The following is a 135,816-nucleotide window of genomic DNA, read 5'->3' as shown; positions in this document are numbered from 1 at the left end:
GCGGAGGATGAGGCCAAGCATCCTGCGCCTCGTGGCTCTGGTGTGGGAACCATGGCTGCCGCCTCTGCCAGGGCTGCCGCCTCGGGTTCCCCAGCAGGGCTAGCGCTGGCCAAGGAAGCCACCTTGCTGGGCTGCTGCTCTTTGCAGCCGAGTGAGGATGGCTCCCCCCGTCTCCTTTGCAGAAGCAGCTTCCCAGAACCTTCCAGTATATCAAGTTCCAGGTGCAGAGCAACTGGGGCAACCCCGAGTACACCTGTATTTACCGAGTGCAGGTTCACGGGGTGCTGGCAAGGCACAACTCCCACCTGAGCCAGGAGACAAGAGAGCTTCTCTGAGCGGCAATTAAAAGAGCAGGAAACCATGGGGCAGCTCATGTTCATGTGATTCAGCCCACCCGGGGCTTCATTCCTGAGCCAGGCTGCCCGCGGTGCGCATGGGGAGCACCTCGAGAGAGACCCGGGAGAGGAGCCGGGTCTCTGACAAGTGCAGCTCTGCCTCCAGGAAGCGTGAGGGCCCTCGGCTTCCTCCAAGACAACTCTGCAAAGGAAGGAAGCAGAGAGACCCTTTGGCAAGTCTCCTCCGCACGTCCTGTCATCCATAGGACAGGCATCTGCCACCACCTCTCTCCAGTGCCAGCGAGCTGCCGCAGCCGTCAGCTCCTCCAGGACCAGTCCAGCTTGCGGCGCTGCTGAGGGAAGGCCCTTTCCCCCATGGTCCAAGGGTGCGCCCTGTCTTTGTCCGCAGGGGACAGGCCGGGGCCCTTGGGCTCCAAGGGCCTAGCAGGGACCCTCCGTGGGACAAACCATACCCAGACACAGCGTCCGTAGGGCTGCCGCCGCCGCGCAGACGTGACGAGCGCCCTGTGCAGGTCGAGAGGAGCTGGCAGCGCTGCAGGAAGTCCCCCAAGAAGTGCCGGAGCGCTCCCAGGACCCCCTGGCCAGGGATCTCCGCAGAGGGCAGTGCCCCCCGTCCGTGTTTCCTAAACCCCAGCGTCAGCCCATCAATACGTGCGGCCGTGTGAGCCGGCGGCGGCGCTGCTCTCGCGCGGTCGGCACAGCCGCAGGGCCGGGGCCGGGGTCGGGGTCGGGGTCGGGGCTGGCTGGAGGCCGGGGCTGGCTCTGGCCCTCGGCGCCGGGGGGCAGCAGCGCCGGGCGAGACCCCGGGGGCAGCGGGCTGGAGCCCGGAGCGGGCTGCTCTCCTGCTGGGGCTGCGCAGCGGTGCGCCGGCTCCCGCAGCAGCAGGCGGCTCCGCAGGAGCAGGAGGGCGACCGGCCTCCTCGTGCGCCCACCGCCAGCCACGGACACCCCCCAGCGCCGCCGGGCACTGCAGCTCCCGGCAGCCGCGGGCCCCGGACACGGCCCCGGCGGCCCCCAGCCCCCCGACGGCCGGGGCAGCGGGGCCGGGGGCTGCGGAGGGCCCGGCTCCTCCCGCTCCCCGCCCCACCCCCGCCCCCCCCCCCCCCCCCCCGCCTCAGGGCCGGCACCACTCCCCCAGGGCCGCTGCAGCCCCGCCCGGCGTTGCCCGGCAACCCCACCAGCTGCAGGTCACGTGGCCTCCTCCTGCCCCCCCACCCCACCCCGGTGCTGCCTAGCAACAGCGGCCCTTGGGCCCCCAGGGCTGCCCCGGCCTGGCTGGGCCTCCCCTACCGCCCTCCCTCCTCCTGCCTCCCTCCCTCCTGCCTCCCTCCCTCCTGCCTCCCCTCCCGCTCCCCTCCCTCCCGCCCTCGGCACCAAGGGTGGAGGCGTCACTCTCCAGTCGCCCTTGCCTGGGCCTCCTGGGTCCCCACTGCCTCTCCGGGGATTGCTGAGCCCTCGTTTCCCCCAGGAAGACCTGGAGTTAGTGCTCTGCCCTCTGCTCACTCCACCGTGCGCTGTCCCTCCCTTTGTGAGGCTCCACTCACTGCCCATCTGAAGCACATGCTGTCCCTGGAGATCCCCTGAGCTCTCCTGAGCGCTCCGATGCCCCTCCGGAAGGTCGGGCATCTCTCATCAGCACTGTCACCTGTGGGACTGCCCCAGGCCGGCAATTCAGAGACCATTCCCCATCTCTGCGGGCACTGGACACTGAGAACTGAGCCCCAAATTCAGTCTTTGGTCCCTAACAGATCTCACGGGTACTCTGAGCTCATCCCCTGCCTCCCATGGAGTTCCCCAGCAGAGCAGCAGGCCCTTGGGAGTATTTGGGATTCCATCTTGTGAAGAAAGGCCAGACTTCAGGTGTGTCACACAGGAGATCCCCTTTTATTAGGGAAATGTTATTCTGGGGGCCACGTCTGGCATGAGGGTTCCCATTGCCTGGTCCTGCCTGTAGTCACAGGACACATGCACATGGAAACACAACCCTGCCAGCACCAGATTATGAGAACTCCTGGGCCATCAGCACACATCAGAGCACAGCAGGACAGTGTGGAAGGGAGGAGAGCAGCCCTGAAAAGAGGAAGTCCTGCTGCTGTTGGTGGATGTGTCTCCAGGAAAGCTGCAGCCTCCATGCAAGGCTGCAGCCAGGAAAAAGCCTGCATCGAGACCCTCTTCCCCTCCACTCCCACTCCGCTGAGCACTGGAGCGCTGCAGAGGGAAGGGAGGAGCCCACGGGGACAGCTGGCTGCCACCCTTGCAGGAGAGGGCTGTGAGATCCCACCCTGCCTGTGGCCAGGGGAGCTGAGCTCTCCTAAGGGACGCGGGACCCACAGTCTCACCCCATCTATATTTGTCCAAGCCTGACTCTATGCCCCTGAGCACCTTTGGTGTCAGTGCCAAAAGAGACCCTGCAAAGGGAAACTCCCCTCATTGCACTGGGGGCATCCGAGGGAGCTCAGACTCTGAGGTTGCCCCATTTCTGCGGAGGAAGGGAGACACCTGGCTTCCTGCTTCACCATGGTCTCTGGCTCAGATTCAAATGAGATTCCTGAGAAGTGGCACAAACCAAAAATTTTCTCTTTTAATGGGAATGTATCAGAAAAGGAAGACAAACAAGAAAAGAACAACACAGAGCCCTGATGTTAAATGCCCTGTGAATGATGAGTGGGTGCACATGGGATGGTTATTGGTGCCCACATTGTACCCACTGAATGAGTTTCTTCAGGGCATCCTTGAGCTCCTTGTTCCTCAGGCTGTAGATGAGGGGGTTCACTGCTGGAGGCACCACTGCATACAGAACAGCCACCACCACATCCAGGGATGGGGAGGAGATGGAAGGGAGCTTCAAGTAGGCACACATGCCAGTGCTGACAAAGAGGGAGACCACGGCCAGGTGAGGGAGGCACATGGAGAAGGCTTTGTGCCAGCCCTGCTCGGAGGGGATCCTCAGCACAGCTTTGAAGATCTGCACGTAGGACAGCACAATGAAAACGAAACACCCCAAGATTAAACAGGTCGTAATCGCAACAACCCCAACTTCCTGGAGGTAGGAGTGTGAGCAGGAGAGCTTGAGGATGTGGGGGATCTCACAGAACTGCCCCACAGCATTGCCTTGGCAGAGAGGTATGGAAAAGGTGTTGGCAGTGTGCAGGAGAGCATTGAGAAAGCTGCTGCCCCAGGCAGCTGCTGCCATTTGGACACAAGCTCTGCTGCCACCCAGGAGGGTCCCGTAGTGCAGGGGTCTGCAGATGGCAACGTAGCAGTCTTAAGCCATGACAGTGAGAAGGGAATACTCAGCCAAAATGAAAATGGCAAAACTTAAGACCTGGGCAGTGCATCCTGAGTAGGAGATGGTCGTGGTGTTTGTGAGGGAATTGGCCATGGATGTGGGGACAGTGGTGGAGATGGAGGCCACGTCGAGGAGGGAGAGATTAAAGAGGAAGAAGTCCATGGGGGTGTGGAGGCGGTGGTGGCAGGCTATGGCGGTGATGATGAGGCCGTTGGCCAGCAGGGCAGCCAGGTAGATGCCCAGGAAGAGCGCGAAGTGCAAGGGCTGCAGCTGCCGCGTGTCTGTGAATGCCAGGAGGAGGAACTCGTTGAGGGAGCTGCTGTTGGACATGTTGTTCCCTGCAGGCCCGTGGGACTGTGCCAGGAGGAAAAGACAGGGACAAGTCAGGAGAGACTCCTCTGTTCACAGCTCTTCCCCTTTCTCACACACCCCCCAACACACACACACACACACACACACACATACGCACGCACGCACACACGGAGACTGCTTTTCTCCTCGGCAGGACCTTCACTCAGCTCCCTGTCTGCAGCTGCAGCTTGGGCTGGCTGCGTGCGCCATGAGGAGCTGGGACGTGTGCCTGCAGGCTGCAGAGGGGTCAGTGCTGCTGGAGTGTAGGAAGTCTGTTGAACATCTTCACATGCAGTTTGGAGGCATTTGGAGCACAAAAGCAACAGCTTCCGTGCTGGGGGGATTGTTTGCTTCTTTGTCTGCTCTGCAGGGCTGGACTAGGCAGCCTTTCCGTGGCTCCCAGGGTGAAGACTAGTGAGCCCTGAGAGGCACCAGCTCTCCCTGTGCCCTAGGACACAGCCAGCACACTGGTCTCCACATCTCCACTATGCTTTTTCATCTGCCCACATACAGCCACCCCCAGCAGCACTTCCATCTCCTTAGCACCCCTCTGCGGCTTCTGCATGGGACATTTAGGTATCACAGATGTCCTACACAAGGGCTGGGCCCTTCTGGAGGGCAGCACACAGCTCGGCTGCACACCCCCCGGGAGGGTGAAGGGTCTTAAAGGTGGCATCTCCTGAGTCAGCTCATTCCCCCTTCCTCTGCTGGGTGGGAGAGGAAAGCTGCAGGGGGCTTGCTGGGGGGAAAGCGTCTGCATGCTGGGGCTGGCCGAGAACAGTGATGGCAAGGTGAAGTGGGTGCTGTCTGCAGGCTGAGGGCTTGTGTGGGCAATTGCTGTGGGTCCTTGCAAACCTAGTCACCCCTCAGCGTGGTGGTGACCAGGCTTAGTTTCTTGCCTCAACCTGACTGCTGCATTTCCACTCCCACCATGCAGAGGCGAGCCCTCTTGAAAACCCCACTCTCAAAAGGTCCTCCTGGAGAGCTGGAGCTGTGGGCAGCCCTGCTCCATGCAGCACCCTCTCGACGGGAGGATGAACCTGCCCTGCTGGGGGAAACCCCTCTCACCCAGAGCTTCTCCCTGCAGCGCCGTGGGGAGCTCCCCGGGCAGGCTGGGTGCTGACCCACGTAGGCAGCAGAGTCACTGCCCCGGGCACACAGCACCCTGGGGTGCAGGGACACCACTCTGACTGATGAACCGGGGCAGACCTGGGTGCACAGCTCGGCTTCACACTCCAGCTGTGTCCCTGGGAGAAGGCAGCAGGATGCCCTGTGCCTCTGACGGTGTGGCAGGACATCCTGCTCTGAAGCATCTCCTCCTCCTCCTCCTCCTCCACAATGCAGAAGCTGCAAGAGCGATCCTTAAAATCCCTATCAGTCATGGGATGGGGTGGGTGCAGAAGACCCCTCCAGGAACCTCAGCAGCATTGCCCTGCAGCCAGAGACTTACCATGCAAAGGGCTGTGCAGATTTCCCCCACAAGGAGCACTCAGCCGTCCTCCCACTCCACACTGCCTCTCGCTTCTCTCCCTCTCGCCTCATCTCCCGTCAGCAGCAGCAGGCAGTGCCCGGAGCCCCGCTGCTCTTGGCAGAGGAGCTGCTCCTGCCCACAGCTGTCTCGTGGCTGTGCTGCCCGGTTGCCAGCAGCTCCCTCGGTCCCCGGAGCCTGGCCCCGCTCAGGAGCAGAGGCCCAGCCAAAGGCGTGACTTTCTCTGCCCCCTGGGCTCCCTGGAGATTGTCCTGGGGCTCCAAGGCTGGCAGCTCCTGAGGGGCAGCAGGCTCCCTTCTGGGAAAGGCTCTGGCAGCTGCAATAATCCCCTGCAGTCCCTCTCGGCGCTGTGGAGAGAGACTGATTTCAGCAGGGTGCTTGATCCCCTCAGGGGACAGAGGTGGAGAGGGCTGGACCTGCTCCCCTCTGCCTCCTGCTCTTCCTGTCCCATTGCTGGCCAGGAGACGCAGAGAGTGGCCGAGAGGGGGTCATTTCCCCTGCGTGGGGCAGTGATTCAGAGGAGGAAAGGCAGGTGTTTGATCTCCGCTGAGAAGGCCTTGGTCGGGAGGGGGATTCAGCTCCCTCCCACGCATGCCCCAAACCCACCGGAGGTGGGCTTCCTCTGGCCTCAGTTTCGGGGTGCCCAAAAGAGCTGCCTGCATGCAAGGCCTTGCCTGAGCTGCCACGACAAGCACTAGGGATGGAGGGGGGAGTCAGCGGCTCACACCCAAACCCCCGGTGATGGCTGAGGTTCCAGGCTTGGTCCAAGTCATGTGTGTGAGTGTCTGCCAGCTGAGATGGAGCTATTCTGAGAGACCCACATCCTTCCTGAGCCTCAGCTGTGGGCCAGAGGGGTGGTGGGGCAGGTTCCCTTGGCCACCTGAACCTACACCATATTCTTGGGCCATCGGAACCTTTCCATGGAGCCATGCATTTCCATGGAGCCTGCAGAGCAGTTCAGCTGACCCAAAGGAGGAGTTCACCATCAGGAGAGCCAGGTCGCTCTCTAGGCTCCACCAGCTGTACATAGTGCAGCTCAAGTCACTTCAGAGCTAAGGCCCATGCACCTCCCGGCATTGCAGACACTTCAGTTAATTCAGGGCGCTCATTTTCAGGGAATAAAAGAGGCCTCTAGTGCCGTGCTAGGTGCCTGGGGTGCGCAGCATGTGTCTGGCACAGACCACACAGGACTTCCAGGGAAGCCAGGGTGTTCAGGGCAAATGCCACAGGGCCTCTGAAAGGGGTTTGGGTCCTGTGTGCCAGCAGCTGAACACCAAGCCCATGGCATGCAGGGAAGGTCCATCCCAGCTACACCCAGGGGTGCTGCAGGATTGGGAGGCACATCACAGCAAGAGTCTCCACTCGTGTGCCTATGCCCTCCAACCCTGGTGGGTCTCCTCTTCCTGAACCTTCACACCTAATGCTCTGAACAGTGACCAGGCTAACGATGTCCCCACTGTGAATAGATCAAAGGCTGTCCTACCCCAGGCACCTTCTCAGCAGCAGCTTGTCCTTCTTGGACACCCTCTTCACCTCTCTCACAGGCCCCAAAGGGCTTTGGAGTCACCTGGGGCAGCAAACCCCTCTCCCACCAGGGCTGCCTGACCCAGCTGGGTTTGTCTCTGGCTTTGGGGACTGCAGGGTTTGCTCTCTTCCTCAGCCCCTGACTTCAGCACCACCTGGCCATGTGCCAGCCACTCCAGCATGTCTCTGCTAGGAAGCAAAGCCTTTGCATACAGTGTGTCCCGGGCACTCTGCAACAGGTTTCCCTGTTCATAACAGGTTCATAAGGCTGCACTTGTCCCTGGGGCCACAGCTGGGGTGCTGCAGCTCCAATGTGTAGCAATGCCCTCAGCCCGGGGAACAGGCAAGAGGAGCTGGAGCCCCGTGTGCTGTCACAGAAATGTGGCATTGTTGGAGTGACTGCTGAGACATGGTGGGACAGCTCACACAATGACAGAGCTGCAACTGGTGGCTAAAAGGTCTTCAGGAGAGACCAGGAGGGAAGGTGAGGAGGGGGGATGCCCTTGGGTGAAGGGGAAGCCCAGCTGTATGGATCTCTTCAGTGGGATGGACAAAGGGAGGCAGCTGTGCAGGGCAGAGGAGCTGAGGGATTTGGACAACAGAGACCTGCTGAAGATGGAAGGAGAAGTGGCAAGGTGTGCATGGGGGACCAAATAACACCATGCCCAAATAATCACTGATGGTCCCTCTCTAAACAGTGGAGAGAGACCCATTCCAGCATTGCAATTTCCCTCAGCAGGGATGGTTATCTACGAGAGGTGGAAATGTCCCACTCTGGAGGTCCCTCTTCCCATCTCTTAACAAGGCAGCACACGCGTACAGGGAAAAGGAGGGAAGCCATTTACCCACGGTTCAGGTATTGATTTGGGTAAGTCAATCGAGGCATCTCGTGCCTGTATGGAAGCCCCTGTGGTGGAGTGGGACTCAGCTCACTGCCATGAACTCCCCAAACACCAAGGAGGTGGGATTCCCCTTGCCCAAGCTGGAATGTGGACAGCATGGATGCCTGCAAGCGAGCCCCTTGTCTACACTCCCACTGTAACCACTGGAGATGGAGGGCGGGAGTCAGTTGGCCACACACAAACACCAGGTGACGTTTGAAGAGACAGAGGTGGTGCAAGGCTTGTGCCAGTGTCTGCTGGCTCTGAGGGAGCGCCTGTGAGACCCCTGTCCTCCTAGAGCATGAGCTGGGGGCCAGGTGGGGAATTCCCTTGGCTGTCTCCAATGACCCCAGAGGCCTAATGCTGCTAGAGCACCACTCACTATGAAGCTGAGACACAAGCAGATCCCTACAGAGCAAAATCCTCAAGTAATCCCATGCAGACACCTGATTTAATGACATAAAAATTGGCTGGCAGAGCCATGTCAGGTGCCTGGGGTGTCCAGCACAACTGCACGTTTCTAGCAGATACATCCTGGCTCCTACAGGAAAACCGTACCCTTTGGGAGTGGTGCTGGGCAAGTGCCCCAGGGCACCTCGGGTTTCCTACCTGTGCCCAGACAACTGAATCCTACCTCTGCCTTCGGGCACAGTCTGTACTGTCCACATCCAAGCATGCTGCATTGGTGGGAGGCACATCACAGCAAGGTCTCCACTCATGGCCCTGCGCTCTTAACACCTTCTAGTTTTCTTCTCCCCGGCCCTCTGCTCACCCCCAGGTGATATGAACAGGGCCTGTGCTGATGATGTCCCCAGGGTGGCTGGATCGCCGGCTGTGCAGGCCCAGGGACTTCTTCAGTGGCACCTTGTGCTTCCTGGAGATCCGTTCACCTCTGTCACAGGCCCCCGTGTGCTCCAGACTCAACTCAGGCAGCAAACCCCTCTCCTGCCACTCCTGCACGGCCCAGCTCTGTTTCTCCCTGGCCTTGGGCACTGCAGCGTTTGCTCTCCCAGTGGGAACTTCCTTTCACCATTACATTGCCCCCTGCTTTGTCTACCAGCACGTCTCTGCTCTGAAGTGGGGCCATCGCACACACACTGTCCTTGGCCCTTGGGAACATGACTAATCTGACTGAAACATTGTCCGAATAACAGAGATGTGGTGGGATCACTTGCACAGTAGGAGAGCCCTGATGTTAGGGGACAAGCTCTTCAGGAGAGACCAAGGGGGAAGATGAGGAACAGCTCGGGTGTGTGGTGCTCCTCACCCATCAAGGCAAGGGTTTGGGTGAGAGCTTGTGGGTGACCAGGGTGACATCCCAATGGGAGTTATGGACCACCCAGTCAGGGTGAGGAGGTGGCTGCAGACTCCTTTAAGCAATGTTAGCACCTCTGAGGATCCTAGGCCCTTGTTCTTAGGGAGGGGACTTTAATCCCACTGACATTGAATGGAAGGGCCAAGAGCAGAGTGCAAGCAGGCCAGGAGGTTTCTGGAGGGCATCAGGGACAACTTCTTTGCACAAAGGCACAGCGGGACAAGACTCGTGATGCTTCTTTGTATGTGGGAATTTCCAGGAGGGAGGACCTGCTCGGGGACGGGATAGTCAGTGTCCGCCTTGCCTGCGGTGACCATGAAAAGTAGCATTCTGGATGCTGAAGGGAGTGAGGAGGGATAGCAGCAGAGCACAGACGCTGGCCTGTGCTCTGAGGAGCAGAGGAGCAGTGAAAGAATGAAAAGTGAAATGTGGGCTCACTGCTGGATTGGTCAGGGAATCTAGGAAGAGCAGACACAGGTAGGCCTGAGGAGCTCAGGGCCTTCTGGGCTTCAGTCTTCACCAACAAGGTCTGCCGGGCTGCTGTGCCTAGAGTCACAACTCCAGCGGAAAAAACCTAGCAGCAGTGGAAGAGGGAAGAGTGAGGGATGACTTGCAAGAACTCAACCCACACGAGTCTAAGAGACTGGATGGGCTGCATCTGAGGCCAGGGAGAGGGCTGGCTGCTCTCACAACAAGGCCACCCGCTATCATCTTGGAAATGTTGTGGAGGTCCCAATGAGCAGAAAAAGGAATATGTTGTGCCCATCTTGCAAAAAGGCCACAAGGAGACCCCAGGAGCTGCAGGCCCTTCAGCCACACTTTGGTGAGGAGTGTTGTCATGGAATGAATCCTCTTGCACCACACTTGGTGGGCACATGAGGGAGAAGAAGGTGCCTGGGAACAGTCAGCATGGATGTACTGAAGATAACTCATTCTTCGGCAAGCTGATTGCCTTCTCTGATAAAAGACCTGTACTTGTGGAGGAGAGGAGAGTAGTGGATGTCATTCACCATGATTTTAGTGAGGAGTTTGACGCTGCCTCACACTATATTCTTGTACACAAGGAAGGCATTAGAATAGGCTGTGTAGACAGCCAGCTGGGTAAAAAGCTGGTTGGATGATGGAGCTCAGAGGGTTTTTGTGAATGGGTCAGGCTTTACCCGGAAGCCACTGGCAAGTGGAGGACACAGCTCTCCTCACATTGGCAGATGACAGCTAATGAGGAAAAGAGTCATGAACTTGAGGGCTGCCCTTCAGAGGGACCTCAGCAGGTAGGAGGAACGGGCTGCCAGAACACTGTGAAATGCAAAACGAAACAAGTGCCAGGTCCTGCCCCTGGGGTCCACCAACACCCTGCAGTGATGTGGGCTGGGGAGTGCCCGCATGGGCATCAGCTCTGCAGAAAAGGACCTGAGAGTCCTTGTGGGCAGCGAGCTGGATGTGAGGCAGCAGTGTTCCCTGGCAGCAGTGGAGGCCCCAGTGTCCTGGGCTGCCTGAAAAAGAGCAAAGCCAACAGACTGAGGGAAGTGATCATCCCCCTCCACTCAGCACTCGTTAGAGCACATCTAGATCCTGCATCCATTGAGGCCCCCTGTAGAAGAACGCTGTTGACGACATGGAGTGAGTTGAGTGTCAGGCCTCCAAGGTGGTTGGGGGCCAGAGCACTTGCCCTGGGAGGAGAGGCTGAAGGAATGGGCCTTGCTCAGCCTGGAGAAGGAAAGGCTTTGGGGGGGAACCCCTCGCAGCTTCCCAACTCAAGGTTACCACTGATAAAGAATGAGGTTTGTACAGGGATTCATGGCAGGACAATGAGAGGCAATGGTTACAAGCTGACACAAGTGCAGCTAAAATTGGATATAAGGGAGAAAAATCAGTGAGAGCAATCAAGAAGGGTTCAGAGAGGTTGTGGATTCTCTATTCTGGGAGGCTTTCAGGACACTGTTGGACAAAGCCCTGTGAAACTCGATGTGTATTCAGTGTTGCTCCCGATGGAAGCAAGAGGTTGGCCTAGAAACCTCTCAAGGTGCCTTCCAACCTGAATGGTTCTGATAACTCTATCATCCCTGATGATAGCCCCGGCGACTCTTACAGTCATGAATTCCTTTTCTGCACGTGAGTTAGCACCAGATATGGCATCCCCAGAGCCAGCCCCTCCCAGTGGTGTGAGGTTGCTTCTTAGGCCTGAAAGGTTTTCAAAGCTTAATTATAAGGGACCTCTTGTCCAGAACACGCCCTCCTCACCGTATATAACACCTGCACATGACAACACGATGCCCAATGAGTGTGACACATGCAGAAAGACATGGCATGAGGGTGATTGCACTGGAATGTGCCTAAGGTCCTTAGCAGATCCAGTAAAATGCAGAAGGACTGGAAGAGCCTTAAACATCCGAGGCACACATTACTAAGGTTGACTTTGTCCCTATGGGAGGCTGAGGGAGCTGGGTTGGTTCATCCTGGAGAAGAGGAGGCTTTGGGGAGATCAAATAACAGCCTGCCCATATTGACCAGGAGGTCATCACGAAGCTGGAGGCAGGCCCTTCACCGTTGTGCACAATGGGAGGAGGAGGCCCAATGGGCACTAGCTGAAACAAGAGTGGTTCAGGCGGAGAGAAGAAAACACCTTTTACCCCTGCAGGCAGTGAAGCACTGGGGCAGGTTGCCCAGAGACACTGTGCCATCTCCAGCCTCAGAGGTTTTCAAGTCCTAAATGAATAAAGCCCTGAGCAACCTGGTAGGATCTGACAGTTAACCCTGCTGTGGGAAGGAGGTTCAGCTAGAGACCTCCTGAGGTCCCTTCCAGCCTGAAGGATTCTGCATTTCCTTCCATCTCATGGCTTTCCTTGCTGACCACAGGGAAAAGATTCAGTTTCACCATGACCATGGAAGTATGTCAGACAAAAGTAGGAGCAGATCCACTGCATGTTTCTTGTCCTGCTCCACTCGGAGTCATTCAGATTCAGGGTGGCTTTGCAGGTATCCCCAGAGAGCCCCAATATTTCTTCTGCTTCACCTTTTGTTGCATTATTTGTTCTTTTCCACCTGACGAGGTCTTCTCTTTTACCATTCTGATCCCCTCCCATGCAAACAATCACCCCTATTTCTCCTTTCTTCATTGGCCCTGGTCATGCTTACTTTCTACCCTCCTTTGGCTTTTCTGAGAGTGTTCCCATGCTCCTTTCTACCTTGGCCAGAAGTTCCTTTACACTGGTACCTCCTTTTATTATACGCAGTGTCCTGCAATGCCTCATGCTGTTATCCTGTGAGAGGCACTGCAAGACAGGACGAGCCATCTGCACACACACATTAAGAGCTGACACAAAGGAGCTCGAGTCCAGAGGGGCCTTGAGAACTTGGCGATTTGGCCAACACAAACCTCATGAAGTTGTGCAAGGAAAAGTGGCCAGTCCTGCATTGGAGGAGGAGAAAACGCTGTGCATCAGGACAGGCTGAGAGCTGACCGTCAGAGGAGTGACCCTGAGGAGAAGGGCCTGGATATGACGAGGGATGCCAGAGAAGCCAGCAATGTTGACCACAACTCAGGGCAGCTGCAGAATGGGCTGCCTCAGGAAGACCATGGCCCCCCAGGCAAGGGCAGTCCCCATCCCCCTTGACTCAGCACTGGTGTGGCCACATCTGGAAGAGTGTGTCCCCGTGTGGGCTGCCCAGTGGTGGAGGAATGGGGAGGACTTGGAGAGGGTCCAGGGGAGGTCTTCCAAGATGGGGGAAGGGTCCTGAGGCACAAGGCCTGTGTGGAGGGGCTGAGGGATGTGGCCTTCTTTAGCCTGGTGAAGGGGAGACTAAGGGTGGTACAGTAGGAGCCTGTGAGTGCTTGAAGGGTGGTTTCAGAGGTGATGGAGATTATTCTACGTAATAGGAAATAGCAAGAGAAGGAGAAAGAGATGAAAGATAAATGGATTATAAGAATTTCAGGCTGAACTTTTGGGAACTGGACTGTCACTTGTGCTGTGGTTCAGCAGGACACCCAGAGGGAGCCGGTGGGGAGCCCCTGGCTTTGTGTCTGGATGAAAAGCAAGAGAGGGCAGAGAGCCATCAGTAAGGGTGGTGAGATGGCTGGGGGAGAGCACAGTGGGGAAGCAGGTTGGGTGTCTACAGGCTGCAGGGACACAGACGCAGGAGTGGGACAGCAGAGGGCAGCCTGGGGTGGAGACGACCGAGGGCACTGCCAAGGCTGAAAGCCTCCGACAGGACGGAGGTCTTGGTGCTCTTGGCTTTGTCTGGTGTCTGCCACGGAGGCCAAGGAGACACTGTGTTTCTGACGGCCCCAGGTCCTCATTACCTCCCCACCCCGCCACAGAGCCCAGGAGGTGCTGTCCCATCCTGCAGGCAGCCTTGCACACCCCCACCCTCACCCTGCCCCCACAGAGAGCCCTGAGCCAAGTCGGAGCAAAAGCACCACCCCACCCAGGGGCTGGGTGTCAGTGCTGGCCCATGCTGTAGGTTAACACACAGCAAGGGTGACTTGGTGTCACAGCCACCTGCACATTTCCTTTGCCAACCTGCAACAAGTGCCTCCACCTTTCTGCTCTCATCCGCCCCTGGGGAGGCTTTGTTGGGAATGGTCCTCAGGGGGACCCATTAACACTCCCTGAAACTTGGGACTTAATTCTGACTTGACCTTCTTGAGTGTTTTTTCTCACTTCCCTCTCAGTGTCTGAGGTTCATGGACTCAGCACCACATACACTCGAGGGGGGATTCAAAGGCCAGAAGCCCTCACAAGCCAGGCCACTCCCCAGCATTTTCGTCAGCTCTCAGTTCTGGTGAGGCTAGGTGGAGAGCTCTCAGGAGGGCACTTACAAGAGGAACATTTCCATCAGCAACAACAAAAAATAATCGCATGTTGGCTTTCACAGTTTTCTTCTTGTTTCAGCTTGGAGAATCCCTGTTATCCACATTGCTGGATTCCTCCTGATTCAGAGGGTCTCCTGATGACACCTGGATGTGTAGGAAAGGCAGGATTTCTGGTACGGGACATGTGTGGACAACCTTCCTCCTCCCCTCCCCAGCCCGGCCACTTCTCCCATCAGCCCCTGGGGACCTACTTCGCTCTTGTTAACATCGAACCCTTTTCCCCTCGCCTCTGTAGCTGAGCGTTACAGCTCCTGTGCCCCAAGTCCCACCTGCTTCCCTTAGAGAACCAGCTGCAAAGACACACAGCTGTGTTACAGTGATGTCTTAAAGGACTCCATAAGCACCTAGCCACACACTCTTTTCGTTCCCCTCATGGTCAGTGAAATCCTAGGTTGCATTTCCTAGCACCACATGGCAACACAGCTACACAAGGCGTCCCCGGCAGCAACAGCCCCTCTATGGGGGTAAAGGAATCAAGGCCTGAATGTGGACTTCTTGTCTTAAGGTGACAACTAGTCACAAAATCCTAGTTCCAGGAACTGGAACTAATCTTCATTTACAGAAATTCCAACATACTTTCACAATTATAATGAGTTTTTCTTTTCTTTCTTATTGGCAGCACCATATGTATGCACTTGTATAGGAAAGTCTATATTTACATATATATACATAGTTCTTCATCACAATACCTTTCCCACCACCACTCTGAATGGAGAAACTTTGTTCCGAGGAACTACTATATTTAATCTGACATTTTTCCTCTCTCCCCTGCCTCTCTCTCCTTTCTTCCTGCTCTGCCTCCTCTCTCTTTACAGAGCTCTCCAGGAAAAGATTCCCTGAATCGCAGCACTCAGGGTGGACAAGACCTCAGGACGTCACCTGGACCAATCCCCTGCTCGGTGTTGAGGGAACTAGATGAGGTCGCTCAGGGGCTCGTCCCCATTACGCATGATCCACAGCCATGATGAGAGTGTGCTCTGTCCCATGGGCTTGTGCGTGCTCACTTGGCACAAGGGCTCCCCAGCTGAATCCTCTTCAGCTGTGGGTCAAGCCTCTCTACCACAGATATGCTAAGAGACCTGGGGACCTTGGCAGATATCAGAAACCTCCCTGACCATGCTCACATTTCAAAGACTACCAAGAGCAATGTCACACAGGCACAAAGAGCCTTGAGGATCGGGGGGGGGGGGGGGCCTGAGGGCAGATCTTAGCAGTAGCACACGAGGTAGAAGAGACAATGAGCTCTTCTGCCTTTGCCCTGTCTTTGTCACTATGTCCCCTGCTGCACTGAGCAGTGAGAGCACATTTTCCTTAGCTGCCTTCCTTGTGCTGCCAGCGTTCTGACAGAAGACCTTTGGGTTGCCCTCCAGTGCCCTTGCAACCTCCAGCTCCAGCTCCAGCTCCAGCTCCAGCTCCAGCTCCAGTTCCAGCTGAGCTTTGGCTCTCCCAGCTCCATCCCTGCATTCACAGGCAATGTCTCTGTCTGCCTCCTGGGGAGCCTCTTCCCTCTTCCACCCTCTGGGAACTTCCTTCTTGAGTCTGAACTCATAAGTCAGGGCATCCCTCCATGCAGGTCTCCTGCCAAGTGCTGCTCAACCCCCTGCTTGTCAGGTGGGAGTGTTTGTGTGCCTGGAGGATGGTGATCCTGAAGATCCAGGAAGGATCCAGGGACAGGGGAGGGGAAGGTGTCAGTGAAGGGGATGTAGCAGGGATTTTGGAAGTGGGGGTCCAGAAGAGAGGATGACTCAGAAGGTGGGTGAGGGAGAGGCAGGTGAAGGTGACACGTTGGCAGTGTTGATGACGAGGTCACCTCTTGTACAGGAACCTCCTTGGCTAGGTTCTGGCAGGAGCTATTGGGAGGACAAGAGCAGCATGACAACACCACTCCTCCCAGCAGAGATGAGAAGTGGGTGGGAGGACAGGACGAGGCAGGCAAAGGGGACATGGCTGCAGTGTGGATTGTGAGGGCCCTTGCACTGCAGCTGCCTGATTGGCCCTCCGCAGATGTGCTGGCCAGCAGGAAAGATGGGGGAAGGGGAGAGTTACAGAGACAGGGAATTCAGCAAAACACCACTCAAGTCGGGATGCCTCCAGTGGGTGCATGCAGCCGGGGAAGTGCACACGGGACGTGACTGTGGAGGATCCTCTCGCACCCCTCCCAGGAAACCTGCCTGCTCGATTGCCTCTCTGAAATGCCTCAACACCAATGCACGCAGCGTGGGGAAAAAGCAGGAAGAATTAGAGACCTATGTGTGGTCGCAGGGCCATGACCTCGTTGCAGTTCCAGAGCTCTGGTGGGATAGCTGGCATGACTGGAATGCTGTCATGGATGGCTATGTGCTTTTTCAGAAAGACAGGCGAGGAAGGCGAGGTGGTGGAGCTGCTCTTTATGTGAGGGAGCAGCTGGACTGCATGGAGCTCTGCCTAGGGGTGGATGAAGAGCAGGCTGAGAGCCTATGGGTAAGGCTTAAAGGGCAGGCTAACATGGGTGACACGGTGGTGGGGGTTTACTCCAGGCCATGTGATGAGGAAGAGCAAGTCAATGAGACCTTCTACAGACAGCTGAAAATAGCTTCACAATCACAGGCCCTGGTTCTCCTGGGGACCTTCAACCCCCCTGACATCTGCTGGGAAGAGAGCACAGCTAGGCACAACCAGTCCTGCAGGAGGTTCCTGCAGAGCACTGAGGATGACTTTCTGACCCAGGTGGTGGAGAAGCCAACGAGGAGAGGTGTGTTGCTGGACCTTGTACTAACAAACAAAGAAGGTCTAGCTGGAGATGTGAAGGTTGGGGGCAGTCTTGGCTGCAGTGGCCATGAGAAGGTGGAGTTCAGGATCCTGCAATGAGACAACAGGGCAATAAGTATGGTCGCAACCCTAGATGTCAGGGGAGCCACCTTTGGCCTCTTCAGGGACCTTCTGGGAGGAATGCCATGGGGTAGGGCCCTAGAAGGAAGAGAGGTCCAGGAGAGCTGGTTAATATTCAAGCATCACTTCCTCCAGGCTCAACACAGGTGCATCCCTCTGAGGAAGAAGTCCAGCAAAGCAGATTCAGCAGGAGACCTGCATGGAGGAGCAAGGAACTCCTGGCAAAACTCCAACAGAAGGAGGAAGTCTACAGAATGTGGAAAAGGGGACAGGGCACTTGGGAGGAATACAGGGAAGTTGTCAGAAGCTGCAGGGATGTGACAAGGAAGGCCAAGGCCCGTTAGGAATTAAATCTGGCAAGGGACATCAAGGACACCAAGAAGGACTTCTTCAAATACAGCAGGAGCAAAAGGAAGACTAGGGAAAATGTGGGCCTGCTGCTGAATGGGGTGGGTGCCCTGGTGACGAAGGATACAGAGAAAGCAGAGTTGCTGAATGTCTTCTTTGCTTCAGTCTTCACTGCTAAGGCCAGTCCTCAGGAATCCCAGACCCTGGAGACAAGAGAGGAAGTCTGGAGAAAGAAAGACTCTCCCTTTGGTGGAGGAGGATCGCGTTAGAGATCATTTGTCCAAACTTGACATCCATAAATCCATGGACCCTGATGGGATGCACCCATGAGTGCTGAGGGAGCTGGCAGATGTTATCGCTAGGCCACTCTCCATCATCTTGGAAAGGGTCCTGGAGATCAGGAGAGGTGCCTGAGGACTGGAAGAAAGCCCATGTCACGCCAGTCTTCCAAAAGGGCAAGAAGGAGGAGGCCAGGAATCTACAGGCCTGTCACCCTCCCCTCCACCCCGGGAAAGGTGATGCAACAGCTCCTCCTGAAGGTCATCACTAAGAATATGGAGGACGGGAGGGTGATCAGGAGTAGTCAGCACGGATTCACCAAAGGGAAATCATGCTTGACCAATCTGATAGCCTTCCAGGGTGGAATGACTGGGTGGGTAGAGGAGGGGAGAGCAGTGGATGTTGTGTCTGCCTGGACTTCAGCAAGGCTTTGGACAGTGTCCCATCACATCCTCCTAGGGAAGCTCAGGAAGTGTGGGCTAGATGAGTGGACGGTGAGGTGGCTTGAGAACTGGCTGGATGGCCGAGCTCAGAGGGTTGTGACCAGCGACGCAGAGTCAAGCTGGAGGCCTGTAGCTAGCGGTGTCCCCCAGGGGTCAGTCCTGGCTCCAGTCTTGTTCAATGTATTCCTCAATGACCTGGAGGAAGGGACAGAGTGCACCCTCAGCAAGTTTGCTGATGATACTACACTGGGTGGAGTGGCTGACACGCCAGAAGACTGTGCTGCCATTCCGAGGGACCTGGCCAGGCTGGAGAGGTGAGCGGAGAGGAACCTCATGAAGTTCAACAAGGGCAAGTGCGGGGTCCTGCACCTTGGGAGAAATAACCCCATGCAGCAGTACAGGCTGGGGGTTGACCTGCTGGAAAGTAGCTCTGCAGAGAAGGACTTGCGACTCTTAGCAGACAATTAGTTGACCACGAGCCAGCAGTGTGCCCTTGTGGGCACTGTGTCCAATTCTGGGCTCCCCAATACAAGAGAGACATGGAGCTCCTGGAGCTCAGGAACCTTCAAGAGAGAAAAATGCCCACTCCTGCCCCAGGAGGGAAGAACCCCTTGCAGTGACCCACGAAGGAGACAGACTGGCCAGAAGCCAGCAGTGTGCCCTGGCAGCCAGGAAGGCCAACAGCACCGTGGCCTGTAGGCCCAGGAGCACGGCCACTAGATCAAGGGAAGTGAACATCTGCCTTTGCTCACCACTCATTAGACCTCCATTTAGATGCTGTGTCCAGAGTTGACCCCCCCCCGCCATTACAGGAACAACATAGACAAACTCTAGCAGGCTCAGTGGAGGCCCCCCAAGGGGCTCAGGGGCTGGAGCCTTTGCCCTGGGAGGGGAGGCTGAGGGAGCTGGACTTGTTCAGCCTGGGGAAGAGAGGGTTTCAGGGGGACCTGAGGGTAACCTCTGGCTCTTCTGAGCAGTGCACGGTGTGAGGATGAGAGACCACAGGCATAAGCTGAATCGAAAGAGGTTCTGGCTGGACAGGAGGAGAAACTTTTTACAATGAGGACAGAAAGACAGAGGCAACCGAGACAAGTGGTGCAGTCTCCATCCGTGGAGCTTCTCAAGACCCAGCTGGATAAACCCCTGAGTAACCTCATCTGACCTCATAGGTCACCAGCTGTGACCTGGAGGTTGGGCTGGAGACCTCCTGAGGTCCCTTCCCACCCTTCCCTCCCATTCCCCTTCCTTCCGGCAGATCAGCACTGAGTCAGTCAATCTTGTCTAAAGGAAGGAGAAAAGACCACTTGCCCTTGCAGAGATGGGAAAGGAAGCTCAGCGGCTGGGAAATAGTAGTGGCAGTAAATAGCGGGATATTAGCCAAGATGTGAAATCACTGGACATGACAAGGGTTGCACTATCAGGGCTTATTAAAGGGTCATAGCTCTAGGTGTGGGATTTGTCTCAAGTCACCTTAACCATCTAGAAACACACATATACACACATCTTTTTCATCAGACTTTTATTAGATGACTTGGAGAAATATTTGGTTTTTGTTCTTATGACCTCTTCGCTCCCTTTCTGTTTCAACCTCACAAAACACATGCTCCTTGAGGGGTTCCTGGTGGGGAGCACACACCTTCCCCCATTGTCTCCTTGGCAGGTCACGTATGCACTCGAGGGGGTTTTACCACCTTGGCACAGCAATACTCGGAGCTCGTGGAGTTGGCCAAAGCTCTGCTGAGCCCTTTCCTCAGGGCCTCCCTGACCTCCCTGTTGCGCAGGCTGTAGATGAGGGGGTTGACCAGGGGTGTGAGGACGGTGTAGAAAAAGGAGAACACTTTGTTGAGCTGCCTCAGCTGGGGGGTTCTGGGCATCAGGTAGACAATGATGAGGATGCCGTAGAAAACGGAGACAACGGTAAGGTGAGAGGAGCAGGTGGAGAAGGCCTTCTGCCTGCCCACGCTAGATGGGATCCTCAGGATGGCAGCTATGATGCACACGTAGGAGGCCAGTGTGAACACGAAGGGGAAGACTGCATTAAGGATAGATAGTACGGAAGCTAGTAGTGTGACCACCCTGGTGTCACTGCAGGCGAGCTCCAGCAATGGTGTGAAATCACAGAAGAAGTGGTCAATAACATTGGGGCCACAAAACCTTAAGTGGGATAAGAAAGAAGTGACTACTGTAGAGATAAGGAGTCCCACTAGCCAAGAGGCTGCTGCCAGCTGCAGAGAGACCTTCCAGGTCATGCGGCTTGCATAGAGCAGGGGCTGGCATATGGCCAAGTACCGATCGTAGGACATCATGGCCAGCAGGTAACACTCACTAACTGCAAAGGAAGCAAAGAAATAGAACTGAGCCATACAGCCGTGAGCAGAGATGGTGCTGTCGCCAGTCAGGAAGCTGGCCAGCAGCCGGGGCAGGATGGTGGAGCTGTAGCAGGTCTCCAAGGAGGACAGATTGACCAGGAAGAAGTACATGGGGGTGTGCAGGTGCCGGTCCGCCACCACCAGCACAACAATGAGCATGTTTGCGACCATCGTTACTGAGTAGATGATGAGTGAGAGGAGGAAGAGTGGTGCCTGGAGCGAGGACTACATTCCCCATTCCCAGCAGGAGAAACTCCTTTGGCAATGTGCAATTCTCCCATTCCCCTTTCTCCATGGAGCACCACAGGTCCCTCATTCCTCTTTCCCAATGAGGCAACCTACAAGAAAAAAACATCTGTTTCTTTCCTTCTTTCTAGTGCAGAAGGATCAGGAAGGAAGTGGCTGTCAGAGAAAACACGGAGCCTGGCACTTCCCTGACCGCATTGGTGTTCCCTTTAGGGCCCCCATGACTACTGAAAGGAGGGAACCAGGGGTTTCCAGGGAGTTAAGCCATGCATCTGTGAGCTGCCCCTCGGAGGTGCTCCTTTCCTGCTTGGAGTAGAGGCAGAGGAGAGAAAGCATTCACTCCGACTGTGACAGTGTCTTTCTGGCACCCAGAGTTGTTCTGAATAGCAGCCACCGTTCCTAGTAGGCCAGGAGACCCCTTTCTGCGAGCACATCATGCCAGGTGCCCTTTTCCTCAGGGCAGGAGCATGGGCCCTGCACCAAACGGCTGACCTCAGCTCTCCGAAGCAGTTGTTTTTGGAAGGGACAGGGCGTGTGCTTCCTTCGACAGTGCGTGGCTCAGGAGTGGACAACCCCGGCACTGTGCAGCAGGACTTCCTCAGAGAGCTCTCAGAGAGAGCTTTGTGTGGGCTTCAGAGAGAAAAGGGAGCTGGACCTGAGAGAAGATGGACACGTGAGCTAATCACTGATTGTGAGGAGGAGAGATTGGGAGCAGGGCAGGAGAGAAGAGGACAGGGGAGATCATTCGCTTGGTGTAGCTCCCCCTCCGCGATGGTTTGGGAGGGGCTTGGGGCTGCCTGGTGGCACAGCCCAGCAGCTGGACCTCAGCACTGCCAGCTGTGCTCGTGGGGCTCTGGGCTGGCTCAGGGGCAGCAAAGGCACAAACTAACTCTGCACCAACCAACAAGCTCCCCAGCACTCTCCTCTGCTAACAAGGGCATCAGGAGAAACGTGTGGAGGGAAGGGGGAGCTGGAGTAGAAGACACCCAGCAAAGGACTTGCCCATCACTTTCCTCACCCATAGATGCCACCGTGCAAAGCCTCCCCAGCCAGAAAGGAACAGACCTGACTCAGATGACACAACACAAAGCTGCAGGCCTCCGGATGAGGTGGTGACCTCTGCACTGATGGTGTTGGGCAATGATGATGGAGGTTGGGGTCTCACCCTCTGCTTCTTGCCCACCACGGCCTTCTCTTCCCTGAGCTCTCCGCAAACCACAACCCAGCTCTCAGGCATTGCTCTGCCCTTGCCGTCTTCTTTCAGCCCCTCCTGCGGTTGTGTCCAGCAGCAGTTGAATCCCCCCCTGCTCTCTGCACTGTCCTGGGGTTGAAAGCACTTCAGGAGTCTCTGAAGGCTCCTGCTGCAGCTGGTCTCTCCCCAGGCACTGCAGAGAGGCAGCAATGCCTAATTGGCTCTCCAAGGAGACTGAAACCTCTGAGCTGCTGGAAACTTTGTGAACACTTCTGGCATACAGCTTGCGCCATAACTCTGGTCACTCAGACTCTGGCACATGCTCCTTTGAAAGGGAAAGTGAGGCAGGGAACTGAGGTATCAGGACTCCTCCAAACTCATGACGCAAAGTCAGGAGAGATGCTGTGAATGGGATTCACAGAATCACAGAATGGTTGAGGTTGGAAGGGACCTCTGGAGATCATCTAGTCCAACCTCTCTGCTCAAGCAGGGATCTCTAGAGCATATTGCCCAGGATCACATCCAGATGGGTTGTGAATATCTCCAGGGAAGGAGACTCCACTACCTCTCTGGGCAACCTGTTCCAATGCTCAGTCACCCTCACAGTCAAGAAGTTTTTCCTCTGGTTTAGGTGGAACTTCCTGTGTTTTAGTTTCTGCCCGTTGCCTCTTGTCCTGTTCCTGTGCACCATGGAGAAGAGACTGGCCTCATCCTCTTGACACCCCCCCCCCACCCTTCACATACTTGTACACATTGATGAGATCACCTCTCATCCTTTCCTCATAGGAGAGATGCTCCAGTCCCCTCATCATCTTTGTAGCCCTCCGCTGGACTCTCTCCAGTAGCACCATGTCTCTCTTGTAATGGGGAGGCCAGAAGTGGACACAGCACTCCAGTGAGGCCTTCTGATAGCAGAACAAACACAGCTGATTATAACAGTAAAGATATTAACACTATACAAAGAAAATTAGTTAACAATTATTACCTGAAATAACAGTATGTCCCAAAACTATACACCTTATAGAAATCAAGTCTTCTTCCTAGTCTATAACTATAGACATATGCACATTATATGTATACCAGTACAAAGCTATACAACACAATAATGGTATTTGAATCCAAAAAGGATCATCACAAGAAAGAAACTGAATCTTGATAAAAGGAAAACAAGGTCATTGAATGGGATTGATGCCCAGGCTTTGTGGCTATGGCTAGGTCCGAAACCGAAAGTGGACACAGTGGGGTTGGGGGAAGCCCCAAATGGAAGACATGCTGCCTGCGTACAGGGCAGCAACCCTCCGGACGGGCTGGTCTCATTCCCAGGACGGAGCAGGTGACAGCCCCCACACGGGGCTGGGATGCATGGCCTTCACCAGAAGAAGCGGCACTCAATTCAGAGGCCTCCCAGATGCCCTCTGCATGGGTCGACACCCAGCTGTGGGGGTGGAAGTGGGAGAGGTTTGTGCCAGTCCCGGGGGTTATGCTTACACTCTAGGCAGTGTGGTGCTCCCACCCAGTGGACGGGAGGAAGAGTCCACCCTTGATGTTCCCGAACGACGTTCCAGTTAGCATGCGGGGGTTGGTAGTGAAGTCCGGTGGAAGCCTTCGCCACTTCAGCGGAGACCAGCCACTGCAGCTGCTTGATGTCTTCACCCAGGGAATGGGCCTGTTAAAGGCACCTGGGTGGTTCGACAGCTCTGATAAGAGCTGCCTCAGCCTCTCCCTCCCCTGGCACGCTGGTCTTCGGCACTGGGATCTTCAATGCGCTCGTCCGTCGGTCTTTGTGATTTCGAGCTCCGTATCTCCAACACCTCCCCCAGGTGCTTTGGCCTGGCTGTTGTTATAGCTAGGCCAGTCGGGTACGTAGTCACCCAAGAGGACTAAACTGACCAGTCAAAATGTGCATTTTCGATCCAGCTATTTGCATACCTAATCGGAGTGGGAACAGGCATGCTGCTTCATGAGCCTTCTCCAAGGTTCCCTTGATAGACAATCGAGACCACATGATCTGAGAGAGCCAATCAATTTAAGAGTAGTTTGCAGGAACTTTCTGGCGTGCTACCGGCCATGCTCAGGGTCATAGAAAGGGCATGGTGACTGGCCGTTTGCCTACGAGCAGGTTCTCCATTATATCCTATGGTGGTGGTGCAGGGGGTTAATTCACCACAGTCCCCTTCGCCTGCCTCTCCCTCCCCTGCCTTCTGAGTCGTCCTCTATTCTGGACCCCACTCTCAAAATCCCTGCTACATCCCCTTCACTGACACCTTCCTCTCCCCTGTCCCCATGCGATTACACAAACGTGGTGGACAGCTCACACAGCAGGATGACAATGGGCTCCTGAAGAAGGCAGGCTGCAACAGCAAGGACATGGAGGGGCACTTTGGGCAAAGGAGGTGGCCAGAGAGCTTTTCCTTGGAGGAGGTGATGAGCCAGGCGAGACCTTGTAGGAAGGCTAAGAGGACACACCAGGCAGGGTGACATTCGGGAGGTGTTTGCTAGCAGCTGCCTGTGGAGGGAGAGGAGGTAGCTGAAGCGTTCTTTTGGCAGCTGGAGGAAGCCTCCTGGCCACAGATGCTGGTTCTCAGAGAACAGTCTCAGCAGCCCAAAACCTGCTGGAAGGGCAGTCAGCCTGGGCACAAGCAGCCCGGGGGATTGCTGCATGGGAGGGGGCAGAATTTCTTGACACAGCAATCAATGAGGAAAGGATTGCTGGATTCAGTTAGTCCAAAGCAAAACAGAAGTGGATGGGGATGCCAAGGTGGAGGGCAGCCATAACTGCCGTGATCATGCGAGGGTGGGAAAGTAAGACAAAAAGCAGAATGACAGCCCAGGGCAGCAGGAGAGCAGCTTTCAGCTCATTCTGGCTCTGCTTGGCAGGATGCAAGAGGAGACAGCCCTGGAGGGCAGAAGGGCCCTGGATCCCTCCTGCATCTTCAGGGTCACCATCCTCCAGGCACAGGAACACTCCCGTCTGATGTGCAGGGAGTTAGTTGAGCAGCACTTGGCAGGAGACCCCCATGGAGGAACAGGGATGCCCTATCTTATGGCTTCAAACTCAAGAAGGACATTCTTGGAGGGTGGAAAGGGGAAGAGGCTCTCCAGGAGACAGAGACATTGCCTGTGTCAGGCAGGTACCTGAGACACATCGGTGCCTCTCCAAGTGCCACTGGCTGCTTGTGGTTCGACCCCGGAGCTCTGCCTGCAAAGGTGAAGAACTGTTATCAACATCAGAAAAAATACGTGCACCTTTCCCTCAGCTCAAATGATCAACTCATTTAAAGAAAAAGGTCAATGTTTCCCCATGATGAAATCATGGGAAGGGTCAGGTAGGGTATTCATCTCAGGAGAAGTATTAGTGATGTCCCCCTGAACTAGCATGTTACATGTCCTGATTAAACTGGTCCTTTCTGAGGTCATCTTTGCCTCAGACTCTCTGGACACATGCACTTGCCCTTGTGTTCCAGTCCCCCTCCTCCCCTTACTCTCCTTATTCTCTTATCCCCTCCTTCTTTAAGCTAGCTCTGCCCTCTCTAGTTGCTGCTTTGAGCTTCAGGCAGTCTAGAGCTTGCCTCCTCTTCCAGGAGTCTCACCACCTCTTCAGCCAATGGCTTAACTCGGTGTCTCTCCAGCCTTTCCTATCTACCCGTCTGAAAGATGTCTAGTCAGGCTCTGCCTGGTGGGAAGTGGACCTCGCTGGAGGCAGCCTGGACTTGAAACACAGTTGAGGAGTGCATTTTGTGGTTCATTAAGCTCTGTCATGGGTTAGTTTTGTTTGATCCTAGTTCAGACAAACCCTTCTGTGTGTCTTTGCAGCTGGTTCTGTAAGGGAAGCAGGTGGGACTTGGGGCACAGGAGCTGTAACGCTCAGCTACAGAGGCAAGGGGAAAAGGGTTCGATGTTAACAAGAGTGGTGTAGGTCCCCAGGGGCTGATGGGAGAGCTGGCCGGGCTGGGGAGGGGAGGAGGAAGGTTGTCCACACATGTCCCGTACCAGAAATCCTGCCTTTCCTACACATCCAGGTGTCATCAGGAGACCCTCTGAATCAGGAGGAATCCAGCAATGTGGATAACAGGGATTCTCCAAGCTGAAACAAGAAGAAAACTGTGAAAGCCAACATCCGATTTTTTTGTGTTGTTGCTGATGGAAATGTTCCTCTTGTAAGTGCCCTCCTGAGAGCTCTCCACCTAGCCTCACCAGAACTGAGAGCTGACGAAAATGCTGGGGAGTGGCATGGCTTGTGAGGGCTTCTGGCCTTTGAATCCCCCCTCGAGTGTATGTGGTGCTGAGTCCATGAACCTCAGACACTGAGAGGGAACTGAGAAAAAACACTCAAGAAGTTCAAGTCAGAATTAAATCCCAAGTTTCGGGGAGTGTTAATGGGTCCCCCTGAGGACCATTCCCAACAAAGCCTCCCCAGGGGCGGATGAGAGCAGAAAGGTGGAGGCACTTGTTGCAGGTTGGCAAAGGAAATGTGCAGGTGGCTGTGACACCAAGTCACCCTTGCTGTGTGTTACCCTACAGCATGGGCCAGCACTGACACCCAGCCCCTGGGTGGGGTGGTGCTTTCGCTCCGACTTGGCTCAGGGCTCTTTGTGGGGGGCAGGGTGAGGGTGGGGGTGTGCAAGGCTGCCTGCAGGATGGGACAGCACCCAACCTGCTCCCCCACTTTATTCTCCCCCAGGCATCTGACCACCCTTACTGATGACTCTTTACCTTCATTGGCTTTTCATCTAAACACAAAACCAGGGGCTCACTACCGACTCCGTCTGGGTGTCCTGTCCAAAAATTCAGTCTGAACTTCTTAAGCTGCATTTATTTTTTAGCTCTTTCTTCTTCCTTTTCTTCCTCTCCATAAAGGCCTTGTGCATCAGGACCCTTCTCCCATCTTGGGAGACCTCCCCTGGACTCTCTCCAGGTCCTCCCCATTCCTCCAGCACTGGGAAGCCCACACGGGGACACACTCTTCCAGATGTGGCCACACCAGTGCTGAGTCAAGGGGGATGAGAGCTGCCCTTGTCTGGGCTGCTAGGGTCTTCCTAATGCAACCCCATATGCAGCTGGCCTCATTATTGCAAGCATGCACTGCTGGCTCCTCTGGCATCCCTCGTCATGTCCAGGCCCTTCTCCTCAGGGTCACTCCTCTGATGGTCAGCTCTCAGCCTGTCCTGAGAAAACCTGCAGGGTTTTTTGCTCCCACAATGCAGGACTGGCCACTTTTCCTTGCACAACTCCATGAGGTTTGTGTTGGACAAAACCCCAAGTTTCTCAAGGCCCCTCTGGACTCGAGCTCCTTTGTGTCAGCTCTTAATATGCGTGTACAGATGGCTCGTCCTGTCTTCCTGTGCCTCTGACAGGATAACAGCATGAGGCATTGCAGGACACTGCGGATAATAAAAGGAGGTGCTAGTTTAACGGAGCTGCTGGCAAATGTAGAAATCACCACAGACACCATCTCAGAGAGGCCCAATGAATGTACAAAGAACGTATAACCAGGGCCAGTGGAGATCGGGAAACAGGTGTGTGCTGACTGCATGGGCGGGGATCAGGATGGTAAAAGAGAAGACCTTGTCAGGTGGAAAAGAGGGCATAATGCAATAAAAGGTGAAGCAAAAGAAAAAAAAAAATCAGTGCTCACTGTGGGTACCTGCAAAGCACTCCTGAATGGGAATGACACTAACCAGAGCAGGACAAGAAACATGCTGTTGATCTGCTCCTACTTCTGTCTGACACACTGCCATGGTCACAGGGAAGCTGAAGAGTTTCTCTGATTCCACGTCCACAAAGGAAGATGTGGGGTGGAAGAAAATGCAGAATCCTTCATGCTGGGAGGGGCCTCTGGAGGTCTCTAGCCCAACCTCCTTCCCAAGGCAGGGTCAACTATCAGATCCTACCAGGTTGCTCAGGGCTTCATTCATTTAGGACTTGAAAACCTCTGAGGATGGAGATGGCACAGCGTCTCTGGGCAACCTGCCCCAGTGCTTGGCGTGACTTTACCCAGTCCATGGGTAAAATGTGTTTTCTTATCCCCAGCCTGATCTGCTCTTGTTTCAGCTAGTGCCCATTGGGCCTCTTCCTCCTGTCGTGTACAACAGTGAAGGGCCTGCCTCCATCTTCATGATGACCTCCTGGTGGCTATGGGCAGGCTGTTATTTGATCTCCCCAAAGCCTCCTCTTCTCCAGGATGAACCAACCCAGCTCCCTCGGCCTCCCACAGGGACAAAGTCAACATTACCTATGCCTGCCTCAGATATGTAAGGCTCTTCCAGTCCTTCTGGATTTTACTGCATGCAGTAAGGTCCTTAGGCAAATTAGAGTGCAGTCACCCTCATGCCATGACTTTCTGTATGCGTCACACTCATTGGGCACTGTGTTGTAATGTGCAGGTGTTGTAGACGGTGAGGAGGGCCCATTCTGAACAAGCAGTCACCCACAATAAACCTTGAACTGAGAACCTTCCAGGCCCCAGATTGATTTTTCTCCCTTAAATCCAATTTTAGCTGCACTTGTGGCAGCTTTATTGCTTCTCGTTGTCCTGCCATGACTCTCTGCACATACCAGGTTCTTTATTGGTGGTAAGCTTGAGTTGGGATGCTGCAATGGGTACCCTCAGAAACCTTTCCTTCTCCAGGCTGAACAAGACCTGTTCCCTCAGCCTCTCCTCCCAGGACAAGTGCTCCGGCCCCCAAACACATTGGCCGCCTGACACTGAACTCTGAGTGATCAACAGCGTTCTTCTCTAGGCTGCCTGAAAGGATGATGTATCTAGATGTGCTCGGATGAGTGCTGACTAGAGGGGCATCATCACTTCCCTCCATCTCCTGGCTGTGCTCCTGGTCATGCAACCCACAATGCTGTGGTCTCCGTTGCAGCCTCACGTCCAGCTCGCTGCCCACAAAGATCGCCACGTCCTTTTGTGCAGAGCTGCTGCCCACCCAGAACTCCCCAGCCCGTGTCACTGCAGGATGTTGGTCTTTCCCAGGTGAAGATAGGGCATTTGTCCTTGTTGCATTTCACAGAGTTCCTGACAGCCCATTCTTCCCACCTGCCAAGCTCCCTCTGAAAGGCAGCCCTCAGGCACATGACTGTTCTGCCCCATTCGCTGTCATCTGCAACTGGGATAAGACAGATGTCCTCCAGGCCGCTGATGAGCCTGTCAGACAGGTCAGGTTGCAGTGTAGACCCCTGCATCCTCCACTTGCCACTGGCTTCTTGGTGAAGCCTGACCCACTCACAAAAACCCTCTGAGCTCCACCATCCAACCAGCTTTTCACCCATCTGAATGTCTAGCCAGCCTGCTGTAAGGCCTCCCTTGGATACAAGAATGTTGTGGGAGACAGTGCCAAAAGTCTGGCTAAAACTGTGGTGAATGACATCTCCTACTCTTTCTTCTGCCACAAGTACAGGTCTTTTATCACAGAAGGCAATCATGTTGGTTCGGAATGATTTATGTTCAGTAAATCCGTGCTGACTCTTCCCAGGCACCTTCTTCTCCTTCATGTAGCCAGAGATGTGATCCAAGATGAATAGCTCCAGGACACACTCCTCACTCAAGTCAGGCTGAACGGCCTGCAGCTCCCCGGCTTGTCCTGGTGGCCTCTGTTAAAGATGAGCACAACATATTCCTTTTTTCTGCTCATTCGGACCTGCCATTATCTCCACAACCTTTCCAAGACGATATAGAGTCACTTTGCTTTGATAGTGGCCAGCCCTCTCAGGGTCCTTGGATGCAGCCCATCCAATCTCATAGAGTTGTATGGGTTGAGTTCTTGCAAGTCGTCCTTCACTCAACCCTCGGGCAACGTGGGTTGGTATTCTCGTCTGGACTCCTGACTCTACTACGCACACCAGTCCAGGAGACTTTGGGGGTGAAGACTGAAGTCAAGAAGGCAAAGATTTGTCACAGGGAGACCTGCTACCAAGGACCTCGTGCATGCAAAGGCTTGGATTTAGAGCAGAGTCATGCTGTCATAGATAGCAGATGGCAATGTAATGGGGAAATGTGGTTCCCACAATTGACTCCCACCTCCATCTCCAGTGGTTACAATGGCAGCGTAGACAAGGGGCTCGCTTGCAGGCATCCATGCTGTGCACACTCCAGCTTGGGCAAGGGGAATCCCACCTCCTGTGTGTTTGTGGAGCTCATAGGAGAGAGCTGAATCCAATCCCATCCCAGAAGCTTCTCAAACTGTCATGCGATGCCCAGATTGACTCATCGGAATCAATACCTGAACCATGGGAAAATGACCTCCCTCCTTGTCCTAGGTTCCTGCCTAGTTAAGAGATGGGAAGAGGATCTTCCAGAGTGGGACAGGTCCAGCTCTTGCAGATAACCACCCTCTGATGGGACAAATTGCCATGCAGTAAGGGGTGTTTAGAAACTTCAGTGTTCAGAAAGGGACCCTAGGTGATGATTTCAGTCGACTGCAGTGAACATTTCCCAGGAGGAGGGAGCCCAGGGGAGAGAGAACATCAGGCCTTAAGCTGGGCCTCTGCTCCTGAGTGGGGCCAGGCTGCAGGGACCGAGGGAGCTGCTGGCAACGGGGTGCCTCCAGCAGTGAACCCCCTCATCTACAGCCTGAGGAACAAGGAGCTCCAAGATGCCCTGAGGAAAGTGATTGCATGGACATTTTTCAGCAGTGCTAAAATTGCCTTTCCTCTCCACCACTGAATCCCAGTGTATCCCAAACCAGGACTCAGTTTTGGTGTTGTTCACTTTAATTTTATTATTACTACTGTTACTATGATGATGATGGTGATGATGAAGTTCATTTGTTATCATTTTGCTATATAAATGCTTGCAATTCACCCAGGTTTTAATGCAATGTCTCACCTGGTGGCCACACAACATTGTGTCTAACGCTAAGTCAGAGCTGGCTCCCTCACAGTGTCTCAGTAATAAAGGCAGTTCTAGCCAGTGCCGTGTCTGAACCCTGGGTGCTTCTTCCAGAGCTGGTGTCAAATATAGGCCCAAGGAGTGCAGCCCACAAGGGCTTGCTGGGCAGCCTTGTCCATGGGGTCAGGAGCCAAAAGCTCATCATCCGGTTATGATCTCTTAGACACCAAGGGATTTAGGATTGAGGATTCCCCCCTCAGTGTCCAGTGCCAGTGGAGATGAGGGATTGTCACTGTTGTACATAGCCGGGGCTGTCGCACAGGTTCAGGCACAGGGTCAGATGTCCCTCCTTCTGGAGCAGAAGCTGGAGGTGCCAGGAGAGCACAGGGGCTCTCCTGGGACAGTGTGTGCCTGGGGTGGGCAGCGAGAGGAGCCTCCCAAAATGAGAAGTCCTCCAAGGTGGAGTCCCTTAAAGGGAAACCACAAAACGCAGGTATCCACAGGCACAGGAGGACTCTGCAATCACGAGAGAGAGGCAGTGGGGACCCAGCTTCCCAGCTGGCCCGGGGAAGGGAGAGTGGAGAGTGATTCATGCCATCGTTAATGAAATACCATGTGCTGGATCCCTGGAGGGGTTACAGGCCATGATCCCCATTCGGTTGGGTCTGCTTCCCACCCGCACCAGCATGGCCAGTGCAGAGTCACCCCCGTGGCCCTGTGGCCCCACCGTCTGCTCACTCTCCAGAGCAGTACTGCCAGCTCGAGACCCTGCGGGAGAGCAGGGGACGGGGTGCAGGAACAGTTGGTGAGATCAGAGGAGGGGTGGGGACACATCAGAAGGAAGTGGCACTGGGCTTGCAATGGTCTTGGAGAGAAAGATGCTGACATTTAATCCAAGACAATGGTCACACTGTGGCTACACTAAAGTGTGTTCACGCCGCAGAGCCAGAAGTCCTTGCTGTCCTGGCCTCCCACATGGCCTAGGAAGTGACTGAAGAAGGAATAATTCTCCCCAGCTTCCCTGGTCATAGTGTCATCATCACTTCTGACAGGTGACACCAAAAGGGAGGCTGGGACCCTGTGTCAGAGCTTGTGTTGAAGGAAGCAGGACCCAGCAGCCAGATCAGTTTGCTGCTGACCCTCAGGCCCTATCTCCAGCCCACAGACTTGAGACAATCTACCCCAGGCCGCATGCTGGCCTTTACCCCAAAAGTCACCTCCAGACAGGGCTCTGCACCCAGCTGGAGGACTGGGCATCCAGCTGTGACCCCCCACCCCCGGGAGGACGAGCCCTCTGCTGGATTCTCTGCAGGGTTGGCAGGGAGCATGCAGAGGAGGTCCTGGAGCCATCTACTGGGCTTCCAGACCACCCTCTTGCCCACGGGGGCCCTCAAGCAGGGTGCCTTAGGGCAAAGATCCAACCCAGCTTGTTGTTGCCTGAACGGAGAGGAGAAACTTCCCCAGGAAACTCTTCCCAGATGCAGCCCCTTGTAGCAGCCATTTCCAGCACTGGCCGTTCCCCACGGTCCTGGTGAGGGGTGATCTCCGGATGTGACGAGCTCCATCTTCCTGTTGGGCTCAGCCCCTGTCTGGTGGGATGGCCAACCCTACCTGGCCTCGCTCCAGGCCCAGAGCCCAGGAAGGAGAGAAGGAAGGAGGGGGAGAGGGATGGAAGGAGGGAGGGAGGAAGGAGGGGAGGGAAGGAAGGAGGCAGGGAAGGCAGGAGGGAGAGAGGGACGGAAGGAGGGAGGGAGGGAAGGAGGAGGGAGGCAGGAGGGAGGGAGGCAGGAGGAGGGAGGTCGGGAGGGAGGGAAAACAGGAGGAGGGAGGAAGGAGGAGGGAGGCAGGAGGGAGGGAAGGCAGGAGGAGGGAGGCAGGAGGAGGGAGGCAGGAGGGAGGCAGGAGGGAGGGAGGGAGGAGGCAGGAGGGAGGAGGCAGGAGGGAAGGCAGGAGGGAGGCAGGAGGAGGAAGGAAGCCAGGAGGGAGGGAGGCAGGAGGGAGGGAGGGCAGGAGGAGGGAGGCAGGAGGAGGGAGGCAGGAGGGAGGGAAGGCAGGAGGAGGGAGGCAGGAGGAGGGAGGGCGGGAGGGGAGGCCCAGCCAGGCCGGGGCAGCCCTGGGGGCCCAAGGGCCGCTGTTGCTAGGCAGCACCGGGGCAGGGGGGGCGGGGCAGGAGGAGGCCACGTGACCTGCAGCTGGTGGCGTTGCTGGGCAACGCCGGGCGGGGCTGCAGTGGCCCGGGGAGAGGGGTGCCGGCCCTGAGGCGGGGGGGCGGGGGTGGGGCGGGGAGCGGGGGGAGCCGGGCCCTCCGCAGCCCCCGGCCCCGCTGCCCCGGCCGTCGGGGGGCTGGGGGCCGCCGGGGCCGTGTCCGGGGCCCGCGGCTGCCGGGAGCTGCAGTGCCCGGCGGCGCTGGGGGGTGTCCGTGGCTGGCGGTGGGCGCACGAGGAGGCCGGTCGCCCTCCTGCTCCTGCGGAGCCGCCTGCTGCTGCGGGAGCCGGCGCACCGCTGCGCAGCCCCAGCAGGAGAGCAGCCCGCTCCGGGCTCCAGCCCGCTGCCCCCGGGGTCTCGCCCGGCGCTGCTGCCCCCCGGCGCCGAGGGCCAGAGCCAGCCCCGGCCTCCAGCCAGCCCCGACCCCGACCCCGACCCCGGCCCCGGCCCTGCGGCTGTGCCGACCGCGCGAGAGCAGCGCCGCCGCCGGCTCACACGGCCGCACGTATTGATGGGCTGACGCTGGGGTTTAGGAAACACGGACGGGGGGCACTGCCCTCTGCGGAGATCCCTGGCCAGGGGGTCCTGGGAGCGCTCCGGCACTTCTTGGGGGACTTCCTGCAGCGCTGCCAGCTCCTCTCGACCTGCACAGGGCGCTCGTCACGTCTGCGCGGCGGCGGCAGCCCTACGGACGCTGTGTCTGGGTATGGTTTGTCCCACGGAGGGTCCCTGCTAGGCCCTTGGAGCCCAAGGGCCCCGGCCTGTCCCCTGCGGCCAAAGACAGGGCCCACCCTTCGACCATGGGGGAAAGGGCCTTCCCTCAGCAGTGCCGCAAGCTGGACTGGCCCTGGAGGAGCTGACGGCTGCGGCAGCTCGCTGGCACTGGAGAGAGGTGGTGGCAGATGCCTGTCCTATGGATGACAGGACGCGCGGAGGAGACTTGCCAAAGGGTCTCTCTGCTTCCTTCCTTTGCAGAGTTGTCTTGGAGGAAGCCGAGGGCCCTCACGCTTCCTGGAGGCAGAGCTGCACTTGTCAGAGACCCGGCCCCTCTCCCGGGTCTCTCTCGAGGTGCTCCCCATGCGCACCGCGGGCGGCCTGGCTCAGGAATGAAGCTCCGGGTGGGCCGAATCACATGAACATGAGCTGCCCCATGGTTTCCTGCTCTTTTTATTGCCGCTCAGAGAAGCTCTCTTGTCTCCTGGCTCAGGTGGGAGTTGTGCCTTGCCAGCACCCCGTGAACCTGCACTCGGTAAATACAGGTGTACTCGGGGTTGCCCCAGTTGCTCTGCACCTGGAACTTGATATACTGGAAGGGTCTGGGAAGCTGCTTCTGCAAAGGAGACGGGGGGAGCCATCCTCACTCGGCTGCAAAGAGCAGCAGCCCAGCAAGGTGGCTTCCTTGGCCAGCGCTAGCCCTGCTGGGGAACCCGAGGCGGCAGCCCTGGCAGAGGCGGCAGCCATGGTTCCCACGCCAGAGCCACGAGGCGCAGGATGCTTGGGGTCATCCTCCGCCCTCTGTCGCCCAAGGGCTGGCAGGCAAAGCTCCGTTCGTCCCTCCCATCGCGCCCACACGCACTGCCAGTACCTCCAGGCGGAAGGTCTGAACAGCCTCTTTGTCCACGTCAAATAGGAAGAGCCCCAGGGGAGTTTCTGCTGCTGCTTCCTCACCCACGCCCTCCAAGGCAACAGACAGTGGGGGCAGGTCAGGCTCCAGCAGAGCCTAAGGAAAAGCGCCCGCGGCGTCCCAATCGGGGATGCCTGCCTCCTGCCCCGCTCCTCTCGCAGCGGTCTGGAGGAGGTGAGTGTGGCTGTGGGTCAGGCTGTGTTGAGCAAGCGCTCCCAGACCCTTGGGCCAGGAAGCACACAACAAGCCGGAGTGGCACAACGGCACCGTGAGCCCCCACAGACCCCAGGCAGGGACGCGCTGCTCTGCAGCCACCAGCCACCAAGCTGCCAGGAGCAACGAGTCTCCCTTGCAGCTTTTGGCCATGGCCAGATTGCCTCCCCGCCCCCTGCCCCGGAGGTGCAAGGCAGAGAGACTTACAGAGACAGCAAAAGCTTTGGGGGCGCTGCTGACTTGCCCAGAAGGAGAGACTGCCTTGGAGATGTGCTCCACGGTGACAGCCCTTGGCCAGATGTGCTCAGGCAGCCGGATGACCACTTGGCCCTCAGCTCCTTGGAAAGCCCAGCACTGTCCAGGCGAAGTGTGCGGCTGCAAGCAGAAAGCAGACCCCTCCAATGGCAAGGCGCTCCAGGAGCCCACAGGACGGGCGGCTTTGCAAGAAGCACAGGCCTGCCTTTGTCTCTCGCCTGCCATTCTGCCTGGAAAGGTGCACAAGTGGCTGGAAGGGACAGGAGGGGGCACTTTCACACTTGTTTTCAGAATACGCAAGTCTTCCTTACGAAACATCTAGGCTCAACTGCCTCTCCAGAATCCTGCTCTGATTTTGCACGGCGTTCAGAGACAGGGCGGCTCTGCCTAGCGCATGTCACCCCATGAGCCTTTGAAGGCTGTGCGGGAGAGACGAGGCCCAGTCCAGCTGCCACACTTCCTCCCACTGGGCAGATCCCGTCAGGCTCGGGGGCCTGCAGGAGGCTCTGTCCTTGCCTCAGTGGCTTGGCAGGTCCCCCCACAGCTTCCCCTCTCTCTGGAAAGCAACCACTGGAGTGGAGGTGGGCAAACGCAGCTGCCAGGAGGACAAAGGTGCTCAGCAAACGGCGACCAAGGGTTGTGGGCAGGTTGCTGCCGCTGGGTTCAGCTCCGTTCCCCTCCAGCTGGGAGGGCAGCGCTGTCGGGAAGCACGGGGGATCGTCAGGAAGACAAGGAGCGTGGTAAGGTTGAGCGATACTGCTGCTGTGACGGGAGGCGTTTGGGACTTGCTGCCCCAACTGGAAAGCAAGGAAGGGCCTCAGAAGTCATGCTGTCTCTGCTATTACCTGCAGAATGGTGTCGGGAGGGTTGGCAACCGAGAAGAACCATAGGCCAAGCCAGCGAGCCCCACCGCCTCGCCCACCATAGGTGCTGGATGTTCTCTCTGTGTCGATTGTGGCCCCTGAAAGACACATGGAAAGAGGCCAGGAGAAGCAGCGAGTTAGCAGGTATTTCTCAAGGTTGCAAGCGCAGCTGGGCAGACTTTCTGGGGGGGCCATAGAGCAGCCGAGTGCCAGGAGACTCTCCCTAGGCATACCTGTGGTTTTCAGAGCCCAGTCCACCATCTCAAGGTAGTTTGCTGCTGTCTTCTCCACTGCTGCCCAGGTCAAGTCAAGAAGGTGCTGGGAAAAACATTGGGAAAGAAGGGAGAGACGGGAGTGAACGTGGAGAATGACACAAACGCCTCAGCGGGCACTCGTGCGTGAGTGCTGAGTGCTTGCCCAGAGCAAAGGGGAGACTCGGGGTCAGTCCCCCACGGGCAAGACTTGTGGGAAAAAGTGCCACACTGGGCAGCAAGAGGACAGAGCTGGCTCTGAGAAGAGCCAGGAGGAAGCGGCAGGAGGGAGCCTCCAAAGGACAGCAAGGTCTCTCCTCCACTCCCAGCCTCTTTACCCCTCTCTTCTCCTCGGCCATCTTGCTCTCCTCCAAGACTTCTTCCACGGAGTGCAGGAGGGCCTCCTTTGCGGCACCCATCTCTGCCTGCAGGCGAGCCACCTGCTCTTCCAGAAGCTCCCGCTCACGGATTTTCTCCCTCAGCAAGGCCAGCGAGCTGCTGAAGACAAAGGGAAAGCATGTGTTGTCCAAGGGCCACCCAGCCCCTGCAGGCAGGCTCCAAACGCAGGCAGGATTCCTGCAGGGTGCCATGTCCTTGCCCCCCTCCTCGTTCCTCCCTCGCCTTCACAAAGGCTCCCCCTTCACCTCCACGTTTAGCAGGTGGGAAAGACTGGAGCCCTGCATGTTTTGCCCATGGTAAGATGGGGCCCATGGTAAGGAAGCGCTCTTACCCGAGAGTCGTGAGCTCTGCTTCCAGCAGCTCCCCTGCCTTCTCCTGGAACACAAAGGCCCTCCGTGAGAGCAAGCACAAGGAGCGCTGTGGGGGCTTCGCAGAGGAGACTTCCCTGGGAGCAGCAGGCAGCAGCTGCTGCTGCTCTCCATCAGTCTGGAGCAAGGCAGAGGGCTGCAGGCCTTTCTGCAGCCACTGTCTCTGGGAAGAGCAAAGCCACCTGCTGCCCCACTTCTCCTTTCTTCAGCCTGCCAGCCTGCAGAGCTCCCTCAGGGACATCTCTGTGTCAAAGCTCATTCAGCAGCTATGGCAGCGTATGGACAGGCACCAGCGTCCCCACCCCCTCCCACGTCTCTGTGAGGATGAGCCCTGGCACTGTGGAGCAGCTTCCCACCTTTGGCAGGGGAGGCAGGAGCTCAGAGCTAGGGCCTCGGCCGCACTTTGCCTTCCCCCAGCAAGAGGCACGTACCTGCAGCGCTTCCTTCTGCCCCTTGCTCTCGCTGAGCAGCAAGCCCCAGCAGTAAAGCCCAGCTGGAAGTCACCACGTCAAGAGACAGTTGTATTAGGAGGCTTTCCCGTGTTCCCTGTAGGCACATTGTGGCCTCCCACCCGTTGGGGGCAAGTGCTTGGCTGGGACAGCTGGAGCTGGAGCCAGTGCAGAGAGAGGCTGTGGCTCCAACCCCTGGGGCACCCCCTAGGCCCCGGAGCTTGGACAATAGCTACACCCAACGGCCACAGAGCCACAGGCTAGTGAAGGCATGTGGTCCTGAGCCAAGACAAAATGCAACCGGCCACGCAAGGTTCTGCACAGACATTCAAAGCCCAAAGCTCTGAAGCAGGGAGGGACCTCTCGCCAAAACGATCCTATGCGCTCCACTCCCTAACACTGCCTGAGCCCAGGGAAGGCGGGAGGCAGGCCGCAGGCCACCTGTGCAGACCATCTCTGGCCTTCACTCTCACAGAGATGTGAAGCTGGAAGGTGGGATCTACTGCCTCTCCCTCCCGCTGACAGCTGGCATCCAGTAGGCCTGGGCTGCCCCGCAAGGTGTTTGGTCAGCACTACTCACCAGCAAAGATTGGGGCCAGCAGGAAAAGGCCCCTCAGGAACCTGCTGCCATTCTGCCAGGCGATGCTTCGTCTACAAGAGAGGGACCGCTGTTGTTATCCGAGCCTACAGCTTGGGCTTTGATCTTGTGGTGATGCATTTAGGGGCTACCTTGCTACCAGGTTCCTCAGGTCAGCAGAGCGGAGAAGCGCAGGGCCCAGGGGTGTTTAGGAAGCTCTGCGCTGGAGCCCACCACCCTGGGGGCACTAAGGCAGTTGAAGATGTTTGGCCTGACACACAGGCAGCAGCCTGGTGCCCCTGGGCTCTCCCAAGGAGAAAGGGCAGGGTCTTGCCCACCACAAGGCTCTGCTGGGCTGCCTGGCTCGCCAGGCTGGAGGGCAGTGCTGCATGCATCCCCGGTGCTCTGGGGCTGCCTGTCCGTGCCAAGGAAGCTGGGCGGCACACAGGGCTCCTTGCCTTTCCCCTCCCTGCTCTTTGGGCCCTGTTGCACCCACCTGCCCAGCTCGGTTGGCATCTTGCCTAGTCCAGCCCAGTCTCCAGCAAGAGGGAAAAGGTCGCAGTGCTGCAACTACCCAAAGGCCTCTTGCCAAAGCGCCCGCTGGCTCCTGCAAGCCTTCCTGTTTGCAGAGCTGCCCATCTGGGCCGGCGGGGCTTTTATGTAGGGCAGCTGTTTATGACGTCACAAGAGCCAACTGCCCTAGAGGCAAGGTGCTGCCCATGATGACCTCAGTAGGGGGGTTTGGGTGTTTCCCAGGAGGGGGTTGTCGTACAGCCTGGGAGAGAGAACCCCTGTGGCTTAGCCCCCACCCCAAGCCTGAACCCTCCCGGCACACCCGCGCAGGAGCACTGGTGAGCCCAGAGAGCCAGCTCACTTGGTCACCCGGGCAAGCTGCTGTGGCGTTACCCACCTCCTCCTCTACCAGGCTCTTGCATGTCGTGTCGCAGCCTTGGAGCTTGTCACTCTGGCCAGTGTGCACACAGCTGGTGGTGCCTCTGCCCAGTGCAGGTCTTGCCAGCTCGTCAGCCCCTTGGCTCTTGGCTCCCAGCTGCTCAGGCCAGCATCTTCTCAGGCGCTCTTTGTCCGGCTGGTGCTTGGGCTCTTCCTTGTCACTTGGGTCCTCCTCAGGGCAGTGGGGTCTCCAGGGAGAGCAGGGCTGCCGTGACTGCCTCGGTCCCCATGCTGCCTTTGCCCTGTCCCCCACTTAAAGATGGTAAATGTTATACCCTTCAGAAATGAGGGCATACTTTGGAGAAAGCACAGCAACATGACCAGGGAGGGTCTGGGCACTCCAGGGGTGAGTCCAGGTCACAAGGTCAGGCCAGCTTACTCAGGGTTTTATCCAGCCTGGTCTTGAAGGCCTCCAAGGATGGAGATGGCACTACCTCACTGCACCACCTGATCCAATGCTTGAGTGACCTCCTGCTGAAAAAGTTCCTCTCTCCTAGGCCCACTGGCTCTTGCCTTCCCACCATGCACCACTGTGTGGGAGCCTGACTTTGTCTCCTTGACAACCTCCCTGTGGTTACTGGAAGGCTGCTGTTAGGTCCTCCCAAAGCCGTCTCTTCTTCAGGCTGAAAAAAACGCATTTCCCTCAGCCTCTCCTCCACAGGGCCTGGGCCTCAGAGCCTGACCACCTTGGTGGTCCTCAGCTGAACTCCTCACCCTTTGCTAATGCTTTCTTTTATTGGGGGGCGGGGGCACGGCCCAAATCTGAATGCAGTCTTCTAGCTAGGGTCGAATGAGAGCTGAGTGGAGGGGGACAATCACTTCCCTGGATCTCCTGGCTGCGCTACTGTGTTCAGGCAGCCCAGGATGCTGTTGCCTTTCATCGCTGCCAATACTGGAAGATTCTGATGCATTGAGTGACTCCTGGCAGGACAGAAGTCTCCCATCCTTCTCCCATCGAGAGGGCCCTATGGGGGTCCCGGGTGCTAAGAGCTCTAGCTCATGCAGAGGACATGTCCAAAAGGTCTTTTCAGAGGCAGGTGAAAGAAAGGCTGATTGAAAGGGAAGGAGCTTTCCTTCTAGTAAAAGCTAGTTAGTCCCAATAAAACTAGAAAACTCAGATCCTAATTTTGGCATGGAGTGAAAAAGGAAACGTTCTTCTGGTTTGTCAAGGAACTAGGACTCCCAAACCTTCACTCTCGGAGATCGCTATGTCTGTGAGAAACTTCAGCAAACCCTTTTGATCCCACCTCAGCCTGCAGGCAGCACCAGCAGCACCTTTATTGCCTCATGAGGGTTTTTCTGACCTGCTCCTTGGGACCTGTGAGCACAGAGCTACCGCTGCCCAGTGCCCTGTCCTGGCAGGTTTCTGTAGGGCAGAAGTGAGTGTGCAGAGGGTGGGATGGGGTCTGTGAGCACCATCAAGGAAAAGACATTGGGAGAGAGAGCAAGAGCTCTCAGCAGAGACAGCTCCGGGCATCAGAGACGGGTAGGGAATAAGAGGGAACTGCAAACAGAGTCGTCATGGGAGGATGGATTTGAGTACATCTTAATCAGTCCCTGCAAGGCAGACAGCTTGCTCCGAGCCAGCCCGCCATGTCTCCTCTCCCACCGAGCAGAGCCTCTGCCCTCACAGCTGTGGAGTCCAGGGCATGAGCCACCTGCTCTGCAGGCAGACCTGCAGCAGAGGAGAGGGGCCTCCCTCCTGCCACGGGCCCGTTTTGTGCTGCCCGACAAAGGGGCTGAGAGCGCTTGTCCTGCAATGTCACTGTCTTTGGGGTAGCATGCCCAGCTGGGGAGGTGAAGGCTTTCCCGAGTACCCATCTACCCCTCTCTCCTTGCCTCCCGTGGCAGCAGGATTGTGGTGTTACTCCTTGTTTCCCCTCCTCTCCGTGCTGCCCTTGTTCTTCTCTCGGGCTCCCTGGGGGTGGTGGGTTTTCAGCTGCAGCTCAGACACCTGCCCGGAGAGTTGTGCCACGGAGGTCTCTGCTTGGGAGTGAGGTGTCCGCAGCCCCCTTGTGACCGGTGCAGCTCCAGGACATGCAGTGGGTGGGGAGGGGAGTGGAGCTGACTGTCCCAGAAGGAGAGCCCATCTGCAGTCCTAACAGTCCTTGCACCATTTCCCTGTGGTGTCGTGGCAGGCTTGGGGCTGCCCTCCAGAAGGGCACCGCTGCCTCCTACCACCATCTCTGTGCTGTGTGAGGGAGGGGTGAAGAGTCTTCAGAGATGCTGGGCGTATGGAGATGGTGTTGGGAAGCTGTATGTGGGCAGCTGAAAAGAGCCCTGTGTGTGCTTGGCTAGAAGGGAGAGCGTGGAGACGTCGCTCTGGTGCCCTGAGGAAGGGAGAGAAGGTTGGAGACGTGCACTTGGGACCTGGGCTCGTCTGCTCTCAGCAGGGGCTGGATACTTTCTCCGGCAACAGATGAGAGTGACCATCCTGCAGCTCAAAGGGCTGTGAGCACAGGACAGGAGGGACCAAGACTAATAGAGAGACAAGCTGTCCTCCCTCTGCATGAGGGGACAGGGAATTGGTCTTTCTCAGGAGTCCCAGCAGAAACGCTGAGAATTTCTGCCTTTTGAGGAAGACTGCCCAGGGGGCACAGGGCCATCTCACAGACAATAAACATTAGGAAGAAATCCCTAAAGCTCTGCTCCTCAACCCTCATTCTTCAGAACTGGTGGTGAAGATGCTGAAATATTCCTTCCACCTGCCCAGTGGCTTTCACCTGACAGACCTTGTGACTGTCAGAGCTAGTCAGCCCCACTCCCATGTCCCCACTGCCCTACAGCAGGATGGACAGACTGCCCTGGAGCCCATGGGCAGAGGCCCGTGCTCCTCATAGCACACTCCGCCAGTGTGCAGTAGACCTCAGTCAAGGGTGATGCGCCCAGATGCTCTCCGTAAAGAGAGAAGCAGTACAAGGGCTTGGATGATGAATTGGAACATTTGGGGTTTTTTTGAAAAGTCTCTCCTAATTTCTTCATGTCTCTTCCTCTTTGGACAGTCCCCCAAACACGGAGAGAGCATGATGTCCAACAGCAGCTCCCTCTCTGAATTTCTCCTCCTGGCATTCGCAGACACCTGGCAGCTGCAGCTCTTGCCCTTTGCGCTCTTCGTGGGTGGGCATCTACCTGGCTGCCCTCCTGGCCAACGGCCTCATCATCACCACCATAGCCTGTGACCACCTTCTCCACACCCCCATGTACTTCTTCCTCTTTAATCTCTCCCTCCTCGACGTAGGCTCCATCTCCACCACTGTCCCCACATCCATGGCCAATTCCCTCACAAACACCACGACCATCTCCTACTCGGGATGCACTGCCCAGGTCTTCCTGATTGCTTTCTTGTTTGGAGGAGAATTTTCTCTTCTCACTGTCATGGCCTATGACCGCTACGTTGCCATCTGCAGACCCCTGCACTACGGGACCCTCCTGAGCAGCAGAGCTTGTGTCCAAATGGCAGCAGGAGCCTGGGGCAGCAGCTTTCTCAATGCTCTCCTGCACACTGCCAGCACCTTTTCCATACCTCTCTGCCAAGGCAATGCTGTGGGGCACTTCTTCTGTGAGATCCCCCACATCCTCAAGCTCTCCTGCTCACACTCCTACCTCCAGGAAGTTGGGGTGGTTGTGATTACAACCTGTTTAATCTTGGGGTGTTTCATGTTCATTGTGCTGTCCTACTTGCAGATCTTCAGAGCTGTGCTGAGGATCCCCTCGGAGCAGGGCCGACACAAAGCCTTCTCCATGTGCCTCCCTCACCTGGCCGTGGTCTCCCTCTTTGTCAGCACTGGCATGTGTGCCTACCTGAAGCCTCCCTCCCTCTCCTCCCCATCCCTGGATCTGGTGGTGGCTGTTCTGTATGCGGTGGTGCCTCCAGCAGTGAACCCCCTCATCTACAGCCTGAGGAACAAGGAGCTCAAGGATGCCCTGAGGAAAGTGATTCAATGGGTACAATGTGGGCACCAATAACCATCCCATGTGCACCCACTCATCATTCACAGGGCGTTTGGCATCAGGGCTCTCTGTTGTTCTTTTCTTCTTTTCTTACTTTTCTGATACATTCTCATTAAAAGAAAAAAAATTTGATTTGTGCCACTTCTCAGGAATCTCATTTGAATCTGAGCCAGAGACCGTGGTGAAGCAGGAAGCCAGGTGTCTCCCTTCCTCCGCAGAGATGGGGGAACCTCAGAGCCCGCTAGTCTGAGCTCCCTCGGATGCCCCTAGTGCAATGAGGGGAGTTTCCCTTTGCAGGGTCTCTTTTGGCACTGACACCAAGGGCGCTCAGGGGCACACAGTCAGGCTCGGACAAGTACAGACAGGGTGAGACTGTGGGTCCCGCATCCCTTAGGAGAGCTCAGCTCTTGGAAAAGGAGAAGGAGCATCAGGTTCCTGGGCCACCAGCTCGGGGCAGGCGGCTCTGTCGCTGGGGCAGCAGGAGCTGCGGAGGGGCTGCAGGGCCAGGGCTGTCGTGCTGTGCTGGGCAGCGGGGTGGGCATGGAGGGGCTGCAGCCGAACCACCACAGCGCCCTGCCCAGCACCCAGGAGACCCATAGACACTTTCTGCAGAGCTTTCTTAAGAGACATGGCAGGGTCTCAGATTTGCAAATGTTTCCGCTTTTGCTAATTTCCAGGAGTTTTTACACTCTTGCCTGCCCTCCTGGAAGGAGGAGGGAAGGCAGGAGGGAGGTTAGCAGCGGTGGAGAGAGGGCGGGAGGGAGGGAAGGCAGGAGGGAGGGGAGGCAGGAGGAGGGAGGCAGCGGTGGAGGGCGGGTGGGAGGGGAGGCTGCCCATGATGACCTCAGAGGGCAGTTTGGGGGGGTTTCCCAGGAGGGGGTTGCCATGCAGCAGGGCTAAAGACATCAGCCAGGTGACCTTGCTGGCCTTGGAAGACATCCACCCGCCTCTGCCCCTGACCATCCGGCCACAGCCTGTGCTGCTGCTGCTGCTGCTTGCGATGCGGCCGTGCCAGGGACAGACCTTTCCATTGGTTGTTGATAAGGCTCAAGCAGTTCTGGGCGGCACAGCCTGCGGAGGTCTTGCTAGTGGTGGCTCCTCCTTCAGCAGAGCTAGCTCTGCTCAGACTTGCTGAGGGCGCAGTCCATGCCCATGCCCAGGTGGCTTAGGAAGGTATTGAGCAGTGTCAGAGCCAGGAGGGCCCCCCGAGGAACGCTGCTTGTGAGCTACTGCTCGTTGGAGTTTGAGGCATGAAGCAGCAGCCTTGGAGCTTGTCACTCGGGCCAGTGTGCACACAGCTGGTGGTGCCTCTGCCCAGTGCAGGTCTTGCCAGCTCGTCAGCCCCTTGGCTCTTGGCTCCCAGCTGCTCAGGCCAGCATCTTCTCAGGCGCTCTGTGTCCAGCTGGTGCTTGGGCTCTTCCTTGTCACTTGGGTCCTCCTCAGGGCAGTGGGGTCTCCAGGGAGGGCAGGGCTGCCGTGACTGCCTCGGTCCCCATGCTGCCTTTGCCCTGTCCCCCACGCCACACAGTCACAGAATCACAGTGTGGTTGAGGTGGGAAGGGACCTCTGGAGATCCTCTAGTGCAACCCCCCTGCTCAAGAAGGGTCACCTAGCGCATTTTGCCCAGAATCATGTCCTGGCAGCCTCTGAATAGCTCTAAGGGTGGAGAGTCCACAGCCTCTGTGGGCAATTTGTTCCAGTGCTCAGTCTCCATCACAATAAAGCCGTTTTTCCTCCTGTTGAGACAGAGCTTCCTGTGTTTCAGTTTGTGCCCGTTGCCTCTCATCTTCTCACTGGGCACCACGGAGAAGTCGGGCCTCGTCCTCTTGACATCCTCCCTTCAGATACTTCTACACGTTGACAAGTCCCCCTCAGTCTTCTCTTCTCCAGGCTGAAGAGTTCTAGCTGCCTCAGCCTTTTGTCGTAGGAGAGCTGTGCCAGTCCCTTCATGATCTTTGTAGCCCTCTGGTGGACTCGCTCCAGGAGCTCCCTGTCTCTCTGGTAGTGGGGAGCCCAGAAGTGGACACAGTGCTCCAGATGTGGCCTCGCCAGGGCTGAGGAGAGGGGCAGAATCACCTCCCTCCACCTGCTGGCCACACGCTTCCTAATGCAGCCCAGGATCCCCTGGGCCCTCCTGGCCACAAGGCCGCATTGCTGCCTCATGGTCCACCCGTTGTCCCCCAGCACTCCCAGGTCCTTCTCCACAGAGCTGCTTTCCAGCAGCTGCAGACTGAGTCAGGGGTTTTGGGTTGCCTCCAGCCTCACAGGCCCAGCACACCTGGGCCCTGCTGCTCACCTTCACTCCTTGCGCTGCCACCACAAGGATCGCAGGGCAGGCTGTGTGGCCCAGCGTTGCCCCCTGTGACTCAGCTCCATCTTGTCCCCACTCCCAGCCTAGTGCTGCTGGCCCTGGTGGCTGCCCATGTCTACGTGGAGAGAGGCCTTACAAGAGAAGCCCCACACATGGCCAAGCCTGGCCCCCCCCAGTAGTGGGCCCTTGGGTGAGGGTCCAGGTGCCTGGGCCTTCTGAGGGAGATTGTGTGATGAAGTACAGGAAGCCTGGAGGCCCTGGTGCCCGGGGACACAGAGGTCAGTGGGTGATGCAGGGCGGAGTGGGGGGTCCCTCTGCCTGGCTTCCCTGCCCTCTGGGGTGTTACAGGAGTGCCTGGATGCTGGAGTTCCCTGCAGGGTGATGAGGCCTAGGGGTTGGATGGTGTGTTGGGGGGCAGTGGGGCAGCTGCTTGCTTGCTAGGTTGTGTGAGGTCACGGGGCTGCGTGGACTCCAGGGCTCCTGACGCTGCGTCCCAGCAGCTGGATTAGGGAAGCCTTTGTGGCCCTTAGTGTATGACACCGTTGTCCCCTTCTAGCCCTTGCTGCTTGCTGTGTCTCAGGCTCTGAGGAGGGAGCAGGGGGAGGCTCGCAGCACAGATGGGCAGGGCCACTCTAAGGTGCTTGTTGCCTCAGGCCCAGGGCCTGTGCCTGCCCAAAGGCAGTAGGAACCTTCTGGTCATCTCAGCCAAGAGCGGTTTTTCCTGCCCTGGCTGCCTCGACAGTCTTGTTTCCAGGAGCTACCAGGAGCACGTAGCTCACGTCATAGCACATCCCCACCGAGCAACCTCAGACCTGCGTGTGGCGATCCCACACCAGAAATGACACTCATCTGCCAGGATGTAAACCCTGCATCTCCATGTCTGGTGTGTCTGTGGAATTAGCAACAACACTAGCAGGACGAAGCAGAAAGACAGAGGTGTTTGGGGGGACAAGAGGGTTTCCAGATCAGTGTTCCAGAAAGCGGCTGTAAGGTTGCAGCTACTCTAAAGATGGTCAACGATATAGCCTTCAGAAAGGAGGGCATCCTTTGGAGAAAGCACAGGAACATGACCAGGGACAGTGTGGGCACTCCAGGGCTGAGACCAGGTCACAAGGCCAGGCCAGGTTACTCAGGGTTTTATCCAGGCTGTTGCCTTTCATTGCTGCCAGGGCACACTGCTGGCTCACGTTCAGTTGGTGTGCATGGAGACGCCAGGTCCTTTGCAGCAGAGCTGCTCCCCAGCCAGCCAGTCCCCAGCCTGAACCCTCTGCAGGGGGTCCTTCCTGCCCAGCTGCAGGACTTTGCCTTTGTCCTGGTGCAACTTCTCTCACTCGGGAGTCACTTTGCAAAGGTCTAGTGCGTTTCTGCCCAAGGAAGGGGAATTATGGAGGATCATTCCCAGGCAGGGGAGGCCAGTGCGGATTGTCCCCTTCCAACAAGGGAGAGCAAAGGAGATGAGATACGGAGCTGCTCCCTGGGCATCTCCCAGGATGCTGCACAGCAGGACTGTCTTGTGATCCCCCGTGGACAAATGCTCAGTCTCTTTCCAGAGGAGCATCTTGGCAGGTACTGCAGATGATGTGCAGTTTCCAGTGGCTCCTGAAAGTCTCTCCCCAGCTCTGCTGCAGAGTGTCTGGGTTGGTTAAAGAAGTAGCAGGGTCACTGTATGATGTGGCCAACAGCTCCAGATGGGCAGTGTCCAGGGTGAGTAGCAGGTATTTTTGTGGCCTTGAACTCCTCTCTTCCATCATCCATCAGATGGAGGCGTGTGCTGCTGGTTTTCCAGCTCTCAGGAGCAAGAAGGCTGAGTATGGAAATGAAGGAATTTGAGGAAATGAAGGTTTTGGGGGCCAAAGCGTAGATGTCTGAAAGAGGAGAAAAGCTTCAGCATGTCGATGTTTTATGTCCCTTGCAAATAAATCCACTCCAGGCAGCTCAGCCACATTGAAGATCCTGGCTCGGATGATGGAGGAAGATGAGATCTGTCAGTACTTAACACCGGACTGACCATCCCAGATGTTCACAACCTGCCATAGGCTGGCGGGATCCAGGAGCAGTGACTGTACATGGAGATGTTGTGAAAAGAATTTGTCTGAGGTTAACACACCACTTCTCTGGAACCGGGAGACAGGGGCAGTGCCAGGGTGCAGTACTCTCCGACCAGGTTCCTTTAGCTATTCCACGCGTAGGGAGAGGGCAATGTTTAAGATCAAAGTTTATTCTGAGGGACTTGGATGTTACATGGGATTTTTGGTTTAGCAGAATGATTCAGCAATATACTGGAATCACAACTCCAGTGTCTACACTTCACAAACTCTAGCAATTGCAATACACAGTTCAGTCACGATACCAATGTGATTGCCAATACCGGTCTCAAATGTGCTCACCGTCATGATGCTGGGCATCCCCAGTCGCCAGGAAGGAATCACGTGGGTTGATGCCAGCTCAAGCCCGTTGCTCTCTCCAGAATTCCTTAGTTAGTTGTTGAGGTGTTATGCTCTGTGTTGGGCTGAGCCACATACACACTTCCCCCATGCTGGTCTGGCTAATCTCAGGGAGACCTTCCCATTCCTTTGAACAACTGGAGAAACATTCACACCAGGCCCAACTAACGGATATGGCTGTTTATCTAACACAAAGGTCACCCTCTGGCCCCCTTTGTGTGGAGATAAAGTCAGTCCTCTGTGCGACAGCAAGGATTAACGAGCCTCATCCTACACTGTTGCTGAGCTTCCTGGGGCACCTGGCCCTCTGAGCCTTCTCCCATTGTAGGGGTTGTTGGTCAGTCACACACCCCTTCCCACTGAAAGCAACCCTTTTCCTGCACCCCCACACACCCCCCTACCACTTCTGCCTCCCCTTCCTGCACTCATGCAGCCTTCCCAAAACCACCTCCCTCCTGCCTGCCACAGCCACTCAGGCAGCAAGCTGCCGTGGGCTTGGCAGCTCCTCCGTGTGGGAGAGACACCCAGCAGTGCGCACTCCTCAAACACCTCCTGTATCCCACCAGCACCATCCCCTTTCTCTGCCTTCCAAATCCAGGCCCCCCAAATCAACCACAGCCCCTCCAGCACCAACAGGCAGCCTCCAACAGGAGGTGGCCCAGCTGGGACTTCAGCCAGCCCCTCCAGGCCCTTGTCCGGCTCTCCGCCTCCTCCTTAGCAGAGGAGGAAGGCCAGGGATAAAAGGCTGGCACCTGCCCTGGCTGGTGGCAAAGGCCAGAGAGGCATGCCTGCCTCTGCCTTGGCCAGCACCTGGGCCTTTGAGAGCCTGTGATCCATGCACCCTGGGGACATCATCAGCATAGTCCCTGTTCCTGTCATCTGGGGAGTGAGAAGAGATTCAGGGGAAGGCGTTCTGGAAGGCTGTAAAAGGGCAGGGACGTGCGTCGAGACCTTGGTGTGATGTACATGCCATTAATGCAGCCTGCTGGAATGTAGGCGGGATGGCCTTTGCCTAAAGGCAGAGGTGGGATTCAGTTGTTTGGGCAGAGGTAGGGAACCTGAGGTGCTCTGGGGCACTTGCCCAGCAACCAGTCCAAAAGCATAAGGCTTTCCTGTAGGTCCCATGCGCTATCTGCTAGAAACATGTGATTCTGCTAAAAATCCCACGCATCTGACAGGGCCCTGCCAGCCCACTTTTACATCATTAAATCAAGTGTCTGCACTGAATTCCATCAACTCTTTACAGCGTAGGGATCTGCTTGCTCCTCAGCTTCATGATGAGTGGGGCTGCAGCAGCATTAGGCATCTGGTGTCATTCCCGATGGCCAAGGAAATTGCCTACCTGAGCCCCAGACATGGCTCTCTCAGTTACTCCATCCGAGCCAGCAGACACCGGCACGTGCCTTGGACCTCCTCTGCCTCTTCAGCTGTTACCAGGTGTTGGTGTGCGACCAACTGACTGCCACCCTCCATCTCTCTTGGTTACAGTGGGAGCGTAGGCAAGGAGCTCGCATGCAGACACCTCTGTTGTGCCCACTTCAGCTTGGGCAAGGGGCATCCCACCTCTGGTGTTTTGGGGGAGTTGGTGGGAGAGAGCTGAATCCCACCCCATCCCAGGGGCTTCTAAAGTGCCCTGCAATGCCCAGATGGACTCATGTGAAGCCAAACCTGAACCATGGGTAAATGAGCTCTCCTCTGGCCCTTTTTCTAGGTGTCCTGTCTAGTTAAGGGATGGGAATGGGGTCTTCCAGGGCGGGACGTTTCCATCTCTCATAGATGACTGTCTTCTGATGAAACAAGTGGCAACACTGAAATCAGTGTCTCTGCGTGGTTTAGAGAGGGACAAGAGGTCATTGTTTTTGCCTACCTCAGTGAACATTTCCCAGGAGAGAGGGAGAGAGAAAGTCAGGCCTTCAGCTGGGCCTCTGCTCCTGAGCGGGGCCAGGCTGCGGGGACCGAGGGAGCTGCTGGCAACTGGGCAGCACGGCCCCAAGACAGCTGTGGGCAGGAGCAGCTCCTCTGCCAAGAGCAGCGGGGCTCCGGGCACTGCCTGCTGCTGCTGACGGGAGATGAGGCAAGAGGGAGAGAAGTGAGAGGCAGTGTGGAGTGGGAGGACGGCTGAGTGCTCCTTGTGGGGGAAATCTGCACAGCCCTTTGCATGCTAAGTCTCTGGCTGCAGGGCAATGCTGCCGAGGTTCCTGGAGGGGTCTTCTGCACCCACCCCATCCCATGCCTGGAAGATTCTGATGCATTGAGTGACTCCTGGCAGGACAGAAGTCTCCCATCCTTCTCCCATCGAGAGGGCCCTATGGGGGTCCCGGGTGCTAAGAGCTCTAGCTCATGCAGAGGACATGTCCAAAAGGTCTTTTCAGAGGCAGGTGAAAGAAAGGCTGATTGAAAGGGAAGGAGCTTTCCTTCTAGTAAAAGCTAGTTAGTCCCAATAAAACTAGAAAACTCAGATCCTAATTTTGGCATGGAGTGAAAAAGGAAACGTTCTTCTGGTTTGTCAAGGAACTAGGACTCCCAAACCTTCACTCTCGGAGATCGCTATGTCTGTGAGAAACTTCAGCAAACCCTTTTGATCCCACCTCAGCCTGCAGGCAGCACCAGCAGCACCTTTATTGCCTCATGAGGGTTTTTCTGACCTGCTCCTTGGGACCTGTGAGCACAGAGCTACCGCTGCCCAGTGCCCTGTCCTGGCAGGTTTCTGTAGGGCAGAAGTGAGTGTGCAGAGGGTGGGATGGGGTCTGTGAGCACCATCAAGGAAAAGACATTGGGAGAGAGAGCAAGAGCTCTCAGCAGAGACAGCTCCGGGCATCAGAGACGGGTAGGGAATAAGAGGGAACTGCAAACAGAGTCGTCATGGGAGGATGGATTTGAGTACATCTTAATCAGTCCCTGCAAGGCAGACAGCTTGCTCCGAGCCAGCCCGCCATGTCTCCTCTCCCACCGAGCAGAGCCTCTGCCCTCACAGCTGTGGAGTCCAGGGCATGAGCCACCTGCTCTGCAGGCAGACCTGCAGCAGAGGAGAGGGGCATCTCTCCTGCCACGGGCCCGTTTTGTGCTGCCCGACAAAGGGGCTGAGAGCGCTTGTCCTGCAATGTCACTGTCTTTGGGGTAGCATGCCCAGCTGGGGAGGTGAAGGCTTTCCCGAGTACCCATCTACCCCTCTCTCCTTGCCTCCCGTGGCAGCAGGATTGTGGTGTTACTCCTTGTTTCCCCTCCTCTCCGTGCTGCCCTTGTTCTTCTCTCGGGCTCCCTGGGGGTGGTGGGTTTTCAGCTGCAGCTCAGACACCTGCCCGGAGAGTTGTGCCACGGAGGTCTCTGCTTGGGAGTGAGGTGTCCGCAGCCCCCTTGTGACCGGTGCAGCTCCAGGACATGCAGTGGGTGGGGAGGGGAGTGGAGCTGACTGTCCCAGAAGGAGAGCCCATCTGCAGTCCTAACAGTCCTTGCACCATTTCCCTGTGGTGTCGTGGCAGGCTTGGGGCTGCCCTCCAGAAGGGCACCGCTGCCTCCTACCACCATCTCTGTGCTGTGTGAGGGAGGGGTGAAGAGTCTTCAGAGATGCTGGGCGTATGGAGATGGTGTTGGGAAGCTGTATGTGGGCAGCTGAAAAGAGCCCTGTGTGTGCTTGGCTAGAAGGGAGAGCGTGGAGACGTCGCTCTGGTGCCCTGAGGAAGGGAGAGAAGGTTGGAGATGTGCACTTGGGACCTGGGCTCGTCTGCTCTCAGCAGGGGCTGGATACTTTCTCCGGCAACAGATGAGAGTGACCATCCTGCAGCTCAAAGGGCTGTGAGCACAGGACAGGAGGGACCAAGACTAATAGAGAGACAAGCTGTCCTCCCTCTGCATGAGGGGACAGGGAATTGGTCTTTCTCAGGAGTCCCAGCAGAAACGCTGAGACTTTCTGCCTTTTGAGGAAGACTGCCCAGGGGGCACAGGGGCATCTCACAGACAATAAACATTAGGAAGAAATCCCTAAAGCTCTGCTCCTCAACCCTCATTCTTCAGAACTGGTGGTGAAGATGCTGAAATATTCCTTCCACCTGCCCAGTGGCTTTCACCTGACAGACCTTGTGACTGTCAGAGCTAGTCAGCCCCACTCCCATGTCCCCACTGCCCTACAGCAGGATGGACAGACTGCCCTGGAGCCCATGGGCAGAGGCCCGTGCTCCTCATAGCACACTCCGCCAGTGTGCAGTAGACCTCAGTCAAGGGTGATGCGCCCAGATGCTCTCCGTAAAGAGAGAAGCAGTACAAGGGCTTGGATGATGAATTGGAACATTTGGGGTTTTTTTGAAAAGTCTCTCCTAATTTCTTCATGTCTCTTCCTCTTTGGACAGTCCCCCAAACACGGAGAGAGCATGATGTCCAACAGCAGCTCCCTCTCTGAATTTCTCCTCCTGGCATTCGCAGACACCTGGCAGCTGCAGCTCTTGCCCTTTGCGCTCTTCGTGGGTGGGCATCTACCTGGCTGCCCTCCTGGCCAACGGCCTCATCATCACCACCATAGCCTGTGACCACCTTCTCCACACCCCCATGTACTTCTTCCTCTTTAATCTCTCCCTCCTCGACGTAGGCTCCATCTCCACCACTGTCCCCACATCCATGGCCAATTCCCTCACAAACACCACGACCATCTCCTACTCGGGATGCACTGCCCAGGTCTTCCTGATTGCTTTCTTGTTTGGAGGAGAATTTTCTCTTCTCACTGTCATGGCCTATGACCGCTACGTTGCCATCTGCAGACCCCTGCACTACGGGACCCTCCTGAGCAGCAGAGCTTGTGTCCAAATGGCAGCAGGAGCCTGGGGCAGCAGCTTTCTCAATGCTCTCCTGCACACTGCCAGCACCTTTTCCATACCTCTCTGCCAAGGCAATGCTGTGGGGCACTTCTTCTGTGAGATCCCCCACATCCTCAAGCTCTCCTGCTCACACTCCTACCTCCAGGAAGTTGGGGTGGTTGTGATTACAACCTGTTTAATCTTGGGGTGTTTCATGTTCATTGTGCTGTCCTACTTGCAGATCTTCAGAGCTGTGCTGAGGATCCCCTCGGAGCAGGGCCGACACAAAGCCTTCTCCATGTGCCTCCCTCACCTGGCCGTGGTCTCCCTCTTTGTCAGCACTGGCATGTGTGCCTACCTGAAGCCTCCCTCCCTCTCCTCCCCATCCCTGGATCTGGTGGTGGCTGTTCTGTATGCGGTGGTGCCTCCAACAGTGAACCCCCTCATCTACAGCCTGAGGAACAAGGAGCTCAAGGATGCCCTGAGGAAAGTGATTCAATGGGTACAATGTGGGCACCAATAACCATCCCATGTGCACCCACTCATCATTCACAGGGCGTTTGGCATCAGGGCTCTCTGTTGTTCTTTTCTTCTTTTCTTACTTTTCTGATACATTCTCATTAAAAGAAAAAAAATTTGATTTGTGCCACTTCTCAGGAATCTCATTTGAATCTGAGCCAGAGACCGTGGTGAAGCAGGAAGCCAGGTGTCTCCCTTCCTCCGCAGAGATGGGGGAACCTCAGAGCCCGCTAGTCTGAGCTCCCTCGGATGCCCCTAGTGCAATGAGGGGAGTTTCCCTTTGCAGGGTCTCTTTTGGCACTGACACCAAGGGCGCTCAGGGGCACACAGTCAGGCTCGGACAAGTACAGACAGGGTGAGACTGTGGGTCCCGCATCCCTTAGGAGAGCTCAGCTCTTGGAAAAGGAGAAGGAGCATCAGGTTCCTGGGCCACCAGCTCGGGGCAGGCGGCTCTGTCGCTGGGGCAGCAGGAGCTGCGGAGGGGCTGCAGGGCCAGGGCTGTCGTGCTGTGCTGGGCAGCGGGGTGGGCATGGAGGGGCTGCAGCCGAACCACCACAGCGCCCTGCCCAGCACCCAGGAGACCCATAGACACTTTCTGCAGAGCTTTCTTAAGAGACATGGCAGGGTCTCAGATTTGCAAATGTTTCCGCTTTTGCTAATTTCCAGGAGTTTTTACACTCTTGCCTGCCCTCCTGGAAGGAGGAGGGAAGGCAGGAGGGAGGTTAGCAGCGGTGGAGAGAGGGCGGGAGGGAGGGAAGGCAGGAGGGAGGGGAGGCAGGAGGAGGGAGGCAGCGGTGGAGGGCGGGTGGGAGGGGAGGCTGCCCATGATGACCTCAGAGGGCAGTTTGGGGGGGTTTCCCAGGAGGGGGTTGCCATGCAGCAGGGCTAAAGACATCAGCCAGGTGACCTTGCTGGCCTTGGAAGACATCTACCCGCCTCTGCCCCTGACCATCCGGCCACAGCCTGTGCTGCTGCTGCTGCTGCTTGCGATGCGGCCGTGCCAGGGACAGACCTTTCCATTGGTTGTTGATAAGGCTCAAGCAGTTCTGGGCGGCACAGCCTGCGGAGGTCTTGCTAGTGGTGGCTCCTCCTTCAGCAGAGCTAGCTCTGCTCAGACTTGCTGAGGGCGCAGTCCATGCCCATGCCCAGGTGGCTTAGGAAGGTATTGAGCAGTGTCAGAGCCAGGAGGGCCCCCCGAGGAACGCTGCTTGTGAGCTACTGCTCGTTGGAGTTTGAGGCATGAAGCAGCAGCCTTGGAGCTTGGCACTCGGGCCAGTGTGCACACAGCTGGTGGTGCCTCTGCCCAGTGCAGGTCTTGCCAGCTCGTCAGCCCCTTGGCTCTTGGCTCCCAGCTGCTCAGGCCAGCATCTTCTCAGGCGCTCTGTGTCCAGCTGGTGCTTGGGCTCTTCCTTGTCACTTGGGTCCTCCTCAGGGCAGTGGGGTCTCCAGGGAGGGCAGGGCTGCCGTGACTGCCTCGGTCCCCATGCTGCCTTTGCCCTGTCCCCCACGCCACACAGTCACAGAATCACAGTGTGGTTGAGGTGGGAAGGGACCTCTGGAGATCCTCTAGTGCAACCCCCCTGCTCAAGAAGGGTCACCTAGCGCATTTTGCCCAGAATCATGTCCTGGCAGCCTCTGAATAGCTCTAAGGGTGGAGAGTCCACAGCCTCTGTGGGCAATTTGTTCCAGTGCTCAGTCTCCATCACAATAAAGCCGTTTTTCCTCCTGTTGAGACAGAGCTTCCTGTGTTTCAGTTTGTGCCCGTTGCCTCTCATCTTCTCACTGGGCACCACGGAGAAGTCGGGCCTCGTCCTCTTGACATCCTCCCTTCAGATACTTCTACACGTTGACAAGTCCCCCTCAGTCTTCTCTTCTCCAGGCTGAAGAGTTCTAGCTGCCTCAGCCTTTTGTCGTAGGAGAGCTGTGCCAGTCCCTTCATCATCTTCGTAGCCCTCTGGTGGACTCGCTCCAGGAGCTCCCTGTCTCTCTGGTAGTGGGGAGCCCAGAAGTGGACACAGTGCTCCAGATGTGGCCTCGCCAGGGCTGAGGAGAGGGGCAGAATCACCTCCCTCCACCTGCTGGCCACACGCTTCCTAATGCAGCCCAGGATCCCCTGGGCCCTCCTGGCCACAAGGCCGCATTGCTGCCTCATGGTCCACCCGTTGTCCCCCAGCACTCCCAGGTCCTTCTCCACAGAGCTGCTTTCCAGCAGCTGCAGACTGAGTCAGGGGTTTTGGGTTGCCTCCAGCCTCACAGGCCCAGCACACCTGGGCCCTGCTGCTCACCTTCACTCCTTGCGCTGCCACCACAAGGATCGCAGGGCAGGCTGTGTGGCCCAGCGTTGCCCCCTGTGACTCAGCTCCATCTTGTCCCCACTCCCAGCCTAGTGCTGCTGGCCCTGGTGGCTGCCCATGTCTACGTGGAGAGAGGCCTTACAAGAGAAGCCCCACACATGGCCAAGCCTGGCCCCCCCCAGTAGTGGGCCCTTGGGTGAGGGTCCAGGTGCCTGGGCCTTCTGAGGGAGATTGTGTGATGAAGTACAGGAAGCCTGGAGGCCCTGGTGCCCGGGGACACAGAGGTCAGTGGGTGATGCAGGGCGGAGTGGGGGGTCCCTCTGCCTGGCTTCCCTGCCCTCTGGGGTGTTACAGGAGTGCCTGGATGCTGGAGTTCCCTGCAGGGTGATGAGGCCTAGGGGTTGGATGGTGTGTTGGGGGGCAGTGGGGCAGCTGCTTGCTTGCTAGGTTGTGTGAGGTCACGGGGCTGCGTGGACTCCAGGGCTCCTGACGCTGCGTCCCAGCAGCTGGATTAGGGAAGCCTTTGTGGCCCTTAGTGTATGACACCGTTGTCCCCTTCTAGCCCTTGCTGCTTGCTGTGTCTCAGGCTCTGAGGAGGGAGCAGGGGGAGGCTCGCAGCACAGATGGGCAGGGCCACTCTAAGGTGCTTGTTGCCTCAGGCCCAGGGCCTGTGCCTGCCCAAAGGCAGTAGGAACCTTCTGGTCATCTCAGCCAAGAGCGGTTTTTCCTGCCCTGGCTGCCTCGACAGTCTTGTTTCCAGGAGCTACCAGGAGCACGTAGCTCACGTCATAGCACATCCCCACCGAGCAACCTCAGACCTGCGTGTGGCGATCCCACACCAGAAATGACACTCATCTGCCAGGATGTAAACCCTGCATCTCCATGTCTGGTGTGTCTGTGGAATTAGCAACAACACTAGCAGGACGAAGCAGAAAGACAGAGGTGTTTGGGGGGACAAGAGGGTTTCCAGATCAGTGTTCCAGAAAGCGGCTGTAAGGTTGCAGCTACTCTAAAGATGGTCAACGATATAGCCTTCAGAAAGGAGGGCATCCTTTGGAGAAAGCGCAGGAACATGACCAGGGACAGTGTGGGCACTCCAGGGCTGAGTCCAGGTCACAAGGCCAGGCCAGGTTACTCAGGGTTTTATCCAGGCTGTTGCCTTTCATTGCTGCCAGGGCACACTGCTGGCTCACGTTCAGTTGGTGTGCATGGAGACGCCAGGTCCTTTGCAGCAGAGCTGCTCCCCAGCCAGCCAGTCCCCAGCCTGCACCGTCTGCAGGGGCTTCTTCCTGCCCAGCTGCAGGACTTTGCCTTTGTCCTGGTGCAACTTCTCTCACTCGGGAGTCACTTTGCAAAGGTCTAGTGCGTTTCTGCCCAAGGAAGGGGAATTATGGAGGATCATTCCCAGGCAGGGGAGGCCAGTGCGGATTGTCCCCTTCCAACAAGGGAGAGCAAAGGAGATGAGATACGGAGCTGCTCCCTGGGCATCTCCCAGGATGCTGCACAGCAGGACTGTCTTGTGATCCCCCGTGGACAAATGCTCAGTCTCTTTCCAGAGGAGCATCTTGGCAGGTACTGCAGATGATGTGCAGTTTCCAGTGGCTCCTGAAAGTCTCTCCCCAGCTCTGCTGCAGAGTGTCTGGGTTGGTTAAAGAAGTAGCAGGGTCACTGTATGATGTGGCCAACAGCTCCAGATGGGCAGTGTCCAGGGTGAGTAGCAGGTATTTTTGTGGCCTTGAACTCCTCTCTTCCATCATCCATCAGATGGAGGCGTGTGCTGCTGGTTTTCCAGCTCTCAGGAGCAAGAAGGCTGAGTATGGAAATGAAGGAATTTGAGGAAATGAAGGTTTTGGGGGCCAAAGCGTAGATGTCTGAAAGAGGAGAAAAGCTTCAGCATGTCGATGTTTTATGTCCCTTGCAAATAAATCCACTCCAGGCAGCTCAGCCACATTGAAGATCCTGGCTCGGATGATGGAGGAAGATGAGATCTGTCAGTACTTAACACCGGACTGACCATCCCAGATGTTCACAACCTGCCATAGGCTGGCGGGATCCAGGAGCAGTGACTGTACATGGAGATGTTGTGAAAAGAATTTGTCTGAGGTTAACACATCACTTCTCTGGAACCGGGAGACAGGGGCAGTGTCAGGGTGCAGTACTCTCCGACCAGGTTCCTTTAGCTATTCCACGCGTAGGGAGAGGGCAATGTTTAAGATCAAAGTTTATTCTGAGGGACTTGGATGTTACATGGGATTTTTGGTTTAGCAGAATGATTCAGCAATATACTGGAATCACAACTCCAGTGTCTACACTTCACAAACTCTAGCAATTGCAATACACAGTTCAGTCACGATACCAATGTGATTGCCATTACCGGTCTCAAATGTGCTCACCGTCATGATGCTGGGCATCCCCAGTCGCCAGGAAGGAATCACGTGGGTTGATGCCAGCTCAAGCCCGTTGCTCTCTCCAGAATTCCTTAGTTAGCTGTTGAGGTTTTATGCTCTGTGTTGGGCTGAGCCACATACACACTTCCCCCATGCTGGTCTGGCTAATCTCAGGGAGACCTTCCCATTCCTTTGAACAACTGGAGAAACATTCACACCAGGCCCAACTAAGAGATATGGCTGTTTATCTAACACAAAGGTCACCCTCTGGCCCCCTTTGTGTGGAGATAAAGTCAGTCCTCTGTGCGACAGCAAGGATTAATGAGCCGCATCCTACACTGTTGCTGAGCTTCCTGGGGCACCTGGCCCTCTGAGCCTTCTCCCATTGTAGGGGTTGTTGGTCAGTCACACACCCCTTCCCACTGAAAGCAACCCTTTTCCTGCACCCCCACACACCCCCCTACCACTTCTGCCTCCCCTCCCTGCACTCATGCAGCCTTCCCAAAACCACCTCCCTCCTGCCTGCCACAGCCACTCAGGCAGCAAGCTGCCGTGGGCTTGGCAGCTCCTCCGTGCGGGAGAGACACCCAGCAGTGCGCACTCCTCAAACACCTCCTGTATCCCACCAGCACCATCCCCTTTCTCTGCCTTCCAAATCCAGGCCCCCCAAATCAACCACAGCCCCTCCAGCACCAACAGGCAGCCTCCAACAGGAGGTGGCCCAGCTGGGACTTCAGCCAGCCCCTCCAGGCCCTTGTCCAGCTCTCCGCCTCCTCCTTAGCAGAGGAGGAAGGCCAGGGATAAAAGGCTGGCACCTGCCCTGGCTGGTGGCAAAGGCCAGAGAGGCATGCCTGCCTCTGCCTTGGCCAGCACCTGGGCCTTTGAGAGCCTGTGATCCATGCACCCTGGGGACACCATCAGCATAGTCCCTGTTCCTGTCATCTGGGGAGTGAGAAGAGATTCAGGGGAAGGAGTTCTGGAAGGCTGTAAAAGGGCAGGGACGTGCGTCGAGACCTTGGTGTGATGTACATGCCATTAATGCAGCCTGCTGGAATGTAGGCGGGATGGCCTTTGCCTAAAGGCAGAGGTGGGATTCAGTTGTTTGGGCAGAGGTAGGGAACCTGAGGTGCCCTGGGGCACTTGCCCAGCAACCAGTCCAAAAGCATAAGGCTTTCCTGTAGGTCCCATGCGCTATCTGCTAGAAACATGTGATTCTGCTAAAAATCCCTCGCATCTGACAGGGCCCTGCCAGCCCATTTTTACATCATTAAATCAAGTGTCTGCACTGACTTCCATCAACTCTTTACAGCGTAGGGATCTGCTTGCTCCTCAGCTTCATGATGAGTGGGGCTGCAGCAGCATTAGGCATCTGGTGTCATTCCCGATGGCCAAGGAAATTGCCTACCTGAGCCCCAGACATGGCTCTCTCAGTTACTCCATCCGAGCCAGCAGACACTGGCACGTGCCTTGGACCTCCTCTGCCTCTTCAGCTGTTACCAGGTGTTGGTGTGCGACCAACTGACTGCCACCCTCCATCTCTCTTGGTTACAGTGGGAGCGTAGGCAAGGAGCTCGCATGCAGACACCTCTGTTGTGCCCACTTCAGCTTGGGCAAGGGGCATCCCACCTCCGGTGTTTTGGGGGAGCTGGTGGGAGAGAGCTGAATCCCACCCCACCCCAGGGGCTTCTAAAGTGCCCTGCAATGCCCAGATGGACTCATGTGAAGCCAAACCTGAACCATGGGTAAACAAGCTCTCCTCTGGCCCTTTTTCTAGGTGTCCTGTCTAGTTAAGGGATGGGAATGGGGTCTTCCAGGGCGGGACGTTTCCATCTCTCATAGATGACTGTCTTCTGATGAAACAAGTGGCAACGCTGAAATCAGTCTCTCTGCGTGGTTTAGAGAGGGACAAGAGGTCATTATTTTTGCCTACCTCAGTGAACATTTCCCAGGAGGAGGGAGCCCAGGGGAGAGAGAACATCAGGCCTTCAGCTGGGCCTCTGCTCCTGAGCGGGGCCAGGCTGCGGGGACCGAGGGAGCTGCTGGCAACCGGGCAGCACGGCCCAGAGACAGCTGTGGGCAGGAGCAGCTCCTCTGCCAAGAGCAGCGGGGCTCCGGGCACTGCCTGCTGCTGCTGACGGGAGATGAGGCGAGAGGGAGAGAAGCGAGAGGCAGTGTGGAGTGGGAGGACGGCTGAGTGCTCCTTGTGGGGGAAATCTGCACAGCCCTTTGCATGGTAAGTCTCTGGCTGCAGGGCAACACTGCCGAGGTTCCTGGAGGGGTCTTCTGCACCCACCCCATCCCATGACTGGAAGATTCTGATGCATTGAGTGACTCCTGGCAGGACAGAAGTCTCCCATCCTTCTCCCATCGAGAGGGCCCTATGGGGGTCCCGGGTGCTAAGAGCTCTAGCTCATGCAGAGGACATGTCCAAAAGGTCTTTTCAGAGGCAGGTGAAAGAAAGGCTGATTGAAAGGGAAGGAGCTTTCCTTCTAGTAAAAGCTAGTTAGTCCCAATAAAACTAGAAAACTCAGATCCTAATTTTGGCATGGAGTGAAAAAGGAAACGTTCTTCTGGTTTGTCAAGGAACTAGGACTCCCAAACCTTCACTCTCGGAGATCGCTATGTCTGTGAGAAACTTCAGCAAACCCTTTTGATCCCACCTCAGCCTGCAGGCAGCACCAGCAGCACCTTTATTGCTTCATGAGGGTTTTTCTGACCTGCTCCTTGGGACCTGTGAGCACAGAGCTACCGCTGCCCAGTGCCCTGTCCTGGCAGGTTTCTGTAGGGCAGAAGTGAGTGTGCAGAGGGTGGGATGGGGTCTGTGAGCACCATCAAGGAAAAGACATTGGGAGAGAGAGCAAGAGCTCTCAGCAGAGACAGCTCCGGGCATCAGAGACGGGTAGGGAATAAGAGGGAACTGCAAACAGAGTCGTCATGGGAGGATGGATTTGAGTACATCTTAATCAGTCCCTGCAAGGCAGACAGCTTGCTCCGAGCCAGCCCGCCATGTCTCCTCTCCCACCCAGCAGAGCCTCTGCCCTCACAGCTGTGGAGTCCAGGGCATGAGCCACCTGCTCTGCAGGCAGACCTGCAGCAGAGGAGAGGGGCCTCCCTCCTGCCACGGGCCCGTTTTGTGCTGCCCGACAAAGGGGCTGAGAGCGCTTGTCCTGCAATGTCACTGTCTTTGGGGTAGCATGCCCAGCTGAGGATGTGAAGGCTTTCCCGAGTGCCCATCTGCCCCTCTCTCCTTGCCTCCCGTGGCAGCAGGATTGTGGTGTTACTCCTTGTTTCCCCTCCTCTCCGTGCTGCCCTTGTTCTTCTCTCGGGCTCCCTGGGGGTGGTGGGTTTTCAGCTGCAGCTCAGACACCTGCCCGGAGAGTTGTGCCACGGAGGTCTCTGCTTGGGAGTGAGGTGTCCGCAGCCCCCTTGTGACCGGTGCAGCTCCAGGACATGCAGTGGGTGGGGAGGGGAGTGGAGCTGACTGTCCCAGAAGGAGAGCCCATCTGCAGTCCTAACAGTCCTTGCACCATTTCCCTGTGGTGTCGTGGCAGGCTTGGGGCTGCCCTCCAGAAGGGCACCGCTGCCTCCTACCACCATCTCTGTGCTGTGTGAGGGAGGGGTGAAGAGTCTTCAGAGATGCTGGGCGTATGGAGATGGTGTTGGGAAGCTGTATGTGGGCAGCTGAAAAGAGCCCTGTGTGTGCTTGGCTAGAAGGGGAGTGTGGAGACGTCGCTCTGGTGCCCTGAGGAAGGGAGAGAAGGTTGGAGACGTGCACTTGGGACCTGGGCTCATCTGCTCTCAGCAGGGGCTGGATACTTTCTCCGGCAACAGATGAGAGTGACCATCCTGCAGCTCAAAGAGCTGTGAGCACAGGACAGCTGAGAACAAGACGAGTAGACAGTCAAGCTGTCCTCCCTCGGCACCCAGGGACAGGAAATTGTTTTTTTCTCAGGAGTCCCAGCAGAAATGCTGAGAATTTCTGCCTTTGAGGAAGACTGCCCAGGGGGCACAGGGGCATCTCACAGACAATAAACATTAGGAAGAAATCCCTAAAGCTCTGCTCCTCAACCCTCATTCTTCAGAACAGGTGGTGAAGATGCTGAAAAGCCCTTCCACCTGCCCAGTGGCTTTCACCTGACAGACCTTGTGACTGTCAGAGCTAGTCAGCCCCACTCCCATGTCCCCACTGCCCTACAGCAGGATGGACAGACTGCCCTGGAGCCCATGGGCAGAGCTCCCTGCTCCTCACAGCACACTCAGCCAGTGCGCAGTAGACCTCAGTCAAGGGTGATGCGCCCAGATGCTCTCCGTAAAGAGAGAAGCAGTACAAGGGCTTGGATGATGAATTGGAACATTTGGGGTTTCTTTTCAAAAGTCTCTCCTAATTTCTTCATGTCTCTTCCTCTTTGGACAGTCCCCCAAACACGGAGAGAGCATGATGTCCAACAGCAGCTCCCTCAACGAGTTCCTCCTCCTGGCATTCACAGACACACGGGAGCTGCAGCTCTTGCACTTCGCGCTCTTCCTGGGCATCTACCTGGCTGCCCTGCTGGGCAACAGCTTCATCATCACCGCCATAGCCTGTGACCACCGCCTCCACACCCCCATGGACTTCTTCCTCTTTAATCTCTCCCTCCTTGACGTGGCCTCCATCTCCACCACTGTCCCCACATCCATGGCCAATTCCCTCACAAACACCACGACCATCTCCTACTCGGGATGCGCTGCCCAGGTCTTCCTGATTGCTTTCTTGTTTGGAGGAGAGTTTTCTCTTCTCACTGTCATGGCCTATGACCGCTACGTTGCCATCTGCAGACCCCTGCACTACGGGACCCTCCTGGGTGGCAGCAGAGCTTGTGTCCAAATGGCAGCAGCTGCCTGGGGCAGCAGCCTTCTCAATGCTCTCCTGCACACTGCCAACACCTTTTCCATACCTCTCTGCCAAGGCAATGCTGTGGGGCACTTCTTCTGTGAGATCCCCCACATCCTCAAGCTCTCCTGCTCACACTCCCACCTCCGGGAAGTTGGGGTTGTTGTGATTACAACCTGTTTAATCTTGGGGTGTTTCATGTTCATTGTGCTGTCCTACGTGCAGATCTTCAGAGCTGTGCTGAGGATCCCCTCGGAGCAGGGCCGGCACAAAGCCTTCTCCATGTGCCTCCCTCACCTGGCCGTGGTCTCCCTCTTTGTCAGCACTGTCCTGTTTGCCTACTTGAAGCTCCCTTCCATCTCCTCCCCCTCCCTGGATGTGGTGGTGGCTGTTCTGTATGCAGTGGTGCCTCCAGCAGTGAACCCCCTCATCTACAGCCTGAGGAACAAGGAGCTCAAGGATGCCCTGAAGAAACTCATTCAATGGGTACAATGTGGGCACCAATAACTGTCCCATGTGCTTCATCATCTCATCATTCCCAGGGGGTTTTTGGTCAAGGCTATGAATTGCTCATTTCGCTCTCTCTTACTTTTCTGTATTATGTTCATTTTGAAAGGAAAATGTTTGGGTTCATGCTGCTTCTCCTCTTTTTCTCCTCTCCTGAATCGGACTGAGAGACCATGGTGAAGCAGGAAGCCAGGTGTCTCCCTTCCTCCGCAGAGATGGGGGAACCTCAGAGCCCGCTAGTCTGAGCTCCCTCAGGTGCCCCCAGTGCAATGAGGGGAGTTTCCCTTTGCAGGGTCTCTTTTGGCACTGACACCAAGGGCGCTCAGGGGCACACAGCCAGGCTCGGACAAGTACAGACAGGGTGAGACTGTGGGTCCCGCGTGCCTTAGGAGAGCTCAGCTCCCCTGGCCACAGGCAGGGTGGGATCTCACAGCCCTCTCCTGCAAGGGTGGCAGCCAGCTGTCCCCGCGGGCTCCTCCCTTCCCTCTGCAGCGCTCCAATGCTCGCAGGGGAGCAGGAGTGGAGGGGAAGAGGGTCTGGATGCTGGCTGTGGGGACAGACCCTGTGCTCCTCACAACCTTCCCATCACAGCCACAGTGGGCATTTCCTGGCTGCAGCCTTGCATGGCAGCTGCAGCTTTCCTGGAGACACATCCACCAACAGCAGCAGGACTTTAGTATTTCCCTAATAAAAGGGGATCTCCTGTGTGACACACCTGAAGTCTGGCCTTTCTTCACAAGATGGAGTCCCAAATACTCCCAAGGGAGTGCACCACTAAAGGGCCCACTGCTGTGCTGGGGAACTCCATGGGAGCCGGGGGGTGAGCTCAGAGTCCCCGTGTGATCTGTTAGGGACCAAAGACTGAATTTGGGGCTCAGTTCTCGGTGTCCAGTGCCTGCAGAGATGGGGAATGGTCTCTGAATTGCCTGCCTGGGGCAGTCCCTCAGGTGACAGTGCTGATGAGAGATGCCCGTCCATCTGGAGGGGCATCGGAGCCCTCAGGAGAGCTCAGGGGATCTCCAGCAGGGGATCTCCTTTCCCCTGACCTGGGGAAAGGCTCTTTGGGCAGCAGGGACGTTGCAGGAGCAAAGCAGGGCAGCAGTCCGCGATGGAAAAGGAGAAGGAGCATCAGGTTCCTGGGGGCACCAGCTCGGGGCAGGCGGCTCTGTCGCTGGGGCAGCAGGAGTTGCGGAGGAACTGCAGGGCCAGGGCTGTGGTGCTGTGCTGGGCAGCGGGGTGGGCATGGAGGGGCTGCAGCCGAACCACCACAGCGCCCTGCCCAGCACCCAGGAGACCCATAGACACTTTCTGCAGAGCTTTCTTGAGAGACATGGCAGGGTCTCAGATTTGCAAATGTTTCCATTTTTGCTAATTTCCAGGAGTTTTTACTCTCTTGCCTGCCCTCCTGGAAGGAGCAGGGAAGGCAGGAGGGAGGTTAGCAGTGGTGGAGAGAGGGCGGGAGGGAGGGAAGGCAGGAGGGAGGGGAAGCAGGAGGGAGGGGAGGCAGGAGGAGGGAGGCAGCGGCGGAGGGCGGGTGGGAGGGGAGGCTGCCCATGATGACCTCAGAGGGCGGTCTGGGGGGTTTCCCAGGAGGGGGTTGCCATACAGCCTGGGAGAGAGAACCCCTGTGGCTTAGTCCCCACCCCAAGCCTGAACCCTCCCGGCACACCCGCGCAGGAGCGCTGGTGAGCCCAGAGAGCCAGCTCACTTGGTCACCCGGGCAAGCTGCTGTGGCGTTACCCACCTCCTCCTCTACCAGGCTCTTGCGTGTCATGTCCTCTGGGGCAGGGCTCAAGCAGTTCTGGGCAGTACAACCTGCTGAGGTCTTGCTAGTGGTGGCTCCTCCTTCAGCAGAGCTAGCTCTCCTCAGACTTGCTGAGGGCGCAGTCCATGCCCATGCCCAGGTGGCTTAGGAAGGTATTGAGCAGTGTCAGAGCCAGGAGGGCCCCCCGAGGAAGGCTGCTTGTGAGCTACTGCTCGTTGGAGTTTGAGGCATGAAGCAGCAGCCTTGGAGCTTGTCACTCGGGCCAGTGTGCACACAGCTGGTGGTGCCTCTGCCCAGTGCAGGTCTTGCCAGCTCGTCAGCCCCTTGGCTCTTGGCTCCCAGCTGCTCAGGCCAGCATCTTCTCAGGCGCTCTGTGTCCAGCTGGTGCTTGGGCTCTTCCTTGTCACTTGGGTCCTCCTCAGGGCAGTGGGGTCTCCAGGGAGGGCAGGGCTGCCGTGACTGCCTTGGTCCCCATGCTGCCTTTGCCCTGTCCCCCACTTAAAGATGGTAAATGTTATACCCTTCAGAAATGAGGGCATACTTTGGAGAAAGCACAGCAACATGACCAGGGAGAGTCTGGGCACTCCAGGGGTGAGTCCAGGTCACAAGGTCAGGCCAGCTTACTCAGGGTTTTATCCAGCCTGGTCTTGAAGGCCTCCAAGGATGGAGATGGCACAACCTCACTGCACCACCTGATCCAATGCTTGAGTGACCTCCTGCTGAAAAAGTTCCTCTCTCCTAGGCCCACTGGCTCTTGCCTTCCCACCATGCACCACTGTGTGGGAGCCTGACTTTGTCTCCTTGACAACCTCCCTGTGGTTACTGGAAGGCTGCTGTTAGGTCCTCCCAAAGCCGTCTCTTCTTCAGGCTGAAAAAAACGCATTTCCCTCAGCCTCTCCTCCACAGGGCCTGGGCCTCAGAGCCTGACCACCTTGGTGGTCCTCAGCTGAACTCCTCACCCTTTGCTAATGCTTTCTTTTATTGGGGGGCGGAGGGGGCCCAAATCTGAATGCAGTCTTCTAGCTAGGGTCTAATGAGTGCTGAGTGAAGGGGTACCATCACTTCCCTAGATCTCCTGGCTGCGCTTCTGTGTTCAGGCAGCCCAGGATGCTGTTGCCTTTCATCGCTGCCAGGGCACACTGCTGGCTCACGTTCAGTTGGTGTGCATGGAGACGCCAGGTCCTTTGCAGCAGAGCTGCTCCCCAGCCAGCCAGTCCCCAGCCTGCACCGTCTGCAGGGGGTCCTTCCTGCCCAGCTGCAGGACTTTGCCTTTGTCCTGGTGCAACTTCTCTCACTCGGGAGTCACTTTGCAAAGGTTCAGTGCGTTTCTGCCCAAGGAAGGGGAATTATGGAGGATCATTCCCAGGCAGGGGAGGCCAGTGCGGATTGTCCCCTTCCAACAAGGGAGAGCAAAGGAGATGAGATACGGAGCATGGAGCTGCTCCCTGGGCATCTCCCAGGATGCTGCACAGCAGGACTGTCTTGTGATCCCCCGTGGACAAATGCTCAGTCTCTTTCCAGAGGAGCATCTTGGCAGGTACTGCAGATGATGTGCAGTTTCCAGTGGCTCCTGAAAGTCTCTCCCCAGCTCTGCTGCAGAGTGTCTGGGTTGGTTAAAGAAGTAGCAGGGTCACTGTATGATGTGGCCAACAGCTCCAGATGGGCAGTGTCCAGGGTGAGTAGCAGGTATTTTTGTGGCCTTGAACTCCTCTCTTCCGTCATCCATCAGATGGAGGCGTGTGCTGCTGGTTTTCCAGCTCTCAGGAGCAAGAAGGCTGAGTATGGAAATGAAGGAATTTGAGGAAATGAAGGTTTTGGGGGCCAAAGTGTAGATGTCTGAAAGAGGAGAAAAGCTTCAGCATGTCGATGTTTTATGTCCCTTGCAAATAAATCCACTCCAGGCAGCTCAGCCACATTGAAGATCCTGGCTCGGATGATGGAGGAAGATGAGATCTGTCAGTACTTAACACCGGACTGACCATCCCAGATGTTCACAACCTGCCATAGGCTGGCGGGATCCAGGAGCAGTGACTGTACATGGAGATGTTGTGAAAAGAATTTGTCTGAGGTTAACACACCACTTCTCTGGAACCGGGAGACAGGGGCAGTGTCAGGGTGCAGTACTCTCCGACCAGGTTCCTTTAGCTATTCCACGCGTAGGGAGAGGGCAATGTTTAAGATCAAAGTTTATTCTGAGGGACTTGGATGTTACATGGGATTTTTGGTTTAGCAGAATGATTCAGCAATATACTGGAATCACAACTCCAGTGTCTACACTTCACAAACTCTAGCAATTGCAATACACAGTTCAGTCACGATACCAATGTGATTGCCAATACCGGTCTCAAATGTGCTCACCGTCATGATGCTGGGCATCCCCAGTCGCCAGGAAGGAATCACGTGGGTTGATGCCAGCTCAAGCCCGTTGCTCTCTCCAGAATTCCTTAGTTAGCTGTTGAGGTTTTATGCTCTGTGTTGGGCTGAGCCACATACACACTTCCCCCATGCTGGTCTGGCTAATCTCAGGGAGACCTTCCCATTGCTTTGAACAAGCCAAGAAGAAACCTTCACACCAGGCCCAAATAACGGATATGGCTGCTTATCTAACACAAAGGTCACCCTCTGGCCCCCTTTGTGTTGACATAAAGTCAGTCCTCTGTGCAACAGCAAGGATTAACGAGCCTCATCCTACACTGTTGCTGAGCTTCCTGGGGCACCTGGCCCTCTGAGCCTTCTCCCATTGTAGGGGTTGTTGGTCAGTCACACCCCTTCCCACTGAAAGCAACCCTTTTCCTGCACCCCCACACACCCCCCTACCACTTCTGCCTCCCCTCCCTGCACTCATGCAGCCTTCCCAAAACCACCTCCCTCCTGCCTCCACAGCCACTCAGGCAGCAAGCTGCCGTGGGCTTGGCAGCTCCTCTGTGTGGGAGAGACACCCAGCAGTGCGCACTCCTCAAACACCTCCTGTATCCCACCAGCACCATCCCCTTTCTCTGCCTTCCAAATCCAGGCCCCCCAAATCAACCACAGCCCCTCCAGCACCAACAGGCAGCCTCCAACAGGAGGTGGCCCAGCTGAGACTTCAGCCAGCCCCTCCAGGCCCTTGTCCGGCTCTGTGCCTCCTCCTTAGCAGAGGAGAAAGGCCAGGGATAAAAGGCTGGCACCTGCCCTGGCTGGTGGCAAAGGCCAGAGAGGCATGCCTGCCTCTGCCTTGGCCGGCACCTGGGCCTTTGAGAGCCTGTGATCCATGCACCCTGGGGACATCATCAGCATAGTCCCTGTTCCTGTCATCTGGGGAGTGAGAAGAGATTCAGGGGAAGGAGTTCTGGAAGGCTGTAAAAGGGCAGGGACGTGCGTCGAGATCTTGGTGTGATGTACGTGCCATTAATGCAGCCTGCTGGAATGTAGGTGGGATGGCCTTTGCCTAAAGGCAGAGGTGGGATTCAGTTGTTTGGGCAGAGGTAGGGAACCATGGGTAAACGAGCTCTCCTCTGGCCCTTTTTCTAGGTGTCCTGCCTAGTTAAGGGAGGGGAATGGGGTCTTCCAGGGTAGGACGTTTCCATCTCTCATAGATGTCTGTCTTCTGATGAAACAAGTGGCAAGACTGAAATCAGTCTCTCTGCGTGGTTTAGAGAGGGACAAGAGGTCATTATTTTTGCCTACCTCAGTGAACATTTCCCAGGAGGAGGGAGCCCAGGGGAGAGAGAACATCAGGCCTTCAGCTGGGCCTCTGCTCCTGAGCGGGGCCAGGCTACGGCGACCGAGGGAGCTGCTGGCAACCGGGCAGCACGGCCCCGAGACAGCTGTGTGCAGGAGCAGCTCCTCTGCCAAGAGCAGCGGGGCTCCGGGCACTGCCTGCTGCTGCTGACGGGAGATGAGGCGAGAGGGAGAGAAGTGAGAGGCAGTGTGGAGTGGGAGGAGAGAGGAGAGCTCCTTGTGGGGGAAATCTGCACAGCCCTTTGCATGGTAAGTCTCTGGCAGCAGGGCAACACTGCCGAGGTTCCTGGAGGAGTCTTCTGCACCCACCCCATCCCATGACTGGAAGATTCTGATGCATTGAGTGACTCCTGGCAGGACAGAAGTCTCCCATCCTTCTCCCATCGAGAGGGCCCTATGGGGGTCCGGGGTGCTAACAGCTCTAGCTCATGCAGAGGACATGTCCAAAAGGTCTTTTCAGAGGCAGGTGAAAGAAAGGCTGATTGAAAGGGAAGGAGCTTTCCTTCTAGTAAAAGCTAGTTAGTCCCAATAAAACTAGAAAACTCAGATCCTAATTTTGGCATGGAGTAAAAAAGGAAACGTTCTTCTGGTTTGTCAAGGAACTTGGACTCCCAAACCTTCACTCTCGGAGATCAATAGGTCTGTGAGAAACTTCAGCAAACCCCTTCGACCCCACCTCAGCCTGCAGGCAGCACCAGCAGCACCTTTATTGCCTCATGAGGGTTTTTCTGACCTGCTCCTTGGGACCTGTGAGCACAGAGCTACCGCTGCCCAGTGCCCTGTCCTGGCAGGTTTCTGTAGGGCAGAAGTGAGTGTGCAGAGGGTGGGATGGGGTCTGTGAGCACCATCAAGGAAAAGACATTGGGAGAGAGAGCAAGAGCTCTCAGCAGAGACAGCTCCAGGCATCAGAGACGGGTAGGGAATAAGAGGGAACTGCAAACAGAGTCGTCATGGGAGGATGGATTTGAGTACATCTTAATCAGTCCCTGCAAGGCAGACAGCTTGCTCCGAGCCAGCCCGCCATGTCTCCTCTCCCACCGAGCAGAGCCTCGGCCCTCACAGCTGTGGAGTCCAGGGCATGAGCCACCTGCTCTGCAGGCAGACCTGCAGCAGAGGAGAGGGGCATCTCTCCTGCCACGGGCCCGTTTTGTGCTGCCCGACAAAGGGGCTGAGAGTGCTTGTCCTGCAATGTCACTGTCTTTGGGGTAGCATGCCCAGCTGAGGAGGTGAAGGCTTTCCCGAGTGCCCATCTGCCCCTCTCTCCTTGCCTCCCGTGGCAGCAGGATTGTGGTGTTACTCCTTGTTTCCCCTCCTCTCCGTGCTGCCCTTGTTCTTCTCTCGGGCTCCCTGGGGGCGGTGGGTTTTCAGCTGCAGCTCAGACACCTGCCCGGAGAGTTGTGCCACGGAGGTCTCTGCTTGGGAGTGAGGTGTCCGCAGCCCCCTTGTGACCGGTGCAGCTCCAGGACATGCAGTGGGTGGGGAGGGGAGTGGAGCTGACTGTCCCAGAAGGAGAGCCCATCTGCAGTCCTAACAGTCCTTGCACCATTTCCCTGTGGTGTCGTGGCAGGCTTGGGGCTGCCCTCCAGAAGGGCACCGCTGCCTCCTACCACCATCTCCGTGCTGTGTGAGGGAGGGGTGAAGAGTCTTCAGAGATGCTGGGTGTATGGAGATGGTGCTGGGAAGCTGTATGTGGGCAGCTGAAAAGAGCCCTGTGTGTGCTTGGCTAGAAGGGGAGCGTGGAGACGTCGCTCTGGTGCCCTGAGGAAGGGAGAGAAGGTTGGAGACGTGCACTTGGGACCTGGGCTCGTCTGCTCTCAGCAGGGGCTGGATACTTTCTCCGGCAACAGATGAGAGTGACCATCCTGCAGCTCAAAGGGCTGTGAGCACAGGACAGCTGAGAACAAGACTAGTAGACAGACAAGCTGTCCTCCCGCTGCATGAGGGGACAGGGAATTGGTCTTTCTCAGGAGTCCCAGCAGAAACGCTGAGACTTTCTGCCTTTTGAGGAAGACTGCCCAGGGGGCACAGGGCCATCTCACAGACAATAAACATTAGGAAGAAATCCCTAAAGCTCTGCTCCTCAACCCTCATTCTTCAGAACAGGTGGTGAAGATGCTGAAATATTCCTTCCACCTGCCCAGTGGCTTTCACCTGACAGACCTTGTGACTGTCAGAGCTAGTCAGCCCCACTCCCATGTCCTCACTGCCCTACAGCAGGACGGACGGACTGCCCTGGAGCCCATGGGCAGAGGCCCCTGCTCCTCACAGCACACTCCGCCAGTGCGCAGTAGAGCTCAGGCAAGGGAGCTGTGCACAGATGCTCTCCGTAAAGAGAGAAGCAGTACAAGGGCTTGGATGATGAATTGGAACATTTGGGGTTTTTTTGAAAAGTCTCTCCTAATTTCTTCATGTCTCTTCCTCTTTGGACAGTCCCCCAAACACGGAGAGAGCCTGATGTCCAACAGCAGCTCCCTCAACAAGTTCCTCCTCCTGGCATTCGCGGACACGCGGCAGCTGCAGCTCTTGCACTTCGCACTCTTCCTGGGCATCTACCTGGCTGCACTCCTGGCCAACGGCCTCATCATCACCACCATAGCCTGCCACCACCGCCTCCACACCCCCATGGACTTCTTCCTCTTTAATCTCTCCCTCCTCGACGTAGGCTTCATCTCCACCACTGTCCCCACATCCATGACCAATTCCCTCACAAACACCACGACCATCTCCTACTCGGGATGTGCTGCCCAGGTCTTAAGTTTTGCCATTTTCATTTTGGCTGAGTATTCCCTTCTCACTGTCATGGCTTATGACCGCTACGTTGCCATCTGCAGACCCCTGCACTACGGGACCCTCCTGAGCAGCAGAGCTTGTGTCCAAATGGCAGCAGGTGCCTGGGGCAGCAGCCTTCTCAATGCTCTCCTGCACACTGCCAACACCTTTTCCATACCTCTCTGCCAAGGCAATGCTGTGGGGCAGTTCTTCTGTGAGATCCCCCACATCCTCAAGCTCTCCTGCTCACACTCCTGCCTCCAGGAAGTTGGGATTGTTGTGATTACAACCTGTTTAATCTTGGGGTGTTTCATGTTCATTGTGCTGTCCTACGTGCAGATCTTCAGAGCTGTGCTGAGGATCCCCTCGGAGCAGGGCCGGCACAAAGCCTTCTCCATGTGCCTCCCTCACCTGGCCGTGGTCTCCCTCTTTGTCAGCACTGGCATGTGTGCCTACCTGAAACCTCCCTCCCTCTCCTCCCCATCCCTGGATGTGGTGGTGGCTGTTGTGTACGCGGTGGTGCCTCCAGCAGTGAACCCCCTCATCTACAGCCTGAGGAACAAGGAGCTCAAGGATGCCCTGAGGAAAGTGATTCAGTGGGTACAATGTGGGCACCAATAACCATCCCATGTGCACCCACTCATCATTCACAGGGCGTTTGGCATCAGGGCTCTCTGTTGTTCTTTTCTTGTTTTTCTTACTTTTCTGATACATTCCCATTAAAAGAAAAAATTTTTGGTTTGTGCCACTTCTCAGGAATCTGAGCCAGAGACCGTGGTGAAGCAGGAAGCCAGGTGTCTCTCTTCCTCTGCAGAGATGGGGGAACCTCAGAGCCCGCTAGTCTGAGCTCCCTCGGATGCCCCCAGTGCAATGAGGGGAGTTTCCCTTTGCAGGGTCTCTTTTGGCACTGACACCAAGGGTGCTCAGGGGCACACAGCCAGGCTCGGACAAGTACAGACAGGGTGAGACCATGGGTCCCGCGTCCCTTAGGCTCTTGGAAAAGGAGAAGGAGCATCAGGTTCCTGGGGCCCCAGCTCGGGGCAGGCGGCTCTGTCGCTGGGGCAGCAGGAGCTGCGGAGGGGCTGCAGGGCCAGGGCTGTCGTGCTGTGCTGGGCAGCGGGGTGGGCATGGAGGGGCTGCAGCCGAACCACCACAGCGCCCTGCCCAGCACCCAGGAGACCCATAGACACTTTCTGCAGAGCTTTCTTGAGAGACATGGCAGGGTCTCAGATTTGCAAATGTTTCCGCTTTTGCTAATTTCCAGGAGTTTTTACACTCTTGCCTGCCCTCCTGGAAGGAGGAGGGAAGGCAGGAGGGAGGTTAGCAGCGGTGGAGAGAGGGCGGGAGGGAGGGAAGGCAGGAGGGAGGGGAGGCAGGAGGAGGGAGGCAGCGGCGGAGGGCGGGTGGGAGGGGAGGCTGCCCATGATGACCTCAGAGGGCAGTTTGGGGGGGTTTCCCAGGAGGGGGTTGCCATGCAGCAGGGCTAAAGACATCAGCCAGGTGACCTTGCTGGCCTTGGAAGACATCCACCCCACTCTGCCCCTGACCATCCGGCCACAGCCTGTGCTGCTGCTGCTGCTGCTGCTTGCGATGCGGCCGTGCCAGGGACAGACCTTTCCATTGGTTGTTGATAAGGCTCAAGCAGTTCTGGGCGGCACAGCCTGCGGAGGTCTTGCTAGTGGTGGCTCCTCCTTCAGCAGAGCTAGCTCTGCTCAGACTTGCTGAGGGCGCAGTCCATGCCCATGCCCAGGTGGCTTAGGAAGGTATTGAGCAGTGTCAGAGCCAGGAGGGCCCCCCGAGGAACGCTGCTTGTGAGCTACTGCTCGTTGGAGTTTGAGGCATGAAGCAGCAGCCTTGGAGCTTGGCACGCTGGCCAGTGTGCACACAGCTGGTGGTGCCTCTGCCCAGTGCAGGTCTTGCCAGCTCGTCAGCCCCTTGGCTCTTGGCTCCCAGCTGCTCAGGCCAGCATCTTCTCAGGCGCTCTTTGTCCGGCTGGTGCTTGGGCTCTTCCTTGTCACTTGGGTCCTCCTCAGGGCAGTGGGGTCTCCAGGGAGAGCAGGGCTGCCGTGACTGCCTCGGTCCCCATGCTGCCTTTGCCCTGTCCCCCACTTAAAGATGGTAAATGTTATATACCCTTCAGAAATGAGGGCATACTTTGGAGAAAGCCCAGCAACATGACCAGGGAGGGTCTGGGCACTCCAGGGGTGAGTCCAGGTCACAAGGTCAGGCCAGCTTACTCAGGGTTTTATCCAGCCTGGTCTTGAAGGCCTCCAAGGATGGAGATGGCACAACCTCACTGCACCACCTGATCCAATGCTTGAGTGACCTCCTGCTGAAAAAGTTCCTCTCTCCTAGGCCCACTGGCTCTTGCCTTCCCACCATGCACCACTGTGTGGGAGCCTGACTTTGTCTCCTTGACAACCTCCCTGTGGTTACTGGAAGGCTGCTGTTAGGTCCTCCCAAAGCCGTCTCTTCTTCAGGCTGAAAAAAAGGCATTTCCCGCAGCCTCTCCTCCACAGGGCCTGGGCCTCAGCCCATGGCCACCTTGGTGGTCCTCAGCTGAACTCCTCACAGTTTTCTAATGCTTTCTTTTATTGGGGGCGGGGGCACGGCCCAAATCTGAATGCAGTCTTCTAGCTAGGCTCTAATGAGAGCTGAGTGGAGGGGGACCATCACTTCCCTGGATCTCCTGGCTGCGCTACTGTGTTCAGGCAGCCCAGGATGCTGTTGCCTTTCATCGCTGCCAGGGCACACTGCTGGCTCACATTCAGTTGGTGTGCATGGAGACGCCAGGTCCTTTGCAGCAGAGCTGCTCCCCAGCCAGCCAGTCCCCAGCCTGCACCGTCTGCAGGGGCTTCTTCCTGCCCAGCTGCAGGACTTTGCCTTTGTCCTGGTGCAACTTCTCTCACTCGGGAGTCACTTTGCAAAGGTCTAGTGCGTTTCTGCCCAAGGAAGGGGAATTATGGAGGATCATTCCCAGGCAGGGGAGGCCAGTGCGGATTGTCCCCTTCCAACAAGGGAGAGCAAAGGAGATGAGATACAGAGCTGCTCCCTGGGCATCTCCCAGGATGCTGCACAGCAGGACTGTCTTGTGATCCCCCGTGGACAAATGTCTCTTTCCAGAGGAGCATCTTGGCAGGTACTGCAGATGATGTGCAGCTTCCAGAGGCTCCTGAAAGTCTCTCGCCAGCTCTGCTGCAGAGTGTCTGGGTTGGTTAAAGAAGTAGCAGGGTCACTGTATGACGTGGCCAACAGCTCCAGATCTTGTTCCCAGCGAGAGGTTTTACTGCCAGGCTTCCCTGAGTGCAACACTTCCATCAGATGGAGGCATGTGCTGCTGGTTTTCCAGCTCTCAGGAGCAAGAAGAGTGGGTATGGAAATGAAGGAATTTGAGGAAATGAAGGTTGTAGGATCCAAAGCGTAGATGTGTGAAAGAGGAGAAAAGCTTCAGCATGTCGATGCTTTATTTGCCTTGCAAATAAATTCACTCCAGGCAGCGCAGCCACATTGAAGATCCTGGCTCAGATGATGGAGGAAGATGAGATCTGTCAGTACTTAACACCGGACTGACCATCCCAGATGTTCACAACCTGCCATAGGCTGGTGGGATCCAGGAGCAGTGACTGTACATGGAGATGTTGTGAAAAGAATTTGTCTGAGGTTAACACATCACTTCTCTGGAACCGGGAGACAGGGGCAGTGTCAGGGTGCAGTACTCTCCGACCAGGTTCCTTTAGCTATTCCACGCGTAGGGAGAGGGCAATGTTTAAGATCAAAGTTTATTCTGAGGGACTTGGATGTTACATGGGATTTTTGGTTCAGCAGAGTGATTCAGCAATATACTGGAATCACAACTCCAGTGTCTACACTTGACAAACTCTAGCAATTGCAATACACAGTTCAGTCACGATACCAATGTGATTGCCATTACCGGTCTCAAATGTGCTCACCGTCATGATGCTGGGCATCCCCAGTCGCCAGGAAGGAATCACGTGGGTTGATGCCAGCTCAAGCCCGTTGCTCTCTCCAGAATTCCTTAGTTAGTTGTTGAGGTTTTATGCTCTGTGTTGGGCTGAGCCACATACACACTTCCCCCATGCTGGTCTGGCTAATCTCGGGGAGACCTTCCCATTGCTTTGAACAAGCCAAGAAGAAACATTCACACCAGGCCCAACAAATGGATATGGCTGCTTATCTAACACAAAGGTCACCCTCTGGCCCCCTTTGTGTTGAGATAAAGTCAGTCCTCTGTGCAACAGCAAGGATTAACGAGCCCATCCTACACTGTTGCTGAGCTTCCTGGGGCACCTGGCCCTCTGAGCCTTCTCCCATTGTAGGGGTTGTTGGTCAGTCACACACCCCTTCCCACTGAAAGCAACCCTTTTCCTGCACCCCCACACACTCCCCTACCACTTCTGCCTCCCCTCCCTGCACTCATGCAGCCTTCCCAAAACCACCTCCCTCCTGCCTGCCGCAGCCACTCAGGCAGCAAGCTGCCGTGGGCTTGGCAGCTCCTCCGTGTGGGAGAGACACCCAGCAGTGCGCACTCCTCAAACACCTCCTGTATCCCACCAGCACCATCCCCTTTCTCTGCCTTCCAAATCCAGGCCCCCCAAATCAACCACAGCCCCTCCAACACCAACAGGCAGCCTCCAACAGGAGGTGGCCCAGCTGGGACTTCAGCCAGCCCCTCCAGGCCCTTGTCCGGCTCTCCGCCTCCTCCTTAGCAGAGGAGGAAGGCCAGGGATAAAAGGCTGGCACCTGCCCTGGCTGGTGGCAAAGGCCAGAGAGGCATGCCTGCCTCTGCCTTGGCCAGCACCTGGGCCTTTGAGAGCCTGTGATCCATCCACCCTGGGGACATCATCAGCATAGTCCCTGTTCCTGTCATCTGGGGAGTAAGAAGAGATTCAGGGGAAGGCGTTCTGGAAGGTTGTAAAAGGGCAGGGACGTGCGTCGAGACCTTGGTGTGATGTACGTGCCATTAATGCAGCCTGCTGGAATGTAGGCGGGATGGCCTTTGCCTAAAGGCAGAGGTGGGATTCAGTTGTTTGGGTAGAGGTAGGGAACCTGAGGTGCCCTGGGGCACTTGCCCAGCAACCAGTCCAAAAGCATAAGGCTTTCCTGTAGGTCCCATGCGCTATCTGCTAGAAACATGTGATTCTGCTAAAAATCCCTCGCATCTGACAGGGCCCTGCCAGCCCATTTTTACATCATTAAATCAAGTGTCTGCACTGACTTCCATCAACTCTTTACAGCGTAGGGATCTGCTTGCTCCTCAGCTTCATGATGAGTGGGGCTGCAGCAGCATTAGGCATCTGGTGTCATTCCCGAGGGCCAAGGAAATTGCCTACCTGAGCCCCAGACATGGCTCTCTCAGTTACTCCATCTGAGCCAGCAGACACTGGCACGTGCCTTGGACCTCCTCTGCCTCTTCAGCTGTTACCAGGTGTTGGTTTGTGTGCGACCAACTGACTGCCACCCTCCATCTCTCTTGGTTACAGTGGGAGCGTAGGCAAGGAGCTCGCATGCAGACACCTCTGTTGTGCCCACTTCAGCTTGGGCAAGGGGAATCCCACCTCCGGTGTTTTGGGGGAGCTGGTGGGAGAGAGCTGAATCCCACCCCACCCCAGGGGCTTCTAAAGTGCCCTGCAATGCCCAGATGGACTCATGTGAAGCCAAACCTGAACCATGGGTAAACAAGCTCTCCTCTGGCCCTTTTTCTAGGCATGCTGCCTAGTTAAGGGAGGGGAATGGGATCTTCCAGGGTGGGTCGTTTCCATCTCTCATAGATGACTGTCTTCTGATGAAACAAGTGGCAACACTGAAATCAGTGTCTTTGCGTGGTTTAGAGAGGGACAAGAGGTCATTATTTTTGTCTACCTCAGTGAACATTTCCCAGGAGGAGAAGGGAGCCCAGGGGAGAGAGAACATCAGGCCTTCAGCTGGGCCTCTGCTCCTGAGTGGGGCCAGGCTGCGGGGACCGAGGGAGCTGCTGGCAACCGGGCAGCACGGCCCCGAGACAGCTGTGGGCAGGAGCAGCTCCTCTGCCAAGAGCAGCGGGGCTCCGGGCACTGCCTGCTGCTGCTGACATTGGGTGAGAGGAGAGGGAGAAGTGAGAGTCAGTGTGGAGCAGGAGGACGGCTGAGTGCTCGTAGTGGGGGAAATCTTCACAGCCCTTGACACAGTCAGTCTCTGGCTGCTGGGCAACACTCCTGAGGTTCCTGGAGGGATCTTGTAAACCCATCCCATCCCATGACTAATAGATGCAGTGGCCTCCGGCAGGACAGGCTCATTCTCCCGTCCAGAGGGTGCTGCCATTGGTTAGGAGTGCTCACAGCTCTAGCTCATGCACAGGACATGTCTGAAGCGTCTTTTCAGGGGAAGGTCAAAAAAAAAAAAAAAGTCTATCTGAAAGGGAGGGAGCTTTCCTTCTAGGAAAAGCTTGTTTGTGCTAATGAGACTAGAAAAAAAAAGATGCTAATAGTGGGAAGGAGATAAAAGGAAAGAGTGTTTTGGTCTGGCCAGGAATTTGGACTCCCAAACCGTCCCTCTCAGAGATCAATAGGTCTGTGAGAAACCTCAGCAAACCCCTTCAACCCCACCTCAGCCTACAGACAGTCGTGGTGGCACCTTTATGGCCCTCATATGGGTTTTTCTGCCCTGCTCCTTTGCCCCTTTCCCCAGCAGGTTTCTGTGGGGCAGAAGTGAGCACACACAGGGTGGGATGGGGTCGTTGAGCACCGGCAGGGAAAAGCAATTGGGAGACAGAGAGAGCGAGCTCTCAGCAGAGGCAGCTCCAGGCATCAGAGATGAGCAGGGAATGCGAGAGAACTGCAAACAGAAACACCACAGGAGGATGGATTTGGGCAAGTGTTGATGAGTCCCTGCAAGGCAGACAGCTTGCTCTGAGCCAGCCCGCCATGTCTCCTCTCCCACCGAGCAGAGCCTCTGCCCTCACAGCTGTGGAGTCCAGGGCATGAGCCACCTGCTCTGCCGGCAGACCTGCAGCAGAGGAGAGGGGCATCTCTCCTGCCACGGGCCCGTTTTGTGCTGCCCGACAAAGGCATAAGTCTTTCCCGAGTGCCCATCTGCCCCTCTCTCCTTGCCTCCTGTGGCAGCAGGATCGTGGTGTTTCTCCTTGTTCCCCTCCTCTCCGTGCTGCCCTTGTTCTTCTCTCGGGCTCCCTGGGGGTGGTGGGTTTTCAGCTGCAGCTCAGACCCCTGCCCGGAGAGTTGTGCCACAGAGGTCTCTGCTTGGGAGTGAGGTGTCCGCAGCCCCCTTGTGACCGGTGCAGCTCCAGGACATGCAGTGGGTGGGGAGGGGAGTGGAGCTGACTGTCCCAGAAGGAGAGCCCATCTGCAGTCCTAACAGTCCTTGCACCATTTCCCTGTGGTGTCGTGGCAGGCTTGGGGCTGCCCTCCAGAAGGGCACTGCTGCCTCCTACCACCATCTCTGTGCTGTGTGAGGGAGGGGTGAAGAGTCTTCAGAGATGCTGGGTGTATGGAGATGGTGTTGGGAAGCTGTATGTGGGCAGCTGAAAAGAGCCCTGTGTGTGCTTGGCTAGAAGGGGAGTGTGGAGACGTCGCTCTGGTGCCCTGAGGAAGGGAGAGAAGGTTGGAGACGTGCACTTGGGACCTGGGCTCGTCTGCTCTCAGCAGGGGTACTTTCTCGGGCAACAGATGAGAGTGACCATCCTGCAGCTCAAAGGGCTGCGAGCACAGGACAGCTGAGAACAAGACGAGTAGAGAGACAAGCTGTCCTCCCTCTGCACGAGGGGACAGGGAATTGGTCACTCTCAGGAGTCCCAGCAGAAATGCTGAGACTTTCTGCCTTTTGAGGAAGACTGCCCAGGGGGCACAGGGGTATCTCACAGACAATAAACATTAGGAAGAAATCCCTAAAGCTCTGTTCCTCAACCCTCATTCTTCAGAACAGGTGGTGAAGATGCTGAAATATTCCTTCCACCTGCCCAGTGGCTTTCACCTGACAGACCTTGTGACTGTCAGAGCTAGTCAGCCCCACTCCCATGTCCCCACTGCCCTACAGCAGGACGGACGGACTGCCCTGGAGCCCATGGGCAGAGCTCCCTGCTCCTCACAGTATGCCCAGCCAGTGTGCAGTAGAGCTCAGGTAAGGGAGCTGTGCACAGATCCTCTCTGTAAAGAGAGAGGCAGTACAGGGGGTTGAATGATGAATTGGAACATGTAGGGGTTTTTTGAAAAGCCTCTCCTAATTTCTTATTGTCTCTTCCTCTTTGGACAGTCCCCCAAACACGGAGAGAGAACAACATGTCCAACAGCAGCTCCCTCAACGAGTTCCTCCTCCTGGCATTCGCGGACACCCGGCAGCTGCAGCTCTTGCCCTTTGCGCTCTTCGTGGGTGGGCATCTACCTGGCTGCCCTGCTGGGCAACGGCCTCATCATCACCGCCATAGCCTGCCACCACCGCCTCCACACCCCCATGGACTTCTTCCTCTTTAATCTCTCCCTCCTCGATGTGACCTCCATCTCCACCACCGTCCCCACATCCATGGCCAATTCCCTCACAGACACCACGACCATCTCCTACTCGGGATGTGCTGCCCAGGTATTCTGGGTTGTCTTCTTGTTTGGAGGAGAGTTTTCTCTTCTCACTGTCATGGCCTATGACCACTACGTTGCCATCTGCAGACCCCTGCACTATGGGACCCTCCTGAGCAGCAGAGCTTGTGTCCAAATGGCAGCAGCTGCCTGGGGCAGCAGCTTTCTCAATGCTCTCCTGCACACTGCCAACACCTTTTCCATACCTCTCTGCCAAGGCAATGCTGTGGGGCACTTCTTCTGTGAGATCCCCCACATCCTCAAGCTCTCCTGCTCACACTCCTACCTCCGGGAAGTTGGGGTGGTTGTGGTTAGTGTTTCTTTACTGTTTGGGTGTTTCGTTTTCATTGTGCTGTCCTACGTGCAGATCTTCACAGTTGTGCTGAGGATCCCCTCGGAGCAGGGCTGGCACAAAGCCTTCTCCATATGCCTCCCTCACCTGGCCGTTGTCGCCCTGTTTATCAGCACTGCAGGTTTTGCCTACCTGAAACCTCTGTCCCTCTCCTCCCTCTCCCTGGATGTGGTGGTGGCTGTTGTGTACGCGGTGGTGCCTCCAGCAGTGAACCCCCTCATCTACAGCCTGAGGAACAAGGAGCTCAAGGATGCCCTGAGGAAAGTGATTGCATGGACATTTTTCAGCAGTGCTAAAATTGCCTTTGCTCTCCACCACTGAATCCCGGTGTATCCCAACCAGGACACAGGGCACATTTGCTTCACAAATGCATGCATTTATCCCGGTCTTCATGAGACAGCTTTGTCTCACCTGGTGCCCACATAAAAGTTGGGTCAGAGCTGACTCCCTCACAGTATCTTTGTATTAAAGTCAGTTCTAGCCAGTGCCGTGTCTGAAGACTGGGCGCTTCTTCCAGAGCTGGCGTCAAGAATAAGCCCCAGGAATTGCACCCCAAAAGGGCCTGCTGGGCAGGCTTGTCCATGGGTTTAGAAGCAAAAACTTCATCATCACGTTATGATCTCTTAGAGACCAAGGGCTGGCTTTAGGATTCACCCATTGGTGTCCAGTGTCAGTGGACACAAGAGATTGTCACTGTTGTACATAGCCGGGGCTGTCGCACAGGTTCAGGCACAGTGTCAGATGTGCCTCCTTCTGGAGGGGAAGCTGGAGGTGCCAGGTGAGCACAGGGGCTCTCCTGGGACAGCGTGTGCCTGGGGTGGGCAGCAAGTGGAGCCTCACAAAGTGGGAAATGCTCCAAGGTGGAGTCCCTTAAAGGGAAAGCACGAAACACAGGTATCCACAGGCACAGGAGGACTCTGCAGTCCCAGGAGAGGCAGTGGGGATCCAGCTGGCCCGGGGAAGGGAGAGTGGAGAGTGATTCATGTCATTGTCAGTGAAATACCACATGCTGGATGTAGACGTGCTCCTGGACACAGCTAGTACCTTTGGAAATGCTCCATGGTCCCTCCAAGCACCTTCCACACCTGCAGACCCCAGGAGGGATTAGAGGCCATGACCTCCGTGTGGTTGGGTCTGCTTCCCACCCGCACCAGCATGGCCAGTGCAGAGTCACCCCCGTGGCCCTGTGGCCCCACAGCACACTCACTCTCCAGAGCAGCACCACCAGGTCGAGACCCCGTAGGAGAACAGGGGAGGGGGTGCAGGAGCGGCCAGCAAGATCAGAGGAGCAGTTGGGGGACATCAGAAGGAAGTGGAGCTGGGCTTGCAATGGTGTTGGAGAGAAAAATGCTGACATTTAGTCCAAGACAGTGGTCACAGTGTGGGAACACTAAAGCATACTCACAATGCCAAGCCAGAAGTCCTTGGTGTTCTGGCCTCCCACATAGCCTAGGAAGTGGCTGAAGAAGGATTAATGTTCCCCATGTACCCTGGTCATAGTGCCGTCATCACTCCTGACGGGTGGCACCAAAAGGAAGGCTGGGACCCTATGTCAGAGCTTGCGTTGACGGAAGCAGGACCCAGCAGCCAGATGAGTGTGCTGCTGTCCCTCAGACCCTGTCCCCAGCACAAGCCCTGGAGACAGTCTCCCCTTCACCCTGTGTGCTGGCCATTACCCCCAAAGTGACCGCCTCCCCCCAAAAAAGGGCTCTGCCCCCAGCTGGAGGACTGGGCATCCAGCTGTGACTCCCCCCCGGGAGGATGAGCCCTCTGCTGGATTCTCTGCAGGGTTGGCAGGGAGCATGCAGAGGAGGTCCTGGAGCCATCTACTGGGCTTCTAGACCACCCTCTTGCCCACGGGGGCCCTCAAGCAGGGTGCCTTAGGGCAAAGATCCAACCCAGCTTGTTGTTGCCTGAACGGAGAGGAGAAACTTCCCCAGGAAACTCTTCCCAGATGCAGCCCCTTGTAGCAGCCATTTCCAGCACTGGCCGTTCCCCATGGTCCTGGTGAGGGGTGATCTCTGGATGTGACCAGCTCCTTCTGCCTGCTGGGCTCAGCAGCTGTATGGGGGGGGGGGAAGTCCAGCCCTGCCTGGCCTCTCTCCAGGCCCACACCCCAGCAGCAGCAGTGAGCCCACATTTCACTTTTCATTCTTTCACTGCTCCTCTGCTCCTCGGAGCACAGGCCAGGGTCTGTGCTCTGCTGCTATCCCTCCTCACTCCCTTCAGGATCCAGAATGCTACTTTTCATGGTCACCGCAGGCAAGGCGGACACTGACTATCCCGTCCCCGAGCAGTTCCTCCCTCCTGGAAATTCCCACATACAAAGAAGCATCACGAGTCTTGTCCTGCTATGCAAAGAAGTTGTCCTTGATGCCCTCCAGAAACCTCCTGGCCTGCTTGCACTCTGCTCTTGGCCCTTCCATTCAATGTCAGTGGGATTAAAGTCCCCTCCCTAGGAACAAGGGCCTAGGATCCTCAGAGGTGCTCACATTGCTTAAAGGAGACTACAGCCACCTCCTCACCCTGACTGGGTGGTCCGTAGCTCCCATTGGGATGTCACCCTGGTCACCCACAAGCTCTCACCCAAACCCTTGCCTTGATGGGTGAGGAGCACCACACACCCGAGCTGCCCCTTCACACAGAGGGCATCCCCCTTCCTCACCTTCCCCATTGGTCTATCCTGAAGAGCTTGTCCCCTACCATCAGGGCTCTCCTACTGTGCAAGTGATCCCACCACATCTCTGTTATTCGGACAATGTTTCAGTCAGATTAGCCATGGTGAAACCTGTTCCCAAGGGCCAAGGACACTGTGTGTGCGATGGCCCCACTTCAGAGCAGAGACATGCTGGTAGACAAAGCAGGGGGCAATGTAATGGTGAAAGGAGGTTCCCACTGGGAGAGCAAACGCTGCAGTGCCCAAGGCCAGGGAGGAACAGAGCTGGGCCGTGCAGGAGTGGCAGGAGAGGGGTTTGCTGCCTGAGTTGAGTCTGGAGCACACGGGGGCCTGTGACAGAGGTGAACGGATCTCCAGGAAGCACAAGGTGCCACTGAAGAAGTCCCTGGGCCTGCACAGCCGGCAATCCAGCCACCCTGGGGACATCATCAGCACAGGCCCTGCTCATATCACCTGGGGTGAGCAGAGGGCCAGGGAGAAGAGAACTAGAAGGTGTTAAGAGCGCAGGGCCATGAGTGGAGACCTTGCTGTGATGTGCCTCCCACTAATGCAGCATGCTTGGACTGTGGACTGTGGACTATGCCCGAAGGGGACTCCAAAGCACCTTGGGGCCTGTGTCAGAGGTGAGGAGGGTGTCCAAGAAGGACAAGCTGCTGCTGAGAAGGTGCCTGGGGTAGGACAGCCTTTGATCTATCCACAGTGGGGACATCATTAGCCTGGTCACTGTTCAGAGCACCGGGTGCAAAGGTTCAGGAAGAGGAGACCCACCAGGGTTGGAGGGCATAGGCACATGAGTGGAGACTCTTGCCGTGATGTGCCTCCCAATCGTGCAGCACCCCTGGGTGTAGCTGGGATGGACCTTCCCTGCATGCCATGGGCTTGGTGTTCAGTTGCTGGCACACAGGCCACAAACCTCTTTCAACAACCCTGTGGTGTCCCCCCTGAAACCCCTCCACTAACACAGGGCTTCCCTGGAGGTCCTGTGTGGTCTGCGCCAGACATGCGGTTGTGCTGGGCACCCCAGGCACCTGGCACAGCACTAGAGGCCTTTTTATTCCCTGAAAATGAGCGCCCTGAATTAACTGAAGTGTCTGCAATGCCGGGAGGTGCATGGGCCTTAGCTCTGAAGTGACTTGAGCTGCAGTATGTACAGCTGGTGGAGCCTAGGGAGCGACCCGGCTCTCCTCATGGTGAACTCCTCCATTTGGTCAGCTGAACTGCTCTGCAGGCTCCATGGAAAGGTTGCAATGGCCCAAGAATATGGTGTAGGTTCAGGTGGCGAAGGGAACCTGCCCCACCACCCCTCTGGCCCACAGCTGAGGCTCAGGCAGGATGTGGGGGTCTCAGAATTGCTCCATCACAGCTGGCAGACACCCACACACTTGACTTGGACCAAGCCTGGAACCTCAGCCATCACCGGGGGTTTGGGTGTGAGCTGCTGACTCCCCCCTCCATCCCTAGTGCTTGTCGTGGCAGCTCAGGCAAGGCCTTGCATGCAGGCAGCTCTTTTGGGCACCCCGAAACTGAGGCCAGAGGAAGCCCACCTCCGGTGGGTTTGGGGCATGCGTGGGAGGGAGCTGAATCCCCCTCCCGACCAAGGCCTTCTCAGCGGAGATCAAACACCTGCATTTCCTCCTCTGAATCACTGCCCCACGCAGGGGTAATGACCCCCTCTCGGCCACTCTCTGTGTCTCCTGGCCAGCAATGGGACAGGAAGAGCAGGAGGCAGAGGGGAGCAGGTCCAGCCCTCTCCACCTCTGTCGCCTGAGGGGATCAAGCACCCTGCTGAAATCAGTGTCTCTCCACAGGGCCAAGAGGGACTGCAGGGGATTATTGCAGCTGCCAGAGCCTTTCCCAGAAGGGAGCCTGCTGCCCCTCAGGAGCTGCCAGCCTTGGAGCCCCAGGACAATCTCGAGGCGGCAGAGAAAGTCACGCCTTTGGCTGGGCCTCTGCTCCTGAGCGGGGCCAGGCTCCGGGGACCAAGGGAGCTGCTGGCAACCGGGCAGCACGGCCCCGAGACAGCTGTGTGCAGGAGCAGCTCCTCTGCCAAGAGCAGCGGGGCTCCGGGCACTGCCTGCTGCTGCTGACGGGAGATGAGGCGAGAGGGAGAGAAGGGAGAGTCAGTGTGGAGTGGGAGGAGAGAGGAGAGCTCCTTGTGGGGGAAATCTGCACAGCCCTTTGCATGGTAAGTCTCTGGCTGCAGGACAACGCTGCCGAGGTTCCTGGAGGGGTCTTCTGCACCCACCCCATCCCATGACTGATAGGGATTTTAAGGATTGCTCTTGCAGCTTCTGCATTGTGGAGGAGGAGGAGGAGGAGGAGATGCTTCAGAGCAGGATGTCCTGCCACACCGTCAGAGGCAGAGGGCATCCTGCTGCCTTCTCCCAGGGACGCAGCTGGGGTGTGAAGCTGGGCTCTGCACCCAGGTCTGCCCAGGTTCATCAGTCAGAGTGGTGTCCCTGCACCCCAGGGTGCTGTGTGCCTGGGGCAGTGACTCTGCTGCCTCCGCGGGTCAGCACCCAGCCTGCCCGGGGAGCTCCCCACAGCACTGCAGGGGAGAAGCTCTGGGTGAGAGGGGTTTCCCCCAGCAGGGCAGGTCCATTCTCCCGTTGAGAGGGTGCTGCGTGGAGCAGGGCTGCCCACAGCTCCAGCTCTCCAGGAGGACCTTTTGAGAGTGGGGTTTTCAAGAGGGCTCGCCTCTGCATGGTGGGAGTGGAAATGCAGCAGTCATTGAGGTTGAGGCAAGAAACTAAGCCTGGTCACCACCACGCTGAGGGGTGACTAGGTTTGCAAGGATCCGCAGCAATTGCCCACACAAGCCCTCAGCCTGCAGACAGCACCCACTTCACCTTGCCATCACTGTTCTCGGCCAGCCCCAGCATGCAGACGCTTTCCCCCCAGCAAGCCCCCTGCAGCTTTCCTCTCCCACCCAGCAGAGGAAGGGGGAATGAGCTGACTCAGGAGATGCCACCTTTAAGACCCTTCACCCTCCCGGGGGGTGTGCTGCTGAGTTGTGTGCTGCCCTCCAGAAGGGCCCAGCTCTTGTGCTTGCTGAATGTCCCACGCAGAAGCCGCAGAGGGGTGCTAAGGAGATGGAACTGCTGCTGGGGGTGGCAGTATGTGGGCAGCTGCAAAAGCATAGTGGAGATGTGGAGACCAGTGTGCTGGCTGTGTCCTAGGGCACAGGGAGAGCTGGTGCCTCTCAGGGCTCACTAGTCTTCACCCTGGGAGCCACGGAAAGGCTGCCTAGTCCAGCCCTGCAGAGCAGACAAAGAAGCAAACAGTCCCCCCAGCACGGAAGCTGTTGCTTTTGTGCTCCAAATGCCTCCAAACTGCATGTGAAGATGTTCAACAGACTTCCTACACTCCAGCAGCACCGACCCCTCTGCAGCCTGCAGGCACACGTCCCAGCTCCTCATGGCTCACGCAGCCAGCCCAAGCTGGAGCTGCAGACAGGGAGCTGAGTGAAGGTCCTGCCAAGGAGAAAAGCAGTCTGTCTGTGTGTGTGTGTGTGTGTGTGTGTGTGTGTGTGCGTGTGTGTGTTGGGGGGTGTGTGTGAGAAAGGGAAAGAGCTGTGAACAGAGGAGTCTCTCCTGACTTGTCCCTGTCTTTTCCTCCTTGCACAGTCCCACGGGCCTGCAGGGAACAACATGTCCAACAGCAGCTCCCTCAACGAGTTCCTCCTCCTGGCATTCGCGGACACGCGGCAGCTGCAGCTCTTGCACTTCGCGCTCTTCCTGGGCATCTACCTGGCTGCCCTGCTGGCCAACGGCCTCATCATCACCACCATAGCCTGCCACCACCGCCTCCACACCCCCATGGACTTCTTCCTCTTTAATCTCTCCCTCCTCGACGTGGCCTCCATCTCCACCACTGTCCCCACATCCATGGCCAATTCCCTCACAAACACCACGACCATCTCCTACTCGGGATGTGCTGCCCAGGTCTTAAGTTTTGCCATTTTCATTTTGGCTGAGTATTCCCTTCTCACTGTCATGGCTTATGACCGCTACGTTGCCATCTGCAGACCCCTGCACTACGGGACCCTCCTGGGTGGCAGCAGAGCTTGTGTCCAAATGGCAGCAGCTGCCTGGAGCAGCAGCTTTCTCAATGCTCTCCTGCACACTGCCAACACCTTTTCCATACCTCTCTGCCAAGGCAATGCTGTGGGGCAGTTCTTCTGTGAGATCCCCCAGATCCTCAAGCTCTCCTGCTCACACTCCCACCTCCGGGAAGTTGGGGTTGTTGTGATTACAACCTGTTTAATCTTGGGGTGTTTCATGTTCATTGTGCTGTCCTACGTGCAGATCTTCAAAGCTGTGCTGAGGATCCCCTCAGAGCAGGGCCGACACAAAGCCTTCTCCATGTGCCTCCCTCACCTGGCCGTGGTCTCCCTCTTTGTCAGCACTGGCATGTGTGCCTACCTGAAACCTCCCTCCCTCTCCTCCCCCTCCCTGGATGTGGTGGTGGCTGTTCTGTACGCGGTGGTGCCTCCAGCAGTGAACCCCCTCATCTACAGCCTGAGGAACAAGGAGCTCAAGGATGCCCTGAGGAAAGTGATTCAGTGGGTACAATGTGGGCACCAATAACCATCCCATGTGCACCCACTCATCATTCACAGGGCGTTTGGCATCAGGGCTCTCTGTTGTTCTTTTCTTGTTTGTCTTCCTTTTCTGATACATTCCCACTAAAAGAAAAAATTTTTGGTTTGTGCCACTTCTCAGGAATCTGAGCCAGAGACCATGGTGAAGCAGGAAGCCAGGTGTCTCCCTTCCTCTGCAGAGATGGGGGAACCTCAGAGCCCGCTAGTCTGAGCTCCCTCGGATGCCCCCAGTGCAATGAGGGGAGTTTCCCTTTGCAGGGTCTCTTTTGGCACTGACACCAAGGGCGCTCAGGGGCACACAGCCAGGCTCGGACAAGTACAGACAGGGTGAGACTGTGGGTCCCGCGTCCCTTAGGCTCTTGGAAAAGGAGAAGGAGCATCAGGTTCCTGGGGCCCCAGCTCGGGGCAGGCGGCTCTGTCGCTGGGGCAGCAGGAGCTGCGGAGGGGCTGCAGGGCCAGGGCTGTCGTGCTGTGCTGGGCAGCGGGGTGGGCATGGAGGGGCTGCAGCCGAACCACCACAGCGCCCTGCCCAGCACCCAGGAGACCCATAGACACTTTCTGCAGAGCTTTCTTGAGAGACATGGCAGGGTCTCAGATTTGCAAATGTTTCCATTTTTGCTAATTTCCAGGAGTTTTTACACTCTTGCCTGCCCTCCTGGAAGGAGGAGGGAAGGCAGGAGGGAGGTTAGCAGCGGTGGAGAGAGGGCGGGAGGGAGGGAAGGCAGGAGGGAGGGGAGGCAGGAGGAGGGAGGCAGCGGCGGAGGGCGGGTGGGAGGGGAGGCTGCCCATGATGACCTCAGAGGGCAGTTTGGGGGGGTTTCCCAGGAGGGGGTTGCCATGCAGCAGGGCTAAAGACATCAGCCAGGTGACCTTGCTGGCCTTGGAAGACAGCCACCCCACTCTGCCCCTGACCATCCGGCCACAGCCTGTGCTGCTGCTGCTGCTGCTTGCGATGCGGCCGTGCCAGGGACAGACCTTTCCATTGGTTGTTGATAAGGCTCAAGCAGTTCTGGGCGGCACAGCCTGCGGAGGTCTTGCTAGTGGTGGCTCCTCCTTCCGCAGAGCTAGCTCTCCTCAGACTTGCTGAGGGCGCAGTCCATGCCCATGCCCAGGTGGCTTAGGAAGGTATTGAGCAGTGTCAGAGCCAGGAGGGCCCCCCGAGGAACGCTGCTTGTGAGCTACTGCTCGTTGGAGTTTGAGGCATGAAGCAGCAGCCTTGGAGCTTGTCACGCTGGCCAGTGTGCACACAGCTGGTGGTGCCTCTGCCCAGTGCAGGTCTTGCCAGCTCGTCAGCCCCTTGGCTCTTGGCTCCCAGCTGCTCAGGCCAGCATCTTCTCAGGCGCTCTGTGTCCAGCTGGTGCTTGGGCTCTTCCTTGTCACTTGGGTCCTCCTCAGGGCAGTGGGGTCTCCAGGGAGAGCAGGGCTGCCGTGACTGCCTCGGTCCCCATGCTGCCTTTGCCCTGTCCCCCACTTAAAGATGGTAAATGTTATACCCTTCAGAAATGAGGGCATACTTTGGAGAAAGCACAGCAACATGACCAGGGAGGGTCTGGGCACTCCAGGGGTGAGTCCAGGTCACAAGGTCAGGCCAGCTTACTCAGGGTTTTATCCAGCCTGGTCTTGAAGGCCTCCAAGGATGGAGATGGCACTACCTCACTGCACCACCTGATCCAATGCTTGAGTGACCTCCTGCTGAAAAAGTTCCTCTCTCCTAGGCCCACTGGCTCTTGCCTTCCCACCATGCACCACTGTGTGGGAGCCTGACTTTGTCTCCTTGACAACCTCCCTGTGGTTACTGGAAGGCTGCTGTTAGGTCCTCCCAAAGCCGTCTCTTCTTCAGGCTGAAAAAAAGGCATTTCCCGCAGCCTCTCCTCCACAGGGCCTGGGCCTCAGAGCCCGACCACCTTGGTGGTCCTCAGCTGAACTCCTCACCCTTTGCTAATGCTTTCTTTTATTGGGGGGCGGGGATGGAGCGCCCAAATCTGAATGCAGTCTTCTAGCTAGGCTCTAATGAGTGCTGAGTGGAGGGGGACCATCACTCGCCTGGATCTCCTGGCTGCGCTACTGTGTTCAGGCAGCCCAGGATGCTGTTGCCTTTCATCGCTGCCAGGGCACACTGCTGGTTCACGTTCAGTTGGTGTGCATGGAGATGCCAGGTCCTTTGCAGCAGAGCTGCTCCCCAGCCAGCCAGTCCCCAGCCTGCACTGTCTGCAGGGGCTTCTTCCTGCCCAGCTGCAGGACTTTGCCTTTGTCCTGGTGCAACTTCTCTCACTCGGGAGTCCCTTTGCAAAGGTCTAGTGCGTTTCTGCCCAAGGAAGGGGAATTATGGAGGATCATTCCCAGGCAGGGGAGGCCAGTGCGGATTGTCCCCTTCCAACAAGGGAGAGCAAAGGAGATGAGATACGGAGCATGGAGCTGCTCCCTGGGCATCTCCCAGGATGCTGCACAGCAGGACTGTCTTGTGATCCCCAGTGGACAAATGTCTCTTTCCAGAGGAGCATCTTGGCAGGTACTGCAGATGATGTGCAGCTTCCAGTGGCTCCTGAAAGTCTCTCCGTCAGCTTGAGCCCTGGTTCCATTCCCCCAGCCCCCGCTCTGCTGCAGAGTGTCTGGGTTGGTTAAAGAAGTAGCAGGGTCACTTTATGATGTGGCCATCAGCTCCAGATCTTGTTCCCAGTGAGAGATTTTACTGCCAGGCTTCCCTGAGTGCAACGCATCCATCAGATGTCAGCATGTGCTACTGGTTGTTCAGCTCTCACGAGCAAGAAGGCTGAGTATGGAAATGAAGGAATTTGAGGAAATGAAGGTTTTGGGAGCCAAAGCGTAGATGTCTGAAAGAGGAGAAAAGCTTCAGCATGTCGATGCTTTATGTGCCTTGCAAATAAATCCACTCCAGGCAGCGCAGCCACATTGAAGATCCTGGCTCAGATGATGGAGGAAGATGAGATCCGTCAGTACTTAACACTGGACTGACCATCCCAGATGTTCACAACCTGCCATAGGCTGGCGGGATCCAGGAGCAGTGACTGTACATGGAGATGTTGTGAAAAGAATTTGTCTGAGGTTAACACATCACTTCTCTGGAACCGGGAGACAGGGGCAGTGTCAGGGTGCAGTACTCTCCGACCAGTTTCCTTTAGCTATTCCACGCGTAGGGAGAGGGCAATGTTTAAGATCAAAGTTTATTCTGAGGGACTTGGATGTTGCATGGGATTTTTGGTTTAGCAGAGTGATTCAGCAATATACTGGAATCACAACTCCAGTGTCTACACTTCACAAACTCTAGCAATTGCAATACACAGTTCAGTCACGATACCAATGTGATTGCCATTACCGGTCTCAAATGTGCTCACCGTCATGATGCTGGGCATCCCCAGTCGCCAGGAAGGAATCACGTGGGTTGATGCCAGCTCAAGCCCGTTGCTCTCTCCAGAATTCCTTAGTTAGTTGTTGAGGTTTTATGCTCTGTGTTGGGCTGAGCCACATACACACTTCCCCCATGCTGGTCTGGCTAATCTCGGGGAGACCTTCCCATTGCTTTGAACAACTGGAGAAACCTTCACACCAGGCCCAACTAACGGATATGGCTGCTTATCTAACACAAAGGTCACCCTCTGGCCCCCTTTGTGTTGACATAAAGTCAGTCCTCTGTGCGACAGCAAGGATTAACGAGCCGCATCCTACACTGTTGCTGAGCTTCCTGGGGCACCTGGCCCTCTGAGCCTTCTCCCATTGTAGGGGTTGTTGGTCAGTCACACCCCTTCCCACTGAAAGCAACCCTTTTCCTGCACCCCCACACACCCCCCTACCACTTCTGCCTCCCCTCCCTGCACTCATGCAGCCTTCCCAAAACCACCTCCCTCCTGCCTGCCGCAGCCACTCAGGCAGCAAGCTGCCGTGGGCTTGGCAGCTCCTCCGTGTGGGAGAGACACCCAGCAGTGCGCACTCCTCAAACACCTCCTGTATCCCACCAGCACCATCCCCTTTCTCTGCCTTCCAAATCCAGGCCCCCCAAATCAACCACAGCCCCTCCAACACCAACAGGCAGCCTCCAACAGGAGGTGGCCCAGCTGGGACTTCAGCCAGCCCCTCCAGGCCCTTGTCCGGCTCTCCGCCTCCTCCTTAGCAGAGGAGGAAGGCCAGGGATAAAAGGCTGGCACCTGCCCTGGCTGGTGGCAAAGGCCAGAGAGGCATGCCTGCCTCTGCCTTGGCCAGCACCTGGGCCTTTGAGAGCCTGTGATCCATGCACCCTGAGGACATCATCAGCATAGTCCCTGTTCCTGTCATCTGGGGAGCGAGAAGAGATTCAGGGGAAGGCGTTCTGGAAGGTTGTAAAAGGGCAGGGACGTGCGTCGAGACCTTGGTGTGATGTACGTGCCATTAATGCAGCCTGCTGGAATGTAGGCGGGATGGCCTTTGCCTAAAGGCAGAGGTGGGATTCAGTTGTTTGGGCAGAGGTAGGGAACCATGGGTAAACGAGCTCTCCTCTGGCCCTTTTTCTAGGTGTCCTGTCTAGTTAAGGGATGGGAATGGGGTCTTCCAGGGTAGGACGTTTCCATCTCTCATAGATGACTGTCTTCTGATGAAACAAGTGGCAACGCTGAAATCAGTGTCTCTGTGTGGTTTAGAGAGGGACAAGAGGTCATTATTTTTGCCTGCCTCAGTGAACATTTCCCAGGAGGAGGGAGCCCAGGGGAGAGAGAACATCAGGCCTTCAGCTGGGCCTCTGCTCCTGAGCAGGGCCAGGCTGCGGGGACCGAGGGAGCTGCTGGCACTGTGGAAGCAATGCCCATGTGCCCAGCTGTGTGCAGGAGCAGCTCCTCTGCCAAGAGCAGCGGGGCTCCGGGCACTGCCTGCTGCTGCTGACGGGAGATGAGGCGAGAGGGAGAGAAGTGAGAGGCAGTGTGGAGTGGGAGGAGAGAGGAGAGCTCCTTGTGGGGGAAATCTGCACAGCCCTTTGCATGCTAAGTCTGGCTGCAGGGCAATGCTGCCGAGGTTCCTGGAGGGGTCTTCTGCACCCACCCCATCCCATGACTGGAAGATTCTGATGCATTCAGTGACTCCTGGCAGGACAGAAGTCTCCCATCCTTCTCCCATCGAGAGGGCCCTATGGGGGTCCGGGGTGCTAAGAGCTCTAGCTCATGCAGAGGACATGTCCAAAAGGTCTTTTCAGAGGCAGGTTAAAGAAAGGCTGATTGAAAGGGAAGGAGCTTTCCTTCTAGTAAAAGCTAGTTAGTCCCAATAAAACTAGAAAACTCAGATCCTAATTTTGGCATGGAGTGAAAAAGGAAACATTCTTCTGGTTTGTCAAGGAACTAGGACTCCCAAACCTTCACTCTCGGAGATCGCTATGTCTGTGAGAAACTTCAGCAAACCCTTTTGATCCCACCTCAGCCTGCAGGCAGCACCAGCAGCACCTTTATTGCTTCATGAGGGTTTTTCTGACCTGCTCCTTGGGACCTGTGAGCACAGAGCTACCGGTGCCCAGTGCCCTGTCCTGGCAGGTTTCTGTAGGGCAGAAGTGAGTGTGCAGAGGGTGGGATGGGGTCTGTGAGCACCAGCAAGGAAAAGACATTGGGAGAGAGAGCAAGAGCTCTCAGCAGAGACAGCTCCAGGCATCAGAGACGGGTAGGGAATAAGAGGGAACTGCAAACAGAGTCATCATGGGAGGATGGATTTGAGTACATCTTAATCAGTCCCTGCAAGGCAGACAGCTTGCTCCGAGCCAGCCCGCCATGTCTCCTCTCCCACCCAGCAGAGCCTCTGCCCTCACAGCTGTGGAGTCCAGGGCATGAGCCACCTGCTCTGCAGGCAGACCTGCAGCAGAGGAGAGGGGCATCTCTCCTGCCACGGGCCCGTTTTGTGCTGCCCGACAAAGGGGCTGAGAGCGCTTGTCCTGCAATGTCACTGTCTTTGGGGTAGCATGCCCACCTGAGGAGGTGAAGGCTTTCCCGAGTGCCCATCTGCTCCTCTCTCCTTGCCTCCCGTGGCAGCAGGATCGTGGTGTTGCTCCTTGTTTCCCCTCCTCTCCGTGCTGCCCTTGTTCTTCTCTCGGGCTCCCTGGGGGTGGTGGGTTTTCAGCTGCAGCTCAGACACCTGCCCGGAGAGTTGTGCCACGGAGGTCTCTGCTTGGGAGTGAGTTGTCCGCAGCCCCCTTCTGACCGGTGCAGCTCCAGGACATGCAGTGGGTGGGGAGGGGAGTGGAGCTGACTGTCCCAGAAGGAGAGCCCATCTGCAGTCCTAACAGTCCTTGCACCATTTCCCTGTGGTGTCGTGGCAGGCTTGGGGCTGCCCTCCAGAAGGGCACCGCTGCCTCCTACCACCATCTCCGTGCTGTGTGAGGGAGGGGTGAAGAGTCTTCAGAGATGCTGGGCGTATGGAGATGGTGCTGGGAAGCTGTATGTGGGCAGCTGAAAAGAGCCCTGTGTGTGCTTGGCTAGAAGGGGAGCGTGGAGACGTCGCTCTGGTGCCCTGAGGAAGGGAGAGAAGGTTGGAGACGTGCACTTGGGACCTGGGCTCGTCTGCTCTCAGCAGGGGCTGGATACTTTCTCCGGCAACAGATGAGAGTGACCATCCTGCAGCTCAAAGGGCTGTGAGCACAGGACAGGAGAGACCAAGACTAATAGAGAGACAAGCTGTCCTCCCTCTGAACGAGGGGACAGGGAATTGGTCTTTCTCAGGAGTCCCAGCAGAAATGCTGAGAATTTCTGCCTTTTGAGGAAGACTGCCCAGGGGGCACAGGGCCATTTCACAGACAATAAACATTAGGAAGAAATCTCTAAAGCTCTGTTCCTCAACCCTCATTCTTCAGAACTGGTGGTGAAGATGCTGAAATATTCCTTCCACCTGCCCAGTGGCTTTCACCTGACAGACCTTGTGACTGTCAGAGCTAGTCAGCCCCACTCCCATGTCCCCACTGCCCTACAGCAGGACGGACGGACTGCCCTGGAGCCCATGGGCAGAGCTCCCTGCTCCTCACAGCACAGTCCGCCAGTGCGCAGTAGAGCTCAGGCAAGGGAGCTGTGCCCAGATGCTCTCCGTAAAGAGAGAAGCAGTACAAGGGCTTGGATGATGAATTGGAACATTTGGGGTTTTTTTGAGAAGTCTCTCCTAATTTCTTCATGTCTCTTCCTCTTTGGACAGTCCCCCAAACATGGAGAGAGCCTGATGTCCAACAGCAGCTCCCTCAACAAGTTCCTCCTCCTGGCATTCGCGGACACGCGGCAGCTGCAGCTCTTGCACTTCGCACTCTTCCTGGGCATCTACCTGGCTGCACTCCTGGCCAACGGCCTCATCATCACTGCCATAGCCTGCCACCACTGCCTCCACACCCCCATGGACTTCTTCCTCTTTAATCTCTCCCTCCTTGACGTAGGCTCCATCTCCACCACTGTCCCCACATCCATGGCCAATTCCCTCACAGACACCACGACCATCTCCTACTCGGGATGTGCTGCCCAGGTCTTCCCGGTTTCGTTCTTGTTTGGAGGAGAGTTTTCTCTTCTCACTGTCATGGCTTAAGACCGCTACGTTGCCATCTGCAGACCCCTGCACTATGGGACCCTCCTGAGCAGCAGAGCTTGTGTCCAAATGGCAGCAGCTGCCTGGGGCAGCGGTTTTCTCAATGCTCTCCTGCACACTGCCAACACCTTTTCCATACCTCTCTGCCAAGGCAATGCTGTGGGGCAGTTCTTCTGTGAGATCCCCCACATCCTCAAGCTCTCCTGCTCACACTCCCACCTCCGGGAAGTTGGGGTGGTTTTGATTACAACCTGTTTAATCTTGGGGTGTTTCATGTTCATTGTGCTGTCCTACGTGCAGATCTTCACAGTTGTGCTGAGGATCCCCTCCGAGCAGGGCCGACACAAAGCCTTCTCCATGTGCCTCCCTCACCTGGCCGTGGTCTCCCTCTTTGTCAGCACTGGCATGTGTGCCTACCTGAAACCTCCCTCCCTCTCCTCCCCCTCCCTGGATCTGGTGGTGGCTGTTCTGTACGCGGTGGTGCCTCCAGCAGTGAACCCCCTCATCTACAGCCTGAGGAACAAGGAGCTCAAGGATGCTCTGAGGAAAGTGATTCAGTGGGTACAATGTGGGCACCAATAACCATCCCATGTGCACCCACTCATCATTCACAGGGCGTTTGGCATCAGGGCTCTCTGTTGTTCTTTTCTTGTTTGTCTTCCTTTTCTGATACATTCCCACTAAAAGAAAAAATTTTTGGTTTGTGCCACTTCTCAGGAATCTCATTTGAATCTGAGCCAGAGACCATGGTGAAGCAGGAAGCCAGGTGTCTCTCTTCCTCTGCAGAGATGGGGGAACCTCAGAGCCCGCTAGTCTGAGCTCCCTCGGATGCCCCCAGTGCAATGAGGGGAGTTTCCCTTTGCAGGGTCTCTTTTGGCACTGACACCAAGGGTGCTCAGGGGCACACAGCCAGGCTCGGACAAGTACAGACAGGGTGAGACCGTGGGTCCCGCGTCCCTTAGGCTCTTGGAAAAGGAGAAGGAGCATCAGGTTCCTGGGCCACCAGCTCGGGGCAGGCGGCTCTGTCGCTGGGGCAGCAGGAGCTGCGGAGGGGCTGCAGGGCCAGGGCTGTCGTGCTGTGCTGGGCAGCGGGGTGGGCATGGAGGGGCTGCAGCCGAACCACCACAGCGCCCTGCCCAGCACCGAGGAGACCCATAGACACTTTCTGCAGAGCTTTCTTAAGAGACATGGCAGGGTCTCAGATTTGCAAATGTTTCCGCTTTTGCTAATTTCCAGGAGTTTTTACACTCTTGCCTGCCCTCCTGGAAGGAGGAGGGAAGGCAGGAGGGAGGTTAGCAGCGGTGGAGAGAGGGCGGGAGGGAGGGAAGGCAGGAGGGAGGGGAGGCAGGAGGAGGGAGGCAGCGGCGGAGGGCGGGTGGGAGGGGAGGCTGCCCATGATGACCTCAGAGGGCAGTTTGGGGGGGTTTCCCAGGAGGGGGTTGCCATGCAGCAGGGCTAAAGACATCAGCCAGGTGACCTTGCTGGCCTTGGAAGACATCCACCCGCCTCTGCCCCTGACCATCCGGCCACAGCCTGTGCTGCTGCTGCTGCCTCTTGCGATGCAGCCATGCCAGGGACAGACCTTTCCATTGGTTGTTGATAAGGCTCAAGCAGTTCTGGGCGGCACAGCCTGCGGAGGTCTTGCTAGTGGTGGCTCCTCCTTCCGCAGAGCTAGCTCTCCTCAGACTTGCTGAGGGCGCAGTCCATGCCCATGCCCAGGTGGCTTTGGAAGGTATTGAGCAGTGTCAGAGCCAGGAGGGCCCCCCGAGGAACGCTGCTTGTGAGCTACTGCTCGTTGGAGTTTGAGGCATGAAGCAGCAGCCTTGGAGCTTGTCACTCGGGCCAGTGTGCACACAGCTGGTGGTGCCTCTGCCCAGTGCAGGTCTTGCCAGCTCGTCAGCCCCTTGGCTCTTGGCTCCCAGCTGCTCAGGCCAGCATCTTCTCAGGCGCTCTGTGTCCAGCTGGTGCTTGGGCTCTTCCTTGTCACTTGGGTCCTCCTCAGGGCAGTGGGGTCTCCAGGGAGAGCAGGGCTGCCATGGCTGCCTTGGTCCCCACGCTGCCTTTGCCCTGTCCCCCACGCCACACAGTCACAGAATCACAGTGTGGTTGAGGTGGGAAGGGACCTCTGGAGATCCTCTAGTGCAACCCCCCTGCTCAAGAAGGGTCACCTAGCGCATGTTGCCCAGAATCATGTCCAGGCAGCCTCTGAATAGCTCTAAGGGTGGAGAGTCCACAACCTCTGTGGGCAATTTGTTCCAGTGCTCAGCCTCCATCACAATAAAGCCGTTTTTCCTCCTGTTGAGACAGAGCTTCCTGTGTTTCAATTTGTGCCCGTTGCCTCTCATCTTCTCACTGGGCACCACGGAGAAGTCGAGCCTCATCCTCTTGACATCCTCCCTTCAGATACTTCCACACGTTGACAAGTTCCCCTCAGTCTTCTCTTCTCCAGGCTGAAGAGTTCTAGCTGCCTCAGCATTTTGTCATAGGAGAGCTGTGCCAGTCCCTTCATCATCTTCATAGCCCTCTGGTGGACTCGCTCCAGGAGCTCCCTGTCTCTCTGGTAGTGGGGAGCCCAGAAGTGGACACAGTGCTCCAGATGTGGCCTCGCCAGGGCTGAGGAGAGGGGCAGAATCACCTCCCTCCACCTGCTGGCCACACGCTTCCTAATGCAGCCCAGGATCCCCTGGGCCCTCCTGGCCACAAGGCCGCATTGCTGCCTCATGGTCCACCCGTTGTCCCCCAGCACTCCCAGGTCCTTCTCCACAGAGCAGCTTTCCAGCAGCTGCAGACTGAGTCAGGGGTTTTGGGTTGCCTCCAGCCTCACAGGCTCAGCACACCTGGGCCCTGCTACTCACCTTTACTCCTTGCGCTGCCACCACACGGATCGCAGGGCAGGCTGTGTGGCCCAGCGTTGCCCCCTGTGACTCAGCGCCATCTTGTCCCCACTCCCAGCCTAGTGCTGCTGGCCCTGGTGGCTGCCCATGTCTACGTGGAGAGAGGCCTTACAAGAGAAGCCCCACACATGGCCAAGCCTGGCCCCCCCCAGTAGTGGGCCCTTGGGTGAGGGTGCAGGTGCCTGGGCCTTCTGAGGGAGATTGTGTGATGAAGTACAGGAAGCCTGGAGGCCCTGGTGCCCTGGGGACACAGAGGTCAGTGGGTGATGCAGGGCGGAGTGGGGGGACCATCTGCCTGGCTTCCCTGCCCTCTGGGGTGTTACAGGAGTGCCTGGATGCTGGAGTTGCCTGCAGGGTGATGAGGCCTAGGGGTTGGAGGGTGTGTTGGGGGGCAGTGGGGCAGCTGCTTGCTTGCTAGGTTGTGTGGGGTCACGGGGCTGCGCGGACTCCAGGGCTCCTGACGCTGCATCCCAGCAGCTGGATTAGGGAAGCCTTTGTGGCCCTTAGTGTATGACACCGTTGTCCCCTTCTAGCCCTTGCTGCTTGCTGTGTCTCAGGCTCTGAGGAGGGAGCAGGGGGAGGCTCGCAGCACAGATGGGCAGGGCCACTCTAAGGTGCTTGTTGCCTCAGGCCCAGGGCCTGTGCCTGCCCAAAGGCAGTAGGAACCTTCTGGTCATCTCAGCCAAGAGCGGTTTTTCCTGCCCTGGCTGCCTCGACAGTCCTGTTTCCAGGAGCTACCAGGAGCACGTAGCTCACGTCATAGCACATCACCACCGAGCAACCTGAGACCTGCATGTGGAGATCCCACACCAGAAATGACACTCATCTGCCAGGATGTAAACCCTGCATCTCCATGTCTGGTGTGTCTGTGGAATTAGCAACAACACTAGCAGGATGAAGCAGAAAGACAGAGGTGTTTGGGGGGACAAGAGGGTTTCCAGATCAGTGTACCAGAAAGCGGCTGTAAGGTTGCAGCTACTCTAAAGATGGTCAACGATATAGCCTTCAGAAAGGAGGGCATCCTTTGGAGAAAGCACAGGAACATGACCAGGGACAGTGTGGGCACTCCAGGGCTGAGTCCAGGTCACAAGGTCAGGCCAGGTTACTCAGGGTTTTATCCAGGCTGTTGCCTTTCATTGCTGCCAGGGCACACTGCTGGCTCACGTTCAGTTGGTGTGCATGGAGACGCCAGGTCCTTTGCAGCAGAGCTGCTCCCCAGCCAGCCAGTCCCCAGCCTGCACCGTCTGCAGGGGCTTCTTCCTGCCCAGCTGCAGGACTTTGCCTTTGTCCTGGTGCAACTTCTCTCACTCGGGAGTCCCTTTGCAAAGGTCTAGTGCGTTTCTGCCCAAGGAAGGGGAATTATGGAGGATCATTCCCAGGCAGGGGAGGCCAGTGCGGATTGTCCCCTTCCAACAAGGGAGAGCAAAGGAGATGAGATACGGAGCTGCTCCCTGGGCTTCTCCCAGGATGCTGCACAGCAGGACTGTCTTGTGATCCCCCGTGGGCAAATGCTCAGTCTCTTTCCAGAGGAGCATCTTGGCAGGTACTGCAGATGATGTGCAGTTTCCAGTGGCTCCTGAAAGTCTCTCGCCAGCTCTGCTGCAGAGTGTCTGGGTTGGTTAAAGAAGTAGCAGGGTCACTGTATGATGTGACCAACACTCCAGATGGGCAGTGTCCAGGGTGAGTAGCAGGTACTGCAGTATGTACAGCTGGTGGAGTCTAGAGAGCGACCCGGCTCTCCTCATGGTGAACTCCTCCTTTGGGTCAGCTGAACTGCTCTGCAGGCTCCATGGAAATGCATGGCTCCATGGAAAGGTTCCGATGGCCCAAGAATATGGTGTAGGTTCAGGTGGCCAAGGGAACCTGCCCCACCACCCGTCTGGCCCACAGCTGAGGCTCAGGCAGGATGTGGGGAGGGTCTCAGAATTGCTCCATCACAGCTGGCAGACACCCACACACATGACTTGGACCAAGCCTGGAACCTCAGCCATCACCGGGGGTTTGGGTGTGAGCTGCTGACTCCCCCCTCCATCCCTAGTGCTTGTCGTGGCAGTTCAGGCAAGGCCTTGCATGCAGGCAGCTCTTTTGGGCAGCCTGAAACTGAGGCCAGAGGAAGCCCACCTCCAGTGGGTTTGGGGCATGCCTGGGAGGGAGCTGAATCCCCCTCCCGACCAAGGCCTTCTCAGCGGAGATCAAACACCTGCATTTCCTCCTCTGAATCACTGCCCCACGCAGGGGAAATGACCCCCTCTCGGCCACTCTCTGCGTCTCCTGGCCAGCAATGGGACAGGAAGAGCAGGAGGCAGAGGGGAGCAGGTCCAGCCCTCTCCACCTCTGTCGCCTGAGGGGATCAAGCACCCTGCTGAAATCAGTGTCTCTCCACAGCGCCGAGAGGGACTGCAGGGGATTATTGCAGCTGCCAGAGCCTTTCCCAGAGGGGAGCCTGCTGCCCCTCAGGAGCTGCCAGCCTTGGAGCCCCAGGACAATCTCCAGGGAGCCCAGGGGGCAGAGAAAGTCACGCCTTTGGCTGGGCCTCTGCTCCTGAGTGGGGCCAGGCTGCGGGGACCGAGGGAGCTGCTGGCACCGTGGCAGCAGTGCCCATGTGCCCAGCTGTGTGCAGGAGCAGCTCCTCTGCCAAGAGCAGCGGGGCTCCGGGCACTGCCTGCTGCTGCTGATGGGAGATGAGGCGAGAGGGAGAGAAGTGAGAGGCAGTGTGGAGTGGGAGGAGAGAGGAGAGCTCCTTGTGGGGGGAATCTGCACAGCCCTTTGCATGGTAAGTCTCTGGCAGCAGGGCAATGCTGCCGAGGTTCCTGGAGGGGTCTTCTGCACCCACCCCATCCCATGACTGATAGGGATTTTAAGGATCGCTCTTGCAGCTTCTGCATTGTGGAGGAGGAGGAGGAGGAGGAGATGCTTCAGAGCAGGATGTCCTGCCACACCGTCAGAGGCACAGGGCATCCTGCTGCCTTCTCCCAGGGACGCAGCTGGGGTGTGAAGCTGGGCTGTGCACCCAGGTCTGCCCAGGTTCATCAGTCAGAGTGGTGTCCCTGCACCCCAGGGTGCTGTGTGCCTGGGGCACTGACTGCCGCCTCCGCGGGTCAGCACCCAGCCTGCCCGGGGAGCTCCCCACGGCGCTGCAGGGAGAAGCTCTGGGTGAGAGGGGTTTCCCCCAGCAGGGCAGGTCCATTCTCCCGTCGAGAGGGTGCTGCGTGGAGCAGGGCTGCCCACAGCTCCAGCTCTCCAGGAGGACCTTTTGAGAGTGGGGTTTTCAAGAGGGCTCGCCTCTGCATGGTGGGAGTGGAAATGCAGCAGTCCGGTTGAGGCAAGAAACTAAGCCTGGTCACCACCACGCTGAGGGGTGACTAGGTTTGCAAGGAACCACAGCAATTGCCCACACAAGCCCTCAGCCTGCAGACAGCACCCACTTCACCTTGCCATCACTGTTCTCGGCCAGCCCCAGCATGCAGACGCTTTCCCGCCAGCAAGCCCCCTGCAGCTTTCCTCTCCCACCCAGCAGAGGAAGGGGGAATGAGCTGACTCAGGAGATGCCACCTTTAAGACCCTTCACCCTCCCGGGGGGGTGTGCTGCTGAGTTGTGTGCTGCCCTCCAGAAGGGCCCAGCTCTTGTGCTTGCTGAATGTCCCACACAGAAGCCACAGAGGGGTGCTAAGGAGATGGAAGTGCTGCTGGGGGTGGCAGTATGTGGGCAGCTGCAAAAGCATAGTGGAGATGTGGAGACCAGTGTGCTGGCTGTGTCCTAGGGCACAGGGAGAGCTGGTGCCTCTCAGGGCTCACTAGTCTTCACCCTGGGAGCAACGGAAAGGCTGCCTAGTCCAGCCCTGCAGAGCAGACAAAGAAGCAAACAGTCCCCCCAGCACGGAAGCTGTTGCTTTTGTGCTCCAAATGCCTCCAAACTGCATGTGAAGATGTTCAACAGACTTCCTACACTCCAGCAGCACTGACCCCTCTGCAGCCTGCAGGCACACGTCCCGGCTCCTCATGGCTCACGCAGCCAGCCCAAGCTGCAGCTGCAGACAGGGAGCTGAGTGAAGGTCCTGCCGAGGAGAAAAGCAGTCTGTCTGTGTGTGTGTGTGTGTGTGTGTGTGCACGTGTGTGTGCGTGTGTGTGTTGGGGGGTGTGTGTGAGAAAGGGAAAGAGCTGTGAACAGAGGAGTCTCTCCTGACTTGTCCCTGTCTTTTCCTCCTTGCACAGTCCCACGGGCCTGCAGGGAACAACATGTCCAACAGCAGCTCCCTCAACGAGTTCCTCCTCCTGGCATTTGCGGACACGCGGCAGCTGCAGCTCTTGCACTTCGCACTCTTCCTGGGCATCTACCTGGCTGCCCTGCTGGCCAACGGCCTCATCATCACCACCATAGCCTGCCACCACCGCCTCCACACCCCCATGGACTTCTTCCTCTTTAATCTCTCCCTCCTCGACGTGGCCTCCATCTCCACCACTGTCCCCACATCCATGGCCAATTCCCTCACAAACACCACGACCATCTCCTACTCGGGATGTGCTGCCCAGGTCTTAAGTTTTGCCATTTTCATTTTGGCTGAGTATTCCCTTCTTACTGTCATGGCTTATGACCGCTACGTTGCCATCTGCAGACCCCTGCACTACGGGACCCTCCTGGGTGGCAGCAGAGCTTGTGTCCAAATGGCAGCAGCTGCCTGGGGCAGCAGCTTTCTCAATGCTCTCCTGCACACTGCCAACACCTTTTCCATACCTCTCTGCCAAGGCAATGCTGTGGGGCACTTCTTCTGTGAGATCCCCCACATCCTCAAGCTCTCCTGCTCACACTCCTACCTCCAGGAAGTTGGGGTTGTTGTGATTACAACCTGTTTAATCTTGGGGTGTTTCATGTTCATTGTGCTGTCCTACGTGCAGATCTTCAGAGCTGTGCTGAGGATCCCCTCAGAGCAGGGCCGACACAAAGCCTTCTCCATGTGCCTCCCTCACCTGGCCGTGGTCTCCCTCTTTGTCAGCACTGGCATGTGTGCCTACCTGAAACCTCCCTCCCTCTCCTCCCCCTCCCTGGATCTGGTGGTGGCTGTTCTGTACGCGGTGGTGCCTCCAGCAGTGAACCCCCTCATCTACAGCCTGAGGAACAAGGAGCTCAAGGATGCCCTGAGGAAAGTGATTCAGTGGGTACAATGTGGGCACCAATAACCATCCCATGTGCACCCACTCATCATTCACAGGGCGTTTGGCATCAGGGCTCTGTGTTGTTCTTTTCTTGTTTGTCTTCCTTTTCTGATACATTCCCACTAAAAGAAAAAATTTTTGGTTTGTGCCACTTCTCAGGAATCTGAGCCAGAGACCATGGTGAAGCAGGAAGCCAGGTGTCTCTCTTCCTCTGCAGAGATGGGGGAACCTCAGAGCCCGCTAGTCTGAGCTCCCTCGGATGCCCCCAGTGCAATGAGGGGAGTTTCCCTTTGCAGGGTCTCTTTTGGCACTGACACCAAGGGTGCTCAGGGGCACACAGCCAGGCTCGGACAAGTACAGACAGGGTGAGACTGTGGGTCCCGCGTCCCTTAGGCTCTTGGAAAAGGAGAAGGAGCATCAGGTTCCTGGGGCCCCAGCTCGGGGCAGGCGGCTCTGTCGCTGGGGCAGCAGGAGCTGCGGAGGGGCTGCAGGGCCAGGGCTGTCGTGCTGTGCTGGGCAGCGGGGTGGGCATGGAGGGGCTGCAGCCGAACCACCACAGCGCCCTGCCCAGCACCCAGGAGACCCATAGACACTTTCTGCAGAGCTTTCTTGAGAGACATGGCAGGGTCTCAGATTTGCAAATGTTTCCGCTTTTGCTAATTTCCAGGAGTTTTTACACTCTTGCCTGCCCTCCTGGAAGGAGGAGGGAAGGCAGGAGGGAGGTTAGCAGCGGTGGAGAGAGGGCGGGAGGGAGGGAAGGCAGGAGGGAGGGGAGGCAGGAGGAGGGAGGCAGCGGCGGAGGGCGGGTGGGAGGGGAGGCTGCCCATGATGACCTCAGAGGGCAGTTTGGGGGGGTTTCCCAGGAGGGGGTTGCCATGCAGCAGGGCTAAAGACATCAGCCAGGTGACCTTGCTGGCCTTGGAAGACATCCACCCCACTCTGCCCCTGACCATCCGGCCACAGCCTGTGCTGCTGCTGCTGCTGCTTGCAATGCGGCCGTGCCAGGGACAGACCTTTCCATTGGTTGTTGATAAGGCTCAAGCAGTTCTGGGCGGCACAGCCTGCGGAGGTCTTGCTAGTGGTGGCTCCTCCTTCCGCAGAGCTAGCTCTGCTCAGACTTGCTGAGGGCGCAGTCCATGCCCATGCCCAGGTGGCTTAGGAAGGTATTGAGCAGTGTCAGAGCCAGGAGGGCCCCCCGAGGAACGCTGCTTGTGAGCTACTGCTCGTTGGAGTTTGAGGCATGAAGCAGCAGCCTTGGAGCTTGGCACGCTGGCCAGTGTGCACACAGCTGGTGGTGCCTCTGCCCAGTGCAGGTCTTGCCAGCTCGTCAGCCCCTTGGCTCTTGGCTCCCAGCTGCTCAGGCCAGCATCTTCTCAGGCGCTCTTTGTCCGGCTGGTGCTTGGGCTCTTCCTTGTCACTTGGGTCCTCCTCAGGGCAGTGGGGTCTCCAGGGAGAGCAGGGCTGCCGTGACTGCCTCGGTCCCCATGCTGCCTTTGCCCTGTCCCCCACTTAAAGATGGTAAATGTTATATACCCTTCAGAAATGAGGGCATACTTTGGAGAAAGCCCAGCAACATGACCAGGGAGGGTCTGGGCACTCCAGGGGTGAGTCCAGGTCACAAGGTCAGGCCAGCTTACTCAGGGTTTTATCCAGCCTGGTCTTGAAGGCCTCCAAGGATGGAGATGGCACAACCTCACTGCACCACCTGATCCAATGCTTGAGTGACCTCCTGCTGAAAAAGTTCCTCTCTCCTAGGCCCACTGGCTCTTGCCTTCCCACCATGCACCACTGTGTGGGAGCCTGACTTTGTCTCGTTGACGACCTCCCTGTGGTTACTGGAAGGCTGCTGTTAGGTCCTCCCAAAGCCGTCTCTTCTTCAGGCTGAAAAAAACGCATTTCCCTCAGCCTCTCCTCCACAGGGCCTGGGCCTCAGAGCCTGACCACCTTGGTGGTCCTCAGCTGAACTCCTCACCCTTTGCTAATGCTTTCTTTTATTGGGGGGCGGGGAGCGCCCAAATCTGAATGCAGTCTTCTAGCTAGGCTCTAATGAGTGCTGAGTGGAGGGGGACCATCACTCGCCTGGATCTCCTGGCTGCGCTACTGTGTTCAGGCAGCCCAGGATGCTGTTGCCTTTCATCGCTGCCAGGGCACACTGCTGGTTCACGTTCAGTTGATGTGCATGGAGACGCCAGGTCCTTTGCAGCAGAGCTGCTCCCCAGCCAGCCAGTCCCCAGCCTGAACCCTCTGCAGGGGCTTCTTCCTGCCCAGCTGCAGGACTTTGCCTTTGTCCTGGTGCAACTTCTCTCACTCGGGAGTCCCTTTGCAAAGGTCTAGTGCGTTTCTGCCCAAGGAAGGGGAATTATGGAGGATCATTCCCAGGCAGGGGAGGCCAGTGCGGATTGTCCCCTTCCAACAAGGGAGAGCAAAGGAGATGAGATACGGAGCTGCTCCCTGGGCTTCTCCCAGGATGCTGCACAGCAGGACTGTCTTGTGATCCCCCGTGGGCAAATGCTCAGTCTCTTTCCAGAGGAGCATCTTGGCAGGTACTGCAGATGATGTGCAGTTTCCAGTGGCTCCTGAAAGTCTCTCGCCAGCTCTGCTGCAGAGTGTCTGGGTTGGTTAAAGAAGTAGCAGGGTCACTGTATGATGTGACCAACACTCCAGATGGGCAGTGTCCAGGGTGAGTAGCAGGTACTGCAGTATGTACAGCTGGTGGAGTCTAGAGAGCGACCCGGCTCTCCTCATGGTGAACTCCTCCTTTGGGTCAGCTGAACTGCTCTGCAGGCTCCATGGAAATGCATGGCTCCATGGAAAGGTTCCGATGGCCCAAGAATATGGTGTAGGTTCAGGTGGCCAAGGGAACCTGCCCCACCACCCGTCTGGCCCACAGCTGAGGCTCAGGCAGGATGTGGGGAGGGTCTCAGAATTGCTCCATCACAGCTGGCAGACACCCACACACATGACTTGGACCAAGCCTGGAACCTCAGCCATCACCGGGGGTTTGGGTGTGAGCCGCTGACTCCCCCCTCCATCCCTAGTGCTTGTCGTGGCAGCTCAGGCAAGGCCTTGCATGCAGGCAGCTCTTTTGGGCAGCCTGAAACTGAGGCCAGAGGAAGCCCACCTCCAGTGGGTTTGGGGCATGCCTGGGAGGGAGCTGAATCCCCCTCCCGACCAAGGCCTTCTCAGCGGAGATCAAACACCTGCATTTCCTCCTCTGAATCACTGCCCCACACAGGGGAAATGACCCCCTCTCGGCCACTCTCTGCGTCTCCTGGCCAGCAATGGGACAGGAAGAGCAGGAGGCAGATGGGAGCAGGTCCAGCCCTCTCCACCTCTGTCGCCTGAGGGGATCAAGCACCCTGCTGAAATCAGTCTCTCTCCACAGCGCCGAGAGGGACTGCAGGGGATTATTGCAGCTGCCAGAGCCTTTCCCAGAGGGGAGCCTGCTGCCCCTCAGGAGCTGCCAGCCTTGGAGCCCCAGGACAATCTCCAGGGAGCCCAGGGGGCAGAGAAAGTCACGCCTTTGGCTGGGCCTCTGCTCCTGAGTGGGGCCAGGCTGCGGGGACCGAGGGAGCTGCTGGCACCGTGGCAGCAGTGCCCATGTGCCCAGCTGTGTGCAGGAGCAGCTCCTCTGCCAAGAGCAGCGGGGCTCCGGGCACTGCCTGCTGCTGCTGATGGGAGATGAGGCGAGAGGGAGAGAAGTGAGAGGCAGTGTGGAGTGGGAGGAGAGAGGAGAGCTCCTTGTGGGGGGAATCTGCACAGCCCTTTGCATGGTAAGTCTCTGGCAGCAGGGCAATGCTGCCGAGGTTCCTGGAGGGGTCTTCTGCACCCACCCCATCCCATGACTGATAGGGATTTTAAGGATCGCTCTTGCAGCTTCTGCATTGTGGAGGAGGAGGAGGAGGAGGAGATGCTTCAGAGCAGGATGTCCTGCCACACCGTCAGAGGCAGAGGGCATCCTGCTGCCTTCTCCCAGGGACGCAGCTGGGGTGTGAAGCTGGGCTCTGCACCCAGGTCTGCCCAGGTTCATCAGTCAGAGTGGTGTCCCTGCACCCCAGGGTGCTGTGTGCCTGGGGCACTGACTGCCGCCTCCGCGGGTCAGCACGCAGCCTGCCCGGGGAGCTCCCCACGGCGCTGCAGGGAGAAGCTCTGGGTGAGAGGGGTTTCCCCCAGCAGGGCAGGTCCATTCTCCCGTCGAGAGGGTGCTGCGTGGAGCAGGGCTGCCCACAGCTCCAGCTCTCCAGGAGGACCTTTTGAGAGTGGGGTTTTCAAGAGGGCTCGCCTCTGCATGGTGGGAGTGGAAATGCAGCAGTCAGGTTGAGGCAAGAAACTAAGCCTGGTCACCACCACGCTGAGGGGTGACTAGGTTTGCAAGGAACCACAGCAATTGCCCACACAAGCCCTCAGCCTGCAGACAGCACCCACTTCACCTTGCCATCACTGTTCTCGGCCAGCCCCAGCATGCAGACGCTTTCCCGCCAGCAAGCCCCCTGCAGCTTTCCTCTCCCACCCAGCAGAGGAAGGGGGAATGAGCTGACTCAGGAGATGCCACCTTTAAGACCCTTCACCCTCCCGGGGGGGTGTGCTGCTGAGTTGTGTGCTGCCCTCCAGAAGGGCCCAGCTCTTGTGCTTGCTGAATGTCCCACACAGAAGCCACAGAGGGGTGCTAAGGAGATGGAAGTGCTGCTGGGGGTGGCAGTATGTGGGCAGCTGCAAAAGCATAGTGGAGATGTGGAGACCAGTGTGCTGGCTGTGTCCTAGGGCACAGGGAGAGCTGGTGCCTCTCAGGGCTCACTAGTCTTCACCCTGGGAGCAACGGAAAGGCTGCCTAGTCCAGCCCTGCAGAGCAGACAAAGAAGCAAACAGTCCCCCCAGCACGGAAGCTGTTGCTTTTGTGCTCCAAATGCCTCCAAACTGCATGTGAAGATGTTCAACAGACTTCCTACACTCCAGCAGCACTGACCCCTCTGCAGCCTGCAGGCACACGTCCCGGCTCCTCATGGCTCACGCAGCCAGCCCAAGCTGCAGCTGCAGACAGGGAGCTGAGTGAAGGTCCTGCCGAGGAGAAAAGCAGTCTGTCTGTGTGTGTGTGTGTGTGTGTGTGTGCACGTGTGTGTGCGTGTGTGTGTTGGGGGGTGTGTGTGAGAAAGGGAAAGAGCTGTGAACAGAGGAGTCTCTCCTGACTTGTCCCTGTCTTTTCCTCCTTGCACAGTCCCACGGGCCTGCAGGGAACAACATGTCCAACAGCAGCTCCCTCAACGAGTTCCTCCTCCTGGCATTTGCGGACACGCGGCAGCTGCAGCTCTTGCACTTCGCACTCTTCCTGGGCATCTACCTGGCTGCCCTGCTGGCCAACGGCCTCATCATCACCACCATAGCCTGCCACCACCGCCTCCACACCCCCATGGACTTCTTCCTCTTTAATCTCTCCCTCCTCGACGTGGCCTCCATCTCCACCACTGTCCCCACATCCATGGCCAATTCCCTCACAAACACCACGACCATCTCCTACTCGGGATGTGCTGCCCAGGTCTTAAGTTTTGCCATTTTCATTTTGGCTGAGTATTCCCTTCTTACTGTCATGGCTTATGACCGCTACGTTGCCATCTGCAGACCCCTGCACTACGGGACCCTCCTGGGTGGCAGCAGAGCTTGTGTCCAAATGGCAGCAGGTGCCTGGGGCAGCAGCTTTCTCAATGCTCTCCTGCACACTGCCAACACCTTTTCCATACCTCTCTGCCAAGGCAATGCTGTGGGGCACTTCTTCTGTGAGATCCCCCACATCCTCAAGCTCTCCTGCTCACACTCCTACCTCCAGGAAGTTGGGGTTGTTGTGATTACAACCTGTTTAATCTTGGGGTGTTTCATGTTCATTGTGCTGTCCTACGTGCAGATCTTCAGAGCTGTGCTGAGGATCCCCTCAGAGCAGGGCCGACACAAAGCCTTCTCCATGTGCCTCCCTCACCTGGCCGTGGTCTCCCTCTTTGTCAGCACTGGCATGTGTGCCTACCTGAAACCTCCCTCCCTCTCCTCCCCCTCCCTGGATCTGGTGGTGGCTGTTCTGTACGCGGTGGTGCCTCCAGCAGTGAACCCCCTCATCTACAGCCTGAGGAACAAGGAGCTCAAGGATGCCCTGAGGAAAGTGATTCAGTGGGTACAATGTGGGCACCAATAACCATCCCATGTGCACCCACTCATCATTCCCAGGGCGTTTGGCATCAGGGCTCTGTGTTGTTCTTTTCTTGTTTGTCTTCCTTTTCTGATACATTCCCACTAAAAGAAAAAATTTTTGGTTTGTGCCACTTCTCAGGAATCTGAGCCAGAGACCATGGTGAAGCAGGAAGCCAGGTGTCTCTCTTCCTCTGCAGAGATGGGGGAACCTCAGAGCCCGCTAGTCTGAGCTCCCTCGGATGCCCCCAGTGCAATGAGGGGAGTTTCCCTTTGCAGGGTCTCTTTTGGCACTGACACCAAGGGCGTTCAGGGGCACACAGCCAGGCTCGGACAAGTACAGACAGGGTGAGACTGTGGGTCCCGCGTCCCTTAGGCTCTTGGAAAAGGAGAAGGAGCATCAGGTTCCTGGGGCCCCAGCTCGGGGCAGGCGGCTCTGTCGCTGGGGCAGCAGGAGCTGCGGAGGGGCTGCAGGGCCAGGGCTGTCGTGCTGTGCTGGGCAGCGGGGTGGGCATGGAGGGGCTGCAGCCGAACCACCACAGCGCCCTGCCCAGCACCGAGGAGACCCATAGACACTTTCTGCAGAGCTTTCTTGAGAGACATGGCAGGGTCTCAGATTTGCAAATGTTTCCGCTTTTGCTAATTTCCAGGAGTTTTTACACTCTTGCCTGCCCTCCTGGATGGAGGAGGGAAGGCAGGAGGGAGGTTAGCAGCGGTGGAGAGAGGGCGGGAGGGAGGGAAGGCAGGAGGGAGGGGAGGCAGGAGGAGGGAGGCAGCGGCGGAGGGCGGGTGGGAGGGGAGGCTGCCCATGATGACCTCAGAGGGCAGTTTGGGGGGGTTTCCCAGGAGGGGGTTGCCATGCAGCAGGGCTAAAGACATCAGCCAGGTGACCTTGCTGGCCTTGGAAGACATCCACCCGCCTCTGCCCCTGACCATCCGGCCACAGCCTGTGCTGCTGCTGCTGCTGCTTGCGATGCGGCCGTGCCAGGGACAGACCTTTCCATTGGTTGTTGATAAGGCTCAAGCAGTTCTGGGCGGCACAGCCTGCGGAGGTCTTGCTAGTGGTGGCTCCTCCTTCCGCAGAGCTAGCTCTGCTCAGACTTGCTGAGGGCGCAGTCCATGCCCATGCCCAGGTGGCTTAGGAAGGTATTGAGCAGTGTCAGAGCCAGGAGGGCCCCCCGAGGAACGCTGCTTGTGAGCTACTGCTCGTTGGAGTTTGAGGCATGAAGCAGCAGCCTTGGAGCTTGGCACGCTGGCCAGTGTGCACACAGCTGGTGGTGCCTCTGCCCAGTGCAGGTCTTGCCAGCTCGTCAGCCCCTTGGCTCTTGGCTCCCAGCTGCTCAGGCCAGCATCTTCTCAGGCGCTCTTTGTCCGGCTGGTGCTTGGGCTCTTCCTTGTCACTTGGGTCCTCCTCAGGGCAGTGGGGTCTCCAGGGAGAGCAGGGCTGCCGTGACTGCCTCGGTCCCCATGCTGCCTTTGCCCTGTCCCCCACTTAAAGATGGTAAATGTTATATACCCTTCAGAAATGAGGGCATACTTTGGAGAAAGCCCAGCAACATGACCAGGGAGGGTCTGGGCACTCCAGGGGTGAGTCCAGGTCACAAGGTCAGGCCAGCTTACTCAGGGTTTTATCCAGCCTGGTCTTGAAGGCCTCCAAGGATGGAGATGGCACAACCTCACTGCACCACCTGATCCAATGCTTGAGTGACCTCCTGCTGAAAAAGTTCCTCTCTCCTAGGCCCACTGGCTCTTGCCTTCCCACCATGCACCAGTGTGTGGGAGCCTGACTTTGTCTCCTTGACAACCTCCCTGTGGTTACTGGAAGGCTGCTGTTAGGTCCTCCCAAAGCCGTCTCTTCTTCAGGCTGAAAAAAAGGCATTTCCCTCAGCCTCTCCTCCACAGGGCCTGGGCCTCAGAGCCTGACCACCTTGGTGGTCCTCAGCTGAACTCCTCACCCTTTGCTAATGCTTTCTTTTATTGGGGGGCGGGGATGGAGCGCCCAAATCTGAATGCAGTCTTCTAGCTAGGCTCTAATGAGTGCTGAGTGGAGGGGGACCATCACTCGCCTGGATCTCCTGGCTGCGCTACTGTGTTCAGGCAGCCCAGGATGCTGTTGCCTTTCATCGCTGCCAGGGCACACTGCTGGCTCACGTTCAGTTGGTGTGCATGGAGATGCCAGGTCCTTTGCAGCAGAGCTGCTCCCCAGCCAGCCAGTCCCCAGCCTGCACCGTCTGCAGGGGGTCCTTCCTGCCCAGCTGCAGGACTTTGCCTTTGTCCTGGTGCAACTTCTCTCACTCGGGAGTCACTTTGCAAAGGTTCAGTGCGTTTCTGCCCAAGGAAGGGGAATTATGGAGGATCATTCCCAGGCAGGGGAGGCCAGTGCGGATTGTCCCCTTCCAACAAGGGAGAGCAAAGGAGATGAGATACGGAGCTGCTCCCTGGGCTTCTCCCAGGATGCTGCACAGCAGGACTGTCTTGTGATCCCCCGTGGGCAAATGCTCAGTCTCTTTCCAGAGGAGCATCTTGGCAGGTACTGCAGATGATGTGCAGTTTCCAGTGGCTCCTGAAAGTCTCTCGCCAGCTCTGCTGCAGAGTGTCTGGGTTGGTTAAAGAAGTAGCAGGGTCACTGTATGATGTGACCAACACTCCAGATGGGCAGTGTCCAGGGTGAGTAGCAGGTACTGCAGTATGTACAGCTGGTGGAGTCTAGAGAGCGACCCGGCTCTCCTCATGGTGAACTCCTCCTTTGGGTCAGCTGAACTGCTCTGCAGGCTCCATGGAAATGCATGGCTCCATGGAAAGGTTCCGATGGCCCAAGAATATGGTGTAGGTTCAGGTGGCCAAGGGAACCTGCCCCACCACCCGTCTGGCCCACAGCTGAGGCTCAGGCAGGATGTGGGGAGGGTCTCAGAATTGCTCCATCACAGCTGGCAGACACCCACACACATGACTTGGACCAAGCCTGGAACCTCAGCCATCACCGGGGGTTTGGGTGTGAGCCGCTGACTCCCCCCTCCATCCCTAGTGCTTGTCGTGGCAGCTCAGGCAAGGCCTTGCATGCAGGCAGCTCTTTTGGGCACCCCGAAACTGAGGCCAGAGGAAGCCCACCTCCAGTGGGTTTGGGGCATGCCTGGGAGGGAGCTGAATCCCCCTCCCGACCAAGGCCTTCTCAGCGGAGATCAAACACCTGCATTTCCTCCTCTGAATCACTGCCCCACGCAGGGGAAATGACCCCCTCTCGGCCACTCTCTGCATCTCCTGGCCAGCAATGGGACAGGAAGAGCAGGAGGCAGAGGGGAGCAGGTCCAGCCCTCTCCACCTCTGTCGCCTGAGGGTATCAAGCACCCTGCTGAAATCAGTGTCTCTCCACAGCGCCGAGAGGGACTGCAGGGGATTATTGCAGCTGCCATAGCCTTTCCCAGAGGGGAGCCTGCTGCCCCTCAGGAGCTGCCAGCCTTGGAGCCCCAGGACAATCTCGAGGGAGCCCAGGGGGCAGAGAAAGTCACGCCTTTGGCTGGGCCTCTGCTCCTGAGTGGGGCCAGGCTGCGGGGACCGAGGGAGCTGCTGGCACCGTGGCAGCAGTGCCCATGTGCCCAGCTGTGGGCAGGAGCAGCTCCTCTGCCAAGAGCAGCGGGGCTCCGGGCACTGCCTGCTGCTGCTGATGGGAGATGAGGCGAGAGGGAGAGAAGTGAGAGGCAGTGTGGAGTGGGAGGAGAGAGGAGAGCTCCTTGTGGGGGGAATCTGCACAGCCCTTTGCATGGTAAGTCTCTGGCAGCAGGGCAATGCTGCCGAGGTTCCTGGAGGGGTCTTCTGCACCCACCCCATCCCATGACTGATAGGGATTTTAAGGATCGCTCTTGCAGCTTCTGCATTGTGGAGGAGGAGGAGGAGGAGGAGATGCTTCAGAGCAGGATGTCCTGCCACACCGTCAGAGGCACAGGGCATCCTGCTGCCTTCTCCCAGGGACGCAGCTGGGGTGTGAAGCTGGGCTCTGCACCCAGGTCTGCCCAGGTTCATCAGTCAGAGTGGTGTCCCTGCACCCCAGGGTGCTGTGTGCCTGGGGCACTGACTGCCGCCTCCGCGGGTCAGCACGCAGCCTGCCCGGGGAGCTCCCCACGGCGCTGCAGGGAGAAGCTCTGGGTGAGAGGGGTTTCCCCCAGCAGGGCAGGTCCATTCTCCCGTCGAGAGGGTGCTGCGTGGAGCAGGGCTGCCCACAGCTCCAGCTCTCCAGGAGGACCTTTTGAGAGTGGGGTTTTCAAGAGGGCTCGCCTCTGCATGGTGGGAGTGGAAATGCAGCAGTCCGGTTGAGGCAAGAAACTAAGCCTGGTCACCACCACGCTGAGGGGTGACTAGGTTTGCAAGGAACCACAGCAATTGCCCACACAAGCCCTCAGCCTGCAGACAGCACCCACTTCACCTTGCCATCACTGTTCTCGGCCAGCCCCAGCATGCAGACGCTTTCCCGCCAGCAAGCCCCCTGCAGCTTTCCTCTCCCACCCAGCAGAGGAAGGGGGAATGAGCTGACTCAGGAGATGCCACCTTTAAGACCCTTCACCCTCCCGGGGGGGTGTGCTGCTGAGTTGTGTGCTGCCCTCCAGAAGGGCCCAGCTCTTGTGCTTGCTGAATGTCCCACACAGAAGCCACAGAGGGGTGCTAAGGAGATGGAAGTGCTGCTGGGGGTGGCAGTATGTGGGCAGCTGCAAAAGCATAGTGGAGATGTGGAGACCAGTGTGCTGGCTGTGTCCTAGGGCACAGGGAGAGCTGGTGCCTCTCAGGGCTCACTAGTCTTCACCCTGGGAGCAACGGAAAGGCTGCCTAGTCCAGCCCTGCAGAGCAGACAAAGAAGCAAACAGTCCCCCCAGCACGGAAGCTGTTGCTTTTGTGCTCCAAATGCCTCCAAACTGCATGTGAAGATGTTCAACAGACTTCCTACACTCCAGCAGCACTGACCCCTCTGCAGCCTGCAGGCACACGTCCCGGCTCCTCATGGCTCACGCAGCCAGCCCAAGCTGCAGCTGCAGACAGGGAGCTGAGTGAAGGTCCTGCCGAGGAGAAAAGCAGTCTGTGTGTGTGTGTGTGTGTGTGTGTGCACGTGTGTGTGCGTGTGTGTGTTGGGGGGTGTGTGTGAGAAAGGGAAAGAGCTGTGAACAGAGGAGTCTCTCCTGACTTGTCCCTGTCTTTTCCTCCTTGCACAGTCCCACGGGCCTGCAGGGAACAACATGTCCAACAGCAGCTCCCTCAACGAGTTCCTCCTCCTGGCATTTGCGGACACGCGGCAGCTGCAGCTCTTGCACTTCGCACTCTTCCTGGGCATCTACCTGGCTGCCCTGCTGGCCAACGGCCTCATCATCACCACCATAGCCTGCCACCACCGCCTCCACACCCCCATGGACTTCTTCCTCTTTAATCTCTCCCTCCTCGACGTGGCCTCCATCTCCACCACTGTCCCCACATCCATGGCCAATTCCCTCACAAACACCACGACCATCTCCTACTCGGGATGTGCTGCCCAGGTCTTAAGTTTTGCCATTTTCATTTTGGCTGAGTATTCCCTTCTTACTGTCATGGCTTATGACCGCTACGTTGCCATCTGCAGACCCCTGCACTACGGGACCCTCCTGGGTGGCAGCAGAGCTTGTGTCCAAATGGCAGCAGGTGCCTGGGGCAGCAGCCTTCTCAATGCTCTCCTGCACACTGCCAACACCTTTTCCATACCTCTCTGCCAAGGCAATGCTGTGGGGCACTTCTTCTGTGAGATCCCCCACATCCTCAAGCTCTCCTGCTCACACTCCTACCTCCAGGAAGTTGGGGTTGTTGTGATTACAACCTGTTTAATCTTGGGGTGTTTCATGTTCATTGTGCTGTCCTACGTGCAGATCTTCAGAGCTGTGCTGAGGATCCCCTCAGAGCAGGGCCGACACAAAGCCTTCTCCATGTGCCTCCCTCACCTGGCCGTGGTCTCCCTCTTTGTCAGCACTGGCATGTGTGCCTACCTGAAACCTCCCTCCCTCTCCTCCCCCTCCCTGGATCTGGTGGTGGCTGTTCTGTACGCGGTGGTGCCTCCAGCAGTGAACCCCCTCATCTACAGCCTGAGGAACAAGGAGCTCAAGGATGCCCTGAGGAAAGTGATTCAGTGGGTACAATGTGGGCACCAATAACCATCCCATGTGCACCCACTCATCATTCACAGGGCGTTTGGCATCAGGGCTCTGTGTTGTTCTTTTCTTGTTTGTCTTCCTTTTCTGATACATTCCCACTAAAAGAAAAAATTTTTGGTTTGTGCCACTTCTCAGGAATCTGAGCCAGAGACCATGGTGAAGCAGGAAGCCAGGTGTCTCTCTTCCTCTGCAGAGATGGGGGAACCTCAGAGCCCGCTAGTCTGAGCTCCCTCGGATGCCCCCAGTGCAATGAGGGGAGTTTCCCTTTGCAGGGTCTCTTTTGGCACTGACACCAAGGGTGCTCAGGGGCACACAGCCAGGCTCGGACAAGTACAGACAGGGTGAGACTGTGGGTCCCGCGTCCCTTAGGCTCTTGGAAAAGGAGAAGGAGCATCAGGTTCCTGGGGCCCCAGCTCGGGGCAGGCGGCTCTGTCGCTGGGGCAGCAGGAGCTGCGGAGGGGCTGCAGGGCCAGGGCTGTCGTGCTGTGCTGGGCAGCGGGGTGGGCATGGAGGGGCTGCAGCCGAACCACCACAGCGCCCTGCCCAGCACCCAGGAGACCCATAGACACTTTCTGCAGAGCTTTCTTGAGAGACATGGCAGGGTCTCAGATTTGCAAATGTTTCCGCTTTTGCTAATTTCCAGGAGTTTTTACACTCTTGCCTGCCCTCCTGGAAGGAGGAGGGAAGGCAGGAGGGAGGTTAGCAGCGGTGGAGAGAGGGCGGGAGGGAGGGAAGGCAGGAGGGAGGGGAGGCAGGAGGAGGGAGGCAGCGGCGGAGGGCGGGTGGGAGGGGAGGCTGCCCATGATGACCTCAGAGGGCAGTTTGGGGGGGTTTCCCAGGAGGGGGTTGCCATGCAGCAGGGCTAAAGACATCAGCCAGGTGACCTTGCTGGCCTTGGAAGACATCCACCCCACTCTGCCCCTGACCATCCGGCCACAGCCTGTGCTGCTGCTGCTGCTGCTTGCAATGCGGCCGTGCCAGGGACAGACCTTTCCATTGGTTGTTGATAAGGCTCAAGCAGTTCTGGGCGGCACAGCCTGCTGAGGTCTTGCTAGTGGTGGCTCCTCCTTCCGCAGAGCTAGCTCTGCTCAGACTTGCTGAGGGCGCAGTCCATGCCCATGCCCAGGTGGCTTAGGAAGGTATTGAGCAGTGTCAGAGCCAGGAGGGCCCCCCGAGGAACGCTGCTTGTGAGCTACTGCTCGTTGGAGTTTGAGGCATGAAGCAGCAGCCTTGGAGCTTGGCACGCTGGCCAGTGTGCACACAGCTGGTGGTGCCTCTGCCCAGTGCAGGTCTTGCCAGCTCGTCAGCCCCTTGGCTCTTGGCTCCCAGCTGCTCAGGCCAGCATCTTCTCAGGCGCTCTTTGTCCGGCTGGTGCTTGGGCTCTTCCTTGTCACTTGGGTCCTCCTCAGGGCAGTGGGGTCTCCAGGGAGAGCAGGGCTGCCGTGACTGCCTCGGTCCCCATGCTGCCTTTGCCCTGTCCCCCACTTAAAGATGGTAAATGTTATATACCCTTCAGAAATGAGGGCATACTTTGGAGAAAGCCCAGCAACATGACCAGGGAGGGTCTGGGCACTCCAGGGGTGAGTCCAGGTCACAAGGTCAGGCCAGCTTACTCAGGGTTTTATCCAGCCTGGTCTTGAAGGCCTCCAAGGATGGAGATGGCACAACCTCACTGCACCACCTGATCCAATGCTTGAGTGACCTCCTGCTGAAAAAGTTCCTCTCTCCTAGGCCCACTGGCTCTTGCCTTCCCACCATGCACCACTGTGTGGGAGCCTGACTTTGTCTCGTTGACGACCTCCCTGTGGTTACTGGAAGGCTGCTGTTAGGTCCTCCCAAAGCCGTCTCTTCTTCAGGCTGAAAAAAACGCATTTCCCTCAGCCTCTCCTCCACAGGGCCTGGGCCTCAGAGCCTGACCACCTTGGTGGTCCTCAGCTGAACTCCTCACCCTTTGCTAATGCTTTCTTTTATTGGGGGGCGGGGAGCGCCCAAATCTGAATGCAGTCTTCTAGCTAGGCTCTAATGAGTGCTGAGTGGAGGGGGACCATCACTCGCCTGGATCTCCTGGCTGCGCTACTGTGTTCAGGCAGCCCAGGATGCTGTTGCCTTTCATCGCTGCCAGGGCACACTGCTGGTTCACGTTCAGTTGATGTGCATGGAGACGCCAGGTCCTTTGCAGCAGAGCTGCTCCCCAGCCAGCCAGTCCCCAGCCTGAACCCTCTGCAGGGGCTTCTTCCTGCCCAGCTGCAGGACTTTGCCTTTGTCCTGGTGCAACTTCTCTCACTCGGGAGTCCCTTTGCAAAGGTCTAGTGCGTTTCTGCCCAAGGAAGGGGAATTATGGAGGATCATTCCCAGGCAGGGGAGGCCAGTGCGGATTGTCCCCTTCCAACAAGGGAGAGCAAAGGAGATGAGATACGGAGCTGCTCCCTGGGCTTCTCCCAGGATGCTGCACAGCAGGACTGTCTTGTGATCCCCCGTGGGCAAATGCTCAGTCTCTTTCCAGAGGAGCATCTTGGCAGGTACTGCAGATGATGTGCAGTTTCCAGTGGCTCCTGAAAGTCTCTCGCCAGCTCTGCTGCAGAGTGTCTGGGTTGGTTAAAGAAGTAGCAGGGTCACTGTATGATGTGACCAACACTCCAGATGGGCAGTGTCCAGGGTGAGTAGCAGGTACTGCAGTATGTACAGCTGGTGGAGTCTAGAGAGCGACCCGGCTCTCCTCATGGTGAACTCCTCCTTTGGGTCAGCTGAACTGCTCTGCAGGCTCCATGGAAATGCATGGCTCCATGGAAAGGTTCCGATGGCCCAAGAATATGGTGTAGGTTCAGGTGGCCAAGGGAACCTGCCCCACCACCCGTCTGGCCCACAGCTGAGGCTCAGGCAGGATGTGGGGAGGGTCTCAGAATTGCTCCATCACAGCTGGCAGACACCCACACACATGACTTGGACCAAGCCTGGAACCTCAGCCATCACCGGGGGTTTGGGTGTGAGCCGCTGACTCCCCCCTCCATCCCTAGTGCTTGTCGTGGCAGCTCAGGCAAGGCCTTGCATGCAGGCAGCTCTTTTGGGCAGCCTGAAACTGAGGCCAGAGGAAGCCCACCTCCAGTGGGTTTGGGGCATGCCTGGGAGGGAGCTGAATCCCCCTCCCGACCAAGGCCTTCTCAGCGGAGATCAAACACCTGCATTTCCTCCTCTGAATCACTGCCCCACACAGGGGAAATGACCCCCTCTCGGCCACTCTCTGCGTCTCCTGGCCAGCAATGGGACAGGAAGAGCAGGAGGCAGATGGGAGCAGGTCCAGCCCTCTCCACCTCTGTCGCCTGAGGGGATCAAGCACCCTGCTGAAATCAGTCTCTCTCCACAGCGCCGAGAGGGACTGCAGGGGATTATTGCAGCTGCCAGAGCCTTTCCCAGAGGGGAGCCTGCTGCCCCTCAGGAGCTGCCAGCCTTGGAGCCCCAGGACAATCTCCAGGGAGCCCAGGGGGCAGAGAAAGTCACGCCTTTGGCTGGGCCTCTGCTCCTGAGTGGGGCCAGGCTGCGGGGACCGAGGGAGCTGCTGGCACCGTGGCAGCAGTGCCCATGTGCCCAGCTGTGGGCAGGAGCAGCTCCTCTGCCAAGAGCAGCGGGGCTCCGGGCACTGCCTGCTGCTGCTGATGGGAGATGAGGCGAGAGGGAGAGAAGTGAGAGGCAGTGTGGAGTGGGAGGAGAGAGGAGAGCTCCTTGTGGGGGGAATCTGCACAGCCCTTTGCATGGTAAGTCTCTGGCAGCAGGGCAATGCTGCCGAGGTTCCTGGAGGGGTCTTCTGCACCCACCCCATCCCATGACTGATAGGGATTTTAAGGATCGCTCTTGCAGCTTCTGCATTGTGGAGGAGGAGGAGGAGGAGGAGATGCTTCAGAGCAGGATGTCCTGCCACACCGTCAGAGGCAGAGGGCATCCTGCTGCCTTCTCCCAGGGACGCAGCTGGGGTGTGAAGCTGGGCTCTGCACCCAGGTCTGCCCAGGTTCATCAGTCAGAGTGGTGTCCCTGCACCCCAGGGTGCTGTGTGCCTGGGGCACTGACTGCCGCCTCCGCGGGTCAGCACGCAGCCTGCCCGGGGAGCTCCCCACGGCGCTGCAGGGAGAAGCTCTGGGTGAGAGGGGTTTCCCCCAGCAGGGCAGGTCCATTCTCCCGTCGAGAGGGTGCTGCGTGGAGCAGGGCTGCCCACAGCTCCAGCTCTCCAGGAGGACCTTTTGAGAGTGGGGTTTTCAAGAGGGCTCGCCTCTGCATGGTGGGAGTGGAAATGCAGCAGTCAGGTTGAGGCAAGAAACTAAGCCTGGTCACCACCACGCTGAGGGGTGACTAGGTTTGCAAGGAACCACAGCAATTGCCCACACAAGCCCTCAGCCTGCAGACAGCACCCACTTCACCTTGCCATCACTGTTCTCGGCCAGCCCCAGCATGCAGACGCTTTCCCGCCAGCAAGCCCCCTGCAGCTTTCCTCTCCCACCCAGCAGAGGAAGGGGGAATGAGCTGACTCAGGAGATGCCACCTTTAAGACCCTTCACCCTCCCGGGGGGGTGTGCTGCTGAGTTGTGTGCTGCCCTCCAGAAGGGCCCAGCTCTTGTGCTTGCTGAATGTCCCACACAGAAGCCACAGAGGGGTGCTAAGGAGATGGAAGTGCTGCTGGGGGTGGCAGTATGTGGGCAGCTGCAAAAGCATAGTGGAGATGTGGAGACCAGTGTGCTGGCTGTGTCCTAGGGCACAGGGAGAGCTGGTGCCTCTCAGGGCTCACTAGTCTTCACCCTGGGAGCAACGGAAAGGCTGCCTAGTCCAGCCCTGCAGAGCAGACAAAGAAGCAAACAGTCCCCCCAGCACGGAAGCTGTTGCTTTTGTGCTCCAAATGCCTCCAAACTGCATGTGAAGATGTTCAACAGACTTCCTACACTCCAGCAGCACTGACCCCTCTGCAGCCTGCAGGCACACGTCCCGGCTCCTCATGGCTCACGCAGCCAGCCCAAGCTGCAGCTGCAGACAGGGAGCTGAGTGAAGGTCCTGCCGAGGAGAAAAGCAGTCTGTCTGTGTGTGTGTGTGTGTGTGTGTGTGCACGTGTGTGTGCGTGTGTGTGTTGGGGGGTGTGTGTGAGAAAGGGAAAGAGCTGTGAACAGAGGAGTCTCTCCTGACTTGTCCCTGTCTTTTCCTCCTTGCACAGTCCCACGGGCCTGCAGGGAACAACATGTCCAACAGCAGCTCCCTCAACGAGTTCCTCCTCCTGGCATTTGCGGACACGCGGCAGCTGCAGCTCTTGCACTTCGCGCTCTTCCTGGGCATCTACCTGGCTGCCCTGCTGGCCAACGGCCTCATCATCACCACCATAGCCTGCCACCACCGCCTCCACACCCCCATGGACTTCTTCCTCTTTAATCTCTCCCTCCTCGACGTGGCCTCCATCTCCACCACTGTCCCCACATCCATGGCCAATTCCCTCACAAACACCACGACCATCTCCTACTCGGGATGTGCTGCCCAGGTCTTAAGTTTTGCCATTTTCATTTTGGCTGAGTATTCCCTTCTTACTGTCATGGCTTATGACCGCTACGTTGCCATCTGCAGACCCCTGCACTACGGGACCCTCCTGGGTGGCAGCAGAGCTTGTGTCCAAATGGCAGCAGGTGCCTGGGGCAGCAGCTTTCTCAATGCTCTCCTGCACACTGCCAACACCTTTTCCATACCTCTCTGCCAAGGCAATGCTGTGGGGCACTTCTTCTGTGAGATCCCCCACATCCTCAAGCTCTCCTGCTCACACTCCTACCTCCAGGAAGTTGGGGTTGTTGTGATTACAACCTGTTTAATCTTGGGGTGTTTCATGTTCATTGTGCTGTCCTACGTGCAGATCTTCAGAGCTGTGCTGAGGATCCCCTCAGAGCAGGGCCGACACAAAGCCTTCTCCATGTGCCTCCCTCACCTGGCCGTGGTCTCCCTCTTTGTCAGCACTGGCATGTGTGCCTACCTGAAACCTCCCTCCCTCTCCTCCCCCTCCCTGGATCTGGTGGTGGCTGTTCTGTACGCGGTGGTGCCTCCAGCAGTGAACCCCCTCATCTACAGCCTGAGGAACAAGGAGCTCAAGGATGCCCTGAGGAAAGTGATTCAGTGGGTACAATGTGGGCACCAATAACCATCCCATGTGCACCCACTCATCATTCCCAGGGCGTTTGGCATCAGGGCTCTCTGTTGTTCTTTTCTTGTTTGTCTTCCTTTTCTGATACATTCCCACTAAAAGAAAAAATTTTTGGTTTGTGCCACTTCTCAGGAATCTGAGCCAGAGACCATGGTGAAGCAGGAAGCCAGGTGTCTCTCTTCCTCTGCAGAGATGGGGGAACCTCAGAGCCCGCTAGTCTGAGCTCCCTCGGATGCCCCCAGTGCAATGAGGGGAGTTTCCCTTTGCAGGGTCTCTTTTGGCACTGACACCAAGGGCGTTCAGGGGCACACAGCCAGGCTCGGACAAGTACAGACAGGGTGAGACTGTGGGTCCCGCGTCCCTTAGGCTCTTGGAAAAGGAGAAGGAGCATCAGGTTCCTGGGGCCCCAGCTCGGGGCAGGCGGCTCTGTCGCTGGGGCAGCAGGAGCTGCGGAGGGGCTGCAGGGCCAGGGCTGTCGTGCTGTGCTGGGCAGCGGGGTGGGCATGGAGGGGCTGCAGCCGAACCACCACAGCGCCCTGCCCAGCACCCAGGAGACCCATAGACACTTTCTGCAGAGCTTTCTTGAGAGACATGGCAGGGTCTCAGATTTGCAAATGTTTCCGCTTTTGCTAATTTCCAGGAGTTTTTACACTCTTGCCTGCCCTCCTGGATGGAGGAGGGAAGGCAGGAGGGAGGTTAGCAGCGGTGGAGAGAGGGCGGGAGGGAGGGAAGGCAGGAGGGAGGGGAGGCAGGAGGAGGGAGGCAGCGGCGGAGGGCGGGTGGGAGGGGAGGCTGCCCATGATGACCTCAGAGGGCAGTTTGGGGGGGTTTCCCAGGAGGGGGTTGCCATGCAGCAGGGCTAAAGACATCAGCCAGGTGACCTTGCTGGCCTTGGAAGACATCCACCCGCCTCTGCCCCTGACCATCCGGCCACAGCCTGTGCTGCTGCTGCTGCTGCTTGCGATGCGGCCGTGCCAGGGACAGACCTTTCCATTGGTTGTTGATAAGGCTCAAGCAGTTCTGGGCGGCACAGCCTGCAGAGGTCTTGCTAGTGGTGGCTCCTCCTTCCGCAGAGCTAGCTCTGCTCAGACTTGCTGAGGGCGCAGTCCATGCCCATGCCCAGGTGGCTTAGGAAGGTATTGAGCAGTGTCAGAGCCAGGAGGGCCCCCCGAGGAACGCTGCTTGTGAGCTACTGCTCGTTGGAGTTTGAGGCATGAAGCAGCAGCCTTGGAGCTTGGCACGCTGGCCAGTGTGCACACAGCTGGTGGTGCCTCTGCCCAGTGCAGGTCTTGCCAGCTCGTCAGCCCCTTGGCTCTTGGCTCCCAGCTGCTCAGGCCAGCATCTTCTCAGGCGCTCTTTGTCCGGCTGGTGCTTGGGCTCTTCCTTGTCACTTGGGTCCTCCTCAGGGCAGTGGGGTCTCCAGGGAGAGCAGGGCTGCCGTGACTGCCTCGGTCCCCATGCTGCCTTTGCCCTGTCCCCCACTTAAAGATGGTAAATGTTATATACCCTTCAGAAATGAGGGCATACTTTGGAGAAAGCCCAGCAACATGACCAGGGAGGGTCTGGGCACTCCAGGGGTGAGTCCAGGTCACAAGGTCAGGCCAGCTTACTCAGGGTTTTATCCAGCCTGGTCTTGAAGGCCTCCAAGGATGGAGATGGCACAACCTCACTGCACCACCTGATCCAATGCTTGAGTGACCTCCTGCTGAAAAAGTTCCTCTCTCCTAGGCCCACTGGCTCTTGCCTTCCCACCATGCACCACTGTGTGGGAGCCTGACTTTGTCTCCTTGACAACCTCCCTGTGGTTACTGGAAGGCTGCTGTTAGGTCCTCCCAAAGCCGTCTCTTCTTCAGGCTGAAAAAAAGGCATTTCCCTCAGCCTCTCCTCCACAGGGCCTGGGCCTCAGAGCCTGACCACCTTGGTGGTCCTCAGCTGAACTCCTCACCCTTTGCTAATGCTTTCTTTTATTGGGGGGCGGGGATGGAGCGCCCAAATCTGAATGCAGTCTTCTAGCTAGGCTCTAATGAGTGCTGAGTGGAGGGGGACCATCACTCGCCTGGATCTCCTGGCTGCGCTACTGTGTTCAGGCAGCCCAGGATGCTGTTGCCTTTCATCGCTGCCAGGGCACACTGCTGGCTCACGTTCAGTTGGTGTGCATGGAGATGCCAGGTCCTTTGCAGCAGAGCTGCTCCCCAGCCAGCCAGTCCCCAGCCTGCACCGTCTGCAGGGGGTCCTTCCTGCCCAGCTGCAGGACTTTGCCTTTGTCCTGGTGCAACTTCTCTCACTCGGGAGTCACTTTGCAAAGGTTCAGTGCGTTTCTGCCCAAGGAAGGGGAATTATGGAGGATCATTCCCAGGCAGGGGAGGCCAGTGCGGATTGTCCCCTTCCAACAAGGGAGAGCAAAGGAGATGAGATACGGAGCTGCTCCCTGGGCTTCTCCCAGGATGCTGCACAGCAGGACTGTCTTGTGATCCCCCGTGGGCAAATGCTCAGTCTCTTTCCAGAGGAGCATCTTGGCAGGTACTGCAGATGATGTGCAGTTTCCAGTGGCTCCTGAAAGTCTCTCGCCAGCTCTGCTGCAGAGTGTCTGGGTTGGTTAAAGAAGTAGCAGGGTCACTGTATGATGTGACCAACACTCCAGATGGGCAGTGTCCAGGGTGAGTAGCAGGTACTGCAGTATGTACAGCTGGTGGAGTCTAGAGAGCGACCCGGCTCTCCTCATGGTGAACTCCTCCTTTGGGTCAGCTGAACTGCTCTGCAGGCTCCATGGAAATGCATGGCTCCATGGAAAGGTTCCGATGGCCCAAGAATATGGTGTAGGTTCAGGTGGCCAAGGGAACCTGCCCCACCACCCGTCTGGCCCACAGCTGAGGCTCAGGCAGGATGTGGGGAGGGTCTCAGAATTGCTCCATCACAGCTGGCAGACACCCACACACATGACTTGGACCAAGCCTGGAACCTCAGCCATCACCGGGGGTTTGGGTGTGAGCCGCTGACTCCCCCCTCCATCCCTAGTGCTTGTCGTGGCAGCTCAGGCAAGGCCTTGCATGCAGGCAGCTCTTTTGGGCACCCCGAAACTGAGGCCAGAGGAAGCCCACCTCCAGTGGGTTTGGGGCATGCCTGGGAGGGAGCTGAATCCCCCTCCCGACCAAGGCCTTCTCAGCGGAGATCAAACACCTGCATTTCCTCCTCTGAATCACTGCCCCACGCAGGGGAAATGACCCCCTCTCGGCCACTCTCTGCATCTCCTGGCCAGCAATGGGACAGGAAGAGCAGGAGGCAGAGGGGAGCAGGTCCAGCCCTCTCCACCTCTGTCGCCTGAGGGTATCAAGCACCCTGCTGAAATCAGTGTCTCTCCACAGCGCCGAGAGGGACTGCAGGGGATTATTGCAGCTGCCATAGCCTTTCCCAGAGGGGAGCCTGCTGCCCCTCAGGAGCTGCCAGCCTTGGAGCCCCAGGACAATCTCGAGGGAGCCCAGGGGGCAGAGAAAGTCACGCCTTTGGCTGGGCCTCTGCTCCTGAGTGGGGCCAGGCTGCGGGGACCGAGGGAGCTGCTGGCACCGTGGCAGCAGTGCCCATGTGCCCAGCTGTGGGCAGGAGCAGCTCCTCTGCCAAGAGCAGCGGGGCTCCGGGCACTGCCTGCTGCTGCTGATGGGAGATGAGGCGAGAGGGAGAGAAGTGAGAGGCAGTGTGGAGTGGGAGGAGAGAGGAGAGCTCCTTGTGGGGGGAATCTGCACAGCCCTTTGCATGGTAAGTCTCTGGCAGCAGGGCAATGCTGCCGAGGTTCCTGGAGGGGTCTTCTGCACCCACCCCATCCCATGACTGATAGGGATTTTAAGGATCGCTCTTGCAGCTTCTGCATTGTGGAGGAGGAGGAGGAGGAGGAGATGCTTCAGAGCAGGATGTCCTGCCACACCGTCAGAGGCACAGGGCATCCTGCTGCCTTCTCCCAGGGACGCAGCTGGGGTGTGAAGCTGGGCTCTGCACCCAGGTCTGCCCAGGTTCATCAGTCAGAGTGGTGTCCCTGCACCCCAGGGTGCTGTGTGCCTGGGGCACTGACTGCCGCCTCCGCGGGTCAGCACGCAGCCTGCCCGGGGAGCTCCCCACGGCGCTGCAGGGAGAAGCTCTGGGTGAGAGGGGTTTCCCCCAGCAGGGCAGGTCCATTCTCCCGTCGAGAGGGTGCTGCGTGGAGCAGGGCTGCCCACAGCTCCAGCTCTCCAGGAGGACCTTTTGAGAGTGGGGTTTTCAAGAGGGCTCGCCTCTGCATGGTGGGAGTGGAAATGCAGCAGTCCGGTTGAGGCAAGAAACTAAGCCTGGTCACCACCACGCTGAGGGGTGACTAGGTTTGCAAGGAACCACAGCAATTGCCCACACAAGCCCTCAGCCTGCAGACAGCACCCACTTCACCTTGCCATCACTGTTCTCGGCCAGCCCCAGCATGCAGACGCTTTCCCGCCAGCAAGCCCCCTGCAGCTTTCCTCTCCCACCCAGCAGAGGAAGGGGGAATGAGCTGACTCAGGAGATGCCACCTTTAAGACCCTTCACCCTCCCGGGGGGGTGTGCTGCTGAGTTGTGTGCTGCCCTCCAGAAGGGCCCAGCTCTTGTGCTTGCTGAATGTCCCACACAGAAGCCACAGAGGGGTGCTAAGGAGATGGAAGTGCTGCTGGGGGTGGCAGTATGTGGGCAGCTGCAAAAGCATAGTGGAGATGTGGAGACCAGTGTGCTGGCTGTGTCCTAGGGCACAGGGAGAGCTGGTGCCTCTCAGGGCTCACTAGTCTTCACCCTGGGAGCAACGGAAAGGCTGCCTAGTCCAGCCCTGCAGAGCAGACAAAGAAGCAAACAGTCCCCCCAGCACGGAAGCTGTTGCTTTTGTGCTCCAAATGCCTCCAAACTGCATGTGAAGATGTTCAACAGACTTCCTACACTCCAGCAGCACTGACCCCTCTGCAGCCTGCAGGCACACGTCCCGGCTCCTCATGGCTCACGCAGCCAGCCCAAGCTGGAGCTGCAGACAGGGAGCTGAGTGAAGGTCCTGCCGAGGAGAAAAGCAGTCTGTCTGTGTGTGTGTGTGTGTGTGTGCACGTGTGTGTGCGTGTGTGTGTTGGGGGGTGTGTGTGAGAAAGGGAAAGAGCTGTGAACAGAGGAGTCTCTCCTGACTTGTCCCTGTCTTTTCCTCCTTGCACAGTCCCACGGGCCTGCAGGGAACAACATGTCCAACAGCAGCTCCCTCAACGAGTTCCTCCTCCTGGCATTTGCGGACACGCGGCAGCTGCAGCTCTTGCACTTCACACTCTTCCTGGGCATCTACTTGGCTGCCCTGCTGGCCAACGGCCTCATCATCACCACCATAGCCTGCCACCACCGCCTCCACACCCCCATGGACTTCTTCCTCTTTAATCTCTCCCTCCTCGACGTGGCCTCCATCTCCACCACTGTCCCCACATCCATGGCCAATTCCCTCACAAACACCACGACCATCTCCTACTCGGGATGTGCTGCCCAGGTCTTAAGTTTTGCCATTTTCATTTTGGCTGAGTATTCCCTTCTCACTGTCATGGCTTATGACCGCTACGTTGCCATCTGCAGACCCCTGCACTACGGGACCCTCCTGGGTGGCAGCAGAGCTTGTGTCCAAATGGCAGCAGGTGCCTGGGGCAGCAGCTTTCTCAATGCTCTCCTGCACACTGCCAACACCTTTTCCATACCTCTCTGCCAAGGCAATGCTGTGGGGCACTTCTTCTGTGAGATCCCCCACATCCTCAAGCTCTCCTGCTCACACTCCTACCTCCAGGAAGTTGGGGTTGTTGTGATTACAACCTGTTTAATCTTGGGGTGTTTCATGTTCATTGTGCTGTCCTACGTGCAGATCTTCAGAGCTGTGCTGAGGATCCCCTCAGAGCAGGGCCGACACAAAGCCTTCTCCATGTGCCTCCCTCACCTGGCCGTGGTCTCCCTCTTTGTCAGCACTGGCATGTGTGCCTACCTGAAACCTCCCTCCCTCTCCTCCCCCTCCCTGGATCTGGTGGTGGCTGTTCTGTACGCGGTGGTGCCTCCAGCAGTGAACCCCCTCATCTACAGCCTGAGGAACAAGGAGCTCAAGGATGCCCTGAGGAAAGTGATTCAGTGGGTACAATGTGGGCACCAATAACCATCCCATGTGCACCCACTCATCATTCCCAGGGCGTTTGGCATCAGGGCTCTGTGTTGTTCTTTTCTTGTTTGTCTTCCTTTTCTGATACATTCCCACTAAAAGAAAAAATTTTTGGTTTGTGCCACTTCTCAGGAATCTGAGCCAGAGACCATGGTGAAGCAGGAAGCCAGGTGTCTCTCTTCCTCTGCAGAGATGGGGGAACCTCAGAGCCCGCTAGTCTGAGCTCCCTCGGATGCCCCCAGTGCAATGAGGGGAGTTTCCCTTTGCAGGGTCTCTTTTGGCACTGACACCAAGGGCGCTCAGGGGCACACAGCCAGGCTCGGACAAGTACAGACAGGGTGAGACTGTGGGTCCCGCGTCCCTTAGGCTCTTGGAAAAGGAGAAGGAGCATCAGGTTCCTGGGGCCCCAGCTCGGGGCAGGCGGCTCTGTCGCTGGGGCAGCAGGAGCTGCGGAGGGGCTGCAGGGCCAGGGCTGTCGTGCTGTGCTGGGCAGCGGGGTGGGCATGGAGGGGCTGCAGCCGAACCACCACAGCGCCCTGCCCAGCACCGAGGAGACCCATAGACACTTTCTGCAGAGCTTTCTTGAGAGACATGGCAGGGTCTCAGATTTGCAAATGTTTCCGCTTTTGCTAATTTCCAGGAGTTTTTACACTCTTGCCTGCCCTCCTGGATGGAGGAGGGAAGGCAGGAGGGAGGTTAGCAGCGGTGGAGAGAGGGCGGGAGGGAGGGAAGGCAGGAGGGAGGGGAGGCAGGAGGAGGGAGGCAGCGGCGGAGGGCGGGTGGGAGGGGAGGCTGCCCATGATGACCTCAGAGGGCAGTTTGGGGGGGTTTCCCAGGAGGGGGTTGCCATGCAGCAGGGCTAAAGACATCAGCCAGGTGACCTTGCTGGCCTTGGAAGACATCCACCCGCCTCTGCCCCTGACCATCCGGCCACAGCCTGTGCTGCTGCTGCTGCTGCTTGCGATGCGGCCGTGCCAGGGACAGACCTTTCCATTGGTTGTTGATAAGGCTCAAGCAGTTCTGGGCGGCACAGCCTGCGGAGGTCTTGCTAGTGGTGGCTCCTCCTTCCGCAGAGCTAGCTCTGCTCAGACTTGCTGAGGGCGCAGTCCATGCCCATGCCCAGGTGGCTTAGGAAGGTATTGAGCAGTGTCAGAGCCAGGAGGGCCCCCCGAGGAACGCTGCTTGTGAGCTACTGCTCGTTGGAGTTTGAGGCATGAAGCAGCAGCCTTGGAGCTTGGCACGCTGGCCAGTGTGCACACAGCTGGTGGTGCCTCTGCCCAGTGCAGGTCTTGCCAGCTCGTCAGCCCCTTGGCTCTTGGCTCCCAGCTGCTCAGGCCAGCATCTTCTCAGGCGCTCTTTGTCCGGCTGGTGCTTGGGCTCTTCCTTGTCACTTGGGTCCTCCTCAGGGCAGTGGGGTCTCCAGGGAGAGCAGGGCTGCCGTGACTGCCTCGGTCCCCATGCTGCCTTTGCCCTGTCCCCCACTTAAAGATGGTAAATGTTATATACCCTTCAGAAATGAGGGCATACTTTGGAGAAAGCACAGCAACATGACCAGGGAGGGGCTGGGCACTCCAGGGGTGAGTCCAGGTCACAAGGTCAGGCCAGCTTACTCAGGGTTTTATCCAGCCTGGTCTTGAAGGCCTCCAAGGATGGAGATGGCACAACCTCACTGCACCACCTGATCCAATGCTTGAGTGACCTCCTGCTGAAAAAGTTCCTCTCTCCTAGGCCCACTGGCTCTTGCCTTCCCACCATGCACCACTGTGTGGGAGCCTGACTTTGTCTCCTTGACGACCTCCCTGTGGTTACTGGAAGGCTGCTGTTAGGTCCTCCCAAAGCCGTCTCTTCTTCAGGCTGAAAAAAAGGCATTTCCCTCAGCCTCTCCTCCACAGGGCCTGGGCCTCAGAGCCTGACCACCTTGGTGGTCCTCAGCTGAACTCCTCACCCTTTGCTAATGCTTTCTTTTATTGGGGGGCGGGGATGGAGCGCCCAAATCTGAATGCAGTCTTCTAGCTAGGCTCTAATGAGTGCTGAGTGGAGGGGGACCATCACTCGCCTGGATCTCCTGGCTGCGCTACTGTGTTCAGGCAGCCCAGGATGCTGCTGCCTTTCATCGCTGCCAGGGCACACTGCTGGCTCACGTTCAGTTGGTGTGCATGGAGATGCCAGGTCCTTTGCAGCAGAGCTGCTCCCCAGCCAGCCAGTCCCCAGCCTGCACCATCTGCAGGGGGTCCTTCCTGCCCAGCTGCAGGACTTTGCCTTTGTCCTGGTGCAACTTCTCTCACTCGGGAGTCCCTTTGCAAAGGTCTAGTGCGTTTCTGCCCAAGGAAGGGGAATTATGGAGGATCATTCCCAGGCAGGGGAGGCCAGTGCGGATTGTCCCCTTCCAACAAGGGAGAGCAAAGGAGATGAGATACGGAGCTGCTCCCTGGGCTTCTCCCAGGATGCTGCACAGCAGGACTGTCTTGTGATCCCCCGTGGGCAAATGCTCAGTCTCTTTCCAGAGGAGCATCTTGGCAGGTACTGCAGATGATGTGCAGTTTCCAGTGGCTCCTGAAAGTCTCTCGCCAGCTCTGCTGCAGAGTGTCTGGGTTGGTTAAAGAAGTAGCAGGGTCACTGTATGATGTGACCAACACTCCAGATGGGCAGTGTCCAGGGTGAGTAGCAGGTACTGCAGTATGTACAGCTGGTGGAGTCTAGAGAGCGACCCGGCTCTCCTCATGGTGAACTCCTCCTTTGGGTCAGCTGAACTGCTCTGCAGGCTCCATGGAAATGCATGGCTCCATGGAAAGGTTCCGATGGCCCAAGAATATGGTGTAGGTTCAGGTGGCCAAGGGAACCTGCCCCACCACCCGTCTGGCCCACAGCTGAGGCTCAGGCAGGATGTGGGGAGGGTCTCAGAATTGCTCCATCACAGCTGGCAGACACCCACACACATGACTTGGACCAAGCCTGGAACCTCAGCCATCACCGGGGGTTTGGGTGTGAGCCGCTGACTCCCCCCTCCATCCCTAGTGCTTGTCGTGGCAGCTCAGGCAAGGCCTTGCATGCAGGCAGCTCTTTTGGGCACCCCGAAACTGAGGCCAGAGGAAGCCCACCTCCAGTGGGTTTGGGGCATGCCTGGGAGGGAGCTGAATCCCCCTCCCGACCAAGGCCTTCTGAGCGGAGATCAAACACCTGCATTTCCTCCTCTGAATCACTGCCCCACGCAAGGGAAATGACCCCCTCTCGGCCACTCTCTGCATCTCCTGGCCAGCAATGGGACAGGAAGAGCAGGAGGCAGAGGGGAGCAGGTCCAGCCCTCTCCACCTCTGTCCCCTGAGGGGATCAAGCACCCTGCTGAAATCAGTGTCTCTCCACAGCGCCGAGAGGGACTGCAGGGGATTATTGCAGCTGCCAGAGCCTTTCCCAGAGGGGAGCCTGCTGCCCCTCAGGAGCTGCCAGCCTTGGAGCCCCAGGACAATCTCGAGGCGGCAGAGAAAGTCACGCCTTTGGCTGGGCCTCTGCTCCTGAGCGGGGCCAGGCTGCGGGGACCAAGGGAGCTGCTGGCAACTGGGCAGCACGGCCCCGAGACAGCTGTGTGCAGGAGCAGCTCCTCTGCCAAGAGCAGCGGGGCTCCGGGCACTGCCTGCTGCTGCTGACGGGAGATGAGGCGAGAGGGAGAGAAGTGAGAGGCAGTGTGGAGTGGGAGGAGAGAGGAGAGCTCCTTGTGGGGGAAATCTGCACAGCCCTTTGCATGGTAAGTCTCTGGCAGCAGGGCAATGCTGCCGAGGTTCCTGGAGGGGTCTTCTGCACCCACCCCATCCCATGACTGATAGGGATTTTAAGGATCGCTCTTGCAGCTTCTGCATTGTGGAGGAGGAGGAGGAGGAGGAGATGCTTCAGAGCAGGATGTCCTGCCACACCGTCAGAGGCACAGGGCATCCTGCTGCCTTCTCCCATGGACACAGCCGGGGTGTGAAGCTGGGCTCTGCACCCAGGTCTGCCCAGGTTCATCAGTCAGAGTGGTGTCCCTGCACCCCAGGGTGCTGTGTGCCCGGGGCACTGACTGCCGCCTCCGCGGGTCAGCACGCAGCCTGCCCGGGGAGCTCCCCACGGCGCTGCAGGGAGAAGCTCTGGGTGAGAGGGGTTTCCCCCAGCAGGGCAGGTCCATCCTCCCGTCGAGAGGGTGCTGCGTGGAGCAGGGCTGCCCACAGCTCCAGCTCTCCAGGAGGACCTTTTGAGAGTGGGGTTTTCAAGAGGGCTCGCCTCTGCATGGTGGGAGTGGAAATGCAGCAGTCAGGTTGAGGCAAGAAACTAAGCCTGGTCACCACCACGCTGAGGGGTGACTAGGTTTGCAAGGACCCACAGCAATTGCCCACACAAGCCCTCAGCCTGCAGACAGCACCCACTTCACCTTGCCATCACTGTTCTCGGCCAGCCCCAGCATGCAGACGCTTTCCCCCCAGCAAGCCCCCTGCAGCTTTCCTCTCCCACCCGGCAGAGGAAGGGGGAATGAGCTGACTCAGGAGATGCCACCTTTAAGACCCTTCACCCTCCCGGGGGGGTGTGCTGCTGAGTTGTGTGCTGCCCTCCAGAAGGGCCCAGCTCTTGTGCTTGCTGAATGTCCCACACAGAAGCCACAGAGGGGTGCTAAGGAGATGGAAGTGCTGCTGGGAGTGGCTGTGTGTGGGCAGATGAAAAAACATAGTGGAGATGTGGAGACCAGTGTGCTGGCTGTGTCCTAGGGCACAGGGAGAGCTGGTGCCTCTCAGGGCTCACTAGTCTTCACCCTGGGAGCCACGGAAAGGCTGCCTAGTCCAGCCCTGCAGAGCAGACAAAGAAGCAAACAGTCCCCCCAGCACGGAAGCTGTTGCTTTTGTGCTCCAAATGCCTCCAAACTGCATGTGAAGATGCTCAACAGACTTCCTACACTCCAGCAGCACTGACCCCTCTGCAGCCTGCAGGCACACGTCCCGGCTCCTCATGGCTCACGCAGCCAGCCCAAACTGCAGCTGCAGACAGGGAGCTGAGTGAAGGTCCTGCCTGGGAGAAAAGCAGTCTGTGTGTGTGTGTGTGTGTGTGTGCACGTGTGTGTGTGTGTGTGTGTGTGTGTGTGTGTGCGTGTGTGTGTTGGGGGGTGTGTGTGAGAAAGGGAAAGAGCTGTGAACAGAGGAGTCTCTCCTGACTTGTCCTTGTCTTTTCCTCCTGGCACAGTCCCACGGGCCTGCAGGGAACAACATGTCCAACAGCAGCTCCCTCAACGAGTTCCTCCTCCTGGCATTTGCGGACACGCGGCAGCTGCAGCTCTTGCACTTCGCACTCTTCCTGGGCATCTACTTGGCTGCCCTGCTGGCCAACGGCCTCATCATCACCACCATAGCCTGCCACCACCGCCTCCACACCCCCATGGACTTCTTCCTCTTTAATCTCTCCCTCCTCGACGTAGGCTCCATCTCCACCACTGTCCCCACATCCATGGCCAATTCCCTCACAAACACCACGACCATCTCCTACTCAGGATGCACTGCCCAGGTCTTAAGTTTTGCCATTTTCATTTTGGCTGAGTATTCCCTTCTCACTGTCATGGCTTATGACCGCTACGTTGCCATCTGCAGACCCCTGCACTACGGGACCCTCCTGGGTGGCAGCAGAGCTTGTGTCCAAATGGCAGCAGCTGCCTGGGGCAGCAGCTTTCTCAATGCTCTCCTGCACACTGCCAACACCTTTTCCATACCTCTCTGCCAAGGCAATGCTGTGGGGCACTTCTTCTGTGAGATCCCCCACATCCTCAAGCTCTCCTGCTCACACTCCCACCTCCGGGAAGTTGGGGTGGTTGTGATTACGACCTGTTTAATCTTGGGGTGTTTCATGTTCATTGTGCTGTCCTACGTGCAGATCTTCAAAGCTGTGCTGAGGATCCCCTCAGAGCAGGGCCGACACAAAGCCTTCTCCATGTGCCTCCCTCACCTGGCCGTGGTCTCCCTCTTTGTCAGCACTGGCATGTGTGCCTACCTGAAACCTCCCTCCCTCTCCTCCCCCTCCCTGGATGTGGTGGTGGCTGTTGTGTACGCGGTGGTGCCTCCAGCAGTGAACCCCCTCATCTACAGCCTGAGGAACAAGGAGCTCAAGGATGCCCTGAGGAAAGTGATTCAGTGGGTACAATGTGGGCACCAATAACCATCCCATGTGCACCCACTCATCATTCCCAGGGCGTTTGGCATCAGGGCTCTGTGTTGTTCTTTTCTTGTTTGTCTTCCTTTTTTGATACATTCTCATTAAAAGAAAAAATTTTTGGTTTGTGCCACTTCTCAGGAATCTGAGCCAGAGACCGTGGTGAAGCAGGAAGCCAGGTGTCTCCCTTCCTCCGCAGAGATGGGGGAACCTCAGAGCCCGCTAGTCTGAGCTCCCTCGGATGCCCCCAGTGCAATGAGGGGAGTTTCCCTTTGCAGGGTCTCTTTTGGCACTGACACCAAGGGTGCTCAGGGGCACACAGCCAGGCTCGGACAAGTACAGACAGGGTGAGACTGTGGGTCCCGCGTCCCTTAGGCTCTTGGAAAAGGAGAAGGAGCATCAGGTTCCTGGGGCCCCAGCTCGGGGCAGGCGGCTCTGTCGCTGGGGCAGCAGGAGCTGCGGAGGGGCTGCAGGGCCAGGGCTGTCGTGCTGTGCTGGGCAGCGGGGTGGGCATGGAGGGGCTGCAGCCGAACCACCACAGCGCCCTGCCCAGCACCCAGGAGACCCATAGACACTTTCTGCAGAGCTTTCTTAAGAGACATGGCAGGGTCTCAGATTTGCAAATGTTTCCGCTTTTGCTAATTTCCAGGAGTTTTTACACTCTTGCCTGCCCTCCTGGATGGAGGAGGGAAGGCAGGAGGGAGGTTAGCAGCGGTGGAGAGAGGGCGGGAGGGAGGGAAGGCAGGAGGGAGGGGAGGCAGGAGGAGGGAGGCAGCGGCGGAGGGCGGGTGGGAGGGGAGGCTGCCCATGATGACCTCAGAGGGCAGTTTGGGGGGGTTTCCCAGGAGGGGGTTGCCATGCAGCAGGGCTAAAGACATCAGCCAGGTGACCTTGCTGGCCTTGGAAGACATCCACCCGCCTCTGCCCCTGACCATCCGGCCACAGCCTGTGCTGCTGCTGCTGCTTGCGATGCAGCCGTGCCAGGGACAGACCTTTCCATTGGTTGTTGATAAGGCTCAAGCAGTTCTGGGCGGCACAGCCTGCGGAGGTCTTGCTAGTGGTGGCTCCTCCTTCCGCAGAGCTAGCTCTGCTCAGACTTGCTGAGGGCGCAGTCCATGCCCATGCCCAGGTGGCTTAGGAAGGTATTGAGCAGTGTCAGAGCCAGGAGGGCCCCCCGAGGAACGCTGCTTGTGAGCTACTGCTCGTTGGAGTTTGAGGCATGAAGCAGCAGCCTTGGAGCTTGGCACGCTGGCCAGTGTGCACACAGCTGGTGGTGCCTCTGCCCAGTGCAGGTCTTGCCAGCTCGTCAGCCCCTTGGCTCTTGGCTCCCAGCTGCTCAGGCCAGCATCTTCTCAGGCGCTCTTTGTCCGGCTGGTGCTTGGGCTCTTCCTTGTCACTTGGGTCCTCCTCAGGGCAGTGGGGTCTCCAGGGAGAGCAGGGCTGCCGTGACTGCCTCGGTCCCCATGCTGCCTTTGCCCTGTCCCCCACTTAAAGATGGTAAATGTTATATACCCTTCAGAAATGAGGGCATACTTTGGAGAAAGCCCAGCAACATGACCAGGGAGGGTCTGGGCACTCCAGGGGTGAGTCCAGGTCACAAGGTCAGGTCAGCTTACTCAGGGTTTTATCCAGCCTGGTCTTGAAGGCCTCCAAGGATGGAGATGGCACAACCTCACTGCACCACCTGATCCAATGCTTGAGTGACCTCCTGCTGAAAAAGTTCCTCTCTCCTAGGCCCACTGGCTCTTGCCTTCCCACCATGCACCACTGTGTGGGAGCCTGACTTTGTCTCCTTGACGACCTCCCTGTGGTTACTGGAAGGCTGCTGTTAGGTCCTCCCAAAGCCGTCTCTTCTTCAGGCTGAAAAAAAGGCATTTCCCTCAGCCTCTCCTCCACAGGGCCTGGGCCTCAGAGCCTGACCACCTTGGTGGTCCTCAGCTGAACTCCTCACCCTTTGCTAATGCTTTCTTTTATTGGGGGGCGGGGATGGAGCGCCCAAATCTGAATGCAGTCTTCTAGCTAGGCTCTAATGAGTGCTGAGTGGAGGGGGACCATCACTCGCCTGGATCTCCTGGCTGCGCTACTGTGTTCAGGCAGCCCAGGATGCTGCTGCCTTTCATCGC

General features: G+C 57.4%; 14 protein-coding genes and 1 pseudogene across 14 annotated transcripts in view; 14 read left to right on the top strand and 1 right to left on the bottom strand.

Moving 5' to 3' along the window:
* LOC138065224 (SUN domain-containing protein 3-like) overlaps positions 1-335 on the top strand; it is a 4,361-nt gene extending 4,026 nt beyond the window's left edge. The window contains exon 10 of the mRNA XM_068929439.1: positions 183-335. Within this exon, the coding sequence (XP_068785540.1) occupies positions 183-335 (153 nt within the window). The remainder of the gene's footprint in view (positions 1-182) is intronic.
* Positions 336-19,677: 19,342 nt separating this feature from the next.
* LOC138065223 (olfactory receptor 6B1-like) lies at positions 19,678-20,680 on the bottom strand. The gene is given in 2 exon segments (XM_068929438.1): positions 19,678-20,610; positions 20,612-20,680. Coding segments are annotated over 2 exon segments (1,002 nt in total).
* Positions 20,681-41,700: 21,020 nt separating this feature from the next.
* LOC138065222 (olfactory receptor 14C36-like) lies at positions 41,701-44,667 on the top strand. Its single transcript, XM_068929437.1, has 3 exons — positions 41,701-41,709; positions 41,887-42,744; positions 44,653-44,667. The coding sequence occupies exons 1-3, from the start codon at positions 41,701-41,703 to the stop codon at positions 44,665-44,667; spliced, it is 882 nt and encodes a 293-aa protein (XP_068785538.1).
* A 7,080-nt stretch (positions 44,668-51,747) lies between these two features.
* LOC138065221 (olfactory receptor 14C36-like) lies at positions 51,748-61,368 on the top strand. Its single transcript, XM_068929436.1, has 3 exons — positions 51,748-51,756; positions 51,934-52,791; positions 61,333-61,368. The coding sequence occupies exons 1-3, from the start codon at positions 51,748-51,750 to the stop codon at positions 61,366-61,368; spliced, it is 903 nt and encodes a 300-aa protein (XP_068785537.1).
* Positions 61,369-61,939: 571 nt separating this feature from the next.
* LOC138065220 (olfactory receptor 14C36-like) lies at positions 61,940-62,878 on the top strand. The gene has a single exon (XM_068929435.1). It carries the CDS (start codon positions 61,940-61,942, stop codon positions 62,876-62,878), a length of 939 nt encoding a protein of 312 aa, XP_068785536.1.
* Positions 62,879-71,162: 8,284 nt separating this feature from the next.
* LOC138065219 (olfactory receptor 14A16-like) lies at positions 71,163-77,840 on the top strand. Its single transcript, XM_068929434.1, has 2 exons — positions 71,163-71,720; positions 77,820-77,840. The coding sequence occupies exons 1-2, from the start codon at positions 71,163-71,165 to the stop codon at positions 77,838-77,840; spliced, it is 579 nt and encodes a 192-aa protein (XP_068785535.1).
* Positions 77,841-79,205: 1,365 nt separating this feature from the next.
* LOC138065218 (olfactory receptor 14C36-like) lies at positions 79,206-80,384 on the top strand. The gene is made up of 2 exons (XM_068929432.1): positions 79,206-79,262; positions 79,395-80,384. The coding sequence occupies exons 1-2, from the start codon at positions 79,206-79,208 to the stop codon at positions 80,382-80,384; spliced, it is 1,047 nt and encodes a 348-aa protein (XP_068785533.1).
* Positions 80,385-86,390: 6,006 nt separating this feature from the next.
* LOC138065235 (olfactory receptor 14C36-like) lies at positions 86,391-87,302 on the top strand (the record flags this gene model as incomplete). The annotated part of the gene is made up of 1 exon (XM_068929452.1): positions 86,391-87,302. A coding segment is annotated over exon 1 (912 nt), but the record flags the coding sequence as incomplete, so codon positions are not given.
* A 7,112-nt stretch (positions 87,303-94,414) lies between these two features.
* On the top strand, positions 94,415-97,328 carry LOC138065217 (olfactory receptor 14C36-like; annotated as a pseudogene).
* A 4,699-nt stretch (positions 97,329-102,027) lies between these two features.
* LOC138065216 (olfactory receptor 14C36-like) lies at positions 102,028-105,148 on the top strand (the record flags this gene model as incomplete). The annotated part of the gene is made up of 2 exons (XM_068929431.1): positions 102,028-102,900; positions 105,020-105,148. Coding segments are annotated over 2 exons (1,002 nt in total), but the record flags the coding sequence as incomplete, so codon positions are not given.
* Positions 105,149-108,490: 3,342 nt separating this feature from the next.
* LOC138065227 (olfactory receptor 14A16-like) lies at positions 108,491-109,012 on the top strand (the record flags this gene model as incomplete). The annotated part of the gene is made up of 1 exon (XM_068929443.1): positions 108,491-109,012. A coding segment is annotated over exon 1 (522 nt), but the record flags the coding sequence as incomplete, so codon positions are not given.
* Positions 109,013-114,641: 5,629 nt separating this feature from the next.
* Positions 114,642-115,163, top strand: LOC138065233 (olfactory receptor 14A16-like; the record flags this gene model as incomplete). Its single annotated transcript, XM_068929450.1, has 1 exon — positions 114,642-115,163. A coding segment is annotated over exon 1 (522 nt), but the record flags the coding sequence as incomplete, so codon positions are not given.
* A 5,629-nt stretch (positions 115,164-120,792) lies between these two features.
* Positions 120,793-121,314, top strand: LOC138065226 (olfactory receptor 14A16-like; the record flags this gene model as incomplete). Its single annotated transcript, XM_068929442.1, has 1 exon — positions 120,793-121,314. A coding segment is annotated over exon 1 (522 nt), but the record flags the coding sequence as incomplete, so codon positions are not given.
* A 5,629-nt stretch (positions 121,315-126,943) lies between these two features.
* Positions 126,944-127,465, top strand: LOC138065232 (olfactory receptor 14A16-like; the record flags this gene model as incomplete). Its single annotated transcript, XM_068929449.1, has 1 exon — positions 126,944-127,465. A coding segment is annotated over exon 1 (522 nt), but the record flags the coding sequence as incomplete, so codon positions are not given.
* A 5,640-nt stretch (positions 127,466-133,105) lies between these two features.
* Positions 133,106-133,627, top strand: LOC138065231 (olfactory receptor 14A16-like; the record flags this gene model as incomplete). The annotated part of the gene is made up of 1 exon (XM_068929448.1): positions 133,106-133,627. A coding segment is annotated over exon 1 (522 nt), but the record flags the coding sequence as incomplete, so codon positions are not given.
* Between the last annotated feature and the right edge of the window lie 2,189 nt (positions 133,628-135,816).

This window comes from Struthio camelus, unplaced genomic scaffold (assembly GCF_040807025.1).
Source record: "Struthio camelus isolate bStrCam1 unplaced genomic scaffold, bStrCam1.hap1 HAP1_SCAFFOLD_48, whole genome shotgun sequence".
NCBI classification, from domain to species: Eukaryota; Metazoa; Chordata; class Aves; order Struthioniformes; family Struthionidae; genus Struthio; species Struthio camelus.
The sequence above is the reverse complement of the archived record's forward strand: the minus strand, read 5'-3'. Positions and strand labels throughout refer to the sequence as shown.

Coding starts and splice junctions, on each gene's coding strand:
- LOC138065219 (XM_068929434.1), top strand. CDS start 71,163: ATGGCTTATGACCGCTACGTTGCCATCTGCAGACCCCTGCACTACGGG. Junction 71,721..77,819: donor TCAAGGATGCCCTGAGGAAA/GTGATTCAGTGG, acceptor TTTCCCCAGCAG/GTTTCTGTGGGGCAGAAGTG.
- LOC138065220 (XM_068929435.1), top strand. CDS start 61,940: ATGTCCAACAGCAGCTCCCTCAACGAGTTCCTCCTCCTGGCATTCACA.
- LOC138065221 (XM_068929436.1), top strand. Junction 52,792..61,332: donor TCAAGGATGCCCTGAGGAAA/GTGATTCAATGG, acceptor CTCCGGCAACAG/ATGAGAGTGACCATCCTGCA.
- LOC138065218 (XM_068929432.1), top strand. CDS start 79,206: ATGGGCAGAGCTCCCTGCTCCTCACAGTATGCCCAGCCAGTGTGCAGT. Junction 79,263..79,394: donor CAGTGTGCAGTAGAGCTCAG/GTAAGGGAGCTG, acceptor CTCTTTGGACAG/TCCCCCAAACACGGAGAGAG.